At 44.7% G+C, this 144,179-nt stretch overlaps 1 protein-coding gene and 1 pseudogene across 2 annotated transcripts; one reads left to right on the forward strand and one right to left on the reverse strand.

The window, feature by feature from the left end:
- The first annotated feature begins 34,020 nt into the window (after window positions 1-34,020).
- ZNF462 (zinc finger protein 462) lies at window positions 34,021-117,883 on the forward strand. 2 transcript variants are annotated; one of them, XM_065879286.1, is made up of 12 exons: window positions 34,021-34,240; window positions 35,390-40,971; window positions 41,785-41,949; window positions 43,725-43,828; window positions 47,591-47,709; window positions 52,154-52,348; window positions 82,339-82,606; window positions 84,508-84,644; window positions 94,206-94,429; window positions 110,850-110,982; window positions 115,514-115,637; window positions 116,758-117,883. In XM_065879286.1, exons 1-12 carry the CDS (start codon window positions 34,021-34,023, stop codon window positions 116,963-116,965), a joined length of 7,479 nt encoding a protein of 2,492 aa, XP_065735358.1. In that variant the 3' UTR covers window positions 116,966-117,883. The 2 variants fall into 2 exon arrangements, with proteins under 2 accessions (XP_065735358.1, XP_065735359.1); XM_065879287.1 differs by having other exon boundaries at window positions 35,390-38,373; window positions 116,758-117,430.
- On the reverse strand, window positions 34,724-34,821 carry LOC136125212 (small nucleolar RNA SNORA70; annotated as a pseudogene).
- Window positions 117,884-144,179: the final 26,296 nt, after the last annotated feature.

Raw genomic sequence — 144,179 nt, forward strand, 5'->3', positions numbered from 1 at the left:
GGTGGATAAGGGAGCCCACACAACCACGGGGGCTGCTGAGCAAACTTTGCACCAGACACGGTGTTTGTTTTAACAGCTTCAGAATGTGAAGAATCTGTGGGTCTCTATGCTAATCGCTGGATATTTGGGTGGTGGTGGAGGAGGCTCTTCTGTTCTCTTCATTGCTCAGAAAGCAAATGTTTGAGGAACCACGAGTATGGGGAATCAGGTGCGATGGGGTGGACAGTTCCTTTCGAATTTTTTTTTTTTTTTTTAAATCACCGTAACTGTGGTATAGGGTAGTGATTCCTCACCTGGGCGGACCTTCAGAATCACTCTGAGAACTTGGAAACAAAAAGAAGGTTATTAAAAACCGATTTTTAGCTTCTACTACGGGAGAGGGATTTAGCAGGTCTGGGGTGGGACCCTGTAATGTGTGTTCTTAGAAGTCAGGTTTAGGAACCACCGGTCTTGGAAATTCAGTATCGTTAGGCTGGCAAGGGGGAAAGGAGCAGCCGCTTGTGCTTTACTGTCTCACATGCAGGAAAGCAGGAAAAGGAAAAGAGGTGCTGTCAGAACTTGATATTTGTAGCTGCTAATAATTTGAGCTATGGAATAGGCTTTCGTCTTTTCTTCCCTAGGAATTCAGTACCTCCAGGGCACCTTAAGGGTACAGTACACCACGTGATACAGGTTTGGGAAGTGTCATCTTAGTGGCAGGCTACTTACTGTGCTTCACCACCACCACCATCCCCCAGTGCCCCGTCCCCTCCCTCCCACCATGGAGGCCATGTTAGCAGAATATCTGTCATTCATCGATTAAACAGGATGCAGTTTTTTTTCATATTATACCTTTGGCAGAAACAAAGGGATGTGACATTGTGTTGATTTCTATCTACAAAGAGATCGCTATTGACCAACCCAATTAGCTTCTGGGTTTTTTTTTTCTATTAACAATAAAGAGATGCACTTGTTGACCGAGGACTTGCTCCATATGGCCGCCTGCCTGTCCTGTTTTGAAGTTGTTCCTTCTGATATTGGGCCACGGCTCACTGACCCATTTGTGAATCAGAATGACCTTGACTACAGGATCACCCTGATCTGGGGTCTAATAAGGTGCCTGATAAGTGATAGATCTTGAGTGCTCGGTTAGTGAACGAATGAATGAATGAACCAGCTAAGTAAACGTTGCCCCCAAGAGATAAGATGTGGCTTGGAGGGAAGAAGATTCCGTTTCACAGGGATGTTGTGTGGTCATTGTAACCTTTTTAGGATATTTTCTGCATGAATCTCAGCAGAAAGGAAGATGACCCTGTTGCAAAATTTGATAGATCAGACACTTTGGCTTCCTGAGAAAAAGCAGGGCAATTATTTTTTTTTTCTTTTTAAAAATTTTATTGAAATATAGTTGATTGACTATATTTGTTGTGTTAATTTCTGCTGTATAGCAAAGTGACTCAGTTATACATATATATATTCTTTTTCATATGCTTTTCTATTATGGTTTATCACGGGATATTGAATATAGTTCCCTGTGCTCTACAGCAGGACCTTGTTGCTCAGGGAAATTATTTCTTTTTTTACGTGTTGTTTGTCCCCCAAACAACAGTCACCACTACTGCCACGAAAAACCCTCCACACATAAAAGAGGGGCTACGGAACAAATATTGTTAAGGATGTTTGATGTCCTTTCTCCATTCTTCCTCCAAACTTTAAAGGTCCCATAGGGAGTGAGAAGACTGTTGTTTTAGGAGCAGCAGAGAAGAAACAATTGAATAGAAAGAAGAAAGTTGAGGAAATGTCTCTTCTTGACAGTCATTTGTTAGGAACCGAAAACAGTGGTCATGGCCTCAGAACTCATGGTCATGTCCTTGGCATGCTTAGAAGCTCCAAGAATGGAAGAAAGTCTCTTCAAAGTTATTTTGAGGAGTTGGACACTACCTACCAGGCTTCTACCGCTTACCCAAGTTAAGAGGTTGAAGTGCCTCCAAGGCTTTAAGTAGCAGCTGAACATGTGATCTTGTTAACCCCGAGATGTTGCTGAGCAGTGACTCAGATCACTGTGGCAAGCGATCCTGGCCTGTTCCAGCTGCCCCAGCAGAAATGAGAATGAGGTCACCTTTTAGGCATATGGTACAGAGCTCATGCCCCCATCAGGACTTTAGATCCAGGACAACTTGAATTGGCTCTCCTACACGTGGGACCGATGTTGAGGACTGCTTGGTGCTCTGGACCTATCTGATTCCTAACCATTTCCAGTTCTTTCCTCCATCCCGTACCCCCTCCCCTCACATACATCACCTGGAGAGAAGGGGAAGATGCCAGAGAGAGTCATGAGTCCTCATAACGCTTTGCTCTTTGGCTGTTTCCTCATCGAGATAGACGGAGGCTTGTGTTTTCCCCAGGAGAAGGTAAAGTATGCTCAAGGTCGCCTAACAAATACGTGATGCCTGTTTGGAATCAAATAACAGACTCCAACCGTTTGTCTCTTACTAAATGATAATCCAGAGGTGCCTCGTACCCAAGAAGCTGGTGTGTTGGCTTTCGCAGGAGAGAAGGTAGCCGTGTCACGACTCACGGAACATCTCTGATTTCGTACAAAAGACAGATGGGGGTGTGGGGTGGCAAGAAGGTGGCTCAAGTGGTTGCCTCCCTTGAAACTTTTTCTGCTTTTTCATGACTCCACTATGTTTATGTAAATCTGGGATTATTTTGAAGCTGGAAACGTCTTTCTGTTCAGCTGAGTGAATGTGTGCCTGTTTCAAAAGTTGATAATGACTCAAGGGTATCCAGCTCTCAGGATTCAAGCCACTGCGTGTTGGCAACGATACTGGATCCCAGTTTTATAAATAAAATGCCGGGGTGCCGCCTGCAGGATCCAGACATAGTCTGTGAGCACATTCTAAATCTTGACCCATGGGTACACAGCCGGTGTCAGCTACAAAAAAACAGAAGGAGCCAGGGTCCAAAAGGGAAGGAGTTCCTATCTTCTGCAGTGAATGTCAAGTCACTGGTGATATTCAAAGAAATGACCTCTCAGGCTAGAAGGGACCTATGAAATCATCCTGGCCAACTCCTTCATTTTGCATCTCTGGAAAGGCTACGGTGATTTGTCCGAAGTCCACAATGTAAGAAGTTAGTTAAGAAGCCTGAGATGGAATTTCAGTTTCCTGTCTTGGCCATCTATACTTATTCCACTACAACAGTGCTGGCAAATAGATTCTAGTTCTTGTGCCAATTTTGATTGATTGGTGGAGACGGTCCGGAGCCCCGCTTGGAAGGGTCTGTGCCTTGTCTAGGCGTGTTGTGAAAGAGTGTGGAGATGAAGCATCAAAGGAGAAGGCTGCGGGAGAGGGGAAATCCTTGGTTGGGGGCTACTTCCCCATAGTTGCAATTATGTGTTTTAAAGTCACAGACTCACTCACTCCCAAACGCCTTGGTGTTCATGAGGTCTTCCTATTTCCAGATGGTTTAAACCAAAGGAGAGGGTATTTAGTTGGGAGGAAACTCACTCATGGAGCAGCTTTTCCAAGTGACTTATCCAAGGTAACTAGGTTGTTAAGTAGCACTTTGAAGCAATGATAGGGTTTTCACTGTGGTTTTTATCAAGTAGCCTGAAGAGTTCTCCTTCTGCTTGGTTCATATAGTTTAACCCTGGTACTGGTGAGGGGTCACTCAGCTCCCTGTTTCACTGCCGCCTTCTTATTTGTTCTTACATGTTGTCCACAGTTGGCCTTTCATTGCCCACCTACTTGAAGGGACCTCCCAGAACATCTACATTAAATCCCTTCCCTCTGTAGACGGTTCAGAAAGGTTGTAAACGTGCCCAGGGTCATACAGCTAAGTTGGAGAATACAGACAGCCAAGCTAGATCCCTGTATCCTGACCATCACTGCTTCAAGATATTACCTTAGAGGTTTCCTACCTGTTACTTGTGATTTTGAAACTACAAGGAACCTTGGAGGCCATTTATTTAATCTCAGTTTTTGGAAATGAGAGTGAAATTGAAAACGAGATCAAGGACTTGCCCAAGGTAACTAAGTTGTTCAATAGCACAAAAACCCTCTAGATCTTGAGGAGCAAAGCCAAACCCATAGTGTAAATTTTTTTCTGTACCATCTCTCTTTTCTCTTTTTTAATGAGAAAAATGAACTGTTTATCACAAAATCCACAGGGGGCATGACTGCCTTGCCTCATATTAGAATCTATAGATGTTATATAGTTAGAATGATGAAACCGTGATTCAAGAGGACTTTTGCGAGTTATTCTTACGTAGTCTACATAGTAAATTTAGAAGGAAAAACTTTGGTCATAAATTTTCTTGTGATGTGACCCTCACAAGGTTTTAAATATAATTTTAGAACCCTTTCTGCTTCCAAAGATAAGCTGTCGTAAGGAGCCATGGTGGGTATAAATGTGCCTGTGAATTGGTGATTGTCAAGCATGGTGCTAGGCCAGCACGGGAGAGGTGTTCTATAAATGCAGCTTTGTCTGTCTGCAGGATGTGGAGCTTATACCACCAGAACTCTGCCATGGTTTTCCCGCGTATGAACAAAGCGTGTGTGATAATACTTTGCCTTGAATCCGGTCAGTGTTTGGCGGGGAGGGAGCTCTGTTTCACACGCAGAGCAGTCTGTTAACATATAATTTGAGATGAATGCTGTTGATAACAACAGAGCAAGGGCTCTGTGATTTCCCATGCAGGTGCATCCATTGGCCCCTCTTGGCTGGTCTGGAAAACAGAATTGAGGCTGTCCTGTATTTTAGCATTTTCAGCAGCCAATAGCTAAGAAATGCCACAGACGTCTGTTCCCATTGGCCGCTCCACATCTATCCCTCTTCCCGCCATGTTAGCCGGTGAGGAGGGAGAGCCATCTAGCTTTCTAAGAACTCTTGGTATTCAAAAGAGTGTTGACTCAACCTTAGCAAGTAGGCAAGGCAGCCCACCTTGGTGCTTTCTCCCTTTGCTGGAACATTTCCTTTTGAAGCACCACTGCGTTTAGAATCATCAATAGAAAACGTTTCTTTTGCTTCTGGAACCACCATCTAACCTTGAGCCTTTGTTTTGGAAGATAATGGTCTAATTTCTGCACAAACCTGGGGAGCACACTACTCTTAATTTCTTTCCCTCCCAGTCAGTTGTTTCAGCAAAATGATCCCCTTTCACTTTAACAAAAAGATTCTCTTGCGAGCTTAAAATATTCCGGATATGCTTTAACTTGCCTTGGGGTCATAGCACATGTCTTCCAGGACTGATAAGTCTTGTCAGTTGCCCCAGGGTGAGAACTTTAATAGGCAAATTGCACACACCTGGTTTTGCAAAATTTTGGCCTAATGGGGAACCTAGGTGGAAGTCAGTACTTCCACTCTTTAGTACACACCCTTCCTCTGCACCCCTTTTCAAACAGAGGCCTCAGAAATTGCAGCCTTGCTGCCATTTATCTTGTAAAACCTGCCTCTTTGCTCCCCTGTTGGGATCTTTAACGAGCTCAGGCCAGCTCAGGTTGTTGTTGCTGTTGCCGACCCTGCTTCTTCTGTCTTTTGAATTTGAAGGTCATGCCAGTGATGGGATGTGGTGTATGTATGGGAGAGTCTGGTTAAAAGGGAACAGGGCTGGCAAACTCTCTTTGTCAGATTATGCAGCCCCTGCTCTGCTCTTTGGTTTGTGGCAGCTCTTGGTATTTGCACAGCCTTTCCCGGCCCAGACTTCTCTTGGTTAGTTGAAGAAAGACAGCCTGGTACCCCGATTTTAAAGGCTGGACACTGGATTGACCTGTCTTTCACCCTTATTCATTCATTTGGTCATTCGTTCAAACACTTATTGAGCGTTTGTGCTAAACTTCGGAGATTGACAGAAAGACCAGATCCTGTCTTCTGGAAGCGCATAATCTAGTGTTTCTGTCTCCCATAGTTGGCAGGTGTAATGCACTGCCACACCTCCTAGGATGCACTGTAGTGTGTATTCTTTGGCTTCTATGTTCTCTCCAATTGCTGAAGATCAACTCCCCCAAGTAAAGCTGTCGGACGTCTTTCTTGTCATCCACTCTTTCAGATACGTCAGGGTACCCAGGTGATCGGGATGCAGGACCACTTCCTTAAGAAGCTGCAAGTGGTACTGATGTATAGGTATATTCAGACCAGTGAACGGGCATCACCCTTCCCTTGAATGCTTTATGCTCAAGACTAGATTCCACATTGATCATGTTCCAGGATTCTTAGACCAGGCCTTTTCTGCAGTGTGCAACCTATATATACATCATTGCTTGACATTCTACTAAAAGTTGATAAAATCTGGTGATGGCCTGTAGCTCTTTAGGCAGTAAAAACTATGTATAAGGCTTCCCTGGCTCTGACTAGGCTGTGGCTGACCTTATTCTCCAAATCTGTTGTCAGTCTGTGTTCCACCATCATTTGCATGTACGTACCTCAGAAATTCCAGTCATCACCCCAGCAACGCCTGAAGTTCCTCTTTCAGGAACACTGGTGATCTTCCAGTCTCTTGGTTTGGAAGAGCCTCCCAAACATCTTTTGGAAAATTTGTTCATCTACTTCTAGAGTCCCTTTTCGGGCATATAAAAAGCTAGCACACTGCACAGGACATGAAACCTTTCAATCAGATATCGTATCTATCTCCCACGGTTCTCTCTCTGTGTCCATAAACCATGGTTATACATTGTTTTATTATGTGGTTAGGCTAAACACCGTTGGTGATGGGAAACAGTCGAGGCTTGTCGCCACTCACACGGCCACGCTCTGGCTTACCTTCATTGTACGGGTGAATGTCTCAGGTTGGCCCCGTGTGTCCAGGTCAGAGGGCATGTGCTTTGCTGTGGAATCCCAGAGGTCACTCCCTGCCTTTGTCCTCGACACCAAAGCTCATGTCACTTGCATCATGCTGTGACATGAAACAATATTGCATCGTAGGGAGTGCATAATGGGCTGTGTTGTCCAATTATCATGAGATTACCAAATACTTTTGCCTGGAAACTTGCCAGCAAGAGTGAACAAAGAGATGCCCCAAGCCACTTTTTCATCTTTATTCCTGAAGACTAAATGGCATTCCTAATATCCTCCGTACCTTTCTGGTTGAGTAAAAAGATAAGGCAGGCTTTTTATTTTTTTTTTTTTGGACAAAGAATATGGCTAGTACAGGAAATCAAGATTTTTTTTAAAGCTAATTTGATGAGAATTGGTAAAAAGTCAGAAGGTGGAACAGAGTATACACCGACTAGAAAAGGAGATGATGGATTTCTAGGAAATGAGAGGTTGATATATTTATAGTAATGAAGAAAAGTTCTTCCTGGAATAAAAGCACTGAAGAAGTAACAAAAAGAGGCAAAGAAAAAGCATTTTCCTAGCACACAAACTATGAAGCCCATGCTTTTTGTTACTGGAAATTCTGACATTTCTTGAATTCTCCCACTTTCTTGATTTTTAAAATCTAACAATTTCGTTCCAGAGTCATCTTTATCCATCTCTGTGCTTTCGCTCTCCCTGAGTTGTCTGTGTCCTCGGAAAGTTAAAAACAAGTGGTATCTTTTTTTTTTCTCGTCTCTCCTGGCAGAGGCCTACAACGGGCTGCCTTTCCCCTTCTCGGTGGAAAGAATGGAAACAGAGTACGCGGCCAGCGGAGCTCCATACGGATTGACATTCCTTGCTTCTGCTTTTGAAGTTAAGATGGTCACGAGAGAGAAAAATATTTTCGGTTCCAAGCCTAAGAAAAGGACATTCCTTTCCGTCTTGGCACTCTTTTTTTCATGGTGTTGATTTCTCTCCGAATCATCTTCAGTCCCATTAATCCATCACATCTGAAGATGAAATCACTTGTGTAAGTTCTTTTCCTCGCCACACCCTTGATTATAGGAAAGGTGACGTTTTCTTAGATTTATCTGTAGTAGCTTTAGGATATATTTTCCTGGCATTTTTTTTTTTTTTTCTTTTTTTTGCCCTGGATGAGTTCCCATTGTTGATCAAGCACATTCAAGAGAGTTTTCCAGAGCCCTGAGAGACCCATCCATGCATTCTCTTCTGTTAAACAAGGAAAAAAAGGAAAAAAAGATTTGTTTTCACCTTGCCGTAGAGAAGGAAATCTCAGAGGAATCGTTTTCCTTTCAGGAAGATTGGGGTTTGTAGGTTGAATTCCACATTCTATGAATTCCCTGATGACAAAGAAGCTATGCGATCAACAATCTTTCTTCAAAATACATTTCTCTGTTGAAAGAGGAGGGGATTCCATTTGAGGCTGTTGATTAAGACATGAAGATGATGTCTGAAATTGGTGGTGGCTCAAGGTCGCTGGTAGAACGAATGGACCGTTTGAAAATTATTAGCAGCTGGTTTAATAGAGTTGTAACAACTACAGCTGTGTGAGAAAATCCACACACAAGGTATTTGGAATGTCCCCTTTGAGGTCCTTTCCTATTGTTCTAGAATAATCCTGGCATCCATTTAACAAAAGCACAACTTGGACAGAAGATTATGTAGCTTTATGCATGAGCGTGTAATACAGGCTTTATTTGCTTTAGGTTTTGGATCATCTTTGTATTTTTTACTTTTATTTTTTTTAAATGCTGGCATCATGACGCCTCTCACACAACCTGCACATCCCCATGTCCCACCTGCTAAACCATGACTTCAGACGCTAACGATGTTTGAGAATTTTAATGGCTTGTCAATGGAGTTCTCTTTCTTTTCACCTAACATTTTTTATTAAAAAATTTTAATCATATCAAAGGATTTATGGGGTTTAATTTGCCAAACTCCAAGGCAGTTAAAGAAGACAAAAGAAGAGATGTTGTACTTTCTACAACAACCCTTGTCATAAAACACAATGTTGGTTTCTGGATTTATGCAACCTAATAGAGGAGTGATTTGCTTAGATCTTGGCCTTCCTTCATAGCTGGAGGCAGGCGCACGCGTACACACACGTACGCATGTGTGTGTGCATATGTAAAAAAAATTTTTTTTTTTTTTTTTTTTGCGGTATGCGGGCCTCTCACCACTGTGGCCTCTCCCGCTGCGGAGCACAGGCTCCGGATGCTCAGGCCCAGCGGCCACGGCCCACTGGCCCAGCCGCTCCACAGCATGTGGGATCCTCCCGGACCGGGGCACGAACCCACATCCCCTGCATTGGCAGGCAGACTCTCAACCACTGTGCCACCAGGGAAGCCCGTATATAAAAATTTGGTCTGCAAAGAAATATGCCTGTTTCCTCCGTGTATCATCTGTACCTTGCTAACCCAGAAACTTGACAGGGAAGAGAAATGCAGAGAGCATTCCACCCGTTCATGAATTCCACAGCCATGAGTCACCCTGGCCCCAGGCTTCTCGCCTCTTTGCCTCATCCTATCCCTGCTCTCAAAGTCAGAGGTCTGGATCTCCAGTTCCTAACTCTGGAACTGGGCAAAAAGGTAGGAGATGACACAACGAACATAAAGCAAGAGATCTATTCCTTATCTCAGGGCAAATTTCCAAAATACGCTACCAACGCACAAGAGTATGGAAGTCAGGTTTAGATAAATCCCTGCCTTACGTTGATTTGCAAAACTCTTTGTAAATGAGACCTAGGGCTTTCAGTACACATTATGTAAATTTGTTCTCCACCACAACTCCCTGAAGCAGATGTGCTGTCTCTGATCCACAAAGGTCAAGTGACTTCCCCAAAGTCACAGCTGGTTGAAAGCCAGGACAAAGGCCCAAACCTTGTCTTCTGACCAGTCCTTTCCAGGACACCATGGATGACTCACCCATGAATGACAAATGCTTTGTTGGCTTTTAAAGGAAGTTGGGGATATTCAGGAGACATTCTGTAACCTTGTGAGGATGTCTCATTGTGGAAGGAAGTCACCATGTCCTTCATACAATAGTCCTTCTCGGAGCCAGTGGCCCAGATGGCCTGCTATGGCTTATGTAGGATGGATTTTAGTGATGATTAAAGACATGGTAAGATAGCAGATGCCCATTGAAATAGTAAACGGTCCTGTCAGAAGAGTTTTCCTTTGCCTTTACTGCACTCAGAAGAGATGTATCCCAACTCATTCCCAAACTGATGTGTTTCATTAGGCTCTGATGGAGAAGGGGAAGGGATGTGTAAATGGTACTCAAGAGAGGGCAGGCACTATATTTTCTAAGGGCCAGATGACGTACTCTGTCTGTTTTCTAATATTTACCATTATTGTTCAGTGGATCCAATTTTGTTGTTCTTATTTAGCAGATGAGAAGACAGAGGCCCAGACAGGTTAAGTAACTGGCACGTGGTCACATCCGTGTTAGGTGTCAATGCAGCGATGTGAACTCAGGTCAGCTGTGCTCTTTCCATTGTGCAATGCTGCCTACAGACCTCTCTGAGATTGTTGAGAAACATGACACTGGTGTTTCTGGAAGACAGAGAAGTCCATGAAAATAATGGCTGAGAATTATTGGTGATAGACAACGTGCCCAAATAATTTTTATGTATTATCTCATTTAATCCTTACTATAATCCTATGAAATAGGTGAGGAAATAGAGGCATAGAAAGGTTATACAATTTACTAAGACCAGGCAATTAGTAAGTGGATACAAACTCAGGCAAGTGGGCTCTGAGCCCATGCTCTTAACTACTGTGCTGGGTGCTGCTAGGCAGGCTAATTGCCAGGTTCAAAATAGCCCTCGTTGGCCGAAGGTGTTTTTCAGCTGATCAGCTCTGGGGCTGGTGCATTAGAAAGCCAACTTGACAATGTAGGTAGAGAGATTGTGCTTTAAGAGACCTTTGTATCTCTATTCGTATAGAAGATATCAAGATATTATTTCAATAAACCATGAAACTTAATGTGACAGACTCTCCTTGAATGGGAGAGATCCCTAACTGGTCAGTCTTAAGGAAAATGTAAAGACATTGCAGGGCTGTAAGCCGGGGAAACTGATGTGATTAGATTAGCATTTAAAAATCTCTCACTCCAGATGTTCAGCTGCAGTAGAGACTACCTCAAGGTGAATTCCAGTGAAAACTCAATTGACTAAGTACTTTGTGTTCAGAGGGATCCTTGAAGGTTGTCTTAAGTTTACATTGTCCAATACGGTAGCCCTGAGCCATTTTGAGCATTTGAAATGTGCCTGGTCCGAATGGAGATGTCGCTGCAAGTCTCAGACTGAATTTTGAGACTCAGGAGAAGAAGAATGTAAAATATCTCATGAATGTGTTTCTGTGTTTGTTATATGTTGAAATAATACTTTTGGATATATTAGGCTAAATAGACTATATTATTGAAATTAATTACACCTGTTTCTGGCTGCTAAAAAATTTAAAATTACTACATCCATGGCTTGCATTATATTTCTTTCTGATAGTACAGGTCTAGGTAATTTCCTTGCTACCTCGTTACATAGAAAATACATAAGAATACCATTATCATAGGTTGATGGTGTATCTCTGAGAACCATCCGGTTTAAGTATTCCAACCTAAAGACTGTTGCTTCTTGGGTGATATTCTACGCCTTCACTGGCACTGTTCTTTTTAAAAATGCAGTTAAAAGTATAATTTTTCATTGATCACTGAAGAACTGACTGTCTTGACATATGTTTAAAAAAATGTTCTTGGGGCTTCCCTGGTGGTGCAGTGGTTGAGAGTCTGCCTGCCAATGCAGGGGACATGGGTTCGTGCCCCGGTCCGGGAAGACCCCACATGCCGCGGAGCGGCTGGGCCCGTGAGCCATGGCCGCTGAGCTTGCGCGTCCGGAGCCTGTGCTCCACAACGGGAGAGGCCACAACAGTGAGAGGCCTGCGTACCGCAAAAAAAAAAAAAAAAAAAAAAAAATTGAGCTTGGACCACATCTCATTAGTTACTCTAAATGGGTCAGAAAGTGGTGGTGACCTGGTGATGAGATCAATCCACAGAGCACTGGCTTTTGTCATTTCTCCTTTCTCCGTACTGTGTAGGCTTGACCACCATCTCCTCACCTCCAGTACATCTGGAGACCTACTTTGGCTCATCCCTGGACCATCTCAGCAGCTGCTTGAGCAGCTTGTATCTCCCCCACCCTCTTCCTCCCCTCCTCCCACCCCCAGAAGTCCTTCATAGTGCTGCCAGAATAATCTTGAGAGGACACAGCTTTCATTATATCACATTCCCCTGATTAAGGATGATAAGAGTTCCCTGTTGCTCTCCCAGTGAAGGGAGGGAGGGAGGGAGGAAGGCATCTGACATTTGAGGCTCCATCGATGTTATCTTATTTCATCCCTATGAGATGGATATTTTTAGTCCCATTATACAGGTGAGGAAGCAGTTCTGTATCTTGCCTGAGGTTAGGCGGTAGGCAATAAAGCTAGATCCTAACTGCTAGGGTGAGATCCTATTATCTTTCTTTGCTCAAACCTAGGCTAGTTCTACTGACCCAGCTGGCTGCCTAGCTTTCAAGAACATTCATTATCAAACCCACAGACCCACTATGTCCTTTGCTTTCCCAGCTGTTCTCATCATCTTTGTACTTGGAAACTGTACCGTGACAATCCACGCTTCATTATAAAGTGTTTATAATTCTTCAGTCTCTAATTTTTTTTTTCTGTTAGTCTTGTCCCAACTATGTTTTAACTTCCACGAGAAAGAACATGCCTTATACCTGCCTTTTGTCCGCCCCCGTGTTTCTTTCCGTTTTATTTATTAAAAAAATTTTTTTGGCCAGGTCTAGAACCATACCAGCTACCTAGTAGGCACTCAGGTGTTCAATAAATGGATGGTGTTGGCACATGGTAGCTGGTCAATAAATATGTGTGTTGGACTCAGTTGAAAATGATTTTTCTTTTAAATGAGGGCAGAGAGCTCCAGGTCAGTGACTCCCTTTTCACTCGTCTAGATATGTGAGGTAATGGCCTTTGCAATGACAGGATACTTCTAAGCCAGACTTTACCTCATTAAGTCTCAGATTTCCCACCTTATCTCAGTTGTGGGATGAGGTGGTCATGACTGGTGTCCCATGTATCTCCAGGGGCGTAATGGATTATGTTGCTTCTAATATTTCCTGGAGGGACATTTAAGATGTACCTCTTTTGAGGTATAAGATAAATGGTGCAGTCCCTGGAGGACAGTCTTTGTCTTCCTTGTGCTTCATGAACATTAAATGGAATGGTCCGTCAATGGGGTCCGCTGATGGATTGATTAAAGTTTGTGTTCAAATGTGTGTTCCAGCTGAACCTTGCTTTCTTAAATTGTATGGGACACAACTGCTCCTGTCTGAAGCTCGTGGAGAAAACTAGCAAAGCATTGACACCTGGTCCATTTGCTGATAGGCAGTTAGTGTTCTGTGGTCAGTCTTGGCTGTGCCGCTTTTCTTAGTGTGCCCACATTATTATGTGGACACATATTAAGTATTTACACACCAAAGTGATCACGCACCCACACGTTCCCTAAAATGTGGGCTGACTTGTTGGACCTGGGGATTTTTTTTTTAAGGGAGACTGTTTAGCTTGTTTACTTATTTCTCTGAAAACCCTCAAACGTTTAAAAATCATTTCCAGCTCGTAGAACCAACATACTAATAACAAATATACAAACATTATAGAAGTTGGAATTCAGGGAAAGTGAAAGTTCTTTTAACTCCACCCCCAGAGAAAACTTCACCCGTGGAGGGTTTGGGGAATATATTTTCTTATTGTTTTCCTATATTTGTATACTAATATTATTATTATTTAACTAGCAACAGACCATGAATTCTGTTGCGCAGCCTTTTTTTTTTTTAAACATCTTTATTGGAGTATAATTGCTTTACATGTGCAGCTCCTTTTTCACTTATTTATGCCTGTTAAGGAACGCTTCCCCCAAGAATTCCTTAAGGAGAAGCACGGGTTTTGTGATGCAGGCGAAGGAGCTGAATGCCTGGGGTTCTTAGCTTTGGAGACAAGAGAGCTTTGCCTATGCTGTGCTGAACCTTGGCCATCAATGACCTCATTTCTCTTTAATATGTGGGTCTTCAAGGAGTTATATTTTTTGAGTAATTCCATAGAAATCAACTTTTTGGAGACCAGTTAGTTCTTTTCAATCCCGACATTTCTCATCCCTCCAATACACCAGCCTCCTGGAATACAGCAGTGTTTTATGAGTGAAAATGGTATTTTGTAAGGACACTCTTCTTTGTCTGAAATTTCATTGCCAGAGGCAGGGACAGTATAAGGAGCATAGTAATGTGTGCAAGGATGTGAGAGAGGGAGGATGCAGGTAGAAACATATCAAGTTCCAAAATCTCCAAATCATCCAGGAAGTCTTAAGACAAGGGCAGCATTGAGATTAGGAAGGAGATGACTTAAGCTTGAGAATACAGAGGGAAATAGGCCAGCAGAAGGGTCCTGCTGATCTACCTTAGAGTAGCCTCCAGCCACAAGCCAGGCCCCTAACTCATGGCCACGGAGTACTGAAGCTAAAGCCTTTCTCTAATTCTGATCCTTAGCTCCTAGATCAACATTCCCCCCACCGCTGCCGGGCACACAGATACATATATGCACAAACATGCAGCCCATTGGCTCAGCCTGATTCCTTATTTCCTAGCTACCGAGACCCACTTTCCCCTACATATGTACATTTCTCAAAAAGGATGCATGTTACAATCAAAGTTTACATTGTGTGCTTGGGGTTTTTTTACCTTGAAAATCTGTTAAAGTATGTCATAACAAATTTGTTTTCAGCGGGAGGAAGAAGAATATGTAGGTTCCAGACACTGGCTGGGGCTGAGGTCGAACCAAACACAGACCTTGGTGCCAGGGAACTCACACTGCAGTGTGAGGAGACAGGCAATTAGGCAGACAGTGCTGTGTGGAAAATGCTTGGGAGCTTGAGGAACACCTAGGAAGCGTCTCAACCCAGCCCTGGAGTGCCTGACAGGGTTTTCTGGAGAAAGTGGTTCTCAGCTGCGGGTGATTCTGCCCCCAGTGTCTCCAGTGAGAGTGGCGGAAACACTTTGGTGGTTGCTACTGGGGATGATGAGGGAGGGAGATGCTACTGGATTCTATTGGGCACAGGCCAGGCGTGCTGCCAAGCATCCTATAGGGCCCAGGACAGCCCTCCCACAACAAATATCTGGCCCCGGATGTCAGTGGTGCTGAGGTTGAGAAACCCTGGTCTAAAGTCAGAGTGAAGGATGAATGCAGATTGGTGGTTCTGGTGGAGAGAATCATAGGTATCCAGGGAAGAGAGTTATTTCAAGGAAAAAGTGGGCTATGGTGGAGAATGGTGCAGAAGTTATGGTTAAGTTAAATAAGGAGAAAAAGTATTCTTTCATTGGTCCGAAGAACGTCGTTCCTGACCATGGCGTGTTTGTTTTAGCCAAATGGTAGTTACAAATGCCAGATGTAGAGGACTGAGGGAGAAGTAAGGAGCATGAAAGCAGCTTGTCTGTGAAGAGGGGGAATTAATGGTAATTATGGCAGTTATGGTTAAGGCTTCCTACAATGTCAAATGCTTTATGTTCATTATCCAGATTATACCACCCAGCAACCCTATGAAACGTGGATTTCTTTGTATGGCTGAGGAAATAGAGATTTGGAGAATTTAAAAACGTCAAGAATTCATATAGCTCATAAGGCATAGAGTAGGGATTCAACCCTAGGTGGCTTTGACTGTACCTATATTGTTTTTCCAGGGGAGAAGATAGATCAGAGGGACATGGTGTGTGCGCGCGCGCGCACGTGCACGCATGCGTGTACGTGTGCGCGCACGTGTACGTGTACGCGTGCGTGTACGTGTGCGTGTGCGTGTGCGCGCGCGTGTGCGTGTTGGGCGGGGTGGGCGGGGGCTGGGGAGTTCTTCCTGGATAGGAGAGTTTAAGATGGGAATGATTTAGCTGGTAGAAATTGAAAATGCAGGCCAGGTGGGCTCCCAGGTGAGGCAGGAGAGCATTGATCAGGAGCCCAGGTCTCCGCTAAAAGGGACTGGAGCACGCCTTCCATTGTGGCAAGAGAAGAGGGAAAGGATGGGTACCCGCAGGGTTGAGGAAGGGAAAGGCAGACAGAAGATGGAAACCTCTTCGTCTTCTCAGTTAGACACGGTGAAGAATGGAAGACAGGTAAACATCAGACTACTGGGTAAGTTTGAAACCGTGAATTTTCAGGGATACCAATCTCAGAGTAGGGAGAACACTGATTTACACGGATCCAAGGTTGAGATTTTTCCAGATGGTTATGAGGGAAAGACATTGGGTCGGGCTTAATTTATTTCAGGAGGTCATTCTCACAGTTTTCCTCCTCTTGCTTGAATTCCTTTGAGGAGGAGATAGAGTAAAGCTTTTTTTCCCACAGAACTAAAAGACTTTCCAATGCATGGGTGGAGCAGCTTGTTGCTTGAGAAGATTATATGCAGATAAAATCAGTTAAAAATTATCTTCCTGGGCTTCCCTGGTGGCGCAGTGGTTGAGAGCCCGCCTGCCAACGCAGGGGACACAGGTTCGTGCCACGGTCCGGGAAGGTCCCACGTGCCGCGGAGCGGCTGGGCCCGTGAGCCATGGCCGCTGGGCCTGCGCCTGCGCGTCCGGAGCCTGTGCTCCGCAAGGGGAGAGGCCACAACAGTGAGAGGCCCACGTACCACAAAAAAAAAAAAAAAAAAAAAATTATCTTCCTGACCTTAAGGCTGGAGTTCCTAAAATCACTGCATAGAGATCATCTGAGGCTATTGCCTTAAGGAGTCATTAAAGAGTCTTAAATTGGGTAGAAAATGGAACGCCAGGGCTGGCAGGAGAGTCAACATACTTGGTGAACGGAGGTGCAAACCACTGATAACAATGCTGTGCCATATCACTCCAGTGCTTTATATTTGATGGTTGTTTTAAAGTTAAAGTAATAACGTCTTGTTGAAAAAATTTAAATCATTAAGTAGAAAGTGAAAGTGTTGTTCACCTGGGCCCACACCCAGGTGAATTACCTTATAAAGTTTAGAGACTTTTCAAATTGTTATTTCTCTTTATGTTCTTGTACAAATACATGGGCTAGGATTTCTGCAGTACTAAGTAATAGTGATGACCCTTGTCCGGTTTTTGATTTGAATTTTTATAATGTGTTAAGCATGCTGCTGATTTATATATATATCTCGTTAAAACATTTTTATTAGAAATGGTTCTGGAATTTCATCAAATGCTGTCTAGCCTCTCTGTGTTATCAAATCATTTTTTTCTCCTTTGACTTCCTAATGTAGTAGAATACAGATTTTCTTTTCTTTCTTTTTTTTTTTTTTTTTTGCCGTACGCAGGCCTCGCACTGCTGTGGCCTCTCCCGTTGCGAAGCACAGGCTCCAGACGCGCAGGTTTAGCGGCCGTGGCTCACGGGCCCAGCCGCTCCGCGGCACGTGGGATCTTCCCGAACCGGGACACGAACCTGTGTCCCCTGCATCGGCAGGCGGACTCTCAACCACTGCGCCACCAGGGAAGCCCATCTTTCTTTTCTGTATTTTTTTTTTTTTGGCCGCTCCATGTGGCTTGCGGGATCTTTCTTAGTTCCGTGACCAGGGATTGAACCTGGGCCCTCGGCAGTGAAAGAAAGTGCGGAGTCCTAACCACTGGACCACCAGGGAATTCCCTAAAATTTCTGGTACTGAAATACTGCCTTCCTGCAGTGAATCCCACTTCATCATGGAGTGATATTCCTTTAATGTGCACCTGGATTTTATTGTGAATTTTTGCCTCAATATTTAGGTGCATTGGTCTGCTTTTATTATTTTTGTATTACTATTTATTGTTTGGGGCGTAAGCTTTGATATCTGTGCTACACTATAATGTGTTTGGAAATATACTGGTGAAAGTCTTACACTTCAGACTTTGGACCAATTTAAAAAGCATTCTGATACACTGAATTTTTGAAGTCTCTTCTCTGGTTGGGTTGGCTCCTTTTCTTGGATTAATTTTGGTAGTATATGTGTTTCTAGACAATCATCTATGACGTTTAGGTTTACAAATATAACTATGAGTTGTACAAAGTAATTTTAAAATTATATTTTATTTTCCTTTACATTCGTGGATATTTTCTGCTTCTTAGTTATATTTGTGTTTTGCCTTCCTCCTCTCTTTTTTCTTGTTAGGCTAGATAGTGGTTTTTATTTAATTTTACATAGAATTACATTTTTAAAAAATAAGTGGTTCCTCAGGCAGTTTTATTGTTCTTTGATTTTTTGAGTCCTGATTTTCGATCGTAATAAAATTCTTTCTTCGTCTTTTCCTCCTTTTTCTTTTCATTGAGTTAGATGTTTCATTCATTTAGTATTATTTCTTGATTTATAAGAAGTATTACTATTTCTTGTTTATAATTTTCATAGAGCTATGAAATTTCCTCTAAGTACAGCTTTTGCTAAATTCCACATTTTACATACATAAGATTTTTAAAGTCACATTCTGTAGTTGAGTCTTTCTGTTTATCCGAACTTGTTTAGAATAATGTTAAAAAAAATTTCAAGTGTTGGAAGATTTTGTTTTCCTTTTTCCTCTAGATATGCTGCTGTGTAAGTAGAAATGATAGACTACTTTTTTCTATTTGTAGTTTATAATCTCTTAATTCTGGCGTTAGAGATGCTTGTAAACCTCCATGGGCATTTGAAAACCTTTGTAAATGTCTCATATTTGCTTGAAATGAAAATGTGCTTCCTGTTTCCAGGATACAGAATTTGAAATGTGTCTCTTAATTCTATTAATTCTGTTATTTCTATCCTTAGTTGCCTTTTTCCATTTAACATATTAAATACTTATGTCTATCTCTTCTTGTATTGCCTTTTTTTTTTCTTTTCTTTCTCCAATTGGTGCTGTTGGGGTTGGGGGGGCATAAATATTCACGATCAGTCTTCATTGTGGATTGTAAGTTTTTACATTATTAAATGTTCATCTTTATTTATTTATTTATTTTGGCCGTGCCTTGCGGCATGCGGGTTCTTAGTTCGCCGACCAGGGACTGAACCCGGGCCCCCTGCAGTGGAAGCTCAGAGTCCTAGCCACTGGACCTCCAGGGAATTCCCTAAATGTTCATCATTAAAACTTTTCAAAATATAATTTATTTTCCTTTACATTTGTGGAAATTTTTTATTTTTGCTTTTGCAAAAATTTAAAGATAAGCTTACAGGCTTTTTGATCTTGAATTAACCATGAGTAAAATTTATCAAGATCCCTACTTTTCTTGATATACTTTTACCATATTATTACTTTAAAGATTTTGTGTCATTTTATGGTGTATCTCTTGTAGACAAAATGCAATTAGAGTTCATTTTTGAATCTAGTCTGGGAATATTTTCCATAGTAGTTTATTGATTTAACATATACACTTGACTAATTAATTTTTTGCACGTACTTGTATATGTCTACACACTTTTCCTTTGTTCTGTTTTTCACTACGTGGGCTGTGTTTGCTTTGATCAAAGAAAAGATTAAAAACTAGTCTTTTTATTACTAATTAAATTTTTAGCTTTAATACCTCTGTTTAGTAACTTCAGAAAGAATACTATCAAGTATTCATATTTGTCCTTCTGTGAGAGTTGAGAATTTTCTTCCACTTACATTTATCCTCTAATGCCAACCACCCCCACCTCTTTCTTTTTAACTTGTTCATTTTATAAAATGTATTTATTGAAGTATAGTTGATTGACAATGTGGTGTTAATTTCTGCTGTACAGCATAGTAATTCCTTTATACATATATATGCAGTCTTTTTGATATTCTTTTCCATGATGGCTTATTGCAAGGTATTATATATAGTTCCCTGTGCTATACAGAAGGACCTTGTTATTTATGTATTCTATATATAATGGTTTACATCTGCTAATCCCAACTCCCAATCCATCCCTCCCACCTCTTTATTTTTGTTGTTATGCTTGAGGATTTTTCCCAATTCTATATAATTTTATTGTTATTATATGGAATAATCTATTGTATTATAATTGTTCCCTTTAAGGGATTGTAATTTTGTTTTGTAATTATTATAAATTGATCAATCTTTGTTCTAAATGTAAGTGGATTCTGTGTTCACATCCTCTCTTTACCTCTAAATTCCCCATTCTTGAGATCTCGATTTTGAACTTTCTCTTGGTTGGATATATTACATCACTGAATAGATTTTGAAGGAGAGTCAGTAAGTGCAGCATTCCCTGACTGTGCTGATTGGAAAATGTGTTATTACTTTTATACATGGTTGCGAATTCAGTTGGGAAATGAATACTTCCATCTTGCTCTCTCTTTCTCAAGCCTCTGTAGACATCCGTTCACTCTTCTTCCTCATTGAATGTTACTGGGAAGAAGTTTGTGGCTGTCTGACTTTTCCCCCCTGCAATTGACTAATTTTTAAATATTTTGATTTTGTAGTAATCAGTGTTCATCCTAGAAAACTGTACCTTTACCGAGATGTCTCAATTTTGATGATTCTGTTACTTTTCCCTGGAACATCAGATATTCCTTTATTTCGGGTAAGTTATTTTCCATCACAGATTTGAGCAAATTTTGTTTTGCCCTGTTTTGTTTTACTGTCTACTCGAGAATACCTTTTATCTGTATGTTGGATCTCTGTTTTCAAACTCTTACCTGTCATGTTCTCTACTTCCTTTCATCTACTTGTCCTTTTCCTCTGCATTTTGTGCAGTTTTTTTGAAGACTGTTTTCTGCATCATCAACTTTGATTCTGGTTTGTGGATTTTACCTCTTATTACTTTAATATATTTATTGGTTCTGCTGTGATAATTATTTTTGTTGTCAGTTTCTTTCTTCAACTGCCAGCTTCTCTTTTATCTCCTGCTGATGTCTTATCTTATCTTTGGTCTCTTTTTTTATAGTATCTCTGTTAATCATTGTATATAATATTCTTCTTTGCCCTGTTCTTTCAAAATATATTGTTCATTGGTCTTTTCCATGCCATGTTTCTTTCTGTCACTTTTTTTGGCCTCAGTTCACTTTTTCTAACTTACTCATCTTCAGTTAGGACATGACTCTCAGAACTTTCTCTTGGCCCCCAGGTAGTGAGGATAATATCTCTCTAAATCTCCTCCTTAAATCCTGCTTAATTCTGCTTTCAGAACCTGAGTTTGGGTGTGGATGGACTGCCTTTCTTCTGTAGCCTTCAGCAATCTACAAGGGTCCTGGTTAGATGCCTAGGTAGGACACAGTTGATGAATCTTATCTCTGAACTCTGTGATTCTAAGTTTTAAGTCCTGCTTTAGATTTGAGGGTCCCATAGATCTACTGGTTTGGTGTGGCCAGTTTTTTTTTTTTCTTTGTTTATATATTCCTCTTTCTTTTCCTTCATCCAAGACTTCGTTTGCAGTTTGAGACAATTAGCCACCATTTTTTTCTGGAAGTCCCTTGGTTAGCTTAAAGCACATATCCTTGTTCTGAGGGATTTCCAAACACTTCTGTGTTTTCAGACGTTGATCCTTACAGTGGATTTAACTCAGTACTGCAGCTTTAGTGTGGTAATCAAATAACCACTCCAAGTTTGAATGTTTTCTGACAAGATTTTGTTTTATTATGGAAGCCTTCTGTCATACAAGAGTCTTGGGTCCTGAGGATTTACCCAACTCTTAGTATTTTCTGTATAAAATACTCCAATTCTTTCCTTTGTGCATTGCCACATCCCACTTTAGAAATATCAAGGACACCATGTCATGAACTGTTCTTAAATTATTAAGGGAGATGAATATCAGTATCAGCATTGTCTTGGCCACAGTATTCATTCTTTCACAGATATTAACACTGTCTTTTAAGGGTGTGCTCTTATTAGCTTCTGATGCTGGGTTCTGCAACTTAGTATTTTCCCATTAATTGTTAAATACGTGAAATATTTGCAAACATTAGTCTTGTCCTAGGCTCTTTAAAGACTGCATAGCTATTATTGTATTCATTCAATCAACAGGGCTTATAAGTAGGGCTCCCAGTGCGATGGAGAAGGGAACTCAGCATTCTAGCTGCTGGTCTCAGGGACTAGAGGGAAGATTTGAGCTTGATCTTAAAACTGGAGTGAGCATGAGGGTCCCCTTGAGGGCTTGTTAAAATACAGATCGCGTGCGGGGCCCTACCCCCAGGGTTTCTGATTCACAGAGTCTGGAGCGGAACCTGAGAAATTGCATTCCTAATGAATTCTTGGCCAGTGCTGCTGGTCTAGGGATCTCTCTTTGAGAATCATTTTCTTAAAGGATGGGAATTATGTGGATCTTCAAAATGTAGGTAAAAGTATTCTACAGGGAGGAAAACATGGACAAACATGGAGATCTCAGCAACCTCCTGATTTCTTAGTCTTTTTTTAAAGAAAAACTTATTTATTTAATTTATTTTTGGCTCCGTTGGGTCTTTATTGTTGCACGCGGGCTTTTTCTACTTGCGGTGAGCGGGGGCTACTCTTCGTTGCAGTGCGGTGGCTTCTCTTGTTGCGGAGCGCGGGCTCTAGGCTCGCAGGCTTCAGTAGTTGCGGCATGTGGGCCGAGTAGTTGTGGCTCGTGGGCTCTAGAGCGCAGGCTCAGTAGTTGTGGTGCACGGGCTTGGTTGCTCCACGGCATGTGGGGTTTTCCCGGACCAGGGCTCGAACCCGTGTCCCCTGCACTGGCAGGTGGATTCTTAAGCACTGCACCACCGGGGAAGCCCTCTGAGTCATTCTTCTCATTATGGTAAGGGACTCTTTCCTAAGAGACCCATATGGGGGGAATATTGAAAAAGTTAAATATGATTACTGGCCGTTCGGATGCATTTAGTTTTTCATATCCAACAAATGGATATAGATATCTACTAGGAATATAGATAAGTAAGGGATAAATATATAATATAGTATAATAGAAATGTATTAGTAAATGTGGTGAAATATTCTAAGTTGTGGTTGGTTTCAGGATATGACGTGTAATTTGAAATGGAATCTGGTGTCCACAGTATTCTGAAATTATTGGTCTGAGCCACTGACTGGCTGTGCCACAAGGAGACAGGTTCATTTTAAATGAACTGACCCTGATATTTCCAGACACCCCTAAGGCTCATTCAGCCAGCCTCTTCAGCCACTTTGTTGGCAGAGCACATTTTCCATAAGAAACAAGATGACGTTTCTCATGGGGTAGATTTGGTGGGCATAAAGCTACTACATAACCTTGTTCTGATCCCATGAGGGTGGATTCTGAGGAAAGACGATTCGGTGTTATGGATCTCGTTCTTCTGTGTATACCTTTGTCAGCAACTTTCAGTCTTCCACGTGTGTTTCCAAAGCAGGAGCGCACTGCCTGCATACCTAAGGAGATCTTTGAACAGCCAAACTGCAGATGATGGATTTTGCACCTTTCCAGTTAATCTCCTGAGTATAGAATTCTGAGCAGAGGAGGAGACACTGGGGGTTATTCTGGAATCTGCCTCCTCGGTGAAGAAAGACTCTTGTTTGTGAGAATATATGGGGCGTGGACTTCAAGTGCTGAATAACATTTATAGAGTGTTTTTACTGCCGATTTCCTTTCTCTAATTATGGAATTCAACAGATTTTTTTTCCTGCTTCAGAGAGTATGTTCCAGAAGCCTTGGGCAGGTTATTTTTCCTGAGACCTTCAGTTTCACTATCTGAAAACTGAAGATATCGGGCCCCATTGGACGACACGGTCTTTGAGATCTCCTCTCTAGTGGCCACTAATGAGCCTACAGATAACTTTTAGGAGTGAATTCTTCTGTTTGAGTTAAAGAAGGCACAGATAATTTATCGTTTCAGTATTTTTTAGGGAAGCCAAGGAGAGAGAACTCTGTTCCTACCTAATTTCTTTATACTTTCCTCTACTTTAAAGGTTTATACGGTTTTGAGCTATCGGGGAGAATTGTTCCTCAGGCTTTCCAGAATCTTTGCAAACAAGAATCGAAAGGTTTTTTTGTGGAGGGAAGGCAACCAGATAGTCTCAAGTGTAGCCCCAGGTGATGATTCCAAGTGTCACATCAGTTTAGGGGAGCTTAGCAGTGTTACAAATATGTGGGTAGAATGCTGCTGCCAGAGTACCTTCCGCTTGGATGGTGAGGAAAAAGCAAGGTGGCCACTTCCTCACGTATCAAGGACAGGTGGGGCCATGGAATTCCTGATATCCCAGCAGTCAGCCAAGCGCTGTGACGTGGCTTCATGAACTTTATGAGTTGAGTGGGAGCAGTGGTATATGGTGCTAAGTTCTGTTTTGTTTTGTTTTTCTGGTCATGGAGCCTCTCTGGAATTGCTTAGGTTCCTATATGTTTACTTTGGGTTGGTACCACTGGTTAATTTTCTCCTGGAAAGCAGGCAGGCATGCACACACTCATTCGTCCCACAGATCTTGTCAGGGCCAGACCTGTGCTGGGCCCTGGGGATGTAAGAACCAAAAGGAACACGGTGCTCATCCTTTGAAGAGTGGTTTTGAGTAGCCTGGGGCCCCGTCACTTTGAGAGAAGATAATTTTGTATGTTGGAGAGGAGAAAATGTGCGTGATGTTTTTCATAGAAATTTTAGTTGGAGGCCACGTGCTAACTGTAGGACTTGACCATTTTTAATGATGTTGATCCCTTACCCACAGAGCCCACAGGGTCATCATCAGTGCAAGGGGCTTATCACTAAGGACAGGTGGACCAGTTATAGTCCTTAATCTTGGATTTTTCTTGAAAAGTTTATAGTAAAATACCCAAATCAGAAAAATGAAACTCAAAAACTCATGATGTCATAGGACAGGAAGGCTACTAAGATCATTTTGAACCAGGGAACCATAGAATCTTTGCGCTGGAAGAGAACTTGCTGATCATCTAGTCCTGAGATTCCCCAGCCAGGACCACATGAAAGGCTCATAAAGGCAGGTGGCTTATAGGCAGAGACTGAAAATACCTAGAGACCACTTGTGACAGGGTTTCCATCCTCCACACTCTTGTCATTTTGGACCAGATCATTCTTTCTTATGGGGGTTTTCCTGTGCGTTGTAGGATGTTTAGCAGCATCCCTGGCCTCTACGCATTAGATGCCAGTAGCACCGCTCCCCCCGGCCCCACCCAGTTGTGAGAACCAAAAGTGTCTCCAGATATCCCTGGGCTGGGGTCTGGGGGGGTAAGATTGCCCCTGGTGGGGACCACTGCTCAGTGACAACATAAGGTTAGCAGAAGAATCTGACTCTCATAACCAATCGTTTTATGTTTGATTGGAATCTTATCACTCACAAGCTCTGCTTCATTCATTCATTTGTTCATTCATTCAGCATGTTTGCTGAGTACCCATTGTGTGAACTGTCCCCAGTGCTGAAGATATCGGTGTAAATAGACAGGTGTGGGCTTGCTATCGGGGTGCCTGTGTTCTAGCAGAGGGAGATAGAGCACAAACAAACAGGTATCATAGCAACAATGAAGGAACTTGCAAGGCAGCGTCATGTGGTAAGAGAAAGTCAGCATGGTCAGAGCTGTGGATAGGGGCTCGATTTCATGGGGATGGGGAGAGCGGGCTAATATTAGATGGAGTTGTGAGAAAGCCCCTTGGAGGATAGAACCTTTGAGCCCAGAATTGCATGAGGAGGAGTCAGTCATGACGAAACTAGGCATTTATTTGTCTCTGAATAATAATAAAAAGTGAGAGATGAATTAAGTCAGAAAAAAATCTTTCAAAATATGAGAAGAAGATTTTGTAAAACACTCCTTTGTACAAAAAGGTTGACTGGCATAATCTAATCTCTTCATTTAGTGAAATGATCCAAGTAAAGGCTTCGAAAGACTTGTTCAAGGTGAAGGTGGCAGGTGGAGCCATCACACCTGCTGGGAATAAATTATTTTACTTGCTGGAGAGGCATTTCTGTATCCTTGTCTTTTTTTTTTTTTTTTTTTTTGAGCAGCCCAATAGTGAATAGGCTGAAAGACCTAAGTTTGTTGGGCAAAGTGAGATTTTCATTAAGGATTTATGGAACGTGGGGCTTGGCCAAGTACCTGAGCCACTGTAGTGTTTTCACATGGTGATAAATCCTACTGTTGTGTTGGCAGACAAATGTCTTAACTTTCTGCTAAGAAGTTCTTGAGGTGCAGTGATTTTTAGGAGTAAACTTACTTGCTGAGAGTAGATTGGAGACTGCAAGAGAAAAGGAATTCTTTAGCTATCGTGTAAAATAAAATATTCCTAATTCTTGGGTATCTGCCAGTTCCATACATAAGGACATAGGGTGTTTTTCCTGTTTTCTTGGATCGGGGTAGGAGAACCAATGGGTCTCAGTGGGCAGTGCCTTCTGCTATAGGTGGAGGCCAAGAGGAGAAAAAAAAAAAAATCACAATCTTCTTGAATAGGAGGACTTCACGGTGGTCACGATTCCTGATTCACACAAGCCCAGCCATTGTTTACCTTTCCAGAAAGCAGTCTGCTTAGGGCTTTCAGCCTGAGGGGGTAGTTAGATCAGGAACCATGGAGTGGCTATGTTTTGTCAAATATAAGAAATTGAACTGGAAAGGTTACTGCATCAGGGCCTTGTGTGCCACAGATATAGGCAGACTCGGGACAATTCTCATTTAAAGGAAGTGACTTGTCTGAATTTTCTGAGTACACCGTGAACACAAGGCAAAGAACGAATCTCAGAGGGATTAGCTTGGGACTTTTGTGGGCTTTTCCTCAAATAAAAGAGGTTCTTCTGGCAAAACTTTCTTCTACTTTCACCAGCCCTGGATCCTTTCGTTTTGTTTTTTGTTTTTTTTCCTCTCAGAAGGTAATAGAGAGCAAGGTGAGTCGTTTGAATGGTTTCTGGATTCATTCACTAAAACTGTAGAATTTAGACGTGGTGGGGTTGGCCAGACCTTCTGTGCCAGGCACAGATCTGGCTGTGAAGACATGCCCAAGGCCTGTGGTCAGCGAAGCCTTCAGACCCACCGAGGAGCTACTCAACGCGTGGTTTGGTCTTTCACGACATGGAGGATGCCTTTGACTGGAGCTTCTGCTTACCCTGCGTCTTAATCAGTTCTGTAATGAAGACCCAGCAGCATATCTGCAACTTCCCTTTAATTTTACAATTTTTATAATGAGAGTTCTTGTAGTGTGAAAAGTGTCTGTGGAAACCCAGGCAGCATGCTGCAGAGTCTACAAAGGAATACAGCGATTTTCTGTCTCTGCCGTTGGGGTGAGGTTTGGCTCTAGAGGAGAGAAATCGGGTCTCTCTTGATCTCCAGGCTCGGGCAAGAATGGCTTCAAGGTTTCCAAGGAATTTCCTGATGGACCCACGACATTTCAGAGAATTCATTCAACCCTAAGAGTGGTTTTCGCTCATTTGGAAGAACCAGATGAGCTGGGATCTCATTTGTCGTGGTTGCCTTTTGAGAATTTCAGCATGTGGAGGCGTCTCCATTTTGTTTTGTTTCTCAAGGAGAATATTGTCAGGACGCTTCTCAGAATTGGACTTATCTGGTGAACTGCAGGTTCCCCTTCACAGACAATGAAGTCTAAAGCTCCTGAGATACCACCCTGCTTCCTCCCTTTCTTTTCTAGTCCCTTCTCTCCTCTTTTATCTCCTTATTCAAATCACACGCTTCCTTTTCTAAGGACAGGAGAGCTGGCAGGCTGCCTGTTGGCCTGTTGGCCTCAATTAGCCTTATATCATTGCAAAGGAATGCATGAATTCTCCAGAAGGTATGTACTATCTCTTTCTGTATTAGACACTCACTACCTGCTTTCATAACAGGTCACTCAGCCAGAATGGCTTCTTGTTTACATATCTGATATGTTTTTGGTCATTTGGATTAGATCATCTCATTTTAATAATGATCCCCGAGGTTATCTGTTATGAAATATTACTCCAACATGCTCTGTAAAACTTGATTCAGGAAAACAAAGCTAAAATAAGAGAGCCTGAAGGCTAGCATCCTTGGCCGCAAGGTGACTGGGGTTATTAGTCTGTAGATTGCCTGCTTCAGACTCTGTCCCAGAGATGGAACAGAGGCCACACACGGGCATTGGCAGGACTCAGGCTCGCGTGGTATTTCTCTGCTACTATTTAAATTCAGTCTCGTCTCGGGGGTTACATATGTGATTGCAAATTAATCCTTTCTCTTCTGAAAATTTGGTTTTGAAGAACAGCTGTGTCTCCCTTCTGAATTCCTTAATTATTTATCCTCCCTGATATGTTAAACCTTTCATTAGTGTGGTGAATTGCCAAGAGTACACAGAACTGCTTAGATCATGTAGCAAACAGTATAAACATTGGATAGGACATTTGAAGACACCACATGGTGAGCCAGGATCTATAGTTGTACCAAATGTTGTGGGATCAATGTAGGTATCTTGTTGTTGGAAGTTCTTTGTTGGTTTATTTTGTTGGCTTATTTTTTTTTAATCACTATAACATGGGAAGAGTATGGATGTCATTTGTACTTATTCAGAAGTGTTCTAACAGAAGTGTTAAATTTGGAGGGCACATGCCCCTATCTGAGTTCAAATTAAATCAAGAAAATTATTTCACATATACGTACACGTATGTATGTATATATGTATGTGCAGAGGACAGAGGCACCCTATGATACATGTGTTTGCATATATATGCATGCCTGTGTGTATATCTACAGTCTGTATTTGCATTTGTAAGTGTGATTCCATAACTACTGTTCCTTTTCCTGAAAGGAGATTTCTACCTCCATTTCTTGATCCAGTCCTGTTTGGAAAGATGCTTTAAATGATTTTTAAATTAGAATTCCCACTTCGACCATGACAAGAGTAAATGATAAGCAGTGATGTACAACACGTCTTGTTGCTGAGAGTAGCAACCCACACTCACAAGTGGATTAGTGATTTTTTTTTCCCCTCATTTTTCATCCTAAGCATGAAAATTCTTCTTTCCTCCCAAACCACGTTCCTGGGGCTTGAAATAAGAGATGTTAACTTCCCAACACACCCCGCAGCTCTTTGACCTCATCATAGCAACAGTTTCCGATCTCAAATACATTTGTAGAATGATCTTTAAGTTCCTGATTTTTCTGTCTTTCTAGCTGAACGGTGCCGAAGTTTATGCATTCCACTAACTGATAATTGGTTTTTCCAATCATGGGAAAGGAAAGTAAGAAAAGCACGGACAATAGGTGCTCACTAAAGCCTTTTCTTAGAATTGTGATTCAAGAGAACCGAGGAGTTCAGTGTCTTACAAATGAAACTAGGTTTCTGGAGTGGACATAGGAAAAGCATCTTACGGTGTTTCTGGTTCTATTTCTCAAAGGCTTTGAAGCTTATAATTAGTTGCTCTTGAATCCCTGTGGCTGTGGTGCTTCACAGCTTTATTTCTGGTCTGCAGTCCTTCAGTCAGAGAACAGGGTAGGTCCAGGCAAGGCCTGCACCTTTTCATTTGGACACTTCCCGGAGACAGTTGGGATTTTGACTTCAAGACCGTGTTCGTGCTCCATGCAATCCTGGAGAACAGTGCTCGCCGAGGTGACCCAGGTGAGGGTTGTGGTGGCAGGATTGTAGGAGTGCCGTCAAACACCCAGGGCGCCTCCCTTCTCCCCTCCTGTCTGGGCAGTGAGTGGGGAGGACACATGATGAACCTGTGGATTGTCCCCTTTCACCTTCACAGGAGGAAAATGGAGGCATAATGGGTCTCTGAAATTGTGAACACAGAAAGTGGGTGGGCAGACGGTAGAAATTAAAATTGGTGGGTTTTTTTAAGTTGAAGTGTAGTTGATTTACAGTGCCGTATTACTTTCCATTTTTTTAATTTATTTTTTAATTTTTTGGCCACACCGCATGGCATGTGGGCTCTTAAGTTCCCGGACCAGGGGTTGAACCTGCGCCCCCTGCAGTGGAAGTGCAGAGTCCTAACCACTGGACCGCCAGGGAAATTCCCTGTGTTAACTTTCTGAAGTATAGCAAAGTGATTCAATTATATATATAGATCTACTTATCTATCTTTTTTTAGATTCTTTTTCCGTCATAGTTTATTACAAGATATTGAACATAGTTCCCTGTGCTATACAGTAGGACCTTGTCATCTTTTTTTATATATATAGTAGTTTGATTCTGTTAATCCCGAACTCCTAATTTATCCCTCCCTCCCCCTTCCCTCTTTGGTAACCATAAGTTTGCTTCCTATGTCGGGGAGTCTGTTTCTGTTTTGAAAATAGGTTCAAAATTGGTGTTTTTAAGATTGAGGAAGAGCAGCTGGTGGCCGTTCTCTCCCTTTCCCCCTTCTCAGCTGTATATTCCCAATCCTTAACAAGATCTCTGGATTTTCTTTAAATATGTCTTCAAGAGTTTGTCCAATATGGAAAGTAGGGTTTGGGGTTTCCCATCAAAACCCCACCTCTCGAAAACTCTAGACTTATCCGTGTAAATTGCACAGACCAACACGTGGCAATCAGTAGTGCAGAGTCGTGGATAATTAGTATGGTCGTCTAGGGGTTTCACATTAGGAGGACTAATCACATTAGGTGCTAGCTTATTTGGGAACGAATCCATTTTTCACCTGCCTGCCAAGGCCTCATCATGGGTGGTGTTGCGAGTCTAGTCGTCCGATGCCTGTTTGACCTTGAGGGGCCTGGAGATATTGCATTGGGAGTAGGAGATGGGGCCGGTGGGGGGGGGGGGCGGACATGCTTGTTTGATTTGTAGATTCATCTCATGACCTTTTGAAATAGCATTTCTTTCGGTTAGTTCAGAAGCTTCCTCTTCGGCTTTTGATTTTGCTGATTTGGTCAGTGGGAAAAAAAAAATACTGCTAATCTCATTATTGCAGTAGAATTTTTAAATAAAGTAAATAGATAGGAGATCAAGGCTTTTGACTTGAAATCGTCATTTGGTAGCAGCTCAGTGTCTGGTGTAGCCTTTTAGGGTTGCTGTTCTTTCTCGGTTGATGAAACAGTCAAATATGCAAGAGAGTATTTTCTCATCTTTGTTCCCATCTTTGTTGTTGGTTTCTCAGAGGATTACCATCTGCTGCAAAAACATCCTCGAGTTGATGGATGGGTCATCCTCAGGTCCAGCTTTCTTTGTCTCTCTCCTCCCCTGTTCTGTCTCCGCCTCCCTCCTCTCACTTTTTGCCCATGTGTACGTCCTCAGTCTCATAAACACATCAAGTTTCTGTGTCTTTGATTGTTTAGGCCATGCAGGCAATTTCTGTTTTCTTCTGTCAGCGTCTCCAGGAGCAATGTGTGCACAAAGACAAAATGGCTTTCAGAGGAGGCTACGTCCTCATTTGAGGACTCGGTGCAGACATCCAATTGAAGGCCATTCAGTGGTAACCAGACACTGGTTCTCTCGGCAGCCTGGAGATTAACCTCTTCTAAGGCTCCGTGCTATTTTTGAGGCAGAGTCTGCAACAACATTAAAGCTAGAACCTATTAGGAAATCACTTTCATCATCTCTTCTTTTTCCAAATCAGGGGCTTTTTTTTTTTTTTTTTTCCTGATCTCCTAACCCTTTAATCTCCTTTGTAGCAGAACAAGGAGACCGTTGGTTTGTTTGCATCCAGCGAAGTTTGAATCCTTGCTAAGAGCTTCGGAAGACACCAAGATATTAGAGAACCGTGCAGAGAGATGAATTTCATCTCGGGGTGGATGACTTAATGCCAAAGGTGCCCTGCTTTCCTTGGGCAGAACTGTCATCTTTTTGGTGGATGTTGTGCGAACTAGGCTCAAACTTTCCAAAAGACACAACAGCAGAAAGCCTTTTGTTGCATTATTTCTAAAGGCTTGAAGTTTTGAAGGGAAGAGATTTTGTTTTGCTCTCGGCTACACAATGGAGCTTTCAGAGAACCTCTTTTAAAAGGAATAGCTACAGCCTTTGTGTTGAAGGGTGTGCCTGTTGGCAGGGTCTGCTGATGCAGACAGACTGGCTGGTGATTAACAAAGGTCATTAGACTTTGGAATCTGGCAAGCAGAGTCGGATGGTATGTCTTCTGTGTGTGGAAGGACGACTCCCAAGAAGCCAAGGCATTCTGGAGGTTCCCCCCTCCAGCCCACCCCCAAAGGCAGCTGGAGAACAGGGTCTGGTCCAGGAACGTCCTGCGGTAACCAGGGCTGTGCTGGGATGAACGAACTAGCCCATCAGGCATGGGATAAAAGAACCTTCGGAGATCCTGGTGAATGACATTTGAGGAGGAGAGAGGTGCTGCTTTTTCGGGAAGGAGTGAAAACAGTTCCTCCTTTGTTGGGAGGAGGAGGGCAGAGGAGGGGCCCAGGCTGCTCCTCTCCTGTTGCCTCGGCCCGGCAGCCTGGCAGCATCCATCCCAGAGAAGCCATGTTGTGCTCAGAAGGGAGGCTCTGAGCTAAAATGGCCGCTCCTAAAGCTCAGAGGACTAGGGCAGCTTAGTGAGACTTAGAGCTCCAGTGACGCAGGAGCTCCTATCTCTTGAAAGTGTGATAAACACATTCAGCAGAGCTGTGGCTTGTTTGGCTGAGATGAAAGGACTAAGCTGGGGGGATGGGGAGCGCACACTGGATGATCTGCCTTTTTGCCGTGAAGTGTTCTAAATGCAGGAGTCGTCTGCACTATGGAAAAATTTGTGTTCAGGTCTAATGGGCTGTGCGAAAAGGAGAAGTGGGGTGGGGCCTCGGTGACGGCTGTAATTTGATCCAGAGCTGATAGCAACCTCTTCCACACAATTTGGGTTGGTGCTGAGACAGAAAAGCTGGTGTGGCTGGGAATATGGAGGCTGAGTTAGCTGACAGGGACTCTGGTGCACAGTTCAGGGTTTATTGAAAAAAAGGAGAAATTGCTGGGTGAAAGGGGAGAAGGTAAATCTCTGTGTGTCTCACTCTGCAAGCTCAGGCTGTCCAGAGCTGGACTTGCCAGGAGTTATTTTCACAGGAGCATTCTTTCAGAGAAAATCCTCCTGCCCTAGCTCCTTTCACTGCATTGACAGATTTCTCCACTGTATTCTTCCTGCAGAAATCATTGATCTTTTACAATAAAAGTATAGAAAGTTGCTGTACGATCAAAGTATCGAAAGATTTGGCTTGTGGCTTGTGGCTTTTGTTCTTGGACATCTGGTTCTAGATTACAGTGACTCAGTAGAGTTTGCTATGAGCTCAGTGAAGTAACTCAGTCATTAAGATAATAACTGGGTATCTCAACTTAAGATAGGAAGGCGTATGCCTTCTCATACATCTTTAACTTCTTAATGGTGGGCCGCTCCATTGAGTTCGTGTGAAGCTATCTGTATCTTTCAATCACACAGTAAATAGCAAGACAGAGGCAGCCGGGCAAGTTTTACTTTATTCTGAATCAGGTTCACTGCTTGTTATGGCCAAGTATGCACTCCACATTTGTAAAGGGGAGAAGTAGAAAAAGAGAAAGTCCTGCCTTAGAAGCCCTTCTTCCAAACCACGTGCATTTCTGTGGCCTTAGTGTAAATCGAGGTACCGAGGTGCAACCTGAAGCTAGAAACCGGATTGTCATCTAAAGTTGGTTGTTTAAGAATCTCTTGAGAAATATTTTATGACCTAATTAGATTGGAGAAGCTGTTAGGTTGTAATTGGTAGGTAGTAAAAAGCAAATAACCATTTAGCTCATGAAAAGAAAAAAATAAACCGTTTAAAGAAGGGAAGAAGGAGGTGTACCGCAATATCAGTTAGGAGAGTAGAAGAATAAAAAGGTACAATAAAAGCTTTTCCTACTGCCACTCAGAGATGCGGTACTGTTTCACCGTTTGATGATAAAACGTCGATGTTTTATAGTATTAAAACAGCTGATGAAGAGTGAAGTTTGTCCTTTCTTCTGTATGGGCCACCTCTTTACTTCTGAGAAGATTCTGGTTCAAAAATAAAACTGGTCCCAGCCGGAATCAAAGTCAGTATTAACCTACCAAGAAATCTGAATTCAGTCAAGAAATTCAGAAACTACTAAAACTTTTGACGTATTAGGGGTTTCTTTGGCACATGGCACTTGCAGATACATCAAGCTAGAAAGAGTTTACCTGGTTTTTTTCCCCCCTTCTTTGAAGTAAGGAAGTCAAGGACACCATCCCTATTATGTCTGATTTCCTTTCTTTGGCCAGTGTTCCATCTGACAAAGTCCAGTGAGAGGAAATGGCCGATATTGGAATTTCTTCCATTAATGGACTTGTAGCCCCAGCAGCTTGGGGTACGCGATGAGCGCAGGCCTTAAGGTGTTTCGTCTGCCTTCTGCCACCGCAGGTTCCTAATGTGAGAGGGTAGACCCAGATGATGGAGGTGCTTCAGTGCGATGGTTGTGACTTTAGAGCCCCGTCTTATGAAGATCTCAAGGCGCATATCCAGGATGTCCACACGGCATTTCTGCAGCCGACGGACGTTGCCGAAGACAATGCGAATGAGCCGCGATCTGGGTCCATGAATGCCAGTAACCAGACGGAGGTGGAGTTCTCGTCTATAAAGGATGAATTTGTGATTGCAGAGGACTTATCAGGTAAATCTGTCCTAGGCTCGGCATATCTGATGTATTTCACCGCCCTCATCTATTTTGAGCCTGTAGCCGTGGTTCTTTTTATTTGGACAGGAGAGTAGGACTTATTGGTGGGCGTGAGTAAGGAGGGGACGGTGTCAAGGCTGTCATGAGTGCAGGCTCCGCCGCTTGTCCAGAGGGCCAGGATTACAGATGTATTTGACCTCACAGCCATCCGGGATGAGCTGCTTTTCTGCCACCTTGTTTTCAAATTCATCTGCATTAAACTTAGTAAATGCCCACTTCTTGGAGATGTGGCTCTTCTGGTGGCCAGGGAACTTGAACTTGGCCCTGTGGAGGGCCTTAATCACATGCTCCTTGTTCTGCAGTCTGGTGCGGATGGACCTTATGACTTGGCCAGCGTGGACCCTGGCCACTGTGCCCTGGGGCTTTTCAAAGGCACCGCACATACCTGTCTGGAGCCTAGATTGGGCACAACATGGAAAGGGCTGTCTCCAGGGTCCCTTAAGGCAACCAGTACAGGCAACAGGCTGCATACACTACCGAGGAGCCTGTAGCCGTGGTTCTTGACGTGCACGGTTCCTACAGAGTTTCTTTTTTTTTTGGCCACGCTGCAGGGCTTGTGGGACCTTTAAAGGTTCCCCGACCAGGGATTGAACCTGGGCCACGGCAGTGGAAAAACGCTGAGTCCTAACCACTGGACCGCCAGGGAATTCCCACTTGTGAGCCATTTTTGTGGTTTGGGCATCACGTTTCTCTTCTTGAGTAGCCCAGGTTATTGTTCTTTCAGCTTCCTCTGTTTCTTAGCTTCCTTTCGGTTTGGAGCACAGGGGAGTATCTTGGAAAGTTCTAGAATGAATATTGCAGTTTGTGAAACTTGCATTTTCATAGCTCTGTGGCACATGAATCGAGATGTGGAGACTCTTGCACCTGAAGCCGAGCACTGCCTTCCGTCCGTGAGAAGCAACGTGTTTATGTTCGTTAATGCTTCGTGAATACTCTTCAGGGCCTCATCTTGAGATGTTAGGCTTTTTGAATGGGATGTTTATTAATGAAGGATAATTGAGAAGAAAATGGATTTGCATGACTGAATTTCTTGACTCGCTTTTGCTATGCTTTTCTCTTCCCACTTACCTTATGCCTTCTCTTTAGGTCAAAATGCAACTGCATTGGGGACCGGAAGTTACTATGGCCATAGTCCAGGATATTACGGTCAGCATATTGCCTCTAATCCCAAACCAACAAACAAGTTTTTTCAATGCAAGTTCTGCGTACGCTACTTCAGGTCAAAAAACCTCCTCATTGAACACACTAGGAAGGTCCACGGGGCTCAAGCTGAAGGGAGTTCGGCGGGACCTCCTGTTCCAGGATCCTTCAATTATAATATCATGATGCACGAGGGATTCGGAAAGGTCTTCTCTTGCCAGTTTTGCACATACAAGTCACCAAGGAGGGCAAGAATAATTAAGCATCAGAAGATGTATCACAAAAACAATTTGAAGGAGACCACTGCTCCTCCCCCTGCCCCTGCTCCGATGCCAGACCCAGTGGTCCCACCCGTGTCCCTGCAGGACCCCTGCAAGGAGCTGCCGGCGGAGGTCGTGGAGCGCAGCATCCTAGAATCTATGGTCAAGCCTCTGACCAAGTCTCGAGGCAACTTCTGCTGTGAGTGGTGCAGCTATCAGACCCCCCGCCGGGAACGCTGGTGTGACCACATGATGAAGAAACACCGCAGCATGGTCAAGATCCTGTCCAGTCTCAGGCAGCAGCAGGAAGGGACTAACCTGCCTGATGTGCAGAACAAGAACGCTCCCAGCCCCACGTCTAACTCCACCTATCTGTCTGTGAATGCTGCCAGCCGGGAGCTACCCAACACTAACGTCTCCACCTTCAGGGGCTCCATCGGCAACTCCATCATGAGACCCAATTCTTCTTCCGCTTCCAAGTTTTCGCCCATGTCTTACCCTCAGATGAAGCCGAAGTCACCTCACAATTCTGGCCTCGTCACCTTGGCAGAGAGATCCCGTTACGGAATGACTGACATGACCAATTCTTCTGCCGACCTGGAAACTAACAGCATGCTGAATGACTCTAGTTCCGATGAAGAGTTAAATGAAATAGACAGTGAGAACGGCTTAACTGCTCTGGATCATCAGACGGCAGGCATGTCCGCGGAGCAGCTGGTGGGCTCAGAGGGCAACAAGTTATTGGAGACCAAGGGGATCCCATTTAGAAGATTCATGAACAGGTTCCAGTGCCCCTTTTGTCCGTTCCTCACCATGCATCGACGTAGCATCTCCCGTCACATAGAAAACATCCACTTATCCGGAAAGACAGCCGTCTACAAATGTGATGAATGTCCATTTACTTGCAAGAGCTCGTTAAAACTTGGGGCTCACAAACAGTGTCACACGGGTACAACGTCAGACTGGGATGCCGTGAATTCCCAGAGTGAAAGCATCGCCTCTCCACTGCACGAAGGTGTCGTGTCTTACGAGAGCTCGAGCATCAATGGGAGAAAGTCGGGGGTCGTGCTGGAGCCCCTGCAGCAGCAACAGCCGCCCCCGCCGCCGCCGCCGCCCCCGCCCCCGTCACAGCCTCAGCCGCCGCAGCTGCAGCCGCCCCATCAGGTGCCGCCCCCGCCCCCGCCGCCCGCGCAGGCCCCGCCCCTGCACCCCTACAAGTGCACCATGTGTAATTACTCCACCACGACGCTGAAAGGGCTGAGGGTGCATCAGCAGCACAAACACTCCTTCTGCGACAACTTGCCAAAATTCGAGGGGCAGCCCTCCAGCCTGCCAGCGGACGGCGAGACAGACAGCCACCCCTCTTCCAGCAACACTGTGAAGAAAAGTCAGACCTCAATTCTTGGGCTGTCCTCCAAGAACAACTTTGTAGCTAAGGCCTCTAGGAAACTCGCTAATGACTTTCCTCTCGACTTATCGCCCGTGAAGAAGAGGACCCGGATTGACGAGATAGCGAGCAACCTGCAGAGCAGAATTAACCAAACCAAACAGCAGGAAGATGCGGTGATCAACGTGGAGGATGACGAGGAGGAGGAGGAAGACAACGAGGTGGAGATCGAGGTGGAGCTGGACCGGGAGGAAGAGCCACCGGAGCCCGTCCTGGAGGTGCCCACGTCCTTCTCAGCGCAGCAGATCTGGGCGAGAGACGCCCCTGAGCCCCAGAAGGAGCCCAACTTCAGAACTGTCACCCACGATTACAATGCCACCAACGGGGCTGAGATAGAGCTCACCCTTTCGGAAGACGAAGAGGATTATTATGGCTCCTCCGCGAACATGAAAGATCACCAGGTTTCCAGCGCCGCTCTGCTCAACACCCAGACTCCTATCTATGGAACTGAGCACGGTAATGAAAACGCGGACTTCAGCGACTCGGGGAGGCTTTATTATTGCAAACACTGTGACTTTAACAACAAATCTGCCCGGAGCGTCAGCACCCACTACCAGCGCATGCACCCGTACATTAAATTCAGCTTCAGGTACATCTTGGACCCCAACGATCACAGTGCAGTGTACAGGTGCCTGGAATGTTACATCGATTACACCAACTTCGAAGACCTGCAGCAGCATTACGGCGAACACCACCCGGAAGCCATGAACGTCCTCAACTTCGACCACTCGGACCTGATCTACCGGTGTCGGTTTTGTTCCTACACGAGCCCCAACGTCCGAAGCCTGATGCCGCACTACCAGAGAATGCACCCCACCGTCAAGATTAACAATGCGATGATATTTTCGAGCTACGTGGTGGAGCAGCAGGAGGGGCCGAACACGGAGTCCCAGACGCTGAGGGAGATCCTGAACTCGGCTCCCAAGAACATGGCCGCGTCCGCTGCCGTGGCCCGTGGCGGCGGGGTGCCAGCTCCGTTCCCTAAGAACACCCCTTCCAAGACCTTTCCTCCAGAATGTGAAAATCAGAAGGACCCCTCGGTCAGCACCGTTGTCGTGTACGATTGTGACGTTTGCTCCTTCGCGAGCCCCAACATGCACTCTGTGTTGGTTCATTATCAGAAGAAACACCCGGAAGAAAAGGCCTCCTACTTTAGGATCCAGAAAACCATGCGAATGGTGTCTGTGGACAGGGGCTCTGCCCTTTCTCGGTTGTCATTTGAGGTGGGTGCTCCAGTGTCTCCCAAAATATCCGCCATGGGTTCCCCACCCCCCCCACCGCCCCCGCCACCAGACCTCGGTACCGAGCTTTACTACTGCAAACACTGCTCCTACAGCAATCGGTCAGTTGTGGGAGTCCTTGTCCACTACCAGAAAAGACACCCAGAGATAAAGGTTACCGCCAAATATATCAGACAGGCTCCTCCCACAGCCGCAATGACGCGAGGGGCCGATGGGCCCCAAGGCTCCCCCCGGGCACCGGCCCCCAGGCAGCAGCTCAGCCGGAGCGGCTCCGAGAGAGACGGCCCTCCCGCGGAGAGTGAGATGTTCTTCTGCCAGCACTGTGATTACGGGAACCGCACGGTCAAAGGTGTCCTCATCCATTATCAGAAGAAGCACCGAGACTTCAAGGCCAACGCGGACGTGATCCGGCAGCACACGGCCACCATCCGAAGCCTCTGCGACCGTAACCAGAAGAAGCCTGCCGGTTGCGTGCTGGTCCCCGCCTCGAACGTGGAGCGGGACAGAACGAAACTCCGGGCGCTCAAGTGTCGTCAGTGCTCGTACACCTCCCCCTACTTTTACGCCCTGAGGAAGCATATCAAGAAAGACCACCCCGCCCTGAAGGCCACGGTCACGTCCATCATGCGGTGGGCATTTCTGGATGGCTTGATAGAAGCTGGCTACCACTGCGAGTGGTGCATCTATTCCCACACAGATCCCAACGGTTTGCTCCTCCATTACCAGAGGAGGCATCCCGAGCATTACGTTGATTATACGTACATGGCCACCAAGCTCTGGGCTGGGCCGGACCCATCCCCTCCCTCTCTCACGATGCCAGCTGAAGCCAAAACGTACAGATGCCGAGACTGTGTTTTTGAGGCCGTCTCCATCTGGGACATCACCAATCACTACCAAGCGTTCCACCCCTGGGCCATGAATGGGGACGAGTCCGTGCTGCTGGATATCATCAAGGAGAAAGATGCTGTCGAGAATCCCATCCCTCCGCCTGAAGAGCTCGTGGGCCCTGTGAATTGTGAAAACAGTATGCCTGCCCCGCTCCCCGAGCAGGAAGCTGAATGCCCCGAGGATGCCAGGCTTTCCCCAGAGAAGAGCCTCCAGCTAGCGTCAGCCAACCCCGCCATCTCCTCTACCCCGTACCAGTGCACCGTGTGCCAGTCTGAGTATAACAACCTGCACGGCCTTCTGACCCATTATGGGAAGAAGCACCCAGGCATGAAAGTGAAGGCTGCTGACTTTGCCCAGGATATCGACATCAACCCGGGCGCCGTCTACAAATGCAGGCATTGCCCCTACATCAACACCCGCATCCACGGCGTCCTGACCCACTACCAGAAGCGACACCCGTCCATCAAGGTGACTGCCGAGGACTTCGTGCACGACGTGGAGCAGTCCGCCGACATAGCCCAGAACGACGTGGAGGAGACGAGCAGGATCTTCAAGCAAGGGTACGGCGCCTACCGCTGCAAACTGTGTCCCTACACGCACGGCACTCTGGAGAAGCTCAAGATCCACTACGAGAAGTATCACAACCAGCCCGAGTTCGATGTCTTTTCCCAGTCTCCCCCGAAGCTGCCCGTGACCCTCGAGCCCGAGATAACCACTGAAGTGAGCCCCTCCCAAGTCTCCGTGACCGAGGACGAGGTGGGAGAGGAGCCCGTGTCCACGTCTCACTTCGCTACCTCGCACCTGGTGTCCCACACTGTGTTCCGGTGCCAGCTCTGCAAGTACTTCTGCTCCACGCGGAAGGGCATAGCCCGGCACTACCGCATCAAGCACAACAACGTACGCGCCCAGCCCGAGGGCAAGAACAACCTCTTCAAGTGCGCCCTGTGTGCCTACACCAACCCCATCCGCAAAGGGCTGGCCGCCCACTACCAGAAGCGCCACGACATCGACGCCTACTACACCCACTGCCTGGCGGCCTCCAGGACCATCAGCGACAAGCCCAACAAGGTGATCATCCCGTCGCCGCCCAAGGACGACTCCCCGCAGCTCAGCGAGGAGCTCCGGCGCGCCGTGGAGAAGAAGAAGTGCTCCCTGTGCCCCTTCCAGTCCTTCAGCAAGAAGGGCATCGTGTCCCACTACATGAAGCGCCACCCGGGGGTGTTCCCCAAGAAGCAGCACGCCAGCAAGTTGGGGGGCTACTTCACCGCCGTCTACGCCGACGAGCACGAGAAGCCGGTGCTGATGGAAGAGGAGGAGAGAGGCGGCTTCGAGAAAGCCGAGGTGGAGGGGAGCGAAGGGCAGGAAATCGAGTGGCTCCCGTTCCGCTGCATCAGGTGCTTCAAGCTGTCCTTCAGCACGGCGGAGCTGCTGTGCATGCATTACACGGACCACCACAGCCGGGACCTCAAGAGGGACTTCGTCATCCTGGGCGGCGGCCCCCGCCCGCAGAGCTCCGCCTACCAGTGCAAGCACTGCGATAGCAAACTGCAAAGCACGGCGGAGCTGACCTCACACTTGAACATTCACAATGAGGAATTCCAGAAGCGTGCCAAACGTCAGGAGAGGAGGAAACAGCTTTTGAGCAAGCAGAAATATGCAGATGGTGCTTTTGCAGATTTCAAACAAGAGAGGGTAAGGATATGTTTTGCTTTCCCTTCCCCCAGGAGGCCTCTCATCACTGGTGCCCACATGCACGTCTTCGCTGCCAGCCAAACCGCTACGGGCTTCCTAGTGACTTAGCCTGCCAGAGAGCTCAATAAGTCAATTAAACATTTCGAGCTTGATTATCCCCCCCGCGTTCTACGCTCACCCTTCTCCCCGGCCCCCTCCCTCTCGCCCCTCCCAAGGTTCCCCAGGGGAGGGTCGGGTGGCTTTTCTGTATTTCTCTCTGCCAAGTAGCCTTATCCGAGGCCTAGTTACAGGACAACGCTCGCTCTCTTTCCCAAGGCAGTTGCGGGCCGTCTCTTGGTATCGTTAGCGCTTCTCGGCCATGTCTTGGTTTGCAGTGTCGGCTACAGGAACCTAACGTCTCCAGGAGTAGAGTTTTTTTTTTTCTTCATCTTTTTTTTTTTTCTTTTTTGGTCAAGAAGTGCGCTAATGGCGTAGCTATGCGACGTTTCGCCTGTGTAGTTGAAAAATTGGTTTGAAAACCAGATAACTTGGTGGCAGTGACAATGAGGCTTCAGCACCGAGATCTTCTCTCCTCACAAGTCGTAACCTGTTTGGGTTCTGGAGACTTCTCTCTCTCTCGCGTGCGCGCGCACAGTGGGCAGCGCGCCTCGCCCCTGACGAATCTGTTATGTAAAACTGCTCGCCGTGTTATCTCCCTTGGTTTTTAACCTGCTAATCTGCTTTAACGTAAAATCTGCTAGTAAGCTGCAAGAATAAATGCCGGCCATTGAGGGAGGGCTCGGAGTACTGATGGCTACCACTGTATTTTACCAGCCTTTTGGTCACTTAGAAGAGGTGCCAAAGATCAAGGAGAGGAAGGTGGTGGGCTACAAATGTAAATTCTGTGTGGAAGTGCATCCGACGCTCCGGGCCATCTGCAACCACCTGCGCAAGCACGTCCAGTACGGCAGTGTCCCGGCCGTGTCAGCCGCCGTGAAGGTGAGCACTGGGAAGGTCTGGATGAGGAGTCTTGTGTGTGAGCCCTTCGAGTTCCTAATTCACGCCGTTGCTCAGAGCCGCTCAGGAAAGGGCGACCCCAAATGTGGGCGTTCCTGAGTTATGCTGGGATCGGTCTGGCTTGTTTTGATTTCTTTACAGGTTGGATCCTCCTCATCTTCCGTGTTTCGACCCGGTTGCGTTTCGATCTGGTTCCCTTCCACGCGGATAGTCTGGTGGAAACAGAAGATCCGGGCCTCTCGGTACAGGAGGCCTTGGGTCTCCCTTCTATGCTGCATTTAGTGCCGTTAGGTGTTTGCTTTTGCCAGCGGCCCGGGCTCTTGAGAGGAGTCCAGTGGGTTCTGTTCCCATCCTCTTCTGCGCCTCCCACTGCCTGACTTCTTGCTGTTCTCATCTGGCGATGGTGCAGAGAGCCCGGGAGAATCTGTCTTTTACTTCTTATCCTGGGTCCCCGGAGGAGCGTTCAGAAACGTTAGATCTAAAACTGAAAGCCTTCAGGTCACAGTTGGCCCTGTGAGCCCTTTGACCTGATTTGTCTCCTCCATCCCCTCTCCCTCTGTGTTGCTGGCGAGCACCTTCTCTCTGCCCCCGACCAGTATTAGGCCACCTGGTTTGAAGATCATAATCCTTAAATGAGCCACTGTTTCAGTGACCGAGCTGCCATCCCTGCCTGCCAGGGTATTGCTGACCACTTAGTGCTGAGCAGAGAAGTCAGTTCAGGGCTCTGCTCTCTCTCTCTCTCGATACGTGAATGCATTTCTGTCATCGGCCCTTCTTGATCTCGAGTCCTGTTTTGCCGATGTGGCGTGGAGGCGAAGCTTCCGCTCTTCCCATTGAAGACTGAAGCCTTGCGGCTGGCGGCACAGCAGTGAGTGGCACGGGGACAGCATCAGTCAGCTTCTTGCCCGCCACCAGGGTGTGTCCTAGCCTTGCGTCCCGTAATTGCTCAAGGGAGACAGCGGCTCTTCCTGTGTAATCGGTAATCCGAAGGAGCCGCCCCAAACCAGGCTAGGCTGCTTCTTAATTTTTTGAATTGATTGTATAGCAACCTTCGGTCAAGGGGTGATGTCACCGCCTGTGAGATGGGGATGAGCGTGGTGGCAGAGAGCTGGATCTTCCAGTTTCCTTCATTTCCCGAGGGTGTTCCAAGGCTCCCAAGCGCCCATACCACACCATTCTCCTTTTTCCCCTTCCTTCCTCTCTTCCTTTCTCTGAGCCGATAACCCTAACCTGCTTTATATCAGTTTCGGTAGGATCCCAATTTGAATTTTCTCTTTAAGATAGAAGGTAAGTGAGTGAACTGTCTTCAGAGTGGGAGAGCCGCTCCCTCACTTTTCCCAGACAGTAGCAACCTGTGTCCGGATATGTTGCCCTCACATCACCACCACTGCATGAAGGATGGCAGTTGGGTTTGCCCTCCCTCTAGGGGGAGCTGGAGAGGCAGGGGAGGAAACCTTAACAGGAAATGCTTAACAGGAGTTTGGGAGAATGAAGGGAGAGGAGGAGAGCTGGGAGCCATGATGATGGATATTTATTTTGTTGGTGGGGCATGTGTGTGTGTGTGGTTCTCTTAGCAGGAGGCTGAAGACCCTTCCCACTTGTTCCTGGATGGACTGGAAGCAGCCAAAGATGCCAGTGGCGCCCTGGCGGACCGGGTGGATGGTGAACACTGCTTGCTTGATGGAATGTTGGAGGATGAAACCCGGCCGGGGGGATACCATTGTAGTCAATGTGACAGAGTCCTGATGTCCATGCAGGGGCTGCGTTCTCATGAGAGGAGCCATCTGGCCCTGGCCATGTTTACCCGCGAGGACAAGTACAGCTGCCAGTATTGCTCCTTTGTTTCTGCTTTCAGGCACAAGTAAGTGCTCACCGAGTGGGTGCAAGTGGTAACTGGAGGAGGTGGAAGGCAGGAGCGCTTGGAGGCGTCTGAAGGCCTCGCTCATGGTTCAGGCCTGCCGTTCAGTTGGCTGTGTTACCTTGAGCCTCTGTCACCCCACTGGTCAAATGGGGCTGAGAACAGGAGATTGTTTGCCTGACATCAGATTTGGCGAAATCGGGCATTTAGAAAAAAAAAATTGAAGTATAGTTAATTTACAAGGTTGTGTTAATTTTAAGCGTACGGCAGAGTGATTCAGTTATACACACACACACACACACACACACACACACACACAATACATATATGCATTCTTTTTCAGACTCTTTTCCGTTCCAGGTTGTTACAAAATATCGAGTATAGTTCCCTGTGCTATAGAGTAGGTCCTTGTTGTTTACCTATTTTATATAAAGTCGTGCAGGGGTCCCCAACCTTTTTGGCACCAGGGACCAGTTTCTTGGAAGAGAGTTTTTTCCACGGGGCGGGGGGGTTGGTTCAGACGGTAATGTGAGCGATGGGGAGTGGCGGATGAAGCTTGCTTCACTCGCTCCCCCGCCGCTCACTTTCTGCGGCCTGCTTGGGGGACCCCTGAAGTAGTGTGTATCTGTTAATCCCAAACTCCTAATTCGGTCTCCCTGGCCCCCGCTATCCCCTTTGGTAACCGTAAGTTTGTTTTCTATGTCTGTAAGTCTATTTCTGTTTTGTAAATAAGTGCATCTGTGTCATGTTTTTTAGATTCCGCATACAAGTGATATCATATGGTGTTTGTCTTTCTGTGTCTGACTTACTTCACTAAGTATGATCATCTCTCGTTGCACCCCTGTTGCAGCAAATGACATTATTTCATCCTTTTTTATGACCTAGTGATATTCCATTGTATATATGTGCCACATCTGTATCCATTCGTCTGTCGATGCACGTTTAGGTTGCTTCCATGTCTTGGCTGTTGTAAATAGTGCTGCTGTGGACATTGGGATGCATGTATCTCTTTGAATTAGTTTTCTAAATTGGGCATTTTCTTAAATGATAATTTTGGAGGTATTGCTGTGACTTACACAAGGAAAGACCAGAGGGTAGATGAGTTTACTGGTGCATCTGTCGAACGTTGATCCAGAACCTAATCATCATTTGAGGAAGTAAAGTTCCGTTTGGGAAATTTGAAGCGGCTAAGGAGGTAAAATTAGGACTTTTTAACCCATATGACCAGAGGGTCATCGCTTGGCCTTTTTAAAAAGACCTGGAATGGTAAAGAAGTTTATCGATGCCAGAGAGATGCCTGAGGTACAGGGTGGGTTGAGGAGACGGAGCTTCCTGCTACCTGGCACAGCTTTGAAATTGAAAATTTGGGTTTTTGTGTGAGGCTTTTCGGGTCGATAGGAAGAGGGATGGTTCTGAGAAGAAACAACCTTTTGTTGCCTTTCTCTCGCGACTGTATGAGAAAGAAATTTTTCAATAACGTGTTCTGCAGTCTTGGATGAAGGTGACTGATGGTGAGACTGACACGCTGTTTATTTTTATCATAATTGAAAAGAAGTGATGGGCTGTTTGCTTCTTAAAAAAGATAAAGTGCTAGTTAGTGTCTGTTGAAAGGCAGGAAGAGGTGATGCTTCCACAGAGGTTAGGATGGGTTGCAAACTCTTTTATGATTATACAGAGCCTAGTATCCAATCTTTGTCATCAGATTCTTGCCCTGGCCTCAAACTTGTGTAGTTCTCATCCGTTCGATAAGTATTTGTTGGACAGCAACTCAACGTTTTCTGACACACACAACCTCAATAAATCGTTGTGAATAAGTGAATATGCCCTGTTGTTGAGGCTTTGGGGGAATATAAAGATGAATAGGACGTGGTCGGTGATCTCAGGGAACTTAGGGTCTAGTCGGGTTATAAGTAAAGCAAGCACGCAAATGACTTGGCAAAACAAGGCACATGTCTTTAAAAAAAAAAGTATCAATAAAATGCAATGAAGTTTCAAAGAAGGGAGATGGTACATCTACTTTGGAAGAATCGGGAAGGTTTTATGGAACAGGGAGCACTGGAGCCAAGTCTCGAAGTAGGAAGACAGGACCTGCCAAGTTTGGAAAGAACATGCAACGTGGAGGAAACGATGAGAGAGTAGGGCCCTGAGGAAGAGATCGATGCTTAGGAGGGACCAGCTGGCGGTCTAGTTGGACTAATTTTTAAGTGATATGTAAAGGAATAGTAGAAGGTAAAGTCTGAATACCTGAGTAGAGACTGCATTTGGGGGGGGTCTTTGAATGCAGAATTAGTGCTCTGTAATACACATTACTGGTAAAAGGAAGACTCTGAAACGAGTAAAGGCATCTTAATCACTAACATTTCTTGAGCCTCACTGTGTGCCAGGCACTGTGCTACGTGCCTTCAAGTATTATCTCATTTTATTCTCAGAACAGCCCTATGAGGTATGGTCCCATTATCATCTCCCTTTCCTAGATAAGGGAAGCGAGGCCTTCTAATACAGAGGGGTTATGGAACTTGCCCAAGGCCACTCGGCTTATGAGTAATAGCTGGCATTTGATCTCAGGCAGTCTGACTCCATCGCTTGTGCTTTTGAGTTGGAAAAAAGATGGGGGAGACCAATTAGGAGACAGTGATAGTAGCTGATCCACGAAGTTAGAATGGAACTTTGGGAACAGTTGAGGGAAGGAGGATCTTCATGTCTTGGGAAAATTGGCTTACTGGAGGGGAAGAGGGACAGGGTACAGTACAAATGGCACGGAGGTTTCCAGGCCGGTTGACTGACAGCTTGGAAGGGTTCTTTCTACAAAGAAGGGAATGAAGAAGAGAATTTGTTTGGGATTTTAAAAAACTGACGTGTTTGTTTCAGGCTGGTTGAGTTTAAGATAGCTGAAGGACATTCAGCGGGTGGTGTCCTTAGGCAGTGTGGAAAGGGCTGCTTTGGAGCTTGGGAGAACAATATATATTTAAATGGTAAGCAGTACTGTTCCCATATGAGTTATTTAGAATGGAATCTAGTTCTCCGGGGCATTGATACAAATTAAATTAGAACATCTTCCCACACCTCGTTTGGTAGATTTATTAGTTTTTTAGAGTAGTAATTATTATGAAATACTGGGAAATTATAATTAAATCATTTCTTTATAAGTTGCTTCTGGAATACGGATGTACAGCAAACATGGTTTTATCAGAAGGCATGGCCAGCCTTTGGATCACATGATTTCCTGTAAACACACCTGCACTGGACCTCCATATTTAGAAAGACCTCGAAAATAGCCCATTGCAAGTGCCCTGCTCAAGTGTTCACAGCGGAATTAAGGTTTAAGAAGAAAGTCAGCCTTTTTTTACATGCAAAATTTCTCTAATTCCCTTTTTTTTTTTATGGTATAAGTTCAAGGACTCTTTGATAGGCATCTCATTGACTTTTCAGAAAACTTAAATTTGTCCATATTGTACCTTTTCTTTTTAGACGTCCTCTTCTACTTCACAGTGCTTTAGAAAAGGGAAAATAAGTCTACCAAGACCTGTTTCCATTGCCATGTCTCTCAATCCAAAAAAAATTTTGATCTCTTCTTTCCTTTAGCTTCTCCAGCTCTTGCCAGTTTGCGTTTGTTTGTTTGTTTTTTCCCTCCTGTAAGCACCATCCTTGGAAAGTAACAAAATGACTTTGAACAGCTTAGAAATGGGATTTCTGGGAAGGGCAATGAGAAAATGTTGGGTGCAATTTTTAATATTGTCATTTCCTTTTCTCTTCTTCTGCATCAAGTTTGGATCGCCATATGCAAACCCACCACGGACACCATAAACCATTCCGATGCAAGCTCTGCTCCTTCAAGTCCTCCTACAACAGCCGGCTGAAGACACACATCCTCAAAGCTCATGCTGGTGAGTTGGTGTTCGCGGTGCACTAGTTCCCTGAGTTTGAAATTTAATAGTCTTCAGTGAGTGAAATTTTTAAGTCTCTTGCTCCATACACATGAGAATAAGGTTCTCTTGAGATGGTTGTGTATTCAGTTTTATTTTGATCTAATTAAAAAAATTAAAGAATGGCCCAAAGGCAAAATAATACCAAGTACCGTGTCACGCATGTCATAGTTGATTCATGCAACTAACACATACCTACTGACAGATCCTTGCTACTCACAGGTTCTGTTTTCTAGAGAAATTTCTAAATTACCTGGACTTTCTAATGGAAATGCAAGAATTGGTACATCTCCTGAAGATAATTTCCAACTAAAATTAAGTGATAATCTTGGGGACGTTCAAAGGGGCACAGAGACCTCAGGATGTGTGAGGTTTCTCATGAGATGCCCTTAGATGCATTTCCACATTCCAGATAAGAAATGACCTTGGGTCATGAGTGTCCAGGAGTTGTGTTGATCTCCATCACTCTATCATCCCATCTCATTGTGCTCGTCTCATGAACATCCCTTACGTACCAGTCTCTGTACTAATAAGCCTGGTATATTCATCGTCTCATTTAATCTTCAAGGCAGTCCCAAAGGTTAGATGTTGTCGCCCTCAGTGTCGGATGAAGCCACAGAGACTCAAAACCCAGTGTCCTGCTCAAGGCCACAGAGCCCATTCACTAAGAATTTGACTCCAGAACAAAAGCCTACATCCTTGTCACTCACAGGGTGCTGCCTCCCTCTCTCTTCTGCTCTTTTCTACTTGGCATGTGATGGAGGATGCCCACAGGTGGCTAATCAGAACTCATCCAAGAGAGGAAAGAGGCATGAGTAAGAAAGGCAGTGTGGCAGGGTCTGGGGGGCCTCCTCCCAGGATGTCCCCAGTCCTCTGAGAAGCCCGACTCCGCAGCAGCCTGTGGCCCTCTCAGAAGTGTTGTCAGCCTTTGAGGAACTTACAACAAACAAAGGAAAATTGGGGAACCAATAGCTTTAGAATAGCTAGCGATACTGTCAGAGATTCTTCTAGAGATCCAGTCTCCCTGCTGAGTTTCCTCAGCTAAGGTGTTTAGAATTCTAGTTGAGTTCTAGTTTAAAATTTTTCAATCAACTAGAATTCTTCTGTCTCATTTATTTGCTTCCCTTCCCTTATTAGCTTCCTTTCCCTTATTAGCTTCTTATTAACTGCCTAGAACCCAAGTCCTTCACTTTTGTCATGTCCTCACCCCCTGTGGAAATACAGCCATGTCTCTGCTGTTTCCTGAAGGTTGGGTCCCGTTGAACTGGCTTAATGGAGTAAAACTACGGAAGCCTTCAGGATGCCTTCAGCCCACTGGGGGTGGGGGAGGGGATGGCAGATCAGCTGTATGGGCTCTTCTCCATCTATTAGTATTTTTATATCTTCCAGAACATTTTACTAAGGTCCATGGAGTAAGAGGCTTCGGGGTTCAAACCACTCTTTTCTAACTGGTGTATATCGTAAACTATTCTCTCAGGACTCTATCCTGGGTTTTCCCCATAGATCTCAGCCTTGTCAAAAGCACTTTACCAGTGGGAGTTGGGTAAGTGATTTGGCCTGTGGGAAAGACTTTAAAAAAGTGCCACAGGCTACACACTGACTCCAGGGCATTAATCTTCAAGGCAGTCCCAAAGGTTAGATGTTGTCACCCTCAGTGTCGGATGAAGCCACAGAGACTCAAAACCCAGCGTATATTCTGAAGTGTATATTCTTGGAGCTGACCAAGCAGACTGGTCTTCTGTGCTCGCTGGTTTGCAGGAAGGAAGCATCCAGAGAGAGAGGGTGGGAGCATCGTAATCCAGTTCTCCACACACCTTGAACCGTTGGTGTCTATGACTTGGTCTTAGCTACAGAGAGTGGCTTGGCTTGGAGAAAGCCAAATCATTTTCCAGAAGACTCTTGACTCGTCTGTTCTAGATGGAGTGTTTTATTTTATTTTATAGGGTAAAAGGTAGTGTGTACTAACCAGATACCTGGATTTGAATTCTCTCTCAGGTTATGCTACTTATAACCACCCACCAAGGTTCATATAGCCAGGTTTGCACTGAAAAACTGAGAAATGGAATAAGGAGAGCAGTAGTGTACAATATGACATAATATTTATTATTTCAGTAAACACCATTATTCATACCCAGCATTATCCTGTAGCTAACAGGTCATGGTCTGAGGGGTGTGGAATTGACTGGTGTTCTCGCTTGGGTCCTCTGACTTCTTTGTGCTTCTCTTCTGCTTTGGGCTATAGTATGTTGCCTCATTCAAGGTTTTGTGTGGGTCTCTTCAAGGCTTTCTTGGAAATGCACACTTTGGGGGTCATCAGTGGTGAAAAGGAGGCTTGAATGCGGGACTTCAGATGCTGGTCTCACTTCACATGAAACCACTTAGTAATTTTCGGGGTGGCAGGAAAGTAACCATCTCAGCAGGGTAAAAGCAAGAGTGGAGGTTTAGGGCTTCCCTGGTGGCGCAGCGGTTGGGAGTCCGCCTGCCGATGCAGGGGATACGGGTTTGTGCCCCGGTCCAGGAAGATCCCACATGCAAAAAAAAAAAAAAGAGTGGAGGTTTACTAGCTCATTCTTGCTCTGCTTTAGTGAGCATTTGTCTATAGCACATCAGCGCTGTCCTCAGTTCATATTCACTGGTCCACAAAACCTTCGTTACTAACAATCCTTTCTTCTCTTATTCCTCTCCTTCCTTTCCCTCTTCTCTGGTTTTTAAGTTTCACTTGAAAATAAATTTTAAAAATACATGTTCATTAGAAAAAAATTGAAAATGAAAGAAGAAATACAGTCAAGCCATTCATAATCTTATTATCTGAAGACCACTGTTGTTAATGTTTGATAATATTTCCTTTCAACCATTTCCTCTATAATTATTTTCCATAGTCATGATTATAATTTAATCTAAAGTGTATTATGCTTTTCTATTTTTCTGAGTTTCAGTATTTTAGTTTTCTATGAATTGCCAACTCTTCGAGAATTTATTTTCATCAATAGTAATTTATCAAGAAGATATACCCACATTTACTTAATCACTTCCCAGTGGTTGGAAATTTAGGTTGTTTTGCCCCTTTTTCAAGCATAAATAATGTATATTTCTAAACAGCGATTTCTAAGTATTCAAGGGTATTTCCTTAATATAAATTCTCAGAAGTGGAATTATTGAGTTGCAGGCATGAGCTTTCTAAGCTTATTGTTATAGAAAGCAAAATTGCTTTCCGAGTTGATTGTACCAGTGTTTGTCTGTCCAGCGACATAAGGATGCCCATTTCACACCCTTCTTAAACTGCAATTCATGTAAAAGCTGACTTAGGGCAAAGATAAATCATACTCTCATTTAATTTGATCATAGCGATCTGTGCTGTATTTCAGTGGTATAAAAACAATTAAAAGGAAAATACTTTGTAGAAAACAAACTTATGGTTACCAAGGGGGCGGGAGGGGGAGGGAGGGGTAAATCGGGAGATTGGGATTGAAATATACACACTACTATGTATAAAATAGACAACTAATAAGAACCTACTGTATAGGTATTGTACAGGGAACTCTACTCACTACTCGGTGATGGCCTATATGGGAAAAGCATCTAAAAGAGAGTGCATACATGTATATGTTTAACTGACTCACTTTGCTGTACAGCAGAAACTAACACAACAGTGTAAATCAACTATACTCCAATAAAAATTAACGAAAGAAAAATACTTATTTTTACCTACATGTCCTTTTTATTGAAAAATATTGGAGCTAAATGCAGACACACGTTTATATATATAAACACACCTCTCTCGGTTAAAGAAATGACTTTCACCCATTTCTGTACTATTGATTAGATAGGGAAATGGAGTTTGTGCTGAGGTTCGTGAACTGGTCCCAAAAAACCCCACAGGTAGGATGTGTGGAATCCAGGAGGCCTAGAGTCAGCAAGGAAGTAAATTATGAGGATAGCACAGCAGTTTGCACTGAGTGACTTCGTGCTCGGAAAGCCACCGATCGACCCTTGGAATAAGAATGGAGTGTGTTATTTTCTGTGGATGATACAAAGGCTGGAATGAAAACTGACATCGTCATTTCTAGTACAGAGAGGGAGGGAGACAGACGGGCAGCCTTTGCCGAGGGAGCTACCTAGACATTTGGTTTCACTCTCTGCTGGGGAATCTACTGTAGGCTCATCCCTGTAAACAAAGCATGAGATGGCAAGGGACCAGGTCACTTGTTTACGGAGCTCCTAAAAGAGTTCCGATCCTCCAGGAGCCCTGTGGTCGTGGCAGTGGGCAGGGGGTTGGTCTGGGAGGGTCCTCAGACCGTGCAGCTTGAGACGGGCTCTCTGGAGTCACTGACCCTGTTGTTCTGTCTTCCACCCGCCTCGTCCCCTGTCCCCTCCCTCTCCCCTGCCGCCGACCGTCTCCCTCCAGGTGAGCACGCCTACAAGTGTTCTTGGTGCGCCTTTTCCACCATGACCATCAGCCAGCTGAAGGAACACTCCCTCAAGGTCCACGGAAAAGCCCTGACCCTCCCCAGGCCAAGGATTGTCAGTCTCCTCTCCTCGCACGCCCACCACTCCTCCTCCCAAAAAGCCACCCCGGCCGAAGAAGTGGAAGATTCCAATGGTAAAACCGGGCTTCCGAGCCGCCATCAATCATGGGTCGGGGGAGGTGGGCTGGGGTTAACGGCCCATCCTTCTTTCTAGAGGAAAATCTGACACGAAAACGTGGCGGTTCAAGTGAAGGAAGAAACGGGAAAAGGTTGGAACAGTATAGACATTGGAGTTGGAGGGTGAAGTGAACTCGGTGAGCATCTGTTTGGTGCTGAGGCCAGACGCCCCTGCACTGGTGTGCCCGCTGCTTGTGAAAAGAGCACGTGTGTGATGGGTTCGTGTTGGATTCTTCCGCCGTGGTTGTGAGCAAGGAGGAGGATGAATACCAGGCAGATTTCTTTCTTCGTTGACTTTTTTACTCATTGATATCCTGTCTTGTCCTAAAAAATACATGTGCTGTGAAGTGTTCAGGGTGCCAGATGTGTAAGTTAAGGACAGAATTCAGAGGGACTGGAATGGGTGAGTGGGTGGGGGCATGTGTCTGATGGGGTCACAAGATAATTTAGGGGTAACATAATGATTTCTGTTAATGGCTGAAGGATGTCGAGGAAGCGTCATTTGGAAGGAGGGTGTAACTGCCCACTTTTGGAAGCTTCAGACTAAAGCTGGGAAGCCCTGGAAGGGGTCTCCTCGCTGGCAGTGTAACTAAAGCTGTAGGAGAGAGAGAATGAGAGCGGAGATGGCGGGTATGGCAGAGCGAGCAAAGGATGGCTTGTTGTTTTGATCCGCCCAAGAAACAGAAGGGTGTTGATTACCCAGCTCACCTCAGATGACTGCAGAATCTCGTGCTTAGGAGAGGAGGGAGTCTGGAGATTCTTAGTGATGTAGAAGACCTGAGAACTGCTCTCTTCCGTGAGCCTCTCGTGCTAGAATCCCTTCTGCGGCATCTCTGGTAACCAGTTATCTACCCCCTAGCCTGAATACTTCCCAGGTCACGGAATGGACTATTTCCCAAGGTCTGCTACTAGGTCCTTGAGAGGAACTTAGTGGGCTGGCAAGAAGGTTCAGGGGCTCTTTGGAATAAAGGCTTGGCTTTGAATCTTCTCTCAATGCCAGTTGTGTTTTCCTGGGCAATCTTAGCTTCCTAGACTCACATGACAAATTGGATAATGATACCTACTTCACGATGGCCTTGAGAGATTAATGAGAAAAGGTACATGTGTAAAATGCCTCACACAACACCTGACACATGTAGGTATTTAACAAATGGTCGTGTTATTCAGCACTTTACATCCTTTGATTGCAGTTTTGGCTTTTGAGACCATTTATGACACGTATGAATTTGGGGTTATTTTTAATGTAAGGGTTTAAAAAGATAGAATCCTCAGGTAACCTGAAGATCTGACAGCCCAACATGTCCGTGTGGGCTGGTTATCCAAATAGCAAAAGCGTAAATGAGGAATCTTCATTCACAAGGTCTGGGCGAAGACAAGTGGGAGGAAAAGAAAAGGTAAGTCCTGGGATTAAAAGCTGTTGTTGCTGAGTTGTAGAACTTGGTGGCCTTTCCCTTTGCATATCAGTAAACACCAGCTTAGACACAATAACTCCTTGCTGGTATTCCTGTCTTGAAGGACTTCTGTTTAACAATGAAGGCTTGTTGTTACGACGGTGGCTTGTAATGAATGAAGTGAGCGCGCTGTCTCCTCAGCTGTTGTGTGGCAGTTTAACCTGTGTTTGTTGTTGTTTTCCAGGAAAACTTAAGAGTCTCAGAGTGAGGGGTGGAGAGGAGGTGGGGGGAGCACATGTGAAAGGCCACAGAAGATGTCCCCTCTGCACCTTGAGATCCTGTTCTTTGTAAGAGATTGGTATATTGCAACAAAAGGCAAAATAGAATTGGATGTAAATTGTAAGGTCTTGTTTCACATGCTTGTCAATGAATTGGTTTCATCTGAAATGGAAGCTACGCTTGTGGAACCATTTGGGTGAAGTTGATACATCCAAACACCATTCCCAGCAAAGGCTTTTCCTGGGACATTTCTCTCCATGTTGTACCTTCTTTTCCCTTTGTCCTCCTCCCCCGCCCCCCTTGGAAGGTGGGTCTTAGTCTCAGGACAAGGGAATCCCGCAGACTACTCACTGCATGGCTTGCCTCCCTCTGTGTAGGCTGAAAAAGAGTTCAGTCAACTTCCTGAGTCTGTACTTTCTGCCAGGAGGTGTGCAACGCACAGAAGCATCATAAATGGATACAGTACCATTCTGGCCACCCAGCAGCTTAAAATCAAATGTTTAGAGGGCATTATCAGCATGGTATTGAACTAACCACAGCCCTCAGCCTGAAGCCTAACCCTTTTGGGGCTGATTTCAGGTTCTTGGAAGCTAGACTAGGTTAGGACCTTGGGAGGAGGGTGGTCGCAGAAACATGATGATAACGATATTGAGTAAGTCTCTGCGTAACACCGATGGTCTGTTCAGCCACAGGGAGGTAATTGGGCAACATATAAAAGTGTTTTTCTTTCTTCTAAAGAAAGAACATAATGAATGTGAAAGCTCTGGGTGGCAACTCTCTAGTGAGGCGTACACAGAACTCATTGGACCTGTGCTGTTTTTAATGTATATAAATAACCTGGATCCGTGGGTCTACAGTGATTTGTTTAATTTGGGTGAGGTAAACCCAAAGGTTTAAGGTGGGGTAAACAGAAAAAAGGCATCAAATGGGCTGTTCTCATGAATGGATAGAGTGGAAAGAAAAATTAATAGTGTGTCCGTTCAAAAGATATTTTCTTGAATCCTTCTGACGTAGGTCTTGCAAGGTTTTGGATGCCCAAGAATGACGGAAGAGGTTGAAAATGGGAAGGCTGTCTGCTAGGGAGCTGAGTGGTGGATTCCTAGAAGTGGCTACATCTGGGGGACGAAAAAACAGCTGTGGGGCTAGACAGTAGCCTGTAAATCACGCCTTGAATGGTGTTTGAAACACGCATGTGAAATCCAGTTGCACATTTTAATAGGGGGAAGCTGTAGGGCCATTGGCCCTCAGTTAAGGTTTCCCACACTGCAGATGCCAGGGCGCTCTGAACACAAGAACCAAAAATGTGTTGCAGGCCTCGGGGGGAGTAGAGACCTATAAAACCAGGGAAATCACCAGTGTGTCCTTGGCTTTCTGACCCCCGAGTGAGGGATGTGACTAAAACGACGGGACACGCTCGCTGCTGTGTGCAGAGTGGTCAAATGCTTGCAGTCTTGAGAGCGAGCCAGCGTTCTCCGGCAGAAGGAGACGGGCTGAACAGGAAGGTTCTTCCCTAGCTGCTCTCCCTCGCAGTGCGGAGGGGAGCCCCGTAAGGGAGGGAGGCTGGGGAGGCGATGTGAGAAGGTGGAGGGGTGAGTTCGCTCCCACTGCCCGGCCGCACACCTGTTCTGGACATAAACAGAGCTCTCAGGCTCTGGGCTCTCAGTCTTGACATGTCTCACCAGCACGTGGATCCTCTGTATGTCCTTCATGATTGGCGGTTGGAAAGAAAAGCAGTGCTGATCCCGTGTATAAGATAATGGGAAATGACACTTAATTGCTGTTCTAAACAGTGCATTAAGGGGAAATCATAAGGTTGTCAGCAAGAGGAAGTGCTCTGCTGTGTTTGTGTTTCCTGGGTTCTTTCTGCCATATAAAAGAGAGGACTGGGTTTTTTCAGGCTTTCTCCGAGTCTGTGCATTCAGTACAGAAAAACACACATACACATACATCTATAAAACAAGAAAGAAACTAGAGCAGTGTCGTTTCATTATGAGATTTGTTTAGGCCTGAGTAGCTCCACAGTGCCTGGGCAGTGGATATGTAATTTAAAATTCAGCTCTATCCTTAGTAAGAAGTCAGGCCACTGGTGACGTTCCATCTTTTTCCTCCCTCGAATTTCCCCTAAAGAATAGCTGATTTTATTTCTTCTCTCTGTCCAGTTATGCTGTACAGAATGGCCTGTTTTAGGGAAGTAGCTAGCGTGGTACGCTTAAAACAAAAATCGGACACGAAGACCAGGTGCAAAAAATAGGTAAGATGTGTGAGAATTAGATAGTTTTTCAGTCTGTGCCCTAATGGCAGCCTAGGGAAAACACCAAGAACTTTCGGTCATGAAATCCTTCCCCTTGTAAGATAGATCTCATTGTAGCCCACCCAGCAGAGAAGGCTTTGCTGGTATGAATTGGTAGAAAAATGTAAGGAGCTTTGTGGTTTTTTTTTTTTTAAGAGAAGGATTTTCTGTTACAACTTTTCATTTGGCTTCTCGGTTCTAATCTCTAGAATAATATTTGATAAGCACTATTTTTATCAAGGCACCTCTCATCAGAAAACCACAGGCACTTCTCATGTCAAAATCCAAGTCCTCTGCGTTGCATTCAGAGTTCACCACTCAGTCCCACATTCTCCATCCTGAGTGGTCTCTCCAACAAATACTACGTTTCCAGCCATCTCTGTACTTGCTGTCCCCAGCATCTTCCGCCTTCATTTCTACTTCAATGCATCTGAAGAAGCTCTGCTGGGAGCTTGGAAGGATTTCTTCCTTGTCTGCTTCTGTCTACCAGTCTCTGAGTTTAACTTCTTCTAAAGACTGACACGTACCAGCCCCAGCCCTACTCTGATTTCTCGTCGATTGATGATCTTCTTGGTGTTCATTTGTACTTTTGGATATGCTGTTGGTTCTGTCCCCTAATTTTCCAATGGGAATAGTTAGGTACATACTTATTAAATACTGACTTCTTTTAACTGACCAACGATTTCTTGGAGGCATCACAGTTTTCAGTTCAGTTAATTGTACCGAGTCTCCTAGCCTGTCTGACCAACTCCACAGAACCAAGCTGTACAGCGGTAAGTTAATTTCATTTCCATTTAAGAGGCAAGTTCAAAAGACAGACGATCCAAAGATGAAACCTTAGGGATTGCTCTAAGAGAAGCTTTCTGACACATCAGTCTGCCAGGAGGAAATGATCTTCCTTGACCAAAGAGTGTTTCCAACTTTATCATTGTTCCCTGGATAACGAGACCTTCTGTACAGAAGTGGGAAACTGAAGTTTGAGACAGGGTGTAAGCCTTTCCAGTACTCAGGAGGAGACAGGAAGTGTGGTGGCACTGGGGAGATGGGCGTTACCAGTGTGGTTACCTGGTAGCAGAGCGCCTTGGAGCAAGCGCACATAATCATTTGACCCTGGAATGGACTAGCCTGTTCTCTGCGTCTGTGTCAAAATACATACAGTGTGGGCTTCACTGGTGACGCAGTGGTTGAGAGTCCGCCTGCCGATGCAGGGGACACGGGTTCGTGCCCCGGTCCGGGAAGATCCTACCTGCCGCAGAGCGGCTGGGCCCGTGAGCCATGGCCACTGAGCCTGCGCGTCCGGAGCCTGTGCTCCGCATCGGGAGAGGCCCCAACAGTGAGAGGCCCACGTACTGCAAAAAACAAAACAAAACAAAACAAAAACCATACAGTGTTTGGTTGCTGTTAAATCCAGTTCGGAGAAGCTATAGAGTGAAACTGACCAACAAAACTCATAGATTAGTAAAAATCTTTTACTCTCCCTGAAAACTTTGCCCACCAGCCTTTTAACATAATATATGGGTTAGAGGAGACTTGTAGTGGTTAATTTCTACAAGCCATAAATCAAGGATTGGCACACTTTTTCTGTAAAGCGCCAGATAAAAAATACTTTCAGCTTTGTGGGCCATAGAGTCTCTGGTAGAACCAGTTAACAGTGCCACTGTACTGTGAAAGCAGCCGTAGACAATATGTAAACAGATGGACATGGCTGTGTTCCAATAAAACTTTATGTGCAAAAGCAGGGGAGGCTGGATTTGGCCCATGGATTGTATGTTGCTGAACCCTGCCATAGATGACTGGTGGAAAAAATTACAGCAATACCCATGAAATTAATCCTGTCTTTAATAAATGTCATTATAGACCTTTATATTTAACATATAGACTATTTCTAGATGTCACTTAAAATATAACTTGACCTAAATATATTCTTTGTTTTATATATGAAATGTAGGGCATTAAGTAGAGCTTTAAAACTGTTATTGTGTGAATTACACTTATGCTTGAAAGAAAATCTTCTCTAAGAATTGTATTGAGTCTGGCGCCAGACTATCAATTCATTTAACCTTGACTGCAGCAATACTTGACACTTAAAAATTAAGATCTGAGATGCCTGCTTTTTGAAGAGAAGCTTTTCAGATTTCTAAATAGGTCAGACATAAAATTCAACCTTTAAGAGGATCCAATTAGTTGCTAGGGCATAAGACCCTTCCACACGGGTTCCAGTTGCAGTCAGATTTCTCTTGGGGTGAAAGAAAGAAGAGTGGTTTCTTTAAAGATGACTCCTGAGTGAATAATTGTGAAATATAAAGATCTACGTCGTTTATAGCACGTGGGATACAAGGCATAATTTCAGTGGCTTGGCCGTCATTTTTGTTTTTTAATTAATTTTTTATTTATTTTTGGCTGCGTTGGGTCTTTGTTGCTGTGTGCGGGCTTTCTCTGGTTGCTGTGAGCGGGGGCTACTCTTCGTTGCGCTGCATGGGCTTCTCATTGCGGTGGCTTCTCTTGTTGCAGAGCACGGGCTCTAGGCGCACAGGCTTCAGTAGTTGTGGCACGTGGGCTCAGTAATTGTGGCCCGCAGGCTCTAGAGCGCAGGCTCAGTAGTTGTGGCACACGAGCTTAGTTGCTCCGCGGCACGTGGGATCTTCCCGGACCAGGGCTCGAACCCGTGTCCCCTGCATTGGCAGGAGGATTCTTAACCACTGTGCCACCAGGGAAGCCCTTGGCCGTTATTTTTTAATAGGTTCTGCTGGTCTCAAAATTATCTGGCCAGAGAATACTAACCTTCCCTTTTTTGACTTCAGAATTTCTACATTAAAATCTGATCTAGAGTTTATTTTAGTGCTTATTATGAGGAGTGGCATTTCTCCTATAAAGACTTAAGAATCCTGTAACTCCAGTGGTGCAAAGTGGTACAGATGATTCCGCATCTTCTATTAGACATCCAAAAGTCTTCAGCGGTTAAATTATAGACCTTGCCCTCATCAGCAAATAGGGAGCCTCCGAAATTATCACTATCCTGAAGTCGAATATCATGTGATAGACCCTTCCCAAGAAACCCACCTGCCTGAGATTTCTGTGACTTTCTGAATTCGCCACAGTTTCATGTGCCAAGGATTGAAAAACATTTCAAATATAAGCTTTCCATGTCCTGGGAACTCAGTCAACTCGCCCATCTCCCTCTTCCCATGCCAAGAAAAACATTTGTTCCTCAGAAGTACAAGCATATACTACCCAACTCATTCAGAGCTAGTTCCTAGCAACACCAGAATTTGCTTCATAATTCCGCAGCTGACTTTTGCATTTCTTGGTTGGAGGTTACCTAAAAGTCCTCCAGAACCTCAGTTGTGGGAAGTATCTAAAAGGAAGAAGAAATTTACTTTATTCTGTGGCAGAAAATATATCAGTTGTTAGGCAAATCATCTAAGATTATCTCGGGTCTTTTTCGAAAGGAAGATTTTTTTGTCTTATCATTGCCCACCTTGATTTTTTTTTTTCCCCTGGAACCAGAGCTAGATATTTTAGTGCAATTTTATTGAATATAAAATCCCTTAAACTCTTTTGAGACTTCTTATGATTCATAGGTCCTCTCCTCTCTTCCAAATACTGTTCTGCACTAGAGGATTTTATACAAGCAGAGGGAAGGGTATTGGATTTGGGAGGACTAGTGTGTGTGAGCCATGATTCAGAGGTAGACATCCTGGGGCAGCTTTGCTGGAGCAGAGGGCATGTCCTGGGCAAGATGGGCATGTGAAAAAGAATTGTTTTTTAAGAGCCGAGATGAGAAGTTGCCAGAAATAACCTTCTTGAAGCAGCTATTATTTATTTTTTAAAATAAATTATATGAGTTTTGGTGGTGTGGCCCAGCATGTCCAAATGATGTACGCATTTTCTTCATTCATTCATAATCCTAAATAATATCCTATTGAAAAATTCCAGTGGTGGTACTTAATCAAAAACGGCAAGATAAAGACTGGCCAAACTGACGTGAAAGGTTCAGGTAAGTTGGATCTGCTTGCCTTTTACTGAAGTCAGTCCCTTGCTGTTTATGCCCAGGAAGGGACGTGTTCCTGCCAGAGTGCTCCTCTGTTTTGTAAGTAGTTTCATAGTCATCAGGGTCAACCCAAAAGAGGTGTTTGGCTAAGAGTACAGGGCCCAGCTAAGGTTTTATTTACCTGTACACTGCTCTTGGAGAAGTCATTCCAGGGCTACGCTCTCCAGGTTCCTCGGGGACACAAAATATTCTTACCTGCCTCATGGAAGCCACCTCCTATGTCATCTCTTATGTTCATGTGCTGTGAGCCCTCCACCAAAGCTGTTGTGATTGCCCCATCGAGCAACACAGGATGACCTTCTCAACCTTTCCTGTAGTCCTTGATTTTTTAGCACTCCTAGTTATTTTTTTCTCCATGACCAGTTTGAAAGTCATCCATTCTGGGTTATTATAAGGTTTCTGGCTGTCGTCTCTTGGTTTAATTCCGAAGTGGTAAAATTAATCATAATTTTTATTTACTTCGGCTGACTGCCTTAAATTTGCCATCAGATTTAATATGTCTGATGAATCAGAATTACAAATTATTATTAGCCTCATTTTATAGAAAAGGAAACTGAGACTGAAATGATGAGTCCCAAAGTCATAAAACATATATGTGGTGGACCTTGTCTGAACCCAAAGCTTATGCCCTTAACCTTTGTGCCATTTCATCAGAGAGTCGCAGCAGAAACACACATGCATAAGTGAGCCAGAGTGGAGAAGATGAAACCTATTCTTACATGTCTGGGGGCCCTGGAATCTTCCAAAGGAAAATAAAGCCAAATTTTATTGTTGATTGATAGTTAGAGCTTAAGTTAATAAATACGTAGAGTTAATTAGAAGAACAGAATATAACAAGTGAGAAGTTTTGCATTTGGATTTTATTGGCTGCAGCCATGGAGAAGAGAAGGAATTGATGAGTCCTGGAGGGCTTCTTGGAAGAGGTGGGACTCAGGCTGGGCCTTGAAGGGCACGTAGGATTTTTTTATGGGCAGATCGAAGTCTATTCCAGGTGAGAGGAGTATCAGAAGTGACCAAACTTAAAGAAGGGTTCCTGGGATGGCAAGAAGACCAGTCTGGCTAGAGTGGAGGGTGTGTAGGGAAGTTATTGGGAGGATAGCTGGCGAGATGAGGGGAGGTAGAACCAAACTGTAGGGGTAATTAACACCAGGAAGAGGTCTTTTCATTGTTAAGAAGCTGGGCTAAACAAGGAAGACCAGCAGCGAGGTCCCTGTCCCCTTTGGCAGTGGGAGGGTACTTTTGAGCTATGGGTGCCTGATGTTGATACCTGTAAGTCTTCAAGAATGAATGTGCATTAAAACTAGTCATGGGAGGTAGTTATCCCTTTTGAAGATGTCTGCATGGATTTTTCCTCCTGATGACAAGAGTAATACCTACTTAGGATTAAAGAACAGCTTTATGGCAGTACATAACATAAAATGTGAGGGCCACCCATAATGCCAGCCTCTCTGCACCCAAAAGAATTTAATAACAGTCTGCTGTAGAATCATCTAGATGTTTCTTCTTTGCGTATACAGACAGGCTCTGTTTTGTTATTTTAATTTTTTTCTAAAACTGGGACCACAGTATACAAACTACTTTTTTTTCATGTTTTTGTCTTTACTTGGAAGATTCTATCACTATTTGACTCACCTTAGTTTTAAAATGTGAGGGCCCATATCTCAAAACCAACAAAAATGATTCCCCTTCAAATCATAAACATTGAGTACTTAAGGGCTTCAAGAATTTTTGTGTGAATGTGATATATGTGTTTAAGATGGGAGTCTCAGAATTATAGAAGGCCTTTGAGGTTTCGCCAATCAAAATTTCACTCGTTTATTTCACTTTAAAGGCTCATTCACCTTCTAAAAAATTACTTAAGTCAAGTCTCTTTTCCTACTGCTTAAGACTTAATACATTTGAAATACTGGCAAATGGTCCATAGTTAAATGACAAAATCAAGATTACAGACTGTCTAGACTGTTCAGAGTAATGAGCTGAAAATGAGATTTCGTTAGGGAATAAATATAAAACATGTTGGGTAGCTTCTGACCTGTGCACTCACTTCCATTACTAGACTTGCCAAATATTCTTATAATTGTCGGTTATCATATCTGTCTCCACAACTAAACTGTGTGCTCTCTGAGGTCAAGGACTATTTCAGAGTCTTAGCACTTGGCAGGCCATTCAATAAATATTTCTTGATGTGAATCAGGGCGGCAGAATAAACCACACACAAGGAAAACAGACAAAACAGTAGTTTACGTGTAAAAAAGCCTGGGAATTTTAGTGACTGCGAGCTCAGCTGTGTCGCACGATGTTTGGGAAAAGCCAGTGGAATTGTGCTGTGTGTACCGTGATGTTGCACGTTTCTTTGGTCACACCTCCCTCCTCCAGCTCACTAGCTTTGCCCCCCCCCCCACCGCCCCCCATGGCAACTCCATCTCCCTCTCAGCTCTCTGTGACCAAAGCGACTAATCCCTTTCCTCCGAGTAGCCAAGAAGAACAGTGAGTGCAGTCCTTACTCGCTGCTACCTGTTGAGAACATTTCTGCTTCCTTCACTTTTCAAGTGTCTGCTCTCTGCTTATTTCCTTCTTATCTTCTGGAATGTTCCTTCAGCTTCCTCAGTGAACTCAGTGCCAGGCTCACAGCCTGCCTCTTTACCCCAGCCATGACCGTCGTGCTCTGGAATTTCAGTATACTAGACTCAATGGTCATGACTCAGTGAATGTTTGGTTTCTTCCAGCTAGAGAGATTCACGTCTTCCTGACTGTGTTCCGCCGCCCTTCATCTGTGGCTGGACTCACCATAGCCACTCTACTTCCAGCATCTCAAACCCATAAATTCTCTCCGACCACTGCCGATCCCTTGTCGAGCCAACCGAGATCCTAGGCTTAGCCATTTCAAAGGGGCTTTCTCCTGCATCCTCGTGTCTCTGCCTCCTTTGTCCTTCTCTGGTTTCCAACCCGCCAGACCCCAACGCTGAATAACCCTCACCTTGTACTTCCTCTGATTTCCACCGGTCTTCCTGGCTCTAATCTCAAGCTTTCCCAGTCTGTTTTCAAGGTTATCTCTATTAACCACAAATCTGATTTACTTTTCTTTTTATATTGAAGTATGGTTGGTTTACAAGGTTGTGTTAATTTCTGCTGTGCAGCAGGGTGATTCACTTATGCATAGATACACATTCTTTTTTTATATTCTTTTCCACTATGGTTTATCCCAGGATATTGAATATAGTTCCCTTTGCTGTGCAGTAGGACCTTGTTTATCTGTTCTGTATGTAACAGCTTACATCAGCTGACCCCAACCTCCCACTCCGTCCCTCCCCCAACCCCCTGCCCCTTGGCAACCATGCCCCTTGGCAACCATGCCCCTTGGCAACCATACGTCCGTTCTCTATGTCTGTGAATCTGTTTCTATTTTGTAGATAGGTTCATTTGTGTTATATTTTATTTATTTTTTTTATTTTTTTGTACTTTTTGGCCACACTGTGCACGGCATGTGGGATCTTATTTCCTCAACCGGGGATTGAACCTCCGTCTCCTGCATTGGAAGCACAGAGTTTTAACCACTGGACTGCCAGGGAGGTCCCTGTGTCGTGTTTTATCTTCCACCTATAAGTGATTTGGTATTTGTCTTTCTCTTTCTGACTTACTTCACTTAGTTTGATAATCTCTAGTTGCATCCATGTTGCTGCAAATGGCATTATTTCATCTTTTTTTATGGCTGAGTAGTATTCCATCGTATATATGTACCACATCTTCTTTGTCCATTCATCTGCTGATGGACATTTAGGTTGCTTCCATGTCTTGGCTATTGTGGGTAGTGCTGCTGTGGACATAGGGGTGCACGTATCTCTTTGAAATTATCAATTTTTTTTTTTTTTTTTTGCGCTACGCGGGCCTCTCACTGTTGTGGCCTCTCCTGTTGCAGAGCACAGGCTCCAGAAGCACAGGCTCAGGGGCCATGGCTCACGGGCCCAGCCGCTCCACGGCATGTGGGATCTTCCCGGACCAGGGTACGAACCCGTGTCCCCCTCATCGGCAGGCGGACTCTCAACCACTGTGCCACCAGGGAAGCCCCTATCAATTTATTTTTAAAAATAAATTTGAGCTTATTCCGATTTATCCCTCTAACATCAGTTTACGTATAAGTATTCCAAGGTACTTTCTTGAGTGAAAGAGACAGGCATGGGGTCACAACCAAGGTGGTAGAAGTTTCAGATAGCTGCAGGGTTTACCTTGTCTGTCCCAAAGCTAAGAGTGAATAAATGGAGTGAGGAGCTAGAGTTAATAGCTGTGGTATCACAAATTATTATATTGTACTTGTGAATTGTGATTTTTCTGTTACTCTGATTTAACAGTATTTTAAAATGTTGCCCATGGGGAAGTTTTTAATTAGGAATACAGAGAAGGAAAGATGGAGAAACCCACATCTAACTTGCATGCAAAAAAGAATAATGCCACCAGTGTGTCTGTTAGAAGGAACAATTGTGATAACTCAATTAAAGGCAGGCAGTAAAGTGTAAGTAAACTTCCCTAGTAACACATTAAAATCAGTAATTTCTATATATTGTTAATAATAAAATAAGACCATTTTTGCTGATACATTTACAGTATACTTTTGCATCTTGGTTATGTTACCTGTATAATGAAAGACTGGAAAAAAACGATTGTCTAGAAAATGATTAAGTTTAGTGTTAAAATACAGGATAGAATTTTTTTTCTCTTCCTTTCTTTTCAGTGGCTTTATTATTATGTGCCTCTATCCCAGTACTTTTCACTACATTTCTGCCTTCTCTAATTTTCTGGGATATTATCTAAATCACAGTGTCCCTAGGGAAGAACGTAGGCTACACAGATGTCCACCCACTGTGTGTTGCCAGGGCAGAAGTGTTTGAGAACTACGGGGTGGAAGGATGGCAGTTCTGTGTTGAGTCAAGGGCAGGTTTAAGATTTTATTTATTTAATTAATTAACATTTTCTAAATGGCGAGATGGCAAGAACAGTGTATGAGAAAACAGCTTTCATAATATTCTGAGTAAATTGGTGGTGTTTATACTAATCGTCGTCGTCCCAGTAAAAGGAGATGACCGTGCTTGAGCCGGTGACGTAAGGCCGTATATCTTAAGCAGCATGGAGACCAGCCCCACCCCCGCAGCCCCAGACTCTCCCTGTGGACCAGGTGGAGCATCTCTCCTGTGACCCCTGGGCTTCCTGTCTCCCGAAGCGGTGTGAAGGCGATTAACAGCAATAGGTCAGCAGCATGCGAGACACGAGAGGTCCTGCTCCAGGACGTCTGGTGGCCGAGGGTTCCGTGGAACCTCTTCCCCAACTCAGGACGATTTTCTGTCCAGTGTAATTTTAGGGTCGCACTGCAGTACTGGCGCGGAGCATGACTCTTCCTGTGTATCGCTGGGTGCGTTTTGATTGAGCAGATGCCAGGAGGACCCATTTTAACCCAGCTGGAGCTAGTGAAAATGAGGAGCGAATGATCTTTCCAAAACCAGTTATTTGTATAGATCATCTTTCCTTAAGAGTCTGCTCGGGGACCTTGGACACCTGAGTTTGAGGTCCAAGTCCAGGAGGCCTGACTGCCTCCGTCTCACGCGTGTGGGCTGAGAGAAATCATTGACCTTCCACGATTTCATTATTGTCACGTAAGACAATAATGATGCCTACTTTGGGGGGTTATTTTGTGGATAAAATGAGATAGCATATGAAAATGCTTTCACATTCTAAAGTACTGTAGAAATCTTAGTATTAAAGTAGCATAGTAAAAGCAAATTTCTTGTCAATTTATGATCATTTGTCAACAGCCAGAGATTGATGAGGATTTATTCTTTTAATGGAAAAGGAAAAATACTTTCACATCTTGCCTTGGAAGCTGAGTGAAATCTCTTAGCATCATGAATTGTTTCTTGGGAGTCTAAAAGAATTCGGTGTTTGCAAAGTGGTGCTTAATCAGGAGTCCTGTTGATTTAAATTTCTTTGGACTTTGGGGCTGAATGGAATCCACCTACACAAGAAACTCCTTTGTGCTTGATGTGCTGATCAGTGGGTGTAATGCAGTGATAAGTCCCAAAGTTAGACATTATTATTATTGGCATTAGTCAGTATATATTTTAAATTAATGATAACTGTCACTTATTGCGTGTCTGTTAAATACTTTACGAACACTGGTTTGATCCACACAACAATTCCATAAAATAGGAACTTCCGTAACCAGCTTCCTGCTGTTTTTGGAAGGAGGAAAATAGTCTTAAGAAAGGTCACAGTTACTACCTGGCAGGGTTGGAGGAGGGTGGAGTCGGCCTAACTCCACAGCTCTGTCTACGATGTCACACAGTCTCCCGAAACCTTCGTTCTCAGATGTGTTATTGTTCCCTTGGAGAGTCTAGAAAAGGGAGCGCTGTGAACCCTGGGAGAGTGCTCTGTGTTTTGAATATTAAAACCATTCTTGGGTAAGAACTTCTGCAGTATTTCCTGCAGTTGCCATCTTAGCCTCAGATCTCTTGAAAAGAACCAATACTCCCAACTTACTCTTCCTCGCCACTCGTTCTCTTCTCAAACTGCTAGAGTCTGTGTTCTGCCTTCAGCGTTTTATTGAAACCACTCGTGAAGTGACCTGCTGGCCACCCCCAGAGACATTCTCTCTGGGAAAGAGTCATTCCTCCCTTGTTTACACCTGCTGCCGCCTCCTCTCCTCCCCTCCCTCTCTGGAATCCTTTGCAGTGTGGCTTTGGCTCCAGCGTGCTAATGGAATGGCTCTTATAGAGGTGGACAGCAACTCCAGACAAACAAGTCCACGGCCTCTGCTCCTGCCTCATCCTTCTTTTTTTGTCCGTGGCATTTAAAACTGCTGACCTTCCTCCCGGCACCCATAGTGTCCCCAGACCCATAGTGTCTTGCAGGCTCTCCGCTCACAACAGGTAGAAATGCCCGTGGACATTAGCTCTGTTCCTTGAGCACGCACTCATTTTCATATGTGTTTCAATATTGTCCCCTAAGAACCGGAGAGCTCTCGAAATGTGAGCTCTGATGGTCTTGGTATCTGTCAAATACCTAACATATAGTAGATATAATATTTGTTATGATGAAACAAACCATTTATAAAACACTAATGAATCCAGGAGAATGTTGAATCACTTTACAAGATAATATTTTGACCATTGAGTTGAGTCTGAGTCCAAGAAATACGTATTAAGTGTCCTTGGGTTGACACATGGGTGTTAAAATTAAGGAGTACAATACAGATTTAGAAACCTTTTGGATGTTGCTGAGATGCTGTATTTGAACAACAGACCACAAGATCTTGGCTGGCGCCTGCGTCTTTTTGGTGTTTGCCAACGTGTGGACATACCACTTGGTTTCCTGTGCTTCCTTGGTATTTTCTTGCATGTGAAGGGTTGGTAGGGAGCAGAAAAGGTAGCCTCCTGGGTTTCCAGTTTTCCTTCCCTTAGGTAGTAGGACCATAATCCATTCCAGATGTAAATGTAATGTGTTCAGTTGAAACAGTAGGAACTGAATTTCAAATGAACAATTCCGACATGCTAGTAAAATCCAGAGGGGAAGAGTTACCACATTGGTGTTTTCTACTTGACAACACAAAGCATGGAGTCATAGGCAGCTGCAGCTATCCCTCATCAATAAGGAAGGTGCTGCTGCTTGGTTTTCTCTCATGGTGGGAATGCATTTATGCCAAGCTGCCTTCCCTATCTGAGAGATGGGGCAGGGCTCTGGGTGCAATCGATAGACCTAGAAAAGGTACAGATGCGAAGCCTTTATCTCACCTGGTTCCTGCTTCAGACCCTTCAGTGGCTGTCTGCTCTGCCTTCATAGTAGATTCAAGCTCAGCATGGAAAGCTGATACTTGGGCCCCTCTTTCTCTCAGGGTCGCTCCTCACCCCTTCTTCCTGCCGCATCCTGCACTGCAGCTGTCCTGGAGGCCCTGTGTCTGCACAGGGCCCTGCTCTCACCCTCCAGGACCTTCTAGTCCTCCTTCCTGGAATGTCCTCCTCCACTGATTTTCACCTGACCTCCTCTTCATTCCATTCACTTGGCTAATTCCTACTCATCCTTGAAAACTTGAATCTTCCTAACTCTTCCTGCCTGGCTAAGGGACCTGCTTTCTGTTCACATCTTTGGGCACTCTTTAGTTCAGAGCTGATCATACTCTGTTATAACTGTCTGACTTTCCATCCCCCCCAAGACCATCCACTTCCTTTTTTTTAATTGAACTATAGTTGATTTACAGTGTTGTGTTCATTTCTGCTGTATGGCAAAGTGATTTAGTTCCATATGTATATACACATTCTTTTTCTTATTCTTTTCCATTGTGGTTTATCCCAGGATATTGAATATAGTTCCCTGTGCTATAGTAGAACCTTGTTGTTTATCCATTCTGTATGTAATGGTTTGCATCCGCTAATCCCAAGCTCCCCGTCCATGATTCTCCCACCCCACCCCCCTTGGCAACCACGTCTGTTCTCTATGTCTGTGAGTCTGTTTCTGTTTCGTAGATAAGATCATTTATGTCATATTTTAGATTCCACATATAAGGACCATCAGCTTGTTGAAGGCAGAGGCCATCATTTTTTTAAAAAGGGCATATCATATTTTTTTAAAAAATTGTTTATTTATTTGCCTGTGCCGGGTCTTTGTTGCAACACGTGGGATCTTTGGTTGTGGCGTGTGGAATCTTTTAGTTGCGGCATGCGGGCTCTTAGTTGTGGCATGCGGGATCTAGTTCCCTGACCAGGGATTGAACCCGGGCCCCCTGCTTTGTGAGTGCGGAGTCTTAGCCACTGGACCGCCAGAGAAGTCCCAGCAGAAGCCATCATTTTATTTTGAGTCCCCAGAGCGTGGCAGATTACCTTGCACGCATAGGCACTCAAATGAGCTATTTAAGTGAATGGATCTAGTCTTAAGTGCTGCTGTTCTTGGTGTTGCACACTGGCCACGACCCTCAGGAGGCCGAGACGCATGGTGGTTCAATGGCAGGACCGCCTTTTGTCACAGACCCTTAACGTTTTCCATACTGAGTCTTGGGCAGACACTCCGTGCCCAGCTGAGCCGGAAGTCCCCAAGAAAACTTAGATGCCCTCATTGGTTATGAAATAAAATCCAAACATCCATGCAAGTTAAGAAGTTTGAGACAAACCCCTCACAGATAGTGGGGAGAACCAACCAATCGACCAATACGTACGTACTGTGGATCAGGTGGTTAGAAGTACAATCGTACAAGGTAACAGGGAGAAAAGGGCAGCGGCGGCAGTGTCAGGTGGGGGCCTTTGGGAGAGCATCATTAATGATGGGGATGATCACACCTGCCAGTCGGTTACCCAGGGACCTTGCTCAAAGCTGGAGGTGATGTTGAGAAACCTTTAAGAGGAAATAGACCCCAGAATGGTTGTTGCCAAGAAAGCTTCTAAACTTTGGAAATGAAATTTGCTCCGATGTGCCTTTTCGTAGCAAGTTGATTTGTGACCATTCTATGTGCCTCGTTATCTAACAAAATGGGGGTGACTTGATGTATTATTGGGGTCGAGCCCTGCCTCTGAGCTGAATCCAAGCCCCTCGATCAGTCCCCTCCCCATGGCAGCCATCCTCACCTACAGAGTGAGCCAGCTGGTTGTTGCCAGAAGGGGCAGTGCAGTTGGCTTTGCCCAGAATCAATCAGCCACAAACTAGCTGCCGAACACCTGCCATGTGCCTGGAGCTGGGGTGAATGTCAGTTACATCTGTTTGAGCAGTGTAAGAGATGCTCATTCCACTCTGTCCTGCAGTCCAGCGAAGGAGATCAAATTCTTTCGTCTATAGAAAACACTCCGTAAACACTAAAAGGCAATTTGTCGTTTAGTGCAAAATATATGATGTAGATTTTAATTGCTGTGGAACTGAGGCCCTTAAAGCACCCCCACCCCGTGCCAGACACTGTACTTTACACACTGCTCTCCTGTTTGCACTGCACCCTATGAAGTCGTGGGTATCATTGTCTCCGTTTTATGAATGAGGAACCAGAGGACTGCTTAATTGAGAGTCCCCAAGGGTTACGAGGAGGCTCACATGCACGCTCCGGGGCCCTGAGAAGTTGCCTGTTTTCCAGGTGCTCCCTTGGTTTCCCCATCTGTAAAATGGGAAGTAACACATCTCATGTCATAAGGTCATGGTGAAGATCAGTGAGAGACTCGTGCAAAAGCACCTGACATACCTGATGACCTAGAGCTGCTAAGCCAGTGAAAGGTGAGCCTGGATTTGACTGCCTGATCCTCCTGCTTCTTGGAGGTTTACACCCTACACCTGAGCCCAGCATCATTAGCAATATTCCTGCGGGGGAGTTTGGAGCGGGTGCAAGAGTGTCTGTCCGAAGAGAAGGACCTACTGCTTTAATGTTATTAAAAATACAGCTTTACCCGGAGCCAGGATTTTCTTCCACTGCATGGGAAGAGGTGAAAAGAAAAGGAAAAAAACGGGTAAGAAACCCACTGGGTGTGTTGGTTCAGAGACTCCTGCTGCTGGGGGACAATTTTAGAATAACCGTGCGCTTTGAAGTGTGGCGCTCGTTCCTGTTCTTGATCCGCCATCATTATCCTCACCCGATTTCCATACCGTCACTTAGAGCTCGACATGTATCTAAATATATACGCTTCTCCTTAGATGTGTTCTTTCCTCTTGCTACGCTGAGCTTTTGAGAAATCTCTGCATCGTTCCCTGTGCGGGCTCTCCCTGTACTGTTTGTTGCAAGCTGGACACTGTGACCGCCTCCTTGAAGTCTGTAGGTATCTTCCCTCCGGTCAGGCCTTGAGGAGGAAGCAGGGCGGCCTTGCCCATGGCCCATAAGCTCTGAATACCATCTGAAGTTGCTAGCGAGCTCTCGACTGTTGCGGCCAAGTCACTGATGTCAAAGAGGCTTTTGTACTCCACGTTGTTGGTTGGATTTTCCGTGTGGTAAAGACATCTATACGATCTAAACGAACAGCAGGAAGCATTACTTCCTCATCAGACAATTCCAAAGAGTCGCAGGTGAATTATGCATTTGGTATTGTGAGAGTGTCTCAATGAACAATGGCAGATGCCACCCAGAGTTTCCTCCTGAAAAACATTAGAAAAGGGCTCCTTCACCGTGCGTTCATTGGCTTTGCGACAAATTTCCAGCCGGTTTCAAGGAGGGTTTTTAAGAACACACACTTTTGAGTTACAAATACCATTTAGTACAGAAGGAATACCTGTGATATTTGCTAATGGCTGTGGCAGAAAAAGAACGTGTTTTTGAAACTGGGGCATGCAGGAGCCCCGGGTTCTGTTCCTGTTTCTCCACTGACTGGCTGGGTGACATGAAGCCATCTCTGCTTTTCTGAGCCACCACAAGTCCTTTTGCAAAATGAATCGCCATACACTACATATCTGGGAGGAGGGTGCATCCATGATGGAGGAAAATTGGTAAAACATTTCATACGGTGAGGATGCAATGCTAAAAATCTTCAAGTAATCCATGAATACCTTCTGGATTGCAGAGGCCTTTATTTTCGTGGCCTTAGGTGTTGACTGTAGCAAAGTCATGGTGCATTTAAATACATGGTACCGTTACACCTATGCATTTCACAAACATCTGTGCCTACCACAGATCTGTGCCTACCAGTGGGTACGAAAAAGGAGAGAGAGGTTCATAGTGATTCATCCAAAGTGGCTCCCAGGTGTCCTGATATCATCTGTTTTAAAGTTTAGACTTTTTGCTGATTTAGGGTGAAAGCCAGAAATTATGCCTGTGACTTCTTGGGATGGTCATGGATCATGAATTTCCTGCCATTCAGATTCTCAAATGTTTCAGAAGCTATTCTCCAGGTAATCAGAAAAGACCCAGGCTTGTTTCAGTAAAAGTGGATCACTGTTTCAATGGGGCGGCTCTCTTAACCGCAGTGTTCAAGGAGAGAGTGACATTTGGTTCATTGCATTTTCCTGTTAAATCTGGGTTTTCCAGAGCACTTTTTCCAGTTTGAACTCTTTTTGGATCTTTATAACACGTTCATTGAGCACCTCTTTTGGGCCAGGCCCTGAACTAAGTTCTGGGAGATAATGAACTTTAAACAAGTTATGGGTGGGTAGCTGGATGGATGGATGCATGCACGCATGCATGGATGCATGGATAGATACCCTGCTTGCAAAGAGATCACAGTCTGGTGGAGGCAAAATAAATTAACCTGCGTGCAGCATGAGTTCCAGCAGGAAAGCCTGAAGGGGGAGTTAAATAAATGTATCTAGAAGGGTCAGGGAAGATCGTCATAGTGATAATAAATTTGAACTGAGTTCAGTTTTGAAAGATGAGTTTGCCAGGCTGAGAAGTCGAAGGAGGATATTGCAAGAATGTACAAAGAAGCAGCGAAAAAAAGCACACAGAGTGAATGCCAGGACCTTTCCTTGTGGCAGTAGCGCTGAGTGGGAGCAGTGTGGGTGTGGAGTGTGGTAGGTCTGGGAAGATGAAGGTGGGCCAGGGTACTGATGTTCAGAGTTTGGACATTTTTCTTGTAAGAAGGCTTGAGTACCTTGATCATATTTGCTTTTAGAAAAGAAAGGGATCTTAGGGGGAGAAGAAACTTGAAGATAGAAAGCCAGTTAGGAACGTCCTGCAATGCAGGTTCACACAAGCAACCACAGGGGCCTGAACAGAAGCAGTGGCTGTGGAACCGTGAGTGGGTCACAGATACGGGCTTTTTGGGAGGTTGAACCGATAGGGCTTTTTCATTCCATGGATAGAATGAAAGAGAAATGAATCAAGGATTTGTTCTGATTTTATTGACTGGGTGGATGGTGATGCCACTGGGGGAAAATGATACAGAGAAACAAATGGGCTTGTCCCCGATTATAGGACCTAGTGAATTGCAAGTCCAGGAATTCTCTTTTTTTTTTATTTTATAATAAATTTATTTATTTATTTATGGCTGCGTTGGGTCTTTGTTGCAGTGAGCAGGCTTTTCGTCGCACTGACTTCTCTTGTTGCGGAACGCGGGCTGTAGGCGCGCAGACTTCAGTAGTTGTGGCTCACGGGCTCCAGAGCACAGGCTCAGTAGCTGTGGTCCACGGGCTCAGTTGCTCCGCGGCATGTGGGATCTTCCCGGACCAGGGCTCGAACCCGTGTCCCCTGCATTGGCAGGCGGATTCCCAACCACTGCACCACCAGGGAAGTCCCAGGAATTCTCTTTTGTTTTAGGTCAGACTTGCCTGGATTCCCCCGAAAATATAGAGAAAACGAGAACGTGAAGCTTCATGCCAAATAAGGCCTTTGAGAGACCCTTTCAGTGAATTTAAGGATGATGGGATGCTAAATCTCAGCCCCTTTTCGTTTTTTTGCTGTTTTTGTCATTTTGAAGACTAACTTTTTGTTTTGTTTTGTTTTCCCTGATCATATTTCAAGGTTTTCTTTTTACTCATCAGAATGACAGGAAGTTTTCAGTGCGTGTTTCCTTCAAGTTTGGCCTCAGCCTTATTTTCAGGATTAGGCATTTGTTTTTCCGTTTGTCTCCATGACAACCAAGCCCAGAATTCCTATATATAGTCATCCAGTGCCCATTGTCCCCCCTGGCCATTGTATCATAATCTTGTACATCCAGGCCAGAGAACTCTACTGATGATAGAAGACAAGGAGGTGCCAGAATCCTTGGCCTGGAGGTTTTCAAGGCATAATCAAAAGAAGGAAATAAAGTAACGTGGCTGCCTTTAGAGATTTATGTTCCCCTTTAGACGCTATCCAGGAGGAGTTGAAATGGCTTGTGTTCCAAAGCTTAGTTTCTAATATCGTTTTCCTTCGGAATGGCCCAGTGTTCTATCTGGAGAACCTTTTTGAGAGTCTTCAGAGGAAATACGTGGACAGTTGAATTGGTGATTTGAAGTCGGCCATGTTCTGGATGACACACTCTGCTCCCTGTTAATAGCAAGAAGTGAACAGCAGGTATCTTGAGAAAGAAATTGAGTTTCAAAGGAATTCAGATAGAACCTAAGAAGTCTTTAAAAATAAGTAAACCTCTTGAATCTGTGAATCATCTTGACAGCTCTGTGCTACAAACAGTCCTTGTAACTTCAAACAGAGAGATAGACAGACAGAGGTACAGGATTGAATTTAAGAAAGTTGTTCACAAATTCAATCCAGGAAACATTTTCTTAAGTACTTTTTTGAATGAAAGGACCATGAGAGTCTCTGGCTGTAAAAGCACATAAGATACTATTGCTGTCAATCTAAAATGTAAGCCCCACGAGGGCAAGGATCCTTGCTGGTTTTTTTCACTGATGTATCCCAAATGCCTAGAAGTGCCTGGTACACAGAAGCCTCTCAATAAGTATTTTCTGAATTAATATAAAATAGGGTCAAACATATAGATAGATACAGTTGAAGCTTATTTGATATAGTCAAGACCTAGTTTCTCAGTGATATTTGCAAATTTCTTAATGCGGGGAATGCTTTTAAAAATGCTTTAAGCATTTTATTTTCACTTAAAAATGCATTCATTCACCAGGATTGTGCTGTAGGTTTCAAGCTTATGTATTTGAGTCAGGGTCTTGTGATTGGAGTTCCCCATTTTCTCTCTTGCATAAACTGTAATCACCTATACTACTTCCAGTTTCAGTTTCTTTTAAGTGGCATGATAGTTTAGACATTTGTGGAACAGTCTTAGAGCAGAGTCCTTCTAGACTTTTATGCTCTCCTCAATCATTTATCTTGCCAAAACGTAGTTTGACAGTAATTTTTTTTAGCAGCTCGACTTTCTCAAATCTTTTCCAAGCACTTAATGTAGCTTTCATAGAAATGGCAACTTTTATACCCATCTTTCATCATTTTAGGTAATATTAATTAAATTGAATAAGCTCAGTAACAAATATAACAGGTACAAAGAAGTTTGGGAGAAAATAAAACTGATTTTTGTTAGCATTAACTCAACTGCTGGAAGCAGAAATGGATGGGGCTGCTGCAGAGCGCTCCAGCAACCAGCCTGGACCCTGTTGCCATGGGATGTTTTAAGGTCAAAGGCATAGAGAGATAAGGCCAAGTTTGTCGGTGGAGGTTGCTTAAGAGAACATATTAAGTGTGAGCTGAAGTATAATAAGTTCCAGATGAAAATCACTATGTGTGTGTGTTGACAAAGCACAGAGGAGAGCAGGGTTCTGTCTGGATTGTTGGGGGAAAGCCTCACAGAGTAGGTGACATTTCAGCTGGGTTTTGAAGGATGGGTAGGGATTTGCCAGGCATAAAGAAGAGGAAGAACATCAGGGAGCCCTTGATCAAGGATTCCCAATGATGAGATATGTAGAAAGTGCAAGGAGTTGGGAATTAGCCAAAAGTGAGGCTGGAAACACAGGCTGAGACCAGACTGTAGAGCTGTATGTACCAAGGAGTAGGCTTTATCCTTGAGCCCTGGGGCATAATCATATCATACTCATGAAAGTGATATACATTATATGTCTATGACGTGTATGCTGGCCAAACTAGAACAGATCTTGGAGGAAGGAAGACCAGCTAGGAGGTTGTTCAGAGTTGCCCGTATGGGATCTGAGGACGTGAATGAACAGTGGGAAAGGTAGACAGGGCCCTGGAGGAGGAATATGATTGGAGGTAAGAAATGACGTGTCTCTGGGATGTGGTACCTGGTGAAATGTGCTACCACAGGAAACATCTGACAGTCTGAAGGAGGATTCCCACAGTTTGAGCTTGAACGAAGTGGTGAGCCATGGACTCACATTCAGAACGCCACCGGAGATGCGTGAGCAAAGATGGTGGCCATGTGCAGCATGTTTAAGGCGTCCACCAGACAGTTTTTCGGCTTTAGGTGAAGACTCAGGTCATGTCTAAGCTCACTGATAAGCAGGAGGATTCTCTGTCTCGTCACCAGCAGATACCTGGGTTGCTGTCACGTACATGGAAATACTTGGACCCTCTTTGTCCTTTGCCTGAGTTTCTTAGCCGTTGTATGATAGGAGTTGATGCCATTCCAAAAGCTTCCTGCCTGTTAACTAAAGTATGTCTTTAGCTGCTCTCTTGTCATTGTTGGTGTGCCCTTCTCAATATTTCTAGGAACAGTGGGCAGTATTTCCAGCATATTTGGGTCCCAACCCAACCCCTATACTTTGGGCATTTACCATATTTGTTGTTAAATTATCTATAGGTAATATTCTGTTTCTGGTTTCTTATACTACAAACCTTCAGTTGCCAGATCACCTGCTTTTCTGAAGAAAATTACAATCTGTGCATCATTTTGAACTCTACGCTATTTTAGGACTTGAAGATTTTAAATCCTTCCTTATGTGATCTCCCTCACCCTCCAATGTGCACATTTTTCTGCTCAGATTCATCCTCTGATCTTTCTTTCTGTTCTCTGTAGGAATTAAGTCACTTTTGTTGTTGTTGTGACAAGAATGTAGTTGTTTAATTTCTATTTATGACTTAAGGTGGAGGTGTGGTGAATTGAACATTTAGGTAGCTTCACGTCTGGTAGTGATTTTATTAATTAACACACTAGCTAATACTAATTATGTTTATTAATGGAATTCAAGGTTCTCTTGACGTCCTCCCTCCACCTCCCTCACTCCTACTTCTATTAGTCACCGAGTACTGCTGGTACTGCTGATTTTGTCTTCTTCTCCACTAGGTCTTTGGAGATAAGGTGGCTCCATTGAGACTTTTATTTTTTCTTTGCAGTGTATCACCATCAGTTATTTACACGTCTGTCTGAGACAGTGAGTTGCTTGAGGGCAGGGACCATGTCCTACTGTTCCAGAACAGGGTCACCCATTGACTTAGATGTTCAATAAATGTTTGCTGAATGAATGGGTGTCATTTAACCGTTTGCTCCCCGCCTCTAAAATTTGCTTGCCTAAAATCCTTTTGTCTTTTATTTTCTCCTGGTACTGGATTTGCCCTGACCAAAGAGCCTCTCTCCCAAGTCTGCATGAAAATCTAGCCCAAATATAATTAACTGTGGTCGCTGGCACCAAGGTACTGCTGCCACTTTTCCACCTTCACTCACACCCTCTCTGCGGAGCTGCGGAAAATTGAGAATTGATCCACCCGTACAGCTTCCTTTTCAGATCACTCGGCGTATAAGGGAGCTGTCCTCTCTGCTGCTCCCACAATTTACTGCCCAATTGATTCTTACTCTTCCCTGTGTCTTCCTTAATCTTGCAATAGTTAAACTCTCCTGTTACTGTTCAGTTTTTCTCTTTGCCTCTTTTATTCCTTCAGTCAGTGGAGTAAGTGTGTTAGACACAGAGCAGGCGTATGTCTTCATAACAGCCAGCTACTCTGTATTTCTCCTAGTAGATCAGGGCTCCTAGAAGGCATCCCTCGCGCCTTCTTCTTTTGTGTTTTTGGCTGTGCTGTGTGGCTTGTGGAATCTTAGTTCCCTGACCAGGGATTGAACCCGGGCCCCCAGCAGTGAAAGCGCCTGAGTCCTAACTACTGGACCGCCAGGGGATTCCTTTCTCGCACCTTCTTTGACTTTGAGTCCCTAGAGCCTGCCTGTGGCCTGACACGAAGAGGGTGTCGAATATTTTGTTGGATCAGAATGTTCACGAGGACTTCATTCTGTCATGTTTATTGTTCTTCCAGAGTTCACTTATTTGTCGTTTGCTATAAAGTAGATTTCCAGTGATTATTTCTGTGCTGGCTAATCTCTGGAGAAAAAAGAAAAGAAAACAAAACAAAACGCTTTGAATGGATACTTAACTGGGTTTGGCTGGAATTCTGGGGGTCTGGAATGAGAGCCAGAAATTTCCCATTTCTCCAGGAACCTGACTGAATGAGAGGGGTGGGTAGGAGGTCTCATCTGGAACTCAGCCCTTCCCCGGTTTGAAATCCTGAGCTGTCCAAGAGCCCCCGGAAAATACTCATCTCCCGTTCATATTCGTGTACCTTTCTTTTCCCAGCCAAATCCCCCCTGAGGAATTAGAGTATTATCTTTCTAGGGCAGTTTATCCAGCATCTGACTTCAGCATGCCATTCGGGCAGGCACATCTCCAGTTCTGGGTATTTGCAGTGCTTACCTGTGTAGCGTGCTTATAGAAATGTCCCCTGGGTGGTCCCTTTTTTCTGTTTTCATAAAGCATTTTGAAATTTTGGATATTCTTTTTCTTTCCCGGGAATCTTACTTTGTTGATTCTTTTTTCGCATGTGCTCTGAAATGCTGTTTTAATGTTTTCTTTGGTATTCAGTTTAATATTATTTTCTCTTTGTGACCATTTCTACCTAGTCTGATGTTACTTTCTCAGCTATTTCACCCTTGCTGCCATCTCTCTCTCTGTCTTCTCTGCTGTGTGTTTCTTGCTGATGGAACACTCAGATATTCTTTCTTGTTCTTCTGACTTGCATCAAGGGACCCCCGGAGGTCAACCCATTGAGTCAGATGCCTGATAGACAAGTTTCAGATTTTAGAGTCAGAGAGATCTTTGTTCCAGTCCTACCTCTGCCTCTCGGTAGCTGTGTGGCCAACCATTCTCAGCCCCAGCCATCTCATCGGTAAAATTGGCATGAGAACCTATGTCGTACACCATAGTGGTGAGACTTCGTTGTTGGCTGTTCAGTAACTTACAGAGCCCCACCTAGATGTGCTGTGACCATCCATTCTACAGTTCTGTTACGATCTAGCTTTTATAAAATCATCTTCCTATTATAGACAGTTTACAAAATGGATAGCTCCATGTAACTTAGCTAAATTTATTTTATAACTGCAATTATAAATCATAATTTAATTTCCAAAACTTTGCACATAAATAAAGTCACAAGTCAGAGACCGACACTCTTTTCTGAGACTGCACATCTCGGGTGGGTTAAGAATGGATGGACCAATGCTCTCTTGCTGTTGGCTCCATTGTAGATATTCGTGGCCAAAGAGGCGGTAAAGATGTAACCTGTACTCCTGTGCTTTAGCTGCTGTATGTTCCCATGACCACAGGTCGGGCTCTGCAAGCACAGAGTGTTTTTTCTTTCCTTTTCTTAAGCTTGGAATGAAAGAAAAGAGTCTTAATGATGATTTTTAACTTCTGTGACATGCCCTTCACCGCTAAGAATCTGCTTGTCTTTCTAGCCTGGGCACAAAAGCATCCTCTTCTCCTCTTCTTTCTGGCTATGCCTCGTGAACGAACTGGGGTTTTATGTAGCTCAGCAAATGGGCTTTTTTAGGATCAGTGGAATCAGACACCCTCACGTCTTTGTCACTTTAGTGCCTGAGGTGCTAAAACTGTACATTATTCACAAACTCCAAGTGGGAGCGAGGAAGAGTGTGTCTTGGCACCAGAGAGGACAGTAAAGCTCTGAGAAGACCCAGAAAGTTATCACGTGGGCATTATTTCAAGTGTATCCTAAGTGGTGGGATTTGCTTCTTTCTGTAAGTAAACCTGTCCATCTGATTTTAACCAGGAAAGAAGGATTTTATGACACGGATACATACAGGTGTTCTTTTCACACTGCCATTTGTGAAGGGTGATGAGCTGTCCTTTCTTGGAATGCTTTCTCCACGACTTCTAGCATTTTTATTTCAAGTTTCATATCACATAGAAATACCCATGTTAAAATTGAGAATGTGTTTTTTGAGATGGGTGGAATGATATGCCATAGACCCTAGAAACAAGAAAAATGTGTTGAGTCAGGCTCCTCTCCCTTTGGGGAGTTTACCCAAGAGAGTCTTACGTGTGCTCTAGGTTGGGGGTGGCAGAAGGTAGGGGAGACAGATTGACCTGGTTTGTCTTCTGATTGATTAGGAGCCAGTTTGTAATTTTGTTATAAAGGGACTGGAGCTGTCCAGTGCCTTGTGTCTGAGTCTTAGAGGCCGTGGTGGCTGCTTATTGAGAAATGGGCTGTTCCTTTGTTTTGGTCTCTGGGGAGATTTGTGGATGGTCAACTGGTCAGGGCAGTCGGACCTGACTTCGGCCTTGCTGGTCCCAGGATTTCTTTCCTGTAGAGCTAAGAGCAAACCAGGACCAGCACTGGCGAGAGGGCAGGGCTGGCCGGGGTACTGGCGTGGCAGTGCTTTCCCAGCAGCTCAAGTCCCAGTTAACAGGAGAGGCGGGCAGAGCATGCATTGTGCTTCATTGTGCGTGTGTCTGAAGCAGAAACTAGTCTTGAGAGCTTAACCAGAAAGCATCTCAAACAGTCCATGAAATGGTAAACAAACCTGCTGTTGAAAGAAAGAATGAGAAGTTGACAGTTGCATTATTGTGGTCCTGAGTGGGTTCATCGGCTAGGCTAGGGTCGAGGAATAAGGAAAAAGGAGATTAAAAGAATCGGGTGAAATGAATTCAGTTGTGTTAATGTCTTTCTTCCTTTGTCTTCAGTTTACACCTGGTAATGAACCCATGGAGGCTCGGAGATATTGTTCGAGTTTCCTTTTGTTTTATTTGTGTGTGTGTGTGTGTGTGTGGCAGGTTTGTTTACAATTTCCAAAGGGGTTTTTTCCTCCATCCTGAGGAATATGAATTGAGGAGGGGGAGGAGGAAACAAGAAGGGGAGGAATTTTAGTATTTTGAAGACAAGAGGTGACCCCACAATAAGGGAACTGCTCTGAGGCCGATGGGATGGATGGTACCAGTCTCATCAAATATGGGTTTTACAGAGCCCCCGCGTGTCCCGCCTGGGGAAATCGCGCTTTGGAAAATTAGGTGTCCATCAAATCAGGAGGAGGCTGGTACAGTTTCTGTCCCATTTCCCCCCCTGCTTTTTGAAAGGCTTAAGAAAAGAGTCCTTTGTTTTCTTTTCAAGGAAAGTTACACTGAAATTCATCTGTGTGGGATTCACAGACTCCATTTGTGTCATTCATGGGCAGCCGTAGGTTATATAGGACAGTGGTGGTGATAACGTTGGTGAATTCCTGACCTCAACATTCAGAGCTGCGTGTTGGGAAAAGGTTCAAGACCTTTTCTTCTTTTCACTTGCTCTCTCTTTTTTAAAAAAATTATTATTATTTAAGGAAGAAACTGAGATTTTCCTACCTCCCGTCTACATTAGATTTCCCCACCACAGGACATTGGAGCATCACAGGCTTAAGATTTGTGCCCGTCACTTCCAGCATTTTCCTCCGAATTGCAAACTTTCAAATACCTTTCAGGGAAACTTGTTTGGAATTTCATTTTAATGGGATTTATGAATAAATCTCCATCTTAATGCTGACTAAGCTTTAAACATCCATTCCTGGAGAACACTATTGGATTTTTATATTTTAAAATTTAAATCACTTGACAGTGAAGGCATAAAACACTTTTATATTTGTGAGTGCCATGTGCTTGAGCATTTCTGTTAAAGACTTTTTTCCCCCCGGTTGGCTTGAATAATTCTGGGCTGCAAAGGAGGAGATATTGCATCTTCTACTTTCCTTTCTCATGTGGATGCCTGTGTACATTGTGCGGGTTTGTTTATCTCACCTACAAGGATGGGGATTCTGTGGCAGCCTGTTGCCACGCTGCAGTTTCCTTTAAAAAAAAGTTTACTTTCTTCCTTCACTTTGAAACCTTTAACCTCAGAATTTTATTTTTAAATGCTGTGAACCCTCAAAGTCAGATTAAAGGAAGTGACGCTTCCTCCCTACCTGCCTTTCCCCAGAGATGCGTTGTAGAATGTAAATGAAGATGAAAGCTGGGATCATAGTCAACCCCTTTAAAAAAATACTCAAAACTAGGGCTTCCCTGGTGGTGCAGTGGTTGGGGGTCTGCCTGCCGATGCAGGGGACGCGGTTTCGTGCCCCAGTCCGGGAGGATCCCACATGCCACGGAGCGGCTGGGCCCGTGAGCCATGGCCGCTGAGCCTGCGCGTCCGGAGCCTGTGCTCCGCAACGGGAGAGGCCACAGCAGTGAGAGGCCCGCGTACCACAGAAAAAAAAAAACCAAAAACAAAAAACTCAAAACGAATGCTGGGGGTTTTCAGGTGTCAGTCCTCCACTGTGTTCTTTGTGTCTGGTGTCATCTTCCCCCATCTGTCCACAGACTCATCCTACTCCGAGCCTCCAGACGTTCAGCAGCAGTTGAACCACTATCAATCCGCTGCTCTGGCGAGAAACAACAGCCGTGTTAGCCCCGTGCCTCTTTCTGGAGCTGCGGGGGGCACTGAGCAGAAGACGGAAGCTGTTCTTCACTGCGAATTCTGTGAATTCTCCTCTGGCTACATCCAGAGCATCAGGCGCCATTACAGGGACAAGCACGGTGGGAAGAAGCTCTTCAAGTGCAAAGACTGCTCCTTTTACACAGGCTTTAAGTAAGTGGCATGAAGAACAGCCTTGAAAAACAAGGTGGCAGCACCTGCTTCACCCCTCACCCTACTCTCCCCTTTCACTCTCGTATCTGGAGCTCATGGGAGGCCCTGCCTGTGGGATGAAGAAGGGGTTGTTGGGTCCAGTCTTCACAAGAGGAGGCTAGTTCCAGAAGACTGTTTTGGGGGTTTGGGGAAGAGATGAAGAGCCATATCAGAACAAATGAGTTTAAAAATCAGAGCGAATGGGTGCTCAAGGAGCGTGAGATCACGGCAAAGGATTTCCCTGACCCAGTATGTGCAGCAGTGAGTGTTTTCCCTTTGGAAAACCACACCCTCACCCTCACCTGTTATTTTATTTGTCTTTGGGGGAAAAAAAATACCTTCTCGGAAGCAAAGTCAAAGTCAAGAGAGAGAGAGACGCCCCTGCCACCCTTGCAGAGATTTCTTATTTCTTAAGATCATGTTATTGAAAGACACCCAGAGAACCAAGACTCCACACTGGGAAGACTAAACTTGAACAATCACAGAGAGATTGTTCCCATCTAGAAAAAAGATAATCCGGAGTCACCTTTGCTCCTGTGTATGAGAAAGATTGGAATGCTTCCTATCATTTACTCTAACTCCTGTGATCTCACCTCATCCTGGGAGGTACTGTTTAGGTTCATGGTTACGAGTGTAGAATATGGAGCCTGACTACCTGGGTTTGAACTCCAGCTTTGCCACTTACTGGCTGTGTGACTTTGGACAAGTTACTAAGCCTCTCTGTGTCTCTGGTTCCTTATCTGTTTAAAAAAAAAAAAGACAATAATAGTACCTACCTTGTAGGGCGCTTGTGAGGAGTAAAAGAACCGTAAATGAAGCCGTAAAGTGCCTAGCATAGTGCTTGGAGCAAAGGAAGCACTAATAAGTGTTATTGTATCATTCATAGAAAGCTTTTATAATAATATGAAGTGCTATAGTACAGATATAAAGCTGTCATCTGCTCCTGCTGCCGTCAGGGCCTGGGCTTTAGGTCACTCCAGTATTTCAATACACACTCCACACAGAGAGGCTGGTGAGTAGACTTCATGCCCCCCCAAAAAACATGAACTGATAGAAAAACAAGTCTCTTTTCCAGCAACATCTTAGTTGCCGGGATTTAATGGAAAATGTGTTACATCTCTATTAATGTGGTTCAGTTGTTTTTTAGATAAATATGTATGTGGCCTTAGAAGTGAGAGAAGGCAAAAAGGACCCAGATAACAAGGGCCCACTGACAGGTGTCCATGTTTCCCCAGAGAGAGGCACTCGGGTTAATAAGAAGGGGACCTTGCCCGTTAAACTCTTGGTTTCATCCATTTTTATGAGACATTTAAGGCTTTGTAAATTTTGAAGTTTTGAAAAGGATGGAGTGGGGAGGCAGCGGTACCCTCCGCCTTTGAGCTGGTACAACAGCTCTGAGTTTCCTTTACGTGGTCGTCAACCGTCCTGACTTCCTAACCAGCCTGCCCTCCCCTGTTCCCTGGGAGGAGTCACCGGGGCAGCTGATGAATCTTCCCAGCTTCAAAACAGTCCCTCTCCTTCTGAGCTTGATGCGAAATACATTCTCGTAGGGATTTTGTTTTATATTTTTAACAGGCAACTTCTAATTCTCAAGAATAAAATCAGGAGTCTGTTTCTTTCTTTTCAAACGTAGCCCTGCCTGAGCCCAGCCAGGTAGCAAAATTTCCAAAAAGAAGTTACCACTGCATGACAGTGCTCAGTTATTGCACGAGGGACCAGGGCACTCGTGGTCAGCAAACATGATGAACCACCGTAGTTGTGGCCCCCGGGTGGAGTGTCTCTGTAGTAGGGTTGCTGGCAGGGGGTGTGAGTGAGATGCTCCTTGGTTACACTCATCGCCTCTCTCCCCGCCTCCCTCCCAGATCTGCTTTTACTATGCACGTGGAAGCCGGGCATTCGGCGGTCCCCGAGGAGGGCCCCAAAGATCTTCGCTGTCCTCTCTGCCTCTATCACACCAAATACAAACGCAACATGATTGACCACATTGTGCTTCACCGAGGTAACCTTCCACGCTCGGGTTTCTTGTGCGGGGCGGGGGAAGGCGGCTCGGGTGGCGTTAGAGGGAAGCCGTCTCAAGGTGGAAGCGGCACCTTTGCCTGGTCCCTTGCTCCCCACCGTATCTCCCCTCAAGAAATCACAGCGATCACCCTAGTGACAGCCAACAGGGTAAAAACATCTTCCAGCTGAGAGGATTTCCTTCACGTGGAGGGAGGCAGAGGTGATGGATTCTGCAGGGAACGGTTCTGCGGGGCTTCCCCCTGAGAGGGAGTTTTATATCCTGAGTCCTCCGCTCTCACGGCCTTGCTAAGGAAGGAGTGAATGAGAAGCAGAGTGGGTGGGTGAGGGCAAGGAGCTCTGTGGCTGTAAGCAGTTCTTTGGACGGACACCAAAATGATGATTTCCGAAGCAGAACGCGGAATTTCCCTTGAACTGGATGGAGAGAGAAAATTCTTAAAACTGAAAGTGGCCTGATATATGTTAGAAACCCCATAGGCTTTGGGTTTAAATTCTAGATTTAAAGCCTCCTGTGTTTAACCTCCCTCTCCTCCGTAAAAAGAGGTGACGAGTTATGCCTCTGAGGTGACGTGTTGAGTGTCTAGTGTGTTCCATGTGGGTGCATCCTGGGTGTTCCGTAGCCGTCGGCTCCTCTGCTAAGCTGGGGTACGTCTTTTAGGTCCTCTTTGTTTTTTCTTTGAGTGGAGTTTACTGCTGGCCAATTCAGACAGTTAAACAACAGGCCCGTCTGCACTGGAAGGAAAAATATGTTTATGTAAAACCTACTTTATCTGGAAGAGATTCAAGCCAGAGGTGGATGGAAAGAGATGGCTAGAGTACCCGTTGCCAGTCTCTCTTGCTATTTCCACCTACTGACCTTTCCATCTCTCCTTCCTTCCTCCCTGCCTCCCTCCCTGCCTCACTTCTTTTCTTCCTCTTCCTGCCTCTCTTCCTTCCTTTACCTCTAACCTAGGAAAGCTTTTAGGTATTTGCCGAAAATACCGAAAAAAGACTCGACGGCAACAAGTGTCTCCTGCTGCCCTGCCGAGATGTTACTCTGAAATGCTGGGCATCGGGGGGGGGGGGGGAGGGGGCATTTTCAAAGTTTCCAGCATTTCCCCAGAGCCGCTGCCTTTGGCCGGCACGTTTTGTGACATGTCACCCACGTCTGCTGCAAACTCCGTGGAAGCCTCAACCTTCAGCACCCTCAGGTCCCCCTCCTCCCCGGGCAGGCTCATGAGACGTGACATGCCTGCTGGCGAGGACGTCCGCCTGCAAGCTAGGGAAAGCCACGCAGGAGCGTTTAGGCAGGAATTCCTGGCCCGACTGCCCCCTCCTGGTGTGCCTCCTCAGCCACCTGGCTTCCGGTCCCCCGGCCCATGTGTGTGTCGCTGGCTCTGTGCCCGCACTGCTTGGGGCGAGGCCAGGAGTCGTGCTGCTGTAGAACAGACAGCATCGGTGAGACCCCACTTTGGCGGTGGATTCTCTCTCTTTTCCATGTTGCTGCCTGGTGGGCTCAGAGCCTTGATGCCTAATGCACTTGATGACTTTCCTTCCCTGAGCTGAGAATTCAAGAAATGGAGGCAGAGAGAGAGAAGCGCTTAATGCCTGGAGCATGCCACGCCTGACGTGGTGCTTCTCACACACGCTTACCTCATCGTCCAGCCACACTGGGAGGGACAGTACTGTGACCCGTAGTCCTGATTTATGTACGTGAAGCTTGAAGCTGGAAAAAACTTTTTCTTTGATTTAGTGTATAGTTATTTACGATCGTTTACAAAGGATTTAAGGTATCTTAAAAATAGTCGTGCAGAACTGTAGGATTAAAAACAAATGAGAAGGGCTTCCCTGGTGGCGCAGTGGGTGAGAGTCCGCCTGCCGATGCAGGGGACACGGGTTCGTGCCCCGGTCCGGGAAGATCCCACGTGCCGTGGAGTGGCTGGGCCCGTGAGCCATGGCCGCTGAGCCTGCGCGTCTGCAGCCTGTGCTCCGCAACGGGAGAGGCCACAGCAGTGAGAGGCCCGTGTACCACAAAAACAAACAAACAAACAAAGAAACAAATGAGAAGATTGGGGCAAATGCAGAATAAGGAGAAGGCAGTTGAAAGTCACGTCAAGTATGAAAAGGCTCACGTAGAGTCTGGGTACTCAGTGTCCACCATGAGGTGCTGTGCGTTTGTTAGCAGTGGGCTGCAGTCGTGGCCCTGGGACCGCGGCCCACGGTAGGAGAGACAAAAACGGAATCAACTGGATTTAGAGTGTTTGTTAGACTCTTGAAATTTTGTTCAGGAATCTGAGATGCTGGAACCTGAAAGGAGTTTCTCCGCTGGGTTCTCCTGAGGGGACCGTGTAGGATGTAGTGCATACTGTCCCCACCCTGAATCCAGTGCTGACTCCCTTGGGCCCACGAGGGCTGAAGTAGTTTAACCAAAGTCATCCAACCGGTGAGCAGGGAAACTGTGTCAGCGCAGTCCTCTGACCCCATGACCCATCCATCAGTCTCTTCTCTTTATTTATAGAGATGATTTATTTTAAAAGAGGCATCAGAGTATATAGATACTGTCCTCATTGGGGTCAGAAAGTGCACAACCTGGAATGAACATGAGCATTTGAGGGTTGGTGGTAATAATGACAACATGCATGGCAACAGCAATGGTTACTATTACTGAGAGCTTATTAGGTACCAGGTGCGGTGCTAAGTGCTTTCCAGTGAGTCATTTTATGGAATTTTCACAAAACCCTAAGTGGTAGTTATTACTGTTATCCCTGACAACAACAGAAAAACCAGGTTCAGAAAGACTAAGCATCTTACCTAAGGTCAAATGACTTAATAAGCAGCCCAGCTGGGATCTGAACCCAGGCTTGTCTGACCCCCAGCCCATGCCTTTACCCACCAGGCATCACTGTCTCATCCTTGGGGAGGTGGTTGGTGTCACTCGGTTGAGCGTTCTAGTGGCTGTGGCATTTGGGTCTGAGGATGGCGTGGTCTGCAGGCTGCAGGTCAGAGGTGAGGACCACTGAGCCGCAGGGGGGCAGGGTGCTTTGGGGCAGCGTATCTGCCATCTGCATCCTGGCCTGGCTTTGGTGGCCATCCCAACTCAAAATGGCAGCTCAGTGGGAAGCTGGTCTCGACAAGTCAAGAGACAGGGCTGGGTGTCTGCCTGGCAATTTCGAGTCGGGGCAGACCTCCAAGTTCCAGATGTGGCTCTTCCTCCACCTGTGCTTTCCTTACTCTGTGGATGAATAAACATCTTTGGTCTCTAGAGCCTGCAGTACAAGATCTTCCTGAGACCTTAGTTAATTAAAATACGTGGAATGAAAGGCAAGAAAAGCAACTTCTGAACTGGCCCTGAGACTGAGCTGCTGTTTGCAAGACTGGAGTCTCCTTAGCTTTTTGTTCAGACAGATTGCTATATCTACATAGGGAGGAAGGGAAAGAGAATCCGTTTCACTCCTGGGAAATCTGAATGAGAAATAACCATGGAATTACGTTGGCTGTGGCAAAAGAGAGCGAGCATACTGTTTGTCCATGCATTCAGCAAACATTCATTATTTGCTTGTTTCATGCCACGCCGTGCTGCGTTCTTTGGGTTAAGATGGGATACACGAGACCCAGTCTGCCTCTTCAAGGAGATGAAGCGTGTGCATAAGTCCATATAAGATAGTGATCAGTATCTAGGAGATTCCCAGTGGCAGATCTATTTCTGTTTGGGGTAGAAAAAGGTGGTAGAGGGGGTAGCTTTCAAAGTGATCCATGATAACAGTTCAGCAGGCAGAGAAGACTTAAGATGGGTGTATTCATTATCTGGGGGACTTAACAAAAGTGCATCCTCTTTCTGCTTTGGAGCCCGGAAGTCTGAAATCCAGGTGTTCATGGGGCTGGGCCCCTCCTCAAGTCACTAGGAGAGAGTCCTTCCTTGTCTCTTCCCGGCTTCTGCTGGCTCCCGACTTCCCTGGGCTTCCCTTGCCTTGTGGCTGCATCATCACTCCAGTCTCTGCCTCATCTGCACATGGCCTTGTGTGTGTGTGTGTGTGTGTCGGTGTGCCCTTTCCTCTTCTTATAAGAGCACTGGATTTAGGACCCACTCTAATCCAATGTGATCTCATCTGGACCTTGTCTTGACCTCATGTCCCAATAAGGTCACATTCTGAGGGGCCAGGTGGACATAAATTTCTGGGAGCACCGTTTGACTCACTACAGAGTGGAAGGAGAATTTTAACAAACCAGTCAGGTGAGTGGAAGCAAGACGTGTTTCCAGAGTGGTATCAGACTGTTCTGAAGAGAATAGGAGACAAGCCTAGGAGAGTATATTCCGGCCAAACTAAGGAGGGCTTGGGTACCAGCATGGGGTAGAACGTTACTCTGTAGGTAGTTGGGAAGCTGGGGTACTGATGAGACACCTGTGAATTCTAATTTAGCAAAGATTGAAGCCAAGGATTATAGACCCATCTCTTGGAGGAACTGTGAACTTAGGTCAGATCAACATTTGGTGAGGTTGACCATGATTGGACCAATTTAACTGGAGAAAAATTAAGCCCTGAGACTTCTGTTTCAAGGAGAAAGTTGGTGGTAGGAGGTTTGGTGGGTTTTCATTCATGCCACCGACACTTAACCAAACACCCATCCTGTGCTAGTATTGCTTTAAGCTCTAGGGATACAGCCAGGAAGAGTCAGGCCAGGTCTGGGCACTGAAGGAGCTTGAGCTTTAGTGGCAAGAGAGACAGTGAACAAAGGAGTAAACAGTTTCGGGAGTATGTTTCCACTGAGCTCTTTTTTTAAAAAATAAATTTATTTATTTTTGGCTGCATTGGGTCCTCATTGCTGTGCACGGGCTTCTCTAGTTGCAGTGAGCCGGGGCTACTCTTCATTGTGGTGCACGGGCTTCTCATTGCGGTGGCTTCTCTTGTTGCGGAGCACGGGCTCTAGATGCGCGGGCTTCAGTAGTTGTGGCTCGCGGGCTTTAGAGCGCAGGCTCAGTAGGTGTGGTGCACGGGCTTAGCTGCTCTGTGGCATGTGGGATCTTCCCAGAGCAGGGCTCGAACCTTGTGTCCCTGGCACTGGCAGGCAGATTCTTAACCACTGCCCCACCAGGGCAGTCCCTCCACTGAGCTTTCGTCACCATTGGAAGCACAACGCCTCATGCATCGCTTTGCCTAGACGTCCCTTGTATACGTACAGCAAACCTGGGTATAAAAAGCTGGGCACAGGTTGAATTATAGGCATGAAACAGTTCTGCCAAATATTTACATTATAATTATGAAGCTCTGTAATCACCGAGACTGGTCTCCAGTTGGCTTGTTAACTTCTCTGTTTCCCAGCCTGTAACCTCAATACGTACACAGATGCTGAGTACAACTGAACCCTGCAGGTGGGTATCTTTTTGGAACTGAACTAATCTCCCCTGATTGATCTGATCAGTACCATTTTTCTTGAGGAAAAGAAAAAAATCTACGGTGAGAATTGATAGTCTTTCGTTTTATTCAGTGAGATTACACGTTCCCTTCCTCCCCATCACGTGCTTTGGCCTGTTAGAATTAGAGGTGCAGTTCCCAGCTCTGTCTGGCTTGAGGGTGGTAGCCTGGCTGATGTCAAAACTTCTTACAGGAGCTGTTGTGCTTATGTTTCTGCGTGTCTGTTTATGGTTATATTTGGGGATGGTGGCTTCCTAGTTCTCAGCCTTTGTCAGTTGTTTGGCTGAGAGAGGGTAACAGGTGGGTCTTTGGTTTGGCCCAGAGAGGGTCTCGGCCCTCTACCATGGTAACCTGCATTCAGAGTTTGTTGGAGTGAATGACTTCCAAATCTCCCCCAGCTTCCTGTAGGCCTGGCACGTTGTGGGGAGGAAACCCATGTGTGTTGTGGGCTCCCTTTCGGGAAGGATTTTTCCTTGGTGATTCTGGGCTCCGCAGTGATGTGGGTTTTTGCTGTTTTGAGCAGAAGTGACCCCCTCACCCCCACCTCGGTAGTGGCGATTTTGCAGATTTTTCCACCCGGCACACACTTCCGGGCTCTTGGTGAACTTTAGCACCCACGTGCTACAGTGTGGCGTTGCTCCCGGCTGGAGCCTCTTGGCTTTTCTGTCCAGCTGCAGTGCTAAGCCATCTTTTGGGTGTGAGGAGATGAGAGACACGATCTATCTTGTAGTCAAACTGGTGAAGTCGTAATATTTTTGCAACCAGAGCTGGAAGCTGGGTCACAGTGAGTGTGATTCAGGCCTTGATTTCTTACCCAAGGTAATTTCGAGAGGTGTGAAGTCAGGAAAAGACCCCCAGTTGTCGCTGCCCCCGTAGAAAAAGCCCCAAGCGCTGAGCTTCTGTAGCCAAGACAGGGCTCAGGCCCCACCTGGAAACATTCCAGTCTCCCACTTTAGGACCTTCACTGGCGTCCGCCGTGAATAACCTTATTGAGAAAACGCTATCGGTCCTTCACCTGCCTCTTAGAGTCTGTCTTGTTTTATATCTTGGTCATGTTAACCATGTTTGTAGAAAGGAAAAAAAAGATAACTTTTTTCTAAAATTAACGTCCATATAACTAAGAGACTTGGGACACACTGTAGTTAATGTCTTAGTTTGGAAATGGGAAGTCTTACCTTTCAGGATAAGTTAGCAGGGAAATGACCTATGAAATCCGGAAGATTTGAAAGAAATACAGATAGACATGGTTGCCTTAGACACCGATAGCTCTTGTGATTTTGAACTATTAGGAATAAAAGGCTTAGCAGTGCATGGCGAACAGACTGGACGTGCCCTGAGAGTTCTCTTCAGGAGGAACAGAGGAGGAGGGCGCGGGTGAAGGTCAGCGGACCCAGGCTCCCAGGTCACAACTCTGTGCTGAACTAGAGGAGCGACTTCGAGGAGGTAGCTTAACTGGTCCGTTCTCGGCTTTCACTGGAGATAATCAAACTGACTTTGCAGGGCGTTGTGAGAATAAAAAGTAGCTGAGAGGGTCGAACACCTAACCATGCTTGAAACGTAGTGAGCCCTTAATAAATGGGAGCAGCCGTTCCCATTCATTGTTATTGTTTCACCTCCAAGGTATTATTCTGGGTGCTCCCGACTTTGTGCAAAATGCATTTAGACACACGGAGTGAAATAGGAAACTGCCAAGAAGACTAACCCAAGTGGTAGAGGAGCTGAAAAGGAGACCTATGAAAAAAACACAAGCTTGAAAGAAACGATTATTTATGGGGGAGAAGGGAAGACTGGAGGGCGACCGAATGTCTTCAAGGTGTTGAGGCGTCGTTATGTGGAAAATTATAGCCAGCTGTTCTCCATCTCCGCGGAGGTCGACAGAACCGGGGCCGACGGGACAGGCCAGAGCCAAAGAAGGAAAGGGGAAGCAGTAGAAACGACAAAATATAAATCAGGAACAAACACAGAGAGCATGGGGCGGGGGGAGGGTGCGAGTCTCAACTCTTCCCATGAACTCCTGAGCTGCAGGGTGTGGAACCCGGTGCCCTCGCTTCAGCCTGCCCCCCATCTCTTGCCCTGGGCGCCAGCTTGCTCGTAGCTCATGGCCACGCCTGTCTAACCCAGGGCAGCTGGACTGAATAGTTGGCACTTGACTTGGAGCGGTGTCTCAGTCGGGGTCCATCTTGCTTCTTCAGGGTGCAGCTGTCTGGAGGCATTTTCTGTCGTCGTGACTGGGGGGAGGAGCTGCTGCTGGCCTTGGTGGGCGGGGCCTGGGGTGCCGGTGATACACATGCTGCCCTGCACGGGAAAGCCTCCCACAGCAAAGCATTACCTGGCATCAAAACATCAGCAGTGCTACTATTGAGAAAACCTGGATTAGAGGAATAGAACATCATAGGCTGGGCTTTCTTAAGGCTCATTAGTTTACGCCAAAGCATTTTTTCCCTCCATTTACACCAAACCGTGGAACTGAATGGTTAGAAGACTGTTACAGCATTTGCTATTCTAAGAAAATGTGTGGATTCCATTATAATCATGTGTTTCTTAGCTGTCTGCTCTACTGTGGTTTAAAAATATTTATATTTCTAAATAAGCGACTGACTCTTTGTACAGGGAAAATAACATATGCATTAGAGCTCCAGGGAGTGTGGTGCAGACAGCACCTTCCACGCTTCCTCTGCCCAGATTCTTGCTGGCCAATTAATCGCTGCATTCAAGGGCTCCCACGGCAGGGACTGCCCTGCACTGAGAATGTGCTGGTTGAGAGAAAGACAGGGCTTCAGGTGGGAAAATTCCCCAGGGGCCAAACACAGGCCAGCAACAAAGGGAGGCCTCCCAGGGTGAGCGGCTCCACACAACGTCCTGCTGCTCTGGAAATGTTGCCACTCGGTGACTCTGAGGGTACAGCACGCTTTCCTGACTTACTAATACATTGCTCTTTCTAAATAATATACGTTGTGTGTGTCCATCTGTAAACTTTCAGAGTCTTCTGAAATTCACACACAGCATGAAAGCACACGCTATATTTGATCCTTGCATAAATAGCACAGATTTTAATTTTATCCCAGTTACGGATATCTGGCGCGTGTGCCGAAACTCTGGGCAGACTGGTGTGAAATTTAACTTGAGCAGCTAAACACAAGGGTGAGAGAGCACAAAATAAACAAGCACACACACTTCCAGCCCTACAGCATTTGGTATGTGAATGGGAAAAGCACCCAAATCCTCTCTCTCTTTTATTTTCTCCCTTGTGACAGTCAGATTACAGATTGTCTGTAAAGGCACAAATCCGCCACATCTCCCACGCCACCCCTTTCTCCCCCGGAAGGCTGCCTGCAACCATTTCATCTGCCTAAGTTCTTCCGAGGTGGAGTTGGAGTTTCAGTGAATGAAAGTGTCCAGGATGCTTTGTTTTCAGATTTGAACTTAGATTAGATTAGAGATTCCCTTGGTTTCCAGAAAAGGAAAACGGTCTCCTTGAGAACATCTTGGAAGGGGAAACAGGAATGGAATTGGAAACGATGGGAAATAACAGACTTGCGGTTTGGTAGATGGGCATGGGGATCTCGGTTTGGGCAATTACAGAGTTTGTGACCCCTAGAGAGTTACTTAAAAGCTCAGTTCCTTGCTTTACTAATTTGTAAAAATGGGAATAACTCCAGCCTAATAGAGTAGCTAGGGAGGTACACAGTGGTGGCACATAGGTGCTCCGAGAATGTCATTTTCCTTCCCCCTTAAAGACATCTGTGACATCTGTAAGTCCAGCCTAAATGCCACTTGCTGAGGAAGTAGGATGCACTGATGGTTGCTGCTGATAATCATCCATGTTGGTACAAATTCTGTTCTTCTCTCCTCCTTTAATCACCTCCATTCAGGAATTAGCCAACGCCTTTCAGCCTGCCCACCCCTATTTTTAGGTCATTCTGGGTATTAAGTACACAGAGCTTTCGGCCTTAGAAACACCTGTGTGTCCCAGCGGACTGTGTTGATTTGGGGGGTTGGAGGAGGGACGGGGGGCATGTGCATGCAGTTCACGGACCTGGAGCCATGAGAAGTAGCAACAGTGGATGGGTGAGTCTCTCCTTGTACTCCCGAGAGAGGACATCTGCCTTCCATCAGTAAAAATTCCCATCTTTATATTCAATTTGTTTCCACAGAAGAGCGCGTTGTCCCCATTGAAGTATGCCGATCCAAACTGTCAAAATACTTGCAGGGAGTAGTTTTCCGCTGTGATAAGTGTACCTTCACCTGCTCCAGTGACGAGAGCCTCCAGCAACACATAGAAAAGCACAATGAACTGAAACCTTACAAATGCCAGCTCTGCTACTATGAGACCAAGCACACGGAGGAACTGGACAGCCACCTTCGGGACGAGCATAAGGTACGGGCCTGGCCTCCCTCCTCCCAGCCCCACCCCCAGCACACCTGGGGGAGGGGCTGGGCCAAATTTAGCCACACCCATTGTGTGCAAGACAGAGACACGCGCCAAAGTAATGTTTAAAATGAGGTTCAGTTGATTGTTTTATAGAAGAACTGTAAGGTCGTTTTAGAAAAGTGGAGCACGTAGGTGGGGGAGAGAGAACCACCTGCAATGCTGCCCCCACATCCAACCGCTTAACATTTTTGGTCTCTTCTGTGCCCACTTTCCTTTGTTTTATTTAATTATGATTCTACCTTACATGAAAGAGCATATCTTTCCTTTCTTGTTCTTAACTTACCCTAACTGGAGTATTTTTCCATGTTATTTTTTATTTTTTTGCGGTACGCGGGCCTCTCACTGCTGTGGCCTCTCCCGTTGTGGAGCACAGGCTCCGGACGCGCAGGCTCAGCGGCCATGGCTCACGGCCCCAGCCGCTCCGCGGCATGCGGGATCTTCCCGGACCGGGGCACGAACCCGCGTCCCCTGCATCTACAGGCGGACTCTCAACCACTGCGCCACCAGGGAAGCCCTTCGTGTTATTTTAAATGTACTATCACAAGAGTTGATGAACTTTTTCCATAAAGGGCTAGATTGCAATAGTTCAGGCTTTGCAGGCTAGATGGTCTCAGTGGCAGATACTCAGCTCTGCCCTTGTAGCAAGAAAGCAGCCCTAGACAAGACAAAAATGAATGGTCATGGCTGTGTTCCAATACAACTTTATTTACAAAATTAGGCGACAGAGTGTGGACCCTTAGTTGCCGGCCCCTATTCTATCTGATGGCTCTGCCGGCGTGTCCCTCAATCATGTAGGTTGTTTCTGATATATTGCTGACTACAAAAATTTTCCAAGGCTTTGCTATTCATGTCTGAACATTGTAAGGACCGTGCAGTATGTGTTTTATTTGTGGAGGGAACAGATTAGTATAGGACATAAAATAAGGGGTTTATGAAAAAGAATTCTCTTCCAGAAGTCTGCTGATCAGAGGGTAAAATCATCCCAGATGGCTTCCTCACTTCTCTGAGGACTTGTGTGGCACATCAGGAGTTGAGACAGTTGTTTCTGGTTTTGTATATTGTCCAAAGTGTGGGGAGTGTGTGTGTGGGGGGGGCGGGCAGGGATGATCAGTATTTGTTTCATGAAAAGAGCCTATTGAAATGTTTTCTAATTAACCAACAAATCCAAAACATCTAGTGCGTGTTCACCTAAGGCACAATGAGAAGCACTTTTGATACTGTTTCCTTTTTTCCTTGCTCTGTGTACTGTCAGTGGAAATAACAGCTTCTCTCTTCTGGACTTACAAACCCCAGTTATAAAGATTCCTGTCTGAGTCATCTGCACCCAAGGGTTGGAATTTTTCTGTGGGGTGTTGAGAGAGAAGGCTGAGCTTTATCACCCATCTACAGTTTAATGGTTTGATGCTAACTTTTCTGCTTTGGAATGCCTTCATTTTCTAATGTGTCTCCCCAAAAATGAAAGCAGAGAAGAAAAGCCTGAATTACCTCACTTAAAAACTTCCAATACCCTTTCTTATCCAAACTTCCTGGGCATTTCTGCCCCAAAACTGAAAGGAAAATCACTTATCTATCTCAAGCTAAGCTTTCTACAGTTATGCACACGTGTCTTATTTATGTAACCACCTCGGATCTTTTCATTGTAGTGTTGAAGCCATCAGACTGGTATTTTGGGACTGAGCAAACCAGGAAGGTAGATTCTTCCCCAGTGGTTGCACAGTAGCTGTGAGTCACTGGAGCATTCCAGAGAAGGCTAGAAACCATACCAGATGTGAAAGCAGGCAGAATGTGGGGCTTTGGAATATGCATCAAGCAGATGGGTTACTCAGGAAACTAGGAGCCCAGTTTAGAACTTTTGGAGCCAAACAGACCTAGGTTTGAATTTTGTCTCCACCATTTACTGTACAGCAGGTTACTTCAATTTCTCTGTTTCCTGATTTCTAAATGGGAACCAGTATACTCTTCTCAGAAGTTTTGTAAGAATAAATGAAGTCCTGGTATTTCCCACACTTCGAGAGCCACGTCTCAGTCTATTTGTGAATTGAACTGTGCTCAAATACAACAACAACCTATCAGAAAGGCGGTTATGTCCCTAAAGACCTAAAATGGACTATAAAATCACTAACGCTACTTTGCATTTTAGACATGGCCTTTGATATGTTATATTTTCATTATGCCATGTTCGATTCTTTAATCTTACTCCCTCTCATGGTTGACCAGCTTATTAAGTCCAGCAAGCACCTAATTGAGGCTAAAGAATTGCCACTCTCAGCACGGCTAATGATTTTCATCTTTGTCTCAATCGTTGTGAAGTTTGAGGCTCGTGCTTATTAACTATTCCTTCTTTTCTAAATGATGAATACAAAATGCAATTTGCATTTTTGAAATAATTATCCAAACACTACTTTATAAACATAGCAGTGCTGCTGAAAGTGAATTTTTGACTGATAGGCAGTGACAGTAATTATAAATGGTCATTTATTGGGGTGAAGGATATACAGCAGCCTGATTTGATGATAAAGGGTGTAGGAGTATCAATGAACAGGGTGCCAAAGAGAAGTTTGCTGGTGATTGAAACACAAAAGTCAAGAGCCACGAGGCAAGAACAAGAAATTAAAGCCATAAGAATCGGAAAGGAAGGAATCAAACTGCTTTTGTTCACAGTGTGATCTTTGTAGGTAGAAAATCCTAAATAATCTATTTTAAAAGATACTAGAATATTAGTGAGTTTAGCAGAATGGAAGGATATAAGATCAATATACAAATGCCAATTATATTTCTATATACTAGTAATGGACAGTCTGAAAAAATGAAATTTTAAGAAGATCAGTTTCATTTATAATATCAAAAAGAATAAAAATGCTTAAGAATAAACAAGAACTGTGAAAGCCATATGCTGAAAACTACAAAATGTTGTTGAGAGAAATAAAAGAACTAAGCTGATGCAGGATATACCATGCTCATGGATTAGCAGACTCAATATTGGCAATGCTTCCCAAACTGATCTACAGATTCAGTGTAATCTATCAAAATCTCAGTAGGCTTTTTTCTTTGGTAGAAATTGACAGACTGATGCTAAAATGTATATGGAAATGCAAGGGACCTAGAATAGCCTGAACAGTATGAAAAAAGAACAAAATTGGAAGACTCACCCACCCTTCCTTATTTCAAAACTTTTACTGTAAAGCTACAGTAATCCAGAAAGTGTGGTATTGGTATAAGGACAGATGTATGGATCAGTGGTGCAGAAGAAAAAGTCCAGAAATAAACCCTAATATATGTGGCCGGTTGATGTTCATCAGAGGTGCCAAGGGAATAAGGAAAAGATAGCTTTTCAACAAATAGTGCTGTTACCATTGGATTTCCATATGCAAAATAGTGGTTGTTGACGCTTACGTCACTCAAATTTCTCTTGGGAAAAAATTCTTAGGTGTGACACAATAGCTGTGAACATTAAAAGAGAAAAGATCAATAAATTAGATGTCATCAGAATTAAATTGTTGCTCTTCAGAAGACACCGTTAAGAAAATGAAAAGGCAGGCAGCCGATTGGAAGCAAATATTTGCAAGATAACTAACAAAGGACTTTAACCAAAATATATAAAGAACTTTTACAACTCAGTAGTAAGAAGATTAACAATTTAATTAAAAATGAGAAAAAGATCTGAATAGACACTTTACCCATGAGGATATACGAAAGGCAAATGATCACATGAAAAGATGCTTAATAGGACTCATCATTAAGGAAATGCAAATGAAGACAATTAAATGCAAATTAGGTAGTAAGCCATCACTACCTCTCCACTAGAGTGGCTGAAATTAAGAAGACCAATAGCACCAAAGTGTTGGCAAGGATGTGGAGAAACTGGAAATCTCACACAGGGCTGAACGCAGTGTATAATGATGGCACATCTACTTTGGAGCATTTTGGCAATTTGTTTAAAAGGTAAACGTACACTTTACCATTTGATCCAGCAGGTCTACTCCCACATAAAGTGGTTGCATAAACAAAGTGTGCTGTATCCATACAATGGAATGCTACTTATCAATAAAAGCAATTAGCTACTGATAACATGTAACAATATGGCTAAATATCAGAATCATCAAGTTAAATGGACAGAAGCCAGACACAAAAGACTGCATATTGTATGGTTTCTAGAAAAGGCAGAACTGAGGAGACAAAGCAGGTCCGAAGTTGCCTCAGGCTGGAGGTTTGGAGCAGGGATTGCTTGCAGAGGGTATGAGGGTATTTCTTAGAGTAATAGAAGATTGTGGAGGGTTGTACAAATGCATACGTTTACTAAAACTCATTGAAATGTTCATTTAAAATGGATTAATTTTATGGTAAGTAAATTACATCTTAATACCTAAAAGATGCAAGTTCCCCAGGACCTGACACATGGTAGGTCCTCAGTAAATGTTAATTTTCTGCAGTCTTTTCTTATAAGGTTGATCCTGAGAACAGACAGATCTATAAAGATGCAGAGATCCAGAGGAACGTGTAAACTGCCAAAAATAAAACGTGCAATAGACTTAGCAGTTGGTTCTAAACTAAGGTTTTCTGTTTTCTAGCGAAACAATGTGTTGTGTGCATTGCTCATTACGTTCTTCCACAGATAGCTTTAGGTGGTATTGTGTGGTGGGGAGAATCTATACAAGAAATTAAAAGACACTGTAGGATGTATTTTCAGTCAAAGGATTTCATCATTAAACAGAAGTGGATATTCAAAACTGGACTCCTGAATTCTGCCTGCAAAGCTTGTAAACCTCAGGAATGTCTCTGAAGATGTCAGACTGTATCATTCATGGGCTAGACAGAACACTGGTTCAGGAGGAAGCATCCTTGAAGTCAAATAAACCATTCCACTGAAGAACCAAATTCTCAAGTGTCCTGGATTTATACTGCTGTGTTTATCCTCAGAAGCCAAGGTGAAGTAGAAACGGGTGACAGTCAGCACATTCATTTTTTTCTCTTTATTTGTTTTAGCACCTTCATTTTTCTAGGTGACACAGAATCTTGTCTTCCTAGATCTTTATCTTTGGACCAGTGAACAAGGAATCACTTGTAAATCTCTTGGAATCTAAAGTAAACAGTACAGGCTATTTGAACTTTTAGTTTTTCATCCTTAAACTCCCTCTTTTTTTCTATCTCACTAGGTCTTCTAGAGGCAGACTATTCTGTTCTTTCAGTTTCTCTCTCTCTCTCTGTCTGTCTCTCTCTCTCTCTCTCTCACACACACACACACACACACACACACACACACACACACAGAATGAAATCATATGTCAGTAGTGCCATTTATCAGCAATGCTGGTACAAGATGAAGAGGTAACGTTTCTAGGAACCTTGAAGTCATAAAAAAAACCCAAACCTCGCACTTCTCACATTTGGAAAAACACACATGTTTTTTTCTTTGAAGAAAGTTTAAGTGTATGCAGTACCTTGTTAGCGTTCTTTATGGTTCTGAAGTCTCTTTGCTAGTTTAAGGAACATAAAAATATATTATCTCTAACTTGCTTTGCTCGTAAAATTGTCATGTTCGCTGTATTAAATTTAGAAGGATAGTCTATTCAGCCAATACACATTCACTAATTGAATTTACTTTGAAATGTTTTTAATTTTTTATACAAATGGAGCCTCAGGCAGCTGAACTCTGAGGAACTCGTGTCTCTTTCTTTTTGTCAGTTTAGGGGAAGCAGCAGAGCATTCAGCTCAGGAGGAATTGCCAACATTTGAGTTATTCCAATAAAACTGTTCCACTTTCCGGACTAGTGAAATCCACAGTGGCAAAAAAGTCACATAGAATATTTGTTTCCAGCAAAGGGAATGAGAAGAAATAAAACAAAGAACCTTCCCCAGCTCCAAATCATAAAATACACCTTTGGCCATGGTCTTTTTGGACTGCGTTTAATTTCTGAACTAAGTACTGGCATCTCTAGCTTTATGAACTCTGTAGGTTCCTGCAGGCTGAAGGTTTTTCCAGAAGATTATGTCATTTCATCTGTGCTCTCCCTCATGTTAGTTGCTTCTTGATTTGTCAGCCGTGGACCTGCTTCTATCATGTATTTTGGAAGACAAATCAGAGGTAGCTGAGCAAGAGGTGTGGTCATATTCAGAGGGATGTGCCTGGCAGAACCTTAGAAGGTATTTCTCAAGTAGACATTTGAAGATGTTCTTTGCCTCTAACCTTTGAAACTATCCACTAAACTCTCCAGCCAAAATGAATGGCCCCAGCTCCCAAGCTTCCATAGAGCTCTCCTTCTTCCTCTGTTAAGGCACGTATTTCATGCTGCCTCAACTTGGACTTAACTCTTAACGAGGCTCTGTCTTGCCACTGGATGCAACAGTCTTAAAATGGAAACCACATTATTTACCTCTCTTTGCTTCCCAAATCTAACCATAGTGCCCTGCATACAATAAAGTCTCCAGTAGCTGGTTGCTAAGTAAATAAATAAATGAAAGCACTTTTCAAATAAGAAATTATACGTGTCCTGTTTGTTCAAATAAGCAAAACATGACAGCAGCAGCAGCATCTTTGCCTCTGGATTTCGAGTTCAGGAGATTGGCAGCAGCTCAGTTGGCCGACAGCAAAGTTGTTTGACTTTAATGATGCCTTTCACTTGGCTATCTTGAGTACTTGTGACTGGGGCTCTGCTGAGATTCTCAAAATGATTGATTTTGTCTGGACTTTTGCTAAGTCAGGTCTGGCAGAAGCATGTTTTCTGTTCTAACTCAATGATGGCAAAAGAAAGTAGATAGTCTCCTTGACTTCCGTGCCCCATACCCTTCTGGAACTTTACCATCCTTTATTCTTACTGTTCTTAGAAAGGTTTTTATTTTGAAGAAAATATTCTCAAAAGATTCGACTGCTTTATCCCACCAAATTTTGGATCGAATATTATTGTCAGTACTTTTTTCTTCCTTCTTGTGTTCAGCCAGTATCCCATGGATAATGTTTCCATATTTTGTAAGCAGATCTACATTTCGACAGATGATCTGCATGCTAATGAGGAAAGCTGGAGCTATGTCATCTGAAGATGTGAGTTCTGATCCTGGCTTTATCACTTACTTGCTTTGTGTCCTGTTTTCCTCATCTGTAAACACGGAAGATAACACATATCTTACAGAATGATCATAAGGGTTAAAGTGATACGTGGAAAAACTACTGGATTAATTTTTAGCATATAGTAGATTATTTGGTAAGCATTGAAACAAAATCTTTTAGAAAATGTCCAATTTTATTCTCATTAGCAAGCAGATTTGTATCATGGCATGCGATATTATGAAGTTCTTTATACTTTATCATCGCCTATGGGATTTTATGTTACTGGTAGATTCAAATTGCATGTATTGTGTGTCAACTAGATGACTGGCCTTACACTCTGCACTGAGCCTGTAAAACTAAATAAGAAACAGTTGCTACCCTGGAAGAGTTTATAAGCAAGCAGATGAGATAAACTTAAACAGAGAATCACAACCAGCGTGTTAAGTGCTGCATAAAGAGGTCTGTAAAATCGGAGGACAGCATAATGCAAAGCAAGTATGGTGTCGTGGCTCACCTTCCATAGAACTTCAGTACACTGAGCTTTTATATCACGAGATATAAGGATCTGCACCTAGTTTTACAGTCTGAGTGATATCTTTTCTAGAGGCTTTTATAAGAGCTCTGGTAGAAATGCTCTTAGCAGAGAATTTAAGACTTCTACCTGCGTCTTTGACCACCTTCCTGTAAGAATTCGTAGAGACAGTGCTTTGCTGACCCTTTCTCCCACTGATTCCTTTCCCTCATTCCCATTCTGACTTTCAGAGACGGGCAAAGAGGATGTGCTGGGCAAACCACCTGATACCGTAAGTCGGGGTGGGCAGACTCTGGCCCGTGGACCAAATCTGGCCCACTGCCTGTTTTTATATGGCCCGCCAGCTAAGAATGGTTTTGACAATTTTAAATGGTTGAAAAAAATCAAAAGAGTAATATTTCATGACATGTGAAATTATACAGAATTCAAATTTCAGTGTCCCTGAATATAGTTTTATTGGAACACAGCCATGCTCGTCCATTTCCGTATTATCTGTGGCTGCTTTCAAGCTACACAATAATTGAGTAGTTGTGACAGACCATATGGTCCAGAAAGCCTAAAAAACTCGCTTAACTGGCCCTTCACAGAAAAAGTTTGCCTGCCTGGGCCATGAGTCCTTTAAAATCTTTGCAGTACTACACATTGTCAGTTTGTGACTGAGATGGGCACTTCTGATGTAAGAGACAGTTTTTCCATGTTCTCTTCTGTCACTTCTTCTAGAAGTAAAAAGTTCTCTTGGCCTTTCTTTTTAACACGAACATGCACTATTAGGTGATGTGGACATCCTGGTTGGGGGTCTCTTTTTAAAGGTACAAGTGTTAAGTCAGTAGGAGGGGGGCTCTGGAAACATTATGTGGGTTTGTCTTCATCACCATCTCCCCCAGTTAATGTTTGCTAAGTAATCTGAAGACGAGGGTGTCCAACTTCATTCTCTCCGTGACAAGCAAGGTTATATCAGTCTTTCCTGTAAGGCTGGGTCTGCCCCCCGGGGCAGTATGAAAATGCATGTGCAACTTGCTTATATTTGTAAATCACATGACACTCCTTCCCTTAGAGTAAGACTCGAGTGTGGAAATTCTTTCATATGCTAGGGACAGACAGAAACCATTTTGCTGAATGGTTAAAAAGCAACAAACAAAAAGACAGGTGTAGTGGTGAAGCTTGAACACCAAGCCTGAGCATTGAAGGGTTTACAGCATCTCTGCTTCAGTGTTAAGGGGTAAAGTTTTTGCTGGTCTTTGGCAGTTCATCTCACCTCCTTACTGGACAGCTTCTCACACAACTCTGAGTTAGCGGTCTTTACAGGGGACTTTCAGTTCCTGGGCATTCACAGATAACTTTCACGAGATATAAGGATCTGCACCTAGTTTTACAGTCTGAGTGATTGTGTGTTTGAACAGTCTACCCTTTAAAAACTTGGATGGCTTCTTTTGCCTTCAGAAGGCTCTAAGGAGCCAGGTTCTAGAACTCAAACTCAGCCTTGCTGTCTTTCTCCCTCTGTTGTGGGCTTTTGTGAAACAAGGTGATAAATTGCTTCTCATCTCTAAAGAAGAAAGTGAATGTCCCTCCATATGTCCTCTGTCTCATTAAGAAATTGGTCGGATACCCACCAATTTCGAGATCCAGAAAGTAATCACTACAAGTATGATCATTTTAGAAGCAAACTTAGAAATATATTGGAACTTTGATATAAAATCTGTATACCATTTGACTTTGACCCTGTAATTTTATGTCTGAGTATTTAGCCTATAAAATTAAAACTAAATATAAAAGAAAGGTTCATGTACAATAAGGCTTATTACTGCATTCTTTTCTATTTTTAATTAAAATTTAAAAAAAAATTATTTTAAATTGGGAGTATAGTTGAATTACAATGTTGTGTTAGTTTCAGGTGTGTAGCAAAGTGATTCAGTTATATATGTACATATATCCATTCTTTTTCAGATTCTTTTCCCATATAGGTTATTATAGAGTTCCGTGTGCTATACGGTATGTCATTGTTGATTATCTGTTTTATATATAGTAGTGTGTATATGTTAATCCCAAACTCCTAATTTATCCCTCCCCCCACCTTTTCCCTTTGGTAACCATAAGTGTGTTTTCAAAATCTGTGAGCCTATTTCTGTTTTGTAAATAAGTTCATTTGTATCATTTTCTAGATTCCACATGTAAGTGATGTCATATGACATTTGTCTTTCTCTGTTTTACTTACTTCACTTAGTACGATAATCTCTCGGTCCGTCCATGTTGCTGCAGTTGGCATTATTTCATTCTTTTTTATGGCTGAGTAATACTCCATTGTGTGTGTGTGTGTACGTGTGTGTGCACACATACCACATCTTTTAATTAATTAATTAATTTAGGCTCCGCTGAGTCTTAGTTGCTGTACACAGGATCTTCGTTGCAGCATGTGGGATCTTTAGTTGAGGCATGCGGGCTTCTTAGTTGCGGCACGTGGACTCTTAGTTGTGGCATGCATGCAGTATCTAGTTCCCTGACCAGGGATCAAACCTGGGCCCCCTGCATTGGGAGCACTGAGTTTTACCCACTGGCCCACCAGGGAAGTCCCTATACCACATCTTCTTTATCCATTCATCTGTCGTTGGACATCTAGATTGTTTCCATGTCTTGGCTACTGTAAATAGTGCTGCAATGAATATTAGGGTGAATGTATCTTTTCGAATTACGGTTTTCTCTGGGTATGTGCCCAGGAGTGGGATTGCTGAATCATACAATAGTTCTATTTTTAGTTTTTAAAGGACCTGCCATACTGTTCTCCATAGTGGCTGTACCAGTTTACATTCCCACCAACAGTGTAGGAGGGTTCCCTTTTCTCCACACCCTCTCCAGCATTTATTGTTGGTTATTATATTTATTTAATATAATATTATTATATTATTATTTGATTATTTGATGATGGCCATTCTCACTGGTGTGAGGTAATTCGTCATTGTGGCTTTGATTTGCATTTCTCTAATAACTAGTGAATTTGAGTATCTTTTCATGTGTTTTTTGGCCATCTGTATGTCTTCTTTGGAGAAATGTCTATTTAGATCTTCTGCCCATTTTTTGATTGGGTTGTTTGTTTTTTTTGTTACTGAGCTGCATGAGCTGTTTGTATACTTTGGAGATTAATCCCTTGTCAGTTGCTTCATTTGCAGATATTTTCTCCCATTCTGTGGGTTGTCTTTTTGTTTTGTTTATGGTTTCCTTTGCTGTGCAAAAGCTTTTAAGTTTAATTAGGTCTCATTTGTTTCTGTTTTTATTTTCATTAGTCTAGGAGACGGATCCAAAAAGATATTGCTGCGATTTATGTCAAAGTGTGTTCTGTGCCTGTTTTTTCCTCTAAGAGTTTTACAGTATCCAGTCTTAAATTTTGGTCTTTAATCCATTTTGAGTTTATTTTTTTTGTATGGTGTTAGAGAATGTTCTAATTTCATTCTTTTACATGTAGCTGTCCAGTATTGAAGAGACTGTCTTTTCTCCATCATATGTTCTTGTCTCCTTTGCCGTAGATTAATTGACCATAGGTGTGTGTGTTTATTTCTGAGCTTTCTATCCTGTTCCATTGAACTATGTTTCTATTTTTATGCCAGAACAAAAATGTGTTTTGATAACTGTAGCTTTGTACTGTAGTTTGAAGTCAGGGAGTGTAATTCTTCCAGCTCCATTTTTCTTTCTCAGGATTGTTTTGGCTATTCAGGTGGGGTCTTTTGTGTTTCCATACAAATTTAAAAAATTTTTTGTTCTAGTTCTGTGCCATTGGTAATTTGATAGGGATTGCACTGAATCTGTAGATTGCCTTGAGTAGTATAGTCATTTTGACAATATTGATTCTTCCAATCCAAGAATGTGGTATATCTTTCCATCTGTTTGTGTCATCTTCAGTTTTTCATCAGTGTCTTATAGTTTTCAGAGTACAGGTCTTTTGTCTCTTTAGGTAGGTTTATTCCTAGGTATTTTATTCTTTTTTGATGTGCTGGTAAGTGAAATTGTTTCCTTAATTTCTTTTTCTGATCTTTCAGAAAAAAGATCTAGTGTATAGATCACTATACACATTTCTAGTGTATAGAAATGCTAGATTTCTGTGTATCACTTTTGTATCCTGAAATTTTACCGCATTCATTGATGAGCTCTAGTAGTTACCGGTAGCATCTTTATGACTCTCTATGTATAGTATCATGTCTTCTGCAAACAGTGACAGTTTTACTTCTCCTTTTCTAATTTGGATTCCTTTTATTTCTTTTTCTTCCCTGATTGCCATGGCTAAAACTAAACATGAAAGAAAGGTTTGTGTATAATAAGGCTTATTGTTGCATTTTTAATAGTGAAAAGCCAGAAATAACCAAAGGTAGACTCACATGGGAAGAGTCAAGTAAACTATAATATATCTACTTAACGAAGTATTATGTGGTGATTAAAAATGGATGTATAGGGCTTCCCTGGTGGCGCAGTGGTTGGGAGTCCACCTGCCGATGCAGGGGACGCGGGTTCGTGCCCCGGTCCGGGAAGATCCCACATGCCGTGGAGCGGCTGGGCCCGTGAGCCATGGCCGCTGAGCCTGCGCGTCCGGAGCCTGTGCTCCGCAACGGGAGAGGCCATAACAGTGAGAGGCCCGCGTACCGCAAAAAAAAAAAAGGATGTATACAGAGATTGATATTTATGCCGTAGCATGCATCGAAAAGCAGCACTGTAAGTCACCTGTGAATGGAGACAGGAATACAGAAACGTGACCGCTTGTTCACAGGCATTATGTACAGGTCGTCGGATTTCATTTTATTTTTTTTTAAATATCTTTATTGGAGTATAATTGCTTTACAGTGGTGTGTTAGTTTCTGCTTTATAACAGAGTAAATCAGTTATACATATACACATGTCCTCATATCTCTTCCCTCTTGCGTCTCCCTCCCTCCCACCCTCCCTATCCCACCCCTCTAGGTGGTCACAAAGCACGGAGCTGATCTCCCTGTGCTATGCGGCTGCTTCCCACTAGCTATCTATTTTACGTTTGGTAGTGTATATATGCCCATGCCACTCTCTCGCTTTGTCACAGCTTACCCTTCCCCCTCCGCATCTCCTTAGGTCCATGCTCTAGTAGGTCTGTGTCTTTATTCCCGTCTTACCCCTAGGTTCTTCATGTAGGTCGTTGGATTTTAAATGAGTTTTTTCTGCTTTCTAGTTTTTCTTTGTAAACATTTATAGTACAGAAAAATATAATAAATGAAAATGCAGACACCCAGTATCCAAGAGGTGAGAACCATGCCTGCTCTAATCTGGACACTGCACTGGCCAGTGCAGATCTGGCTGTGAATAAGCTGCAGGGTGTTTGTCTTCATGGAGTTTGCAGTTCTGTTGGGCAGGCAGGCCAGAAACAGTTAATTTCTGAGGGTTTTTTTAATCGCACCATTGTTGATTTACAGTGTTTGTTAGTTTCGGATGTACAGCAAAGTGATTCAGTTCTACATACATATATAGGTTATTACAAGGTATTGAATCTAGTTCCCTGGGCTGTACAGTCACTGAGTTATGAAAGGGGAGGGGAGGGTGCTGTGGAAGCCTAGGGCAAGGATATTTAACCTAGGAGGTGTTGAGGGAGGGTCCCCCGGATACAGTTACATTGGAGTGATGCTGGAAGGCTGAGGAGACGAGACACCATGTGAGCGAGGCAGGCTTGAGAGAATTTCACACAGAGGACATAGCCTCTGCGGAGAGAGGCACAAAGTCAAGAGCTTGGCCTGTTCCAGAGACCTCAATAAGCTCAGGGTGGTGGGAGCAAAGGGCAGTCACTGTGAGGGCAGGGTGGGCCAGGGGGTAAGATGATAGTCGGGGGGACATGTAAAGCCCAGTAAGAAATTGGGGTTTCATCCTCAGGGCAAGTGGAGTCTGACATGAGCAGATTTAATTTAAAAAAAAAAAATCACTCAGTCAGACCACCCTGGAGGTTAGATGCAAGAGGTGGTGAGAATGGACGCTGGGAAGTCAGCAGGGAGGGAGGGAAGGGGCTTGCAATAATACAGGAAAGAGACGGTGGCTCAGAAGTGCAGCAAGGAGTCTTCCTTTTGTATGAAGATTAACCCTGGATTGCTGGTTTGGAGATTTAAAGTATAGTAAGAACTCAACCCTATAAAGAGTTTTTAATTTAAAACCCTCTAATTACATAGCAAAATTTTTCATTTTTATTTTTAAACAAAGATTTTAGAAATCTTCAGGACAAATAAATCCTCGGTGAGCCCCGGGTGAACGTTATACCATGAAAATGTCATGTACTCATAAAATTGTGCAGAATCCAAAATGCTAACAGTTTTCCTGTAAAAGGAAAAGAAACAGGAAGGAGGAAAAGAAAAAATAACATTTGGTTTGGTGACAGATCTCCTTCTGTCACTGTGAGTTCCTTGATAGGCACAGGGCCTGGCATACAGCAGGGCCCCTGGGAGTCCTGAATGAATGAATGAATGCAAACTGCTGGATTAAAGATGTTTGAGGATTGTTTTTTGGCCTTTCTTGGTTTCATTTTTTTTTGTTTGCTGGCAATGCCCACCTCTCCTGCCCCTTCTACATGCTTATAGTTGCCCTGGCTGAAGCAGGGAGAAAGCTATTGGAAAAGGCTGCCTTTTAAAGTACTGATCATTTCAAAGTATTGTTTCTTTGCATATTTTGAAATTAGGCCAGTTGGAATCTTGCCTCCTTTTCCTGAAAAAAACTGGCAACCCAGAAAACTTTTATTCACATATTTGTCATAAATGCTATTTGATTAAAATGTCGACTTTGTGGTGAAACATAACTTCATAAATATGCACTTACGATACTTATATGTGTTTCCAAAAGCCAAAATCGGAAAAGGCCACATTCCCAGAAAGGGGAAGGAAACCACAATTTGGTGAACTATTTATTGTGTTTCGTATACTATGCTGGCCCCCTTTTACAAACAAGGACACTGAGGACATTTATGTTCAGTAATTTGCCCGGAGTCTCATGGTTCACGGGGAACCCGAAACTTGCGCTCAGGTCTGTGTTACAAATTTTTAAAAACCTGTATAGGTCAGTAGGAGTGAGGATAGTACATAGAGAAAGCCCTAATTGGGAAGGTACTTTGTTCAAAAGTCCTTTGCCGGCTGATACCGTGAACTCAGAAAGAAAGAAAGATTCTAACTTGACTTCCTCCTCTTCGCCTTAGGCTATTCATTTTTAAAACTTTTTTTCACGAGCAGAACAGGAATTTGCCTTCTCTGAGGGTTTACTGCTGAGAGTGACGAAGAGGTCTTTTCCACCCTCATGCTGAGTTGTTTTCCAAGTCAACTGATTTCATGGATTTCATTCAGTGGATTGTTTCTCTTGCTTTAAGAGAGCTTTCATCCGGAGGGTTCTTGCTCCTTTTCAACGCGGCCGACCCCCAACATGATGTGATGGGGGCGGTGATAAGCTTTTTCACAGCACTGTCTGTTGGCCCTGATGCTCTGAGGCTCTTTCTCTCGCATTTGTCACAGTTGATGATGATGTTTCCATCTGCCAGGCATATGGAATTGGTGGTGCTCAGCACATCTTTGTTCCAGGCTGGTCCCAGGGAATATTTTGGAACTGTCTTGTAAATTCTCCCTGTCCTCTCCTGCGCCCTCATTACTCTCTCTCTCTCCTGTAGCAGCTATGGAAATCTGCCTTGGAGTCTCATTAATGAAGTCTGTCTTCCCTCCTCAACTAAACTCTGCGCCTCTGGAGGCCAGGACCGGGTCTTATTTATCTCCATGGGCCCCTTCCGTGGTCCCCACAGGGGAAGCACGGAACCCATCACTGTATTGGTTTGAGTCATTTTGTTGGCTAGACTCCTGTGCTGTCGTTGCTGGTAATTCTACACGTGCAACTGAAGAAGTTCTGAAAATAGATTAATTGAAGAGGTTGCATTTTGTACTACCATTGACATGAGAACCCCAAACAGAATATCCTTACAGAGTTTTCTCAGGGTGGATTTTTATTTCTCTTGGATGATATTTTGAAGACAGTTTGGATTCCCACATTATCCTAACCACGTTTTATGTAAACAAAAATCAGCCATAGTTAACACTTTAAAAGGGTTTTTAGGGATTTGTCATCTAGATTTTTCTCAGATAATCCCCAGCTGTGATGAATAGGTTGTGGTCAGCTTCAGAAACAGTAGTAACACTAAACAGTACCAATATTATTGTCTTACATCTAAACCGGAGTTAGGAATCGAATAGCTGTCGTTTGGTCAAGGCTAGGACAGCCCATAGCCCTCCAGCTTGATAGGCTCATGGTGGAAATGTTGTGACTCTGCTAGTCTTCAGGTTACTTACAGAGTCACTTCACCTCCAGAAACATAACTGCGTAAACATGCGTGTATGACACTTCTTATACATGTTTCCAAAAGCCAAAATCAGAAAAGGCCACATTCCCAGAAAGGGGAAGGAAACCACAATTTGGGTAGTTTACAGAAGGTACATCCTTGAATTCAACTCCAAAAATGTTTATTGGACACCTGTTCTACACCCCGGGCTTCACGATGCTTTTGATTTTCTGCTGACGGTAGCTCACGTTTCTTACTGAATTTGGTAAGGAAGGTCTGGTGTTGACACTTCCGGTGAAAATGAATGTGGAAGTAAACGGCAGGTACACCTCTGAGAGAGTCAGCGTGAAGAAAGGACCTCTTAGGCACTGGGGTTATTTGGTCCTGGCTCTAAAAGCACACCCACGGGAAAATGACGGCGGGAAGTTCTGTCCTCCGGGGAGAACCGCATTCAGTTGCGGTTTGTGATTCCACTGTCTGTTTGGGTCTGTTTCAGGTAAGCCGTAACTTTGAGCTGGTTGGACGAGTTAACTTGGATCAGCTGGAACAGATGAAGGAGAAGATGGAGAGCTCCAGCAGTGACGAGGAGGACAAGGAAGAAGAAATGAACAGCAAGGCTGACGGCAGAGGTAGGTCCCTCCCCTGCCCCCTGAGCCCCAGCTGGCACCCAGCCCGGCCGTGCTGAGATACAAGGGGAGGCAGAAGGTTGTTGTAGGGGCAACAGAAGGAATGGACTGACTTAAGAAACACACCAGGGGCTGTGTCCTGTAAACTAGTACCAGCTCTAGAAACTCCCAGGAAATACATTCGGTAAAAAATACGTGGCGATGATTGGTTTTTTATTCAGGAAAACTGGTGTCTTGGGAATCTGCAGAATAAGGACAGACAGACAGCAAGATGGATGGTCCTGTAAAAGCTACTGAGGAATGTAAACGAGCTTCCGATTGAACGCTTATTTCAAATTGCTTCTGCTGGGCTGGGGGGAGCTGCAGGGGGCTTGAGCTCTCTCCATGTGTCCTGCACGGTCCTCCTCTCACCCCCCTTGCTACTGCTTTTGCTTTGTAAAGAGAGCGAGAGAGACCAGGGGCTTTTATTTGGCTGTGTTTACGGGGAAGGGTTTTGTGGTATTTTTGTATGAGTTTCTGTGAGTCTATCATTATTTTCAAAGTGAAGTTTTTCAAAGTATATTTAGTTGTAGACATACGTTTACATGGTCTAGAGTTGGTATTCTATATTGCTCGACATAGAACCTTATGGCAAACCCAAGACTCTCCGTAAAGGATGTAGGTTGGGATATCTTACTTTAGTTATTGCAGATTTATCAAAAGCACATGGATAACCTAGACCTGAGAAATGAATGTGATAGACATCATCCCAGTGATGAGAAGAATGGTATTAGTTGCCATTACTGAGCAGCCGGATGTGCCAGGCCCGGTGCTCGTGGGTTTTATACTTTTTATCCTTAACGTTACACGATGTTAGAGGCTCTGTAGTTGGTCTGCCTGGATTTGGCTCCCAGTCGCGCTACTTGTTGGTTATGTGACTTTGGGTAAATTATTTTCTCTCTTTATGCATTCGTCATCCTAGGGTTGCGTAAATCTTAAATGAGAGAGCACACAAATGTTAGTCTAGTTCCTAGAACATAGTAACCAGCTAATAATAATGATAAAACCCTGCGACGTAGATGGTGTTATTGCCATTTTTACAAATGGGGAAACAAAGGCCCAGGATACTTAAGAGCTTGTTCAAAGTTTAAAAGAAAAACCACTGGAGGTTGACTCTAAGTCTTCTGGCTCCAGAGGCAAAACGTCTTTTACACTATACACCATCTCCCCTACCCTTTGGACAGCGGGGTGATCCTCACTGAAGGGAACCTGCCCCTGAATTCCGTCAGTCCAGCGGCCCTTAGGCCTCACTCTAAGGGGCGCTTTTGCGGAATTTCTTGGCTTTTCTTCCTTGGTCAGCCTGCAAGCCTAAGAAAGCCGACTTGGTGGCCGTTCCCTCTGCGGTTCTCCCTGTTCTTCTTCCTGACTTGCCCTGACTTCCAGCCCCATCCCCATCCCCTTGCCCACCATCTTTTACCTCTGCCGTAGTAGGAGACCACAGGTTTGCTGAGTGGGGATCCAGTTTGGCTCCTGAACCCCCGTGCCCGCGGTAAATGGATAAATAGAACACGCACACCATCTAGACTGATTGCCCTTGTCATGTTACAACTTTTATTAGGAGGGGCTGCAGTAATCTGTTTCTTACAAGGAAAATGGCTGTGATCTGAGAAGCATGGTTTTTAAATTTTCTTTCCCTTTATTTTTTTTTAGCATTTCACAGATATGTTCTTAGTGAGGAATTCTTTAACGTCTGTGCACTGTTTCCAGAGTTCTCTGGAAGAGGATGCTTGTGACAGAGGGTACACAGGCTCCTTTTCTTCATGGTGCTCTGTGCCCTACCGTTCCTCTCCAGGAAATGAATTAGTCCTCATTGGCTACCATGACGTTTTAATCTCTAGAGCCGAGCACACATGATTTTACAGGTTATAAGTATTGCAGAGGCAAGAACCTCCTTTAGTCCGCCCCTCCCCTGTGACGCCTCTAAACTAAATGGCAGTTAGCTGTGAGAGCACCAGGCACGCTCCCTCGCCCAGCCTGGCCGCCCCCTCGCACGGGCACTGTGGCATCAGACCAGCTCTGTTTGCCTGGAAAGAACTTCATGGTGTCTGATCGCCTGTCCCTGGAAAGTTTAGCATCCACATTCATGAGCCTTAACAGCATGGGGGAAAAAATCTTGGGGTGGAGAAGCCTGTATTCCTCTCTCAGCGGGTGGGGGAATTACATGAGTCACTTCTAGTAACGTTAATGGGAATTACTAGCCAAAACCTTCCCGTACCCCTCGCCGGATCCTTGAAAGAACAGCCTCCTTTGTTTCATTGCCTTTGAATCAATTTTCCACCATCAGGTGTATTCTTGCCAACCAGAAGAACCCGGCACACAATAGCCTCGGGGCGTTTTTGCCAGACGTCCTGTCTTCCAGGAGTAGAGAGCGGGAGGTGGCTTTAGCACAGCTCTCGGGGCTAATGGAGAGCCATTTGATGTGTGACAGGTAATGACTGGCCTCCTCCTTTGAGGATGAAACAGCATGAGCCCTTGGAAAGAATAGGTGGCTGGTTTCATGTTTCCTAAGGGTAAGCGAGTACGTGTGCCAGGGGCAGGCCCCGCGTCGGCAGTGTAGGTGCTCATCGGGCGCTCAGTTCGGGGGGCTCACGTCCTTGGAGCCACCCTGTTCCCAGCGTCCTTTCCCAGCACGAGAACCAGGGAGGGGACTGACTGTGGCCACATTGCAGGTCCTGCCTCAGAAGGCAGCTCAGAGGGAATCTGAAAGAGAAGAAACCAGGCGTGAAGAAATCAACATGAACCCAAGCAGGACCCTCCCCACCCCCTCTCATTATGCAGCTGGGAGGAGTTAGGAAGGCATTCTGCTGATTTCTTGCCCAAGATAATCCCTGCTAAGGAATTAATGCGCAGGGCAGATGGTGCTGTCTCATTTCCAATGAAAAGAATCAAGGAAGGTAGTCTGTGCAATTATTTTTAATGGCTTGTGTGGTGATCTTCTTAATTTGTGAGAAAATGTTTCATCTTTTGTTAAAACTGGCCCCATTCACAGAGCTTTTTGTGCTGAAGGTGAAGGCAGCGTAGAGACACCTGGCCTGTTAACGTCCTCCTGAGGATTTTTATCAGACGGAGTGTTTCAACCAGGAGACATCCTCCTGTAGCATCTTGTAGGTACAGACACACAGCGATCAGATACGCAGAGATGATCATTTCCCCGTGTGCTGCCCTCACTCTGCCGCGTGGCTGCAGGGCCGTCTCGGTCCTGCTGTTTATTATGCACGTAAAGATCTGGCCCTCTGTGGTATAATCAAAGACGTGTGGGCTTGGGACTCAGGATAACACAAAGGCCATATAAGCTCTCATCTTTGAGTTTGCCAGGAGGCGTGGTCTCTAAACAATTAGCCAGCCAGTCCACGTTTATCAGACCACTCACGTGTGCCCAGGGCCGTGGAGGAAATAAAACGACAGTCAACATTTGATGTTACCAACAGAGCTATCCAGAAATGTGTGCATATCCCCATGTTCAAGAATACACCAATTGGACTTCTCTGGTGGCTCAGCGGTTAAGAATCCGCCTGCCAACGCAGGGGACACGGCTTCGAGCCCTGGTCTGGGAAGATCCCACATGCCGCGGAGCAACTAAGCCCGTGCACCACAACTACTGAGACTGTCCTCTAGAGCCCACGAGCCACAACTACTGAAGCCCGTGCTCCGCAACAAGAGAAGCGACCGCAATGAGAAGCCCGCGCACTGCAACGAAGAGTAGCCCCTGCTCGCCACAACTAGAGAAAGCCTGCATGCGGCAACCAAGACCCAACACAGCCCATCCCCCGCCCCCCCAAAAAAAAAAATATATATATATATATACATACTGATTGAGGCATAGATGCTGGGCAGCTGGCCAGGAGCCCTTACTAGCTGAGGACACGCTTTCACATTCCAGACTCCCTGATGCCCGGGACTCACTCCTGCTAGGTTCTTTGCCTACAGATCTCATTCAGTGTTCGCAGTCATCCTGGGAGGTGTTGATTCTGATATCCATGGCAGATGACCACCAGTCGTGAGTCCTCAGCCTTCCTTGGAATGTGTCGAAGCCTTGAGGTCTTACCACGCTTTTCCTGATCTGGTGCTTTTTTAGTGAGCGGAGATAAACTTGTGTCAAATAGAAAATGAATACATGCTAAACTTGAGGCACTGATACAGAGCATCACAGAAGGGAGAGATTTGATAGGGGAAAAAAAATGCTCAGATGCCATTGGAATGAACAGAAGGGGTTCTTCAGGCAAGACAGACCCAGGTTATTTGTGATGGAAGCAACTGGGAGGTGAGGAGAAGTGAGGACACCTGGGGCTCGGGAACCACAGGAACAGTTCTTGCGAGAGTTTCAAGAAATATCCTTTGGTGAAAAGCCAGTAGGAGAAAGAGTAAGGAATCTGGAAATTGGTTGCACTGAATGGCTTTGGGACAGAAGGTAGGAGAGGAAGCTTCCTAATGGATGTTGACTTCTCTTCTGCCCACTCCCCGGCACACAGGTAACACTTCTGCTTTCTCCTCACAGATCTGATGAGATTTTCTGACCGTGGGGCTGCTATCAACACTGAGAAGCGTTTTCCATGTGAATTTTGCGGACGGGCGTTTTCCCAGGGCTCTGAGTGGGAAAGGCACGTGCTGAGACACGGCATGTAAGTCCCATGAAGGCCTTCGCCCATCGTGCGAGGTGGCGGTTTCTCCTGACAATACATAGACCCCTCTGTGTCACACTTCCGGGCATGGGAGGAGAGGCAGTTGTAACGAACTGGGTTTCTACCTTTCTGCTGGTTTTTAAATGGTCACCCAGACACAAGTCAAAGGAGGAAAGATCATCTTTACGAATGACAGATCCCGCTCAAGCCCTCGTGTAGAAGTGTAGCGCTCTCTCCAGCCCGTGTCCCTTCAGCTTTCATTAGCATGACGTTCTCTGATAGAGCGTGGACCGGGGTCCAAAGATCTGGCTTCTGTTCCTGCCTCTGTGATGACTCATTCCCTGAGTGGCCTTGAACCTTCCCACGCACCTCTTGGTGCCTTCAATGCTCTGCCTCGGGGACAGAGCCCGCTTCTGCCTGCCTCCCAGGTAGGTGGGAGCATACCTGTAGAGCACTCATAAGATCCTTGAACATGAAATTGTCCCCTAGATAAGGCACTTAGAGCCCAGCAGATGCTGGGAGAACCTAGGAGTTGGTCCTTCCAGCAGAAAATGCCCAGAAACGTGAAGCATCTAAACTTCAGAGGATGTAACTAAGCTCCCCAGGACATGGGTCCCGTCTTCAGGTTTTTGTTTTTTGTTGTTTCTATGATTTGTTTCTGGACCTATCTATTAAATCTTTAATACCTGAGTTGCTCGTTTAGTCCGAATAAATGTAGCAAACCTCCAAGCTTCTAGGCTCCTCTGATGGGTCTGAGCATAAGGCACTTCTGGCTGTGACCGCTTATGATTTATACTGTTCCCAGTACAGGAGGGAACATAAAATAATTATGTTGATCTGGAATCAAAGCATGGTATAATCAAAACATAGTATGATAATGGATATTTTTATAGGTTCAACTTTTTGTTAAGATGCCAGAAATATATGACCTAAGCATAACAGGTAGCAAGGATAAATCACTCACAGTTCAGTCATACTTGTAAGACCCCAAGACCTTTTTAGGATCAGAGAAATAAGGACATGAATGTTTTTTGTTTAACTAGAAAAAAAAAAAAATATATATATATATATATATATATATATATACACTCACCCTTCACTACCATGAATGTTTTTCCAGGGCGTTGAATGACACCAAGCTGGTGAGCCAAGAAGAAATCCACCTGAAAGATAGCATGGAGGACAGTATTCAGGTGCCCTCTATAGAGGAAAAGGAAGATGACGAAGCAATCGGGATAGACTTTTCCCTAAAGAATGAACCAGTAGCCATCTGTGTAGTAGCTGCTGACAAATCTCTCCTGGAGAATGCAGAGGCCAAAAAAGAATAAGCGTTTGGTGAAATTCTTAATCACCTCTTACTTGAACCGTGATGAAAAAAAGTGGGAGGGCCAGCTTGGGCTGAGAAGGGGGGGGACAGAAAAGAGAAGACAGAACAAAGCTGCTTTTTAGGACTGAACAATCTATTTTCAAAGCACTGGTACCTGTGTGAGTGAGTATGTAAATTAAAGTTATTTAAATGGTTGGAATATGTGGCTCCTTTTCCATCACTACATCTTTCCTTCTGGATCTTCATCGTGGAAGTTTCAGTTGTTGCGGAATACGAAGCACCTCCCTTGCACATGTGTGCGCTATGGTGGTCTCGGACAGTATGTGGAAACAGAAGCTCCGTGACAGTAGAAGACTTCTCTTAGGGGAACAACTTTTTGACGCACAACTTTTGGTGCGTTTTTCTAGTTTTAATACGTTAAGCTTTTTCAAGACCTAACTGCAGCCGCTTTGGGAAAAAACAAACAAAAAAACAAAAAACAAAACAAAAAAACTGCTTTGCCTAAAACAGTCACCTGTTTCCTAGTACCTCAAACTTAACCAAGGGAATTCTCTGCATTTGTCAGTACTACCTGTCGTCATTGTGGTTAAATGTAGAGAGAACTGCTGGGCAAGATGGTGAATGGAGAAAAAAAAAAAGAGTTTTAAAGAAAGGAACACAAATTGTGCTTAAAATCCCCACGTGGGTTTTATTTCTTAAAATACTGTGATTTTTTTAATTATTTTAGTAAAAAACAAAACAAAAAAAAGAAACAGACTTTAATTATTAGACAAATGTTTGTGAATTATCCTTTATTCCAGGTAAGCTGTTTTTTAGTGTTCAACTATAATTTAGAATTGGTAGATTTCGTGTGAGCTAATTTTAAGGTGACTGTGGAGTTTTGTTTGCCACACGTTTATCTTCTGTCAGTTTGAGTGTTACAAACACAGCACAATTCAGTTTTTCATATAAATTGTTTTTTGTGTGTGTGTTATTGTTGTTTTGATTTGGGGGCAAGGGAGATTTAGTTTTTCGTGAATAGGAACGTTTTTATTTTAAACATGGAAATAACAAAGAACTTTTTTTTTTTTTTTAATTTAACTAAAGAACCAAACTTTTCGGCACAGCTATGCAGCTTGTGGGCCAGACGAGGAAGTCCTCTTCACCCTTTTGTTGCTGTCAAATTTTACACATTATCTGTCTCACACAAATAATTTCTGTTAGGATGGGCTGGCTTTTGTGTGTGATTTTAAATCTGTGTTCTGTTTTTGTTTGCATTGTGTTTTTTGGGGGGTGGGGGGATTCTCATTTACTTTGCGGGACAAGGGGATGTGCTCAAATCCCATCCCTTTGGTGAGAGTGTTCACGAAATACTTATATCCTACAAGGAGCCTGGAGAACTACTTTTTTTTTTTTTCTTTAATCTAGCTGCCAGCTGCTCTGTTTCCCCATATTAGCTTTTTCAGGAGGGAGCAGCTTAGACTAAATCTAAGTCTACATTTATAATACGTTCTGATTGTGAACAAAGGGTTTCGTTCCAAAAAGTAGAACTTTCCTTGAATCTTAGGTTTTAGAAGCCTGTGTGCGTGTGAGCTTGGATGTGTGCGTGAGCATGTGTGTGTATGTGTGTGAGTCCTTTGGTTTTCATGTTTTGTTTTTTTTTTTTTTTTAACTTGGAAGGGTTGGGGGAGGGGGGGAGAAAGGGAAGGGGAATTGCTGAGATGACAGTGTCCCACACAGCTTCAAATAAAATCCATGGAAAGATATTGCATTTGTGAAATAAGTGCTTACTTGAAAAGCATGTTGTTCTTTTACTTTCTTGCTGTTAAGAATTTTTATTTGTAGGGCGTTTGTTTTAATTTAATTTTTCTTTTTTAGGGATGGGGGCCATCATGTGGAAACCAGAAAAAGGGAAAGTGTGAACTATCTAGACAAAGATTCATTTTGTGTCCATATTTGTTTTTAATTGGCCTCATTTCAAATGTACTAAACAGTTCCATACCTGGATTGGGTGTTTGTAATGGTTACCAAAAAACAAACAAAAAAAAAAAAAAAAGAAAAAAAAGAAAGAAAAAAAAAAGAAAATATTTGTGACATGCTTTTATCACTACTTTATTTTTCAAATAACATGTAAATATTGTAATCCATTGGATTTTGTTTTGCTAACCTGTTAATAAAAATATGGGACCATTATCCTTTTAACAAGGCTAGAATGTCATTTTTTTTTTCTTTTTTCAAACATATACCTGATATTTTGTGGCCGCACATTTTGGATGCATTATTATAATTCTGTTGACTGTAATGACATAGAATTTACAACTTTTTTTGTTTAATTTATACAGAGGACATTTTTTTTCAGAGCTTGAGAGAAGAAAATAAATAGCAAAATGATAACCTATTGACTCCAATAAAATCAGTATTTCCCAGTACTTGATAAAAGATCGGGAGATCCTGAGTTCTTGAAGCCAAGGGGTTTAAAAAACAACAAAAAACACACAAGTAGGTTATTCAAAGTTGTTTGCAACATACATTTTGTAATGAAATGTGAGAAATTAATAAAGAATTTTTTTCACATGTGTCTATGTGCATCTGTTGTAAATCATTTACAGATATGAAATGTAGAAATTATATAGCATTGCCTTTCAGTGCATGTACATGAGGGATATTTCAAGCCATTAAATCTAAACCGTTACGAAAAGCAAAGGTAAATTTAAGGTGAGGTGTGAGCTGGAATTGTAAAATGTTAATATTTCTCCATCAGCTGTTTATAACCAACTGGGGGGAATTTTATGGAGGGAATGAATGTTTTCCATCAAAAATGTTAAAGTGGTGTGTGAAGCCTCAGAAGGAGGAAATGCCAGTGACTGAACATCATCTGGGGACCCTGAACCCGTGAGCAGTTATTTTCCTCTAACTGCAAGTCACAGCCACTGCCACAGACTATCTTACTACGCACCCTGCCCTGGTAATTCCCATCATTAACCTGTTCTTTGAGCTGCCCTGTTACAAATCAAAGGGAAGATTAATCGTCATGAAACCTGGAAGAGGGGTAAATTAAAATCAACAGCACTGATTTTTTTTGTCTTTTTTTTTTTAAACATCTTTATTGGAGTATAATTGCTTTACAGTGGTGTGTTCTGCTTTGTTATCAGTTATACATATACATATGTTCCCATATCTCTTCCCTCTGGCATCTCCCTCCCTCCCACCCTCCCTATCCCACCCCTCTAGATGGTCACAAAGCACCGAGCTGATCTCTCTGTGCTGTGCGGCTGCTTCCCACTAGCTATTTTACGTTTGATAGTGTATATATGTCCATGCCTCTCTCTCACTTCATCCCAGCTTACCCTTACCCCTCCCCATATCCTCAAGTCCATTCTCCACGTCTGCGTCTTATTCCTGTCCTGCCACTAGGTTCTTCGTGACATTTTTTTTTTCTAGATTCCATATATATGTGTTAGCATACGGTATTTGTTTTTCTCTTTCTGACTTACTTCACTCTGTATGACAGTCTCTAGGTCCATCCACCTCACTACAAATAACTCAGTTTCATTCCTTTTTATGGCTGAGTAATATTCCATTGTATATATGTGCCACATCTTCTTTATCCGTTCATCTGTCAATGGACACTTAGGTTGCTTCCATGTCCTGGCTATTGTAAATAGTGCTGCAATGAACATTGTGGTACATGACTCTTTTTGAATTATGGTTTTCTCAGGGTATATGCCCAGGAGTGGGATTGCCGGGTCATATGGTAGTTCTATTTTTAGTTTTTTAAGGAACCTCCATACTGTTCTCCATAGTGGCTGTATCAGTTTACATTCCCACCAACAGCGCAAGAGGGTTCGTTCCCTTTTCTCCACACCCTCTCCAGCATTTGTTGTTTGTAGATTTTTTGATGGTGCCCATTCTGACCGGTGTGAGGTGATACCTCATTGTAGTTTTGATTTGCATTTCTCTAACGATTACTGATGTTGAGCATCCTTTCATGTGTTTGTTGGCCATCTGTATATCTTCTTTGGAGAGATGTCTATTTACGTCTTCCATCCATTTTTGGATTGGGTTGTTTGTTTTTTTGATATTGAGCTACATGAGCTGCTTGTATATTTTGGAGATTAATCCTTTGTCAGTTGCTTCATTTGCAAATATTTTCTCCCATTCTGAGGGTTGTCTTTTTGTCTTGTTTATGGTTTCCCTTGCTGTGCAAAAGCTTTGAAGTTTCATTAGGTCCCATTTGTTTATTTTTGTTTTTATTTCTATTTCTCTAGGAGGTGGGTCAAAAAGGATTTTTTTGTCTTTTAATATGATCTTTTTAGTGATGAATTCAAACTACTTTAGCTTTTTAAAATTATTTGACCAGGCAAGTATTACTGTCAGAAGCTAGCTCAAATCAAAATTATCATGTAACCAGTTAAACTTATTGCATTCGAATATTCAATTTCTGCCAACCCATAATCTAATCATTTCAAAATAATTTTTTTAACATCTTTACTGGACTGTAATTACAGCACTGATTTTTAAACTCAAAGCCGATTTATACTGTCTGCCTTCACCAGTGTTAAGAATGGCTTACATCCAGAGCCCATTCTAAAAATTTGATTCTCACACTTCCTTGTTTTTATCTCCTTCACAAAAGAAAGATATTAAGAGACTTACAGAGTGTATAAAACACAATTAGAGCAAACAAAATGAGGTAAATCAAGACCTAAAGGGAAAATGACTGAATAGCAAAATCATAGTAGAGAACTGGCAAAAATGCATTCCATGAGACCATGCATAAGCTACATACTTGGCTCTGAGCTTGCTGGGAGGCATGGCAAAACAACGGCTCAATCAAGAATCACATTCTTAGTAACTTTTTATTATTGAATGTTCAGGAGACATTCCACCTTTTCTAGAACTGCAGGTTAAGAAGTTTCTTCTGTGTGTTTTCCTAAAGGAAAGTGATGTAATCGACTTGTCCATTATAAAACATAGCTATTCCTCTCTCATGGCCTCCGTCAAATATTTAATGAACAGTGTTTTTATTGAGTTCATGTCTAATCCATACTCCCACTTGGTTTTATGTAGAGGAAGTAGAATATACTGATAAATTAGTCATGGTAGGCGCTGCAACAAGGCAGCTCCTTAGCACCATAGAGGTTTAATTCTTCCACAGATTGGCAGTGAGGGTCAGTGGGAATGCCCTTTCATCTATTGGCTCAGGAATCCAAGCTCCTCCATCTGACGTTGCTGTCATCTTAACACATGAATCCTAGGGTCACTGCTGAGAGCTTGGAGGTGATCTACCCACTCAAAGGCCTCATCCAGGAAGTAGCACACATCACTTCGAGTCTTGCTTCATGAGCTAGACCTGGTCATACAATCCCACCAACCCACAAGGGGCTGGAAAGTGTGTGGTCTAGTCTACCAATGTGCCCAGGAAGGACTCATGAGCTGGCAACCTCTACCACAACCAGGAACTTACAGAAGTGTTTCCTTGGAAACAGAAGGGGAGATAGAAACCCTCTATTTAGAAAGCACAGGATGCCGGCCCCATCCCCCACGCACGTCACCAATATTTTTGAGCAAATGTTTGGTGCTAGCCACCGAGTAACAACAAACCAAACAGACATGGCCCTTGTCTTCCGAGAGCTCACGAATGGTGAGGACAGATGCAACGTGGGAGAAGTGACTACCCCTGAAGATGCTGGGGCTTGCTGGACCGTCAGGCTCCTGTTGTGAAGGCTTTGCCCCCACCTCTGGGTTGCTGCTGGCAACTCTGGGGAAAGGCAGCCTTGACTGAATATGTCTTCTGTGTCTAAAAGCACACATTTGTTTTAGGGAGGCATAGGAGAAATTGGTTACTCATATACATTTAGTGAGTCTTCAGCCCGAAGCATAACAAAAATTACTACAGGATGTGCTCTTTCCTTGCAACTATCCAAATTTCAGGGCCAAGGGGTATGACAGGGGACAACACTAGGTCATAAAGACCGTAAGATGCTTCGAAGTGCTGTGCTCATCATTTCCTGGAAATAGGGTTTTTTTCCCCAAACACCCTGCCCTGTACATGCCACTCCCTCTGCCTTCAGTATTGAACTCCTTTTCTTTACCGGAAATTACCTGTCCCTTTAAGAGTCAGCCTAAGTGTAACTTCTGACATGAAGCCTCCCCTGACTTCCTACATGTCACAGGTGGTCACCCTATTTACCACCCATCCCCCGCCTTAATAAACATTTATTGAAGGTTCTTCGCTTCTCTTCCCCACCCCCACTCCGACTCCGACTTGAGTCTCAGACACACTGCTGTCAGATGCAGCTAGCCTTTTTAAATTCAAATATATTCCTGTTGATACCAAGTGTTAGTTCCCATCTGATTTGGCATCAATGTTACATTTTCCTTCAGAGCTTGAGATTGCTTTTTAAAATATCTAAGTAAAAATATGCAGCTCGGTAGATGAAAAATGTCTTTGTCTGAAACTTTCGGCTCTCTGGGAAAGCATCAGAGAACTGACACCAACAGTCCCCCTCAAGAGCTCACTTTGGCCATACTCCTCCTCCTACTCTCTTGTCCAGAAGTGAACAGGAAATGGATGGGGAGGTCCACTGGCTCTGAAGATTAGGCGTCAATGGTGGCCAGCCACGGGATGGGGGAGCAGAAGCCAGAACTGGCGACGGTGGCGGCAGGGATGTGTGGCAGTGACAAGTGGGTAGATGACTGGATCAAGATGCACCCTGGCGAGAGCAGGCAGGCAAGGGGGGGCTCGGGAGGCAGGTTCGAGGAAAGGCTTTTTTTTCGGAATTCGAGCGATTTGGACATGTTCATTACACTGGAGCGAAGGAGTTATGGCAGCTGCAGAGTAACTGACAAGCAAGCTCACTCATGTTGGGATCCAGGGCACAGTAGAGGAACTGGCTTTGCAAAGAAGAGCGGCTCTTTCTCCCCTGAGAGGGGAAGTAAGAGGAAAGGGGATGTGCTCTCTGTGCCTTTGCAGGTGGGAGGTGCAGGGGGCACTGAGTTCATTCTGTAGAACCTCGGCTTCCAGGTGGAATCCAGAGTGAGAGATGGAGGCGAGTCAGCAGAGAGCTTGAAGATTTGCAACTGCTGCTGAGGGCCAGATAGAAGAGAGCTGAGTGGAGGGAGGCTGAACAGGACTGGAAGCAGTTATTATGTTCTCCATATGACAGAAAAAGCTTACTCAGAGGATCCGGGGAAATAGATCTTTTACTAGAACTTCCCTTACGATACCCACTCCTCTGCCCCCAAGACACACAGACAAACCACCACCACCGCCACCACTACCTAGTAAAGAAAGGAAATGGAGAAAGAGAGAGAGTCAGCTCTTGGAATCAGAAGGGACACTTCCTTTACACTTCCTTTCCCCGCCTACTTAATTATCCGGCTTTTTGAATTAGGGGTGGAAAGCAAACTTGCCTTATTTCTATTCACCATTTCTCTCTTGAGTTTGCTCCCATTCATGAAGCAGCTTAGTTTGGTTTAGCTAACTGCATGCATGACTTCCAAAAACCACATCACACTGTGGGAGGAATGCAGCCTCTAGCAAAGCTACAGCGGCTTCACCACATTGTTTAAAGAGAGAAGCAGCGGCAGCGCCAGGGCCTCTGAAATCCATTTAAGATGTGTGAAAACATGAGATTGAAACGCTGACCTTTCCCTGAAGCTGAAAGAACCTACTCCAGGGGACTGTTTGGAAAACTGCGGCTGCAGGTCCGGGCCCATCCGAGACTCCGCAGGCCCCTGGCTCCCAGGGGCCCGTCCAGCCGGGAAGCCCTGCCTCTGTGTCCTCTGTCCCACACAGGGCATCAGCCTGAAGGTTACTGGGCATTTTGGAAGGGGAGACGTTGCTTAAGGAACGGTCATGGAGGCCAGAAGAGGAGGGGGTCGTCAAAGGGCAAGAGAGGAAAGGAGGGAAACCTTATCTAAATCGCCTGGGTCCGGGTCTACGGCCGCCCACTGCCTTTTCAGATTCAGGTCAGGGAGGAGACTCTACCCAGATGGGCTTTCTGATGCTAACCCAGGTGCCAAATCGTTTGAGGCATCTCAAGGCAGGAGCTTGGCCATAGAACTTGAAATTTGATTAACATGACTGAATTTTCATTCTGCGAAATGAAAATTCACAGAATTTTGTCACAGAAAATAGCGGATAAATATAGCACAGCTGGTTAAGAGTGGAATCTCCTCCTCCCTGTCTCAAACTCCCGCAACTTCTTCGGCTGTCCACTGGTCCTTGGGCCCCCTTGCTGACTGTGCCAGCAGGCTGGGTGTCGCCTCTGTTTCAAGCGTGCAGAGGTATCCCTCTTTAGCCTCCCCTCAGGTCAAGACCTACTATTACCCTGAATCCCCAGCTGATTTTCGCCCAACTGGATGTTTGATCCAACACTGTTATGCTAATCGTCATAAGGGTCACATCCTTTAATCTTTTTTTTATTGAAGTACAGTTGATTTACAAAGTTGTGTCAATCTGTGCTGTACAGCAAAGTGACTCGGTTACACACATATAGACATTCTTTTCCATTACGGTTTATCACGGGATATTGACTATAGTTCCCTGTGCCGTACAGTAGGACCTTGTTGTTTATCCATCCTATACATAATAGTTTACATCCGCTAACCCCGAACTCCCACTCCATCCCTCCCCCTAGGGTCACATCCTGCAGGGAATTTTTCCTTGTATTAGTATCATCATATCGCCTGTGGCGCTCCAGCCCTATCCTTCAGCTCTATCAGCTTCTTTTCCTCTTTTGCTGGATGACGAAGCCCATTCAGGGCCAGGTCTCCTCCTTCCCTCTCTGCAGCGTTTAGGGTTTGGGACTCGGGTCGCTGGTCCTCCTGCTGGCTCTTACTCCTCTCTGTAACTAACCCAGGGGCCACCTCAGGCGCACCAAACAGGCAGACTTCCGCTCACAGGGATCTCACTGCTGCCTTTGCCAACACACCCTTTCTTAAGGCCGGATGCCACAAGCCCAGTTTTCCCTGCTTAATTAAACACCTCCTCTGCCGAATTCCCTACCCTGGAGTTAGGGGCCATCACGGATTGGGCCAATTATACCATCTCTTTCACTGCCATCAGAACTTAATTGTGCAACACCCCCTTGAGGGGGTCCATCCACTGAAGTCCCTAACTGTGCACTCCCTTATGTTTTTGGGGTATCAGGGACACTGGGAGAGCACCAGCACAGACAACTACCATTTGGCCAGACCCCTGACTGATCATGACAGATCCCTGTCTCGTCATAACATCCTAACAAAAAATGGGGGTGACTACAAGCACCCTGAAGGACTCCCCGTTAGGATGCATAGCTAACTGGAGTGAATTTAGACAAGGTGGTTTAAGAAAAGAGAAATTAATTTTCTTTTGCAATACTGCATGGCCCCAATACAAACTAGGGGACCAAGAGATCTGGCCAGAAAATGGGTCACTGAATTACAATACCATCTTGCAGCTGGACCTATTTTGTAAAAGGGAAGGTAAATGGGGGTAAGTTCCATATACCCAAATGTTCATGACCCTGTTCCAAGATCCAGGAAATAAAAACAAAAGCAAAATAGAAATAAAAGCAAAAATAAACAAATGGGACCTAATCAAACTTATCAGCTTTTACACAGTAAAGGAAACCATAAACAAAAAGAAAAGACAACCTATGGACTGGGAGAAAATATTTGCAAATGATGCAACCGACAAGGGCTAGATTTCCAAAATATACAAACAGCTCATACAACTCAATAACAAAAAAAGCAAACAACCCAATCAAAAATTGGCAGAAGACCTAAACAGACATTTCTCCAATGATGACATATAGATGGCCAACAGGCACATGAAAACACGCTCACCATCGCTAATCATTAGAGAAATGCAAATCAAAACCACAAAGAGGTATCACCTCACACTGGTCAGAATGGCCATCATTAAAAAGTCTAGGGATGGGCTTCCCTGGTGGCGCAGTGGTTGAGAGTCCGCCTGCCAGTGCGGGGGACGCGGGTTCGTGCCCCGGTCCGGGAAGATCCCACATGCCGCGGAGCGGCTAGGCCCGTGAGCCATGGCCGCTGAGCCTGCGCGTCCGGAGCCTGTGCTCCGCAGGGAGAGAGGCCACAGCAGTGAGAGGCCCGCGTACCGCAAAAAAAAAAAAAAAAAAAAAAAAAAAAAAAAAGTCTAGGGCTTCCCTGGTGGCTCAGTGGTTAAGAATCCTCCTACCAACTCAGGGGACACGGGTTCGAGCCCTGGTCCGGGAAGATACCACATGCCGCGGAGCGACTAAGCCCGTGAGCCACAACTACTGAGCTTGCGCTCTAGAGCCCGCGAGCCACAACTACTGAAGCCTGTGCACCTAGAGCCTGTGCTCCGCAACAAGAGAAGCCACCACAATGAGAAGCCCGCGCACAGCAACAAAGACGCAACGCAGCCAAAAAAAAAAAAAAAAAGTCTAAAAATAACAAACGTTGGAGAGGGTGTGGAGAAAAGGGAACCCTCTTGCACTGTGGGTGGGAATGTAAATTGGTATAGCCACTATGGAAAACAGTATGGAGGTTTCTTAAAAAACTAAAAATAGAGTTACCATATGATCCAGCAATCCCACTCCTGGGCATATACCCAGAAAGAACTAAAATTTGAAAAGATACATGCACCCCTATGTTCACTGCAGCACTATTTACAATAGCCAAGACATGGAAACAACCTAAATGTCCATCAACAGAATGGATAAAGAAGATGTGGCACATATATATAATGGACTATATTACTCAGCCATTCAGAAGAATGAAATAATGCCATTTGCAGCAACATGGATGGACCTAGAGATTATCATACTAAGCAAAGTAAGTCAGAAAGAGAAAGACAAATACCGTATCACTTATATATCGAATCTAAAATACGACATAAATGAACATATCTATGAAACAGAAACAGGCTCACAGACATAGAGAACAGACTTGTGGTTGCTAAGGGGTGGGGGGGGAGGGAAGGACTGGGAGCTTGGGGTGAGCAGAGGCAAACTATTATGAATAGGATGGACAGACGACAAGGTCCTGCTGTAGAGCACAGGGAACTATATTCAATATCCTGTGAAAACCATAATGGAAAAGAGTATGAAAAAGAATATATATATATATATATATACATATATATATATATGACTGGGTCTCTTTGCTGTACAGCAGAAACTAACACATTGTAAATCAACTATACTTCAATAAAATTAAAAAAAAAACTCCTGCCAGGTATTCCTGGCTCACATGTACCTTCTTCTCCTACAGGAGCCCCACAGGGACCCCGAAGGACTCCCCACTAGGATGCATAGCTAACCAGAGGAAATTTAGACGAGATGGCTTAAGAAAAGAGGAATTAATTTTCTTTTGCAATACTGCATGGCCCCAATACAAACTAGGGGGCCAGGAGATCTGGCCATCTGATTTTAGATGATACCCTTATGTGGACCTCTTGAGGTCCACAACCTCGAACTCCTACCCTCCCCAATTCTGAGGTGAGACAGTCTTCCAGACCGTCTACCCTAGTGCCCCATCTGGGCTGCTGGAAATACCACCACTTATCCCTCCAGCCCTGTCCTGTATCCTCCGTTACCAGAGGTGAGTTCTGTCAGTACTACACGAAGCAGGGCTACCTGCAAACCTCCCAATACCAAACTCTGTCCCTTAAGGGAAGTGCCCGCTGGCGATGGAGGAACAACAGAGTCCACGTCCCTTTTCCAAGGCTGACCTAGCTACTTGCAAAGAACAATCTGGATGTTCTTCCGAGGACTCCAGTTGGACCCCTTTGTGGAAGGAATTCACCAAGCTGACAATGTCCTATGAACTTACCTGGGGGGACCCACAGTTCCTCCTTCTACTGCTGCACCTTTGAAGAGAAAAGCCAGATCCTTGGGGCAGCCCGGGCACATGCCAATGAAATGGCAGCCCCAAATCAAGGACATATAATCTACCTTACAGAGGGGATGCAATCCCTGACCAGGACCCCCACTGGGACTGCCAACAGGGAGGTAGAGGCTCGAACACAAGAACCACATGATAAGTTGCCTCACAGAAGGGATGAAAAGGCGTGTTGTTAAGCCTGTTAATTATGACAAAGTCAGAGAAGTAACACAGGGAAAAGGTGAGAATCCAGCCCTCTTCCAGGACTGCCCAGTGGAAGTCTTTAGAAAGTATACCACTTTTAATCCTGACACCCCCGAAAGGCAAGTCCTCATAAATATCCATTATATCACTCAATCTGCCCCAGACACTAGGAGAAAATTACAGAAGGCCGCTATGGGACCCCAACCTCCCATGAATCAGCTCATGGACTTGGTCTTTGGAGTATTAAAAAAATAATAGAGATAGAGTTGAGGAAGCACAAAGGATTTGGGGGCAACAATGCAGGGCACAGTTACTAGCTGCAGCCCTATCTCCTGCACCTCAGGGTTACCCTCCCCGACTTCGCCACCCCCCCATCCCCTGCCTTGCAAAAGCCCGTGGCAGGGGCAGGATCTAGAAAATCTGGAATAGAGACACTGCCCCACCAAAAAGGGACCTATTTTAATGCAGCCAGGAGGGCCACTGGAAGAACGAATGCCCCTTGTATGGAAAAGTCCACCGGGACCCTGCTCGATATGAGAGGGCCACTGGAAGCAGGACTGCCCCCAGTCCTGAAGGGGACTTAGGGCTCCCAAGCCGATGATGGCCGAGAGGACTGACGGGGCCCGGGACACTCTCTGTCTCCCAAAGGACACCTGGACACCTGGTCATTTCCCCTGAGGAGCCTCGGGTAACCCTTGACGTGGCAGCTAGGAAAGCTACTTCTTTTTTTTTTTTTTTTTTACTAGATACAGAGCCACCTATGCTTTCCGATTTCCCCGGACTCTTGTCCTCCCAATCCCGTATAGAAATAGGGATGGATGGACGATGGCCCAAAGCCAGATGATTCACCATACCCCTCAGCTGCTTGTTAGGAAGTTTTACCTTTGCACACCAGTTCCTGTTCATGCCTGAGTGCCCCATCCCCTTGTTGGGAAGGGATTTTCTCACCAAATTCCAGACAATAGTTCAATTTGGAGACCGCCTCCGAGAAGGCATGCACCAGGAGAAACAGCTGCTCTTGGCCGTGGGAGCCTCTGCCTCAGTAACACATCAGAGGAAGCCTCCCTGCCTCACCATAGGCTTCCCAAGTGAACCCTGCTGTCTAGGATACTGAGGTTCCTGGCAGAGCTACCAATGGACCCCAGTTCAGATTTCATTAAAAACCAATGCTGATTACCCGTGGAGAAAACAGTATCCCTTGAGGCCCGAGGCCCAACGGGGTATCCAGCCTTTCATAACCAAGTTCTTAAAATATGGGCTGTTACGACCCTGCCAATTTCCGTGTAATATCCCCATTCTCCCCATAGAAAAACAAAGTATACAGAATACAGGTTTGCTCAAGACCTGAGGGCAGTTAATGAGGCAGTGGTCCCAGTTCACCCAAGAGTCCCTGACCCATACACCATACTGACCCAAGTTCCAGAAAACACAAACTGGTTCACAGTGTGAGACCTAAAGGATGCCTTCTTTTGTATTCCCCTGCACCCAGACTCCCAGTTATCTCTTTGCCTTTGAGTGGACAGATCCAGACACCCAGAGCCCCTCCCACCTAACCTGGACCGTGCGGCCCTAAGGCTTTAGGGCTAGCCCCAACCTGTTTGGGAATGCATTAGCAAAGGAGTTAAGAGAATGACAGTTGGTTAATGGATCTCTCCTACAGTGTGTGGACAACCACCTAATTTCCATTCCCACTAGGGAAAACTCAGATAAAAACACCACTCAGGTCCTCAACTTCCTAGGGGAATGAGGATATCAAGTCTCTCCTCACAAGGACCAAATTTCCACCCAACAGGTTAAGTGCCTGTGATACATGCTCACGTCTGGGACGAGGACTCCAGTACAGGACCGAAGGAAGCCACTGTAACCCTCCAACCAACCCCCCTGGATACCTGGATTCAGGCTCTTAGCAAAGCCTTTCTATGAGACCCTAAAAGGAGGCGACCATGAACCCCTTAACTGGGATGAAGATTGCCAACAAGCGTTTCTAGCTCTGAAACAAAAATTAGGGATTACCCCTGCATTAGGTCTCCCTAGCTTAGAAAAATCCTTTACCTTCTATATATCTGAGAGACAAGGGGTAGCCCTGGGTGTCCTCACCCAAAAACTCAGGGACCTCACTAAACTAACAGCTTATTCCTCAAAACAACTTGATCAGGTGACCACTGGATGGCCAGGAAGCCTTAGGGCAGTGGCTGCCACTGCTCCACTAATGGGAGAGTCCAGTAAGTTCACCCTGGGACAATCACTGGAAGTCCTAGCTCCTCACAGGCACAAGGAGTCCTAGAAGCAAAGGGACACCAAATGGCTGACGGGTGGATGACTGCTTAAGTACCAAGCCCGCCTACTTAACGTCCCAGATGTAACTCTTAAGGTTTGCCAAGACCTGAACCCAGCTACTCTAATGCCAAACCCCCCACCCCAAGGGTCCCTTGTTCACTCCTGCATGGAGACTGTTGAACAAGGTTACTCCAGTAGACCTGACCTCAAGGATGAGCCCCTGATGAATCCCGATGTAGAATGATTTACCGAGGGAAGCAGTTTCATACGTGAAGGGGTAAGAAAGGCTGGCTATGCCATAGTCAGCCTGCAGACCACTACTGAGTCTGGAGCTCTGCCCTCTCACACTTCCGCCCAAAAGGCCGAGTTGATTGCCTTGGCCAGAGCTGTTCAGCTGGAAAAGGGATTAAGAATCAGTATTTATACTGATTCCAAGTATGGATTCCTAGTGCTACATGCCCATGTTGCCATATAGAAAGAAAGGGGACTATTAACAGCTAAAAGGTCCCCTATAAAACACCAGGCAGAAATTCTAGAACTCTTAGAAGCAGTCCAGCTTCCAAAGGAGGTTGCAGGGGTCACCAAAAGGGCAACAAGTCCCTTACAAGGGGAAATGCCCTGGCCAAAAAGGCCGCTAAGATGGCAACTCAACAACAGCTTGTCCTACAAGCTGTAGCTGTAGCCCTCAGACCGGACAGCCCACCCTTCCCAATGGTGCCATCTTATACACCTGAAGAACTCGAGTGGGCTAAACGTGGGGGACTAGAAAGAGACCTCTCAGGGCGGCTGACAAAAGATAACAAGCTTCTCATTCCTGGGGCCAAGCAATGGAAAATAATTAAGCACTTCCGCGAATCCTTCCACTTAGGGCAGGACTCTCCTTATTCAAACTGGTTACTCAGGTGTTCCTGGGTAAGGGACTGTCCCAAATTGTTAAAAATATCACCAGGGCTTACAAGTTTTGTGCCTGCAATGCTCCAGGAAGCCACCCCATACCTCCACCCCTAACTTGGCCCATACAACACTGGGGAACCTATCCAGGGGAATATTCCTGGATATTCCTGGACTTGACCCAAACACCCCCATGTAGCAGATGAAAATATCCATTGGCATTCATAGACACCTTTATAGGGTGGATAGAAGCTTTTCCTACCTACTAGGACTGAAAAGGCAATAGAAGCGTCCAAATTTCTGCTTAAAGAGATAATCTTGAGATTTCAGTTACCAAGAAGCTCACAGAGTGATAACAGACCTTCCTTCACCACCAAGCTGACCCACCAGGCTTCCCCAGCTCTGGGTATTAACTACTGCTTCCACTCTTCCTAGAGGCCCCAGTCCTCAGACAGAGTAGAAAAAGCAAATCACGTTCTAAAAAGAACGCTTGCTAAGCTGTGCCAAGAGACTTCAGAAACCGGGGTCTCCCTCCCTCCCTGTAGCCCTTCTAAGGACCAGGATGGCCCCAAAGGGAATTTTCAACTTAGCCCGCTTGAAATGACCTATAGGAGGCTGCTCTTGACCTCAGATCTCTGTTTGATGAGGAAACCCACCAGTGGTCTCCCACCTTGTTAGCTTGAACCAAGTTCAAAGGGCCCTCCAAGAACACGGAAACGAAGTGCTGCCCATCCCCCCAACAAAAGAAAATGTCGAGGAGTCCATCCAGTCAGGGGACTTTGTCCTACTAAAAACTTGGAAGGAAGGGTCCCCTGAGGACCAGCTACAACCGAAATGGAAGGGACCATACCAAGTGTTACTACGTACCCAACTGCTGCCAAGCTACTGAGAATTACTAGTTGGGTTCATCTGGCTAGATTAAAACCCGTATCTTTTAAGACCCAGCAGGAACCAGAAGAGAGCTACTCGTGCGAGCCAGTGGAAGACTTCAGATACCTGTTCAAGACAACAGATAAGTGGCTTCGTGTGGCTGTGATGGGTTGGCCTACTCATCCTCGTGTTTCTATCATGCTCTTATTCTGCCACTTTTCAGAACCCCCTCCCCCTGGTAAACATCGGCTTTGCCCCTGCTGGGTCTAAGAGAAAAAATACAGTAATAGCCATGCTACTACTAGTAGGACTTCTGACGATGGTCTTGGCTCAGAGGGAGTGGGAAAGTCATGCTTTAGTAAACATATCTACAATAGCCACCCCTGCTTAACAACAACCATTACAGATACAAACAGGCACATACAACAAGAGCTTGACCAATTCAAACACATGGCATCCCCTCCTCCCTCCCCATACAAGCATGATGGACCATACTCCTGTTAGGCCCACTACCTTGCCTAAGTTTAACTCTTTTTAAAAATATGACTTAAAACTTTTCCATTAATAATGACTCCTTTTGTCATCCAGAAAACCAGTCATGCTTCCAACCTCTAATGGTTCTCTTGGCTATAGTAAGCCTTTTTGGAATAATCCCTGGCCACCCAATGGTAACATCGCCATAGCGTTTTGGAACCTGGACCCAAACTGAATTCCCATGAATGCCTCCACTCTGTGTGCTTACAGAAATCCAGGTTGAGGGTGCCTACAGGATAGAGATGGAATGCACCAAAAATTGGGCTAAAAATTGTCTGGCTCTATGGAAGCGGTGGGTAAAACCCTCTTAATTCACCATCTCATCTAAGCTGAGGGCATGGAATACTCCCGACTTAACTATTTTGCATATTCTAATGGGCCCCTGTCCCTGCATTGTGTTTATAACTTGTCCCTTCCATGGGTCCGGACAGTTGCTTCCTTGTTAAATTCTTCTGTTCCCAGATCTCTTATTGCACCTTCAGGATGTGTCTGGATATGTGGCACTCCCCAGAACGAGGGCCCAAAGACAAGTGCACCCCAGGGTAATATGTCCCCTATATAAATCTTATCCTTATATCAATAATGTGTGGCATGAGAGAGCCTATACATTAGGACATTTGGTCCCATTCACAGCACAATACATAATAATACTCAATATTATTACCCAGGAAGGCCACTGGATTAATATTGGCAGGAATAGGACTGGCAGGGGGATTGACGGCTCCATGGGGAGGCTTTGCCTACCATTAAATAACCCAAGAAAATCTAACCAACACTTTAGAGAGCCTAGCCCTGACCACTGGAAATGTCCCAAATAGACTTTTTGACTTCTTTAAACTCACTGGCCAGTGTGGTTATGGACAATAGATTGGCCTTGGATTACTTGCTGGCCAAGCAGGGTGGCGTTTGTGAGGTCATAGACAAACCTGCTGTACCTATGTTAATAATTTGGGCCGAATCGATAGACATCAAAAAGATTTATGAAGAGGCATCACGGTTACACTGCTACAACCGGGGGTCAGCCCCTAAGGCCATCTGGTCCCAGGTGCCTCCAAAGCCTCGGGGCTTACTGAGGTCATCGTGCTGAGGACTCAGAATAGAAATGCTCTGCTCACTTGTGAGCCTCTCTCCCTCACTGATCGGCTGTGTCCCCAGTGCTCAGCACCGTGTCTGGAAAAAAGGAGGTTGATTCAGTCAGGATGCTTTGTGCTGCAAGTAATAGAAAATCCCAGTGCTAACTCCAACGGGCTTACAACCATGAGGAAATGTATAATTTCACAAAAATCGGAAGTCCAGATACACGGTGGGAAACAGCTCAATGATGTCATCTAGGGTTCAGTTCTGATTCTTTTCTCTGACCACCATCGGTATCAGCTCCACCCGAAAGCTGGTTCCCCTTGTGGTCACAGCATGGCTTTCAATGCTACATACTTTATTGTTTGCATGTAAGAGGGAAATTTCTTCCCAACCATAGTCTATAAAAGTTTCTTGTAATCTCATTGGGCCAACATAGCTTGGCCCACACATATAGCCCTGGACCTTTGCCAGGTAATCACCATCATCTGATTGTCTTAGACTAATCATGGTTTCCATCTGGAATAGGAACGGGGTGGTGAGCAAATCTGGGTTCAATGAGGAAGGAGGAAAGGGGAGCTAGATGTTGGCTATGCAACCAGCAGTACCCTTTCCATAGGTGCTGAATAATTATTTGGTGGATGATATAATAAAAACAAGAGCATGGGGCTTCCCTGGTGGCGCCGTGGTTGAGAGTCCGCCTGCCGATGCAGGGGACACGGGTTCGTGCCCTGGTCCGGGAAGATCCCACGTGCCGCGGAGCGGCTGGGCCCGTGAGCCATGGCCGCTGAGCCTGTGTGTCCGGAGCCTGTGCTCCGCAACGGGAGAGGCCACCACAGTGAGAGGCCCGCGTACGACAAAAACAAAACAAAACAAAACAAACAAAAAAACAAGAGCATGGCCTGATGCTCCTTGGTGTTGTCCCAATGCAGAACAAAGTCAGAGTGGCTGAGGCTCTTGTGGTGTTTCTCTCCGCATTGGAATGTCCTCAGTTTCGGGAAACTTTTGTTGATCTAGGCACCACTGGGTCCTTACCAGTCTGATGCTTCTTTTTTTTTTTTCCTAAAGATTTATTTATTTATTTAGGCTGTGCAGGGTCTTAGTTGCAGCACGCAGGATCTTCGTTGTGGCATGCAGACTTCGCAGTTGCGGCATCCCCGACCAGGGATCGAACCCAGGCCCCCTGCATTGGGAGTGCAGAGTCTTACCCACTGGACCACCAGGGAAGTCCCACCAGTCTGATGTTTCTACTCCTCAGCCATCCTCTTGCTCAGAGAGGATACTAGTAAACTTGTCCAGCCACGTGAAAACATTTCAAGAGTTTAGCAGGCAGGATCCCTATCTCCCCATCTTAGACCGTTTTCTTAACTCTAGCAAGGTATTTAGCAGACCTGCTGCTCACTTTCCTTATAACCCAACCTTTTCAGTACTCATTAGTTTTCAAGAACCAGAAGTCTCTCTTTGGAGACAATTAAAGAATTATAGTCTTTCTTCCCAAGCCTGTGTCCTATAATCTATCCAATCCACTTCTTGGGGAGGAGGTAGGGGCAGATGGTAATAAGGGTCTTTGGGATCTGATGGGTTTGTCTTAGAACACCACCTCCACCACTGACTCAGAAGGGGACCACTGGGAAACCACACATGCTCCCTAAGTCTTTTTCTCCTTTTCTGTGAAATAGGGTCTTTATAAATAAAGTACTGTCTCCCCTACCTCAAAGAACGGGCTTCTGAAAACTGCCAGAGTGGGACAATTTGTCTGTTTAGTTTTGGCCATGCCATGTGGCATGTAGGATCTTAGTTTCCCAACCAGGGATTGAACCTGTGCCCCCTGCATTGGGAGCGTGAAGTCTTAACCACTGGACCGCCAGGGGAGTCCCCAAAGTAGGAGAATTTGGGTTTGAAGAAATTAAGACCGTACAGAGAATTGGGAGAAAGTGGGGGGCAACATGAGCAATAAGCCTATGAAAGGTCTCAAGGGGACTTCCCTGGTGGCGCAGTGGTTAAGAATACACCTGCCAATGCAGGGGACACAGGTTCGAGCCCTGGTCCAGGAAGATCCCACATGCTGTGGAGCAACTAAGCCCTTGCGTCACAACTACTGAGCCTGTGCTCTAGAGCCCACGAGCCACAGCTACTGAGCCCACGTGCCACAACTACTGAAGCCTGCGCACCTAGAGCCCGTGCTCCGAAACAAGAGAAGCCACCGCAATGAGAAGCCGGCGCACCGCAACGAAGAGTAGCCCCCGCTCGCTGCAACTAGAGAAAGCCCGCACGCAGCAATGAAGACCCAACGCAGCCAACAATAAACAAACAAATAAAAATAAATTTTCAAAAAAGGTCTCATGAATATATATATATATTTTACGAATATATATTTTAAATTTTTCCTAACATAGAGCTTAAAAAAAGACAAAATGGCAGTGACATTTAACACATATTAAAACATGAATAACAAGTGCTATCTGATTAATTTCTATTTACCATCCCTTGCTTGTAAGAACATTTTCAACATCTCCCACCCCTTAGTTTATAGGAAAATGCTGGCAAGTCAGATTGTAGCTAAGCAGATGAAGAGGCGTTTGTTGGTTTGCTTGTTCTCGATTTCGGGTCTCCATCCTATGCTCACTGTATTTCTGTTGGGTTGCTTGGGCATTGTTTTTCTCCCATTCCCCAGAGACCCAGGCTCAAGGCACCAGAAAGAACACACCTCATGCACCGTCTGTCTACACTGGGGCCGCTCCTCCCCTGGGGCTCCCAGTCTCAGGGAAACACTACCACTTAACCAGTCACCCAAGGAGAAATCTGGGCACTGAGCCCCCCTCACACTAGCTCCTTGGGTCCGGCTGTCTGCTGCACAGAACCCCCTGAGTCCATCTCCTTCTGGCCATACTCACTCCAGATGCTATAGCTTAGCTTTCATCACTTATCAAGACCACTACAAGCACTTCTTATCTGGTTTCCTCCAGTCCGACCAGGCTACGCAAGGCAGCCAGAATGGAGGCAGATCGAATTCTGTCACTTCCTTTCTTCAAGCCTCTCAAGACCCTCTAGCTCCATCCTCCCAGGCCCCATGGCCTCCAGTCATAAAGAACATCCTGCAGCTCCCCACCCCCAAATTATTCCTCATACTCTGTGGATTCCCCACGCGGCTCCAATTGCTTGGAAAGTTTCCCTCTACCCCAACCTAGCTAACCCGTCTTTGCCCTTTAATACTCAGCTCAGATTTAACCACTCTAAGTTTTTCATTCCATAAAATGAGCATAATGATAGGACCTACCTCATAGGTCCTTGGAAGGGATAAATGAGTTCTTCCATATAAAGCAAGAAGAATTGTGCCTGGTAGTTGGATAAATGTGAGCTATTATTATCCTTTCCAGGCAGCCTGAACCCTGAACCATACTCCCCAGATTAGGTGCTTCCATATTGTCCCACACTTCCCTCATCACAACCCTTCACAAACTGAACTCAGATGGAATCACTAGACTTTGCATTCCTTGAGAGCCTACCCAGGGTCATATTTTATCTCTGTGCTCAGAGTAGGGCCAGGAGCACTGAAGGGCCACAGTGAATGTTAGTTGAAATGAATAAAGATTCAAGGCAAGAAGCCCTTTTACCACTGCCTGAAAGCCATCCCAGATGAGTTACAGAAACTCCCTCTCCTGGGAATTCCCTGGCAGTCCAGTGGTTAGGACTCCGCAGTTCCAATGCAGGGGGCACGGGTTCGATCCCTGGTCGGGGAACTAAGATCCCGCATGCCAAGCAGAGTGGCCAAAAAACCCCCAAAAAACAAAAAAAACTGCCTCTCCCCAGGCTTCTGACAAAACATCCTGGATGTCTGGGCTTCTGTCCCAGCACTCACTGACCAGAGACAACCCCGTCAACTGGTGATATTTGTGGCATGATAGGCGGGGTGACTCCACTTAAAAAAGGGAAAAAAAAAAAAAAAAAAAACACATGAAGAGGAAAATAACTTAGTCATCACTGTCAACCTTGGCAAATAAACAGTGCTATTACACACTCCAGAACTCAAGGAGCGACACGTAATTAGGCACAGGTTCAATCAGCAGCGTGAGGCAGCTTAGGTGGGAGCGCCAGGGTATGAGTGGCTCATTTGCACTCAGAAGAGATGGGGATGTTGATTTTCATGCAAACGCTGTCTCTAAGATTCCCAATTAAATGCGCACATGAATGTGTTTAACGCCCTACCTAGGAGAAAGGCTTTTCCTGAGAAAAGGAGCAGGGAGGTGGTGTGGATGTTTCTGAGTTGGCAGCAGCAGATTTATTAGGGCTTTACTTGTTTTCTGATTTTAAAAGTAATATATTTTCATTGCAAACACCTTTGGAAAATATAGAGCACAATAAAGAAGAAAATAAAGATCTATAATAATCTTCTCACACACTTGATCCTATCGCGACTTTGATTTCCTCTATTTACATTCAGTAACTCAGGAAATGCTTTCATCCACTCCCAGGGCTTTAAATGCCGTCTTTATGCACATGATTCTCAAATTATATCTCCAGCCTCCTCCTCTCCACCAAGCTCCAGACTAGATGTCAAGAGATGGAAGCCTGTGGGTATTTAAAAGCATCAGAAACTCAATGTGGCCACAATAAATCTCTTGTTTTCTACCCTCTCCTTGCAAATTTCCTTCTTGGATCTTCCCCATATTAGTAAATGCCACTGTTATCCACCCAGTTGCTCAAGCCAAAAACTAGAAGACATCATGCTCTAAACTTCACATACATTTTATCCACCATCGAGTCTTAACTTTACCTCCAAAAAACATCCCAATTTCCTATACATCCTCCATCTCTACTGCCATCCCCCAAATGCCAGAGTCCAACATTTGTTGCCTGGAATAGAATTTCTCTATTCTTTGTACAGCAGTCAGAATATCTGGTTATTTTCTTAAACCTGATACCTAAAAGTAGAATTGCAAAACATAAATAATTTAAGGTCTTGATTACATATGTATCCAAGTCGATTTACAGAAATCATCTCCTAATATTCCCCACACCAACAGTATCTGAGTGTCAGCATTCTGAGATAGCATCCCCAGTTGTATCACACACCTGGCCAAGAGCAAGCCTAGATCTACATCACCGGTTTACGTTTCTATCTCTGCTACTGACTGAAGCAATGATCACTTCTTTGATCATCTCATATCTATATACAAGTATGAATTTTCAATCTTTGGCATAAATGAATCAAAAATATAATTACATTTTTTTACTCATAATTGAACTTGTATCTATCTGGAACCCCCATGTTGTCTAGTGGCAGAAAACTCAAATCTATTTAATTCTGAATAAACTCAATCACTTAGGGGTTTTCTCTGTCACCACAAGTTTAAACTCAGTCAGTTTGGATTTTTTCTACCTCTTCCTTCAGCTCATGACCTGAAACTTATCTAAGTTGATAGAGATAGCCGGATAGGGAGGGTCTTTATAGTATCCTACCCCCGGACTGAAAAAGGGAAGGGGGATCTGGTTTACAGCTGTCATTTGTCCTTGCTGGAATCTACTGAGAAGAACTTTTTGTTTTGTGGTCTTCGGTTAATCCCACCTTTTTCAGTCGAGATGTCCCCTGCCCACCATAAACTTTAGGTGTCACTTGGTCCGGGCAGCCCAGGTCTGACTCTCCATTAACCATTGCTGAGCCCTCATGGGGATGCAGGGAACTTTCAGGCACTTCTCTGTGGCAGCGGGGGGCCATGCTTGGGCTGTTCTGCTGTCATTCCACCTCCGTGTCAGTCCCCCGTGCTGCCTCTCTTGGGTTGCATTTGGGGAGTTCTCACCAGGCCCTTACTGCAGGCTTTCTAAGCCTATCCAAACATTCTATCAGCTCCGGGCCTGGGATTAAGCTCAGGGACGAGAGGATTAGTGTGGTAAACGTGGAGAGACACTGCTGCCCAGATCCCTTGTCACAGAAGGACTTGCAGCCCAGCTGCAGAGACTGAGTGCAGTAGCAGATGGTCTCCAGCTGTCAGCTCCTCTGAGATGCAGACAGCCGCCTCTCTCAAGGTCATGCCCTTCCCAGAGCGTCTTGTATTGATGACTGAGTAAGGTGGAGGTATAAAGGTCCAGCCATTCCACCCAATCCCAGAGTACCTGGGTGAGTAACATTTGCTCCAGGGTTTTGTCAGGCTTCCATCCCAGTTCAACTTCTCCCTCGGCCCAGTGCTGCTTTCTTTCCCTTTCTTTCTTTGATGTTAATTCCCAATCAGCATTTTGCACTCCGGACTTCATCTCAGAGTCCCTTGCAGAGAACGCATCCTGGAATGATTGCTAAACGGAACCACATTTAGGGGTCCCTCTCGGAAATACTCACTGCTACTCTGTTGCTTCTCCTAGGACCCCTGGGTCTCAGTACAGCCCCTGGAATCTCTATAGACTCTATACAACTAGACCATTCATTAACGTTTAAAATGTTTTCACATATTTTTATTTTATATATTTCTTTGCATTTTAATATTTTTTATTTATCGTCACATAATCTCCCCAAATCTATTGTAAACATCATAGCATATGGCTTTTGGCATAAGAAAAGCCAAGCTTTTGAAACTCAGAAACCTTTTCTATCAACCTGTTTTCTTTGCCAGGACTCTGAAAAGACTCTTTGAAACTCAAGATTGAGAATTGATGCCTTTGTTCTCTTTTGTTTGGCTATAGCCTCCCTTCCTTGAGGCGATGAGCTTTGCCTGCCTGAGCTGCTGCCTGAAATGATAGAAAGTTCCCGTGGTATATTAGAAATGTGGAGGTGGCTGTGTGTGGAATATGGAAAATACCTGGGCTAACTCAAAATCTTACGCTAGCTTATACCATAGCCTCTAAACGCCACTAAAAACAGGTGAAGCTCAAGTCTGCGCTGGTTCTGAAACCCAGACATGGGAGGTGAAGCCATAGGGAGGTGAGGTGAGACCTCTCTAAAATCATAACTGTCACTACGTAATGCTAAAAGATGTTCTACCAAGAAGCTGGAAATAAATTTTCTCCTCAAAAAGAGATGCAAAGTCATCTGAAATAGATGGAGTAGCACATAAAAGAGTAGGGCTCTCTTATATTTCAGTAGATATTCCTTTAGCAGATGGACTTAGAAATGTTAAAGCAATATCAAGATAAAGAGTCCCAGAAGCAGACGTGGACAGTCCTATTGGAAAGTCCTTACCTATGGTGTAGGTTGATGAATGAAAAGTTGTTCATTCTGTTACAGTGGTGGCCCTCAGTGAGCACACTCTGTTCAGTCTCTCCCCTAGAATCTGGGCTGGTCAAGTGACATACACAACCAACAGACTGCAGAGGAAGTGACGTTGTGCCAGTCTGGGGCATAAGGCTTGGGAAGGCCTATCAGCTTCCACCTTTGTGCTCTTAGGAGCTCTGACTCCCCGTGTTAGAAGGCTGCCAACACTGCTGGAGAGAACGTATGGAAAAGCCACATGGAGAGAGAGGTCCTGACATTATATGGAAAGGGAGGAGGCCCAGTCATCCCAGCATCCCAGCTGAGCTCCCCCCGCTGCACTGCCCTGCCAACTAAAAAGTGCCACATGAATGACCTCCAGTCAGACCTGTAGAAGAACTGTCCAGCTGAGCCCTGCCCATTTTGAAGACGTATGAGAAACAATATAACACTTTCTGTTTTAAGCCGCTAAGTTCTGTGGTGGTTATCAAATATTCAATTCACCCTGCTCTGTGCTAATTCCTGGATCACCCAACAACTTTCCAACCCATCCCTGACCCTGAGCTCCTACCCTGCCATGCAGTTCTGACTTAAGGGAAAGAAGGCACTAGTAAAAGGCTGGTGAGAGCTTTCTTCCTGGCTTGCAGACAGCTGACTTCTCACTATGTCCTCACATGGCCTTTCCTGAATGTGTGCGTGCAGAGAGAGAACAAGTTCTCTAATGTCGCTTCTTATAAGGACACTAATCCTATCGGCGCAGAGTCCTGCCCTTATGATTTCATTTAACCTTAATCAACTCCTTATAGGCCGTATCTCCAAATACAGTGACACTGTGGATTAGGGTTTCAACATATGACTTTTGGGGAAGACACACATGCAGTCCATAACAATGGGTAAAAGATACAGATCCATTAGGAAGCAGAGGGGAAGAGAGTGGGAGAAGTTCCTGCTTAGTGGCTGTTTATTTTCTGTGACCTAGGATACAAGATTGTCCGTTGATGATGAGTGGGATCTGGAGAGAGTGGAGGCCAGAGGAAAGGCACAAAGCTTTAGAAAAGAGCAAGGAAGGAGAAGGAAGGACAGTGGAAGCCTTGGCAGGGAGAATTGTGAGTTCTGCTGCAGGTGACGGTATAGATGTGAAATGAAGCTAACCCAGAGCGTGGCAAAGCACTTTAATTTGGGAGTCATCAATAGTTCAGGAGCAATCAGTGGTTCTGGAGCAGGAACACAGGGAAAAGAACGGTGAATTTATCCCAGGCAGGAGAGGAGTGTGTACGTCTGGGGTTGGAGATGGAAATGAGGGGGTTGAATGCCCATGGGATGCAGGCTAGGTTAGGAAAGGAGCAAAAATGAGATGGGATCAGAAACTTTGGGATAAAAGTAAAGAGAAGGCTTAGGAGTATCTGCAAAATAGCCTCTCGTTTCACAAGAACACATGAAGGTTAATGGTTCTATTTGCATCTAAACCTGACAAAGCTGGGTTTGGTAGCTGCTTGATCCCCTTTCATCCTTTGTGCCTTTCTCTCCTAGGATGGACTGCCTAGCTTGCGCGCTCATCTGTTGGATCATTTTTGTTACAAAGCCATAGAGATAATGGGAGATTTGTATGAAGCTGTATTTATAAAGATAAGCTCAAGAAATAACGATTCTTGAGCATTTCACCAAATCAAAGAGACATATTTCCTTAGCAGAGGGAGATGATTAGTTGAGGTATTTGTGATATATCCATTACACATTGTCGGTGGGAGAATTCTCCCAGACTGTCCCCAGTCATTCCCACAGCCCTGGCATAGTTTAGAGGCCACCAGCTCAGCCCCCCTAGATATGTGATCTTGGGCAATTAAATCAACTTTCCTGAGCCTATTTCCTCACCTTGAAAATAACTTCCCTTCCAGGGCTGTCATGTGGCAGAATGAGACAATGGATATGAAATCGTGTGAGGTTTAGTCTTTAATTGCTTGGTTGAAGTAAGTGCCCAGCCGTCCCAGGTTTCTTTGAGGCTGATTTTTTTTTAAGAGCAGACTTACCTGGAAGATGATCTGGGAGAGGCGTTCTCACTGCTTTAAATGGAGCTCCTTCAGGTCCCATTCAGGTCCACTAAGGAAAACTGAAAGACGGTTGAGTCCGTGAAGCTTGCTGCCCATGTCAGAAGCAGCTCCTAGATCTACGGCCATGGTTCTCAAGGCTTAGTATGCTTCACCATCACCTGGAAGGCTTGTTAAAATACAGATGGCCACACCCCGCCTCCAGAATTTCTCCATCAGTAGTTCCAGGCTGGGGCCCAAGAATTTCCATATCTAACAAGTTTCCAGGTGTTGCTCCTTCGGCCCAGGAGCCCACACTT

Source organism: Phocoena phocoena, chromosome 6 (genome assembly GCF_963924675.1).
Source record: "Phocoena phocoena chromosome 6, mPhoPho1.1, whole genome shotgun sequence".
NCBI classification, from domain to species: Eukaryota; Metazoa; Chordata; class Mammalia; order Artiodactyla; family Phocoenidae; genus Phocoena; species Phocoena phocoena.

What these genes read in the sequence shown, in the direction of transcription:
- ZNF462 (XM_065879286.1), top strand. Translation starts at nt 34,021, where the DNA reads ATGGAGGTGCTTCAGTGCGATGGTTGTGACTTTAGAGCCCCGTCTTAT. An exon ending in GATTGCAGAGGACTTATCAG is followed by an intron (nt 34,241 to 35,389) that starts GTAAATCTGTCC and finishes CCTTCTCTTTAG; the next exon opens with GTCAAAATGCAACTGCATTG. An exon ending in CAGATTTCAAACAAGAGAGG is followed by an intron (nt 40,972 to 41,784) that starts GTAAGGATATGT and finishes GTATTTTACCAG; the next exon opens with CCTTTTGGTCACTTAGAAGA.